The sequence below is a fragment of the Mytilus galloprovincialis genome, chromosome 2, assembly GCF_965363235.1.
Source record: "Mytilus galloprovincialis chromosome 2, xbMytGall1.hap1.1, whole genome shotgun sequence".
Lineage (NCBI taxonomy): Eukaryota > Metazoa > Mollusca > Bivalvia > Mytilida > Mytilidae > Mytilus > Mytilus galloprovincialis.
Window position 1 is genome coordinate 34,041,423 of NC_134839.1, and position 144,179 is coordinate 34,185,601.

The following is a 144,179-nucleotide window of genomic DNA, read 5'->3' on the forward strand; positions in this document are numbered from 1 at the left end:
AAACAAACAAAAGATGATATTAACTGGTAGGCTTGGTATTGTTAACAATAAAATCATCATAGATACCAGGACTAAAATTAGTATATACGCCAGACGCGCGTTTCGTCTACAAAAGACTCATCAGTGACACTCGAATCCAAAAAAGTTAAAAAGCCTAATAAAGTACGAAGTTGAAGAGCATTGAGAACTAAAATTCCTAAAAGTTTTGCCAAATACAGCTAAGGTGATCTATGTCTGAGGTAGAAAAGCCTTAGTATTTCAAAAAATTCAAATATTTGTAAACAGTAAATTTATAAATATAAACATATCAATGACAATTCATGTCAGCACAAAAAGTGCTGACTGATGCGCTTGTGATACCCTCTGGGAAATAAATCTCCACCAGCAGTGGCATAGACCTACGTTATTTTTTGTAATATTGATAACTTCAAATTACTTTAAAAAAAACATTATCAAAGCAATTCTCGAATAAAAAGTTTAAAATTGAATAATACCTAAATATTAGCTTAAACTCATAATTCAGATTACTGGATCCTTGTGGTTTGTAGAATAAGTAATTTCCAATATTCTGATAATTCTATATAAAAGAAAAGAACATTGTATTTTAACATTTCCCTGACATGGACTAACATTTTTGCTGTAAAATAAAATTTGGTGAAATAAACAAAAAGATAAGTACCCACTAACATATAACATGATTGGCAATCATTCTCGTGATACAAGAACAATTCTTACCATTGCATTGTACAATAATATCATCTAATGTAGAAAAACACAATCTATATTATTAAAAATCTTACACAATTAAAATTAATTCATAAAAGATATGGCTAAAAATTAATTGCAAACATTTCACTGACAATGAAATTGATTCTAAAATACAACCAATCAAGATATCATTTGAGCTTGGAGCACTTTACAATATTCTATGTTTGTAAGAGAATAATAATCCCTTTCGATCATTCGCGACAGTACTTGAAGAAAGGAATTATCATTCTCATACATATACAAAGGCCATAATTCTATATAGAGTCCAAGTATCGCTCAAATCCCCATATGGAATTTACTGATCCCATATATGGGTCATTATAAAAAAAAGTGCAAATTTCGACGAGGTAACATTATGAAAAATGATGTCATTGTTTAAAACATTTAAATGTGTTCCGCTATTCTATAGTATGGTAGCAACGATATTCAGAAATATGCAATGGGAAAAATGAAGAGTTCCTTCAATTTTAACAATTTTAGGTCATGCTTTGATAGAATCGTGTCAATGATGTTACCAATTTAAAGCATACATTTAGCTACTAAATATTATTTTTTAACATCAAACAACTGTTCCAATTTGTTGTTTAGGTTAAAATTACGACTTATTGACATTATTCATATAGCTGTGCATTCTATTCAAAAATAATTTCAGAATACATTGTCGTAAAAAAGTTGGCTGTCCTAATCATGGCCGTTGCAAATACTAAAATATGCACTTAAAATGAATATATGTGAATTGTGTAAGATTAAATGATAATAAAATACACATAATCCTTCGTACACGACCTAAAAACGCTAATATTTATGAATGATTATTAAAAAAAATGTCGCATTTTTATATAGTAACACCACTGACCCTTCAGTAACCCCAATGACACAAAAGTATCACCATTGACATCACATTTCAAATTTTACCTTTATTAAGTTCTGAACACAGAGCCAAGAACACCGAGCAAAAGAAAAAGATAAAAAAATAATTCTTAGGCTAAAATATCTCAAATTATATAACATAACGTCAATAACTAAAAATGTCAATAGTGTTACTAAATAGTGTCATTGGTGTTACCAGCATACATCAGTTTGTGAAAACTTTGTATACTAGTATGTAATACATGATATTGTTAAAACATCGTTAAATAAGTATTGTTTTTCGTAAATAATATGATGTTTCGCTTGTTAAACATGAAAGAAACACAAAACAATGCTGATTGTTATGATATATTCAGTGGTGTTACTAAACTGGTCAATGGTGTTATTTTATCAAAATGGTCTCACCATTGACAGTAACACCAATGATTTAAGGTGTATTTTAAGATTTAGTTACGAAATAAGTACTCCATTCCCCTATTCTATATGTTGTTCCTGGTGCATGTTTCTATAATCAATATATTTCATAATCCAAAGTTCAGGAAATGTTTTCAAAAAATGATTTGTATAAGGGTACACCATGGACACTATTTTCAATAACGATATAGCTTTTAATTTAATTGTTATAAATTAAGGAATGTATCTCCCTCATGCAAAGCTCTGATTCCTTTTACGGATTTGGCTATACTTTTCGGACCTTTTGGATTATAGCTCTTCATCTTTTATATAAGCTTTGGATTTCAAATATTTTGGCCACGAGCATCACTGAAGAGACATGTATTGTCGAAATGCGCATCTGGTGCAAGAAAATTGATACCGTTAATTTTATTACTATCACTGGGTCGATGCCTCTGCTGGTGGACTATCAGTCCCCGAGGGTATCACCAGCCCAGTAGCCAGTACTTCGGTACTGGCATGAAATACGGATTTTTTTTGTGTTATTAAAATTTGCTGTTACAAAATGATAGAAATTGTTATAAATTAAGGAATGTATCTCCCTCATGCAAAGCTCTGATTCCTTTCACGGATTTGGCTATACTTTTCGGACCTTTTGGATTATAGCTCTTCATCTTTTATATAAGCTTTGGATTTCAAATATTTTGGCCACGAGCATCACTGAAGAGACATGTATTGTCGAAATGCGCATCTGGTGCAAGAAAATTGATACCGTTAATTTTATTACTATCACTGGGTCGATGCCTCTGCTGGTGGACTATCAGTCCCGAGGGTATCACCAGCCCAGTAGCCAGTACTTCGGTACTGGCATGAAATACGGATTTTTTTTGTGTTATTAAAATTTGCTGTTACAAAATGATAGAAATTGTTATAAATTAAGGAATGTATCTCCCTCATGCAAAGCTCTGATTCCTTTCACGGATTTGGCTATACTTTTCGGACCTTTTGGATTATAGCTCTTCATCTTTTATATAAGCTTTGGATTTCAAATATTTTGGCCACGAGCATCACTGAAGAGACATGTATTGTCGAAATGCGCATCTGGTGCAAGAAAATTGATACCGTTAATTTTATTACTATCACTGGGTCGATGCCTCTGCTGGTGGACTATCAGTCCCCGAGGGTATCACCAGCCCAGTAGCCAGTACTTCGGTACTGGCATGAAATACGGATTTTTTTTGTGTTATTAAAATTTGCTGTTACAAAATGATAGAAATTGTTATAAATTAAGGAATGTATCTCCCTCATGCAAAGCTCTGATTCCTTTCACGGATTTGGCTATACTTTTCGGACCTTTTGGATTATAGCTCTTCATCTTTTATATAAGCTTTGGATTTCAAATATTTTGGCCACGAGCATCACTGAAGAGACATGTATTGTCGAAATGCGCATCTGGTGCAAGAAAATTGATACCGTTAATTTTATTACTATCACTGGGTCGATGCCTCTGCTGGTGGACTATCAGTCCCCGAGGGTATCACCAGCCCAGTAGCCAGTACTTCGGTACTGGCATGAAATACGGATTTTTTTTGTGTTATTAAAATTTGCTGTTACAAAATGATAGAAATTGTTATAAATTAAGGAATGTATCTCCCTCATGCAAAGCTCTGATTCCTTTCACGGATTTGGCTATACTTTTCGGACCTTTTGGATTATAGCTCTTCATCTTTTATATAAGCTTTGGATTTCAAATATTTTGGCCACGAGCATCACTGAAGAGACATGTATTGTCGAAATGCGCATCTGGTGCAAGAAAATTGATACCGTTAATTTTATTACTATCACTGGGTCGATGCCTCTGCTGGTGGACTATCAGTCCCCGAGGGTATCACCAGCCCAGTAGCCAGTACTTCGGTACTGGCATGAAATACGGATTTTTTTTGTGTTATTAAAATTTGCTGTTACAAAATGATAGAAATTGTTATAAATTAAGGAATGTATCTCCCTCATGCAAAGCTCTGATTCCTTTCACGGATTTGGCTATACTTTTCGGACCTTTTGGATTATAGCTCTTCATCTTTTATATAAGCTTTGGATTTCAAATATTTTGGCCACGAGCATCACTGAAGAGACATGTATTGTCGAAATGCGCATCTGGTGCAAGAAAATTGATACCGTTAATTTTATTTTTTTTACTTACTTTTAAGATTTTTTCACTAAATTTTCAACATAATTGTTTGTTTTTTTTTTGCAAAACATGCTTACAGTTAATATTACTAGGGGAGAAACTGTTGTGAATGCCCAAATCTTGCGAAAGATAACTCTTATCCTATTAATTTGTCATTTGGTTACACCATTGACTTAAAAAATGTAACATTCCATTTGGTGAAATGTTTTATTATAAAACCAACACACACCTCCTAAATTATTAAAAAAAAATGTGTGTATGTATCAAAATGCAATAAAAAGTGATAAAACAAAAAACAAATCATTTGAATAATAGTCCTATTTCAAGTCTGAAAGGATTTATAGTAAAAAATAACCGTTAATTCTGGCTATCTCCAAGGGTTTAAGAAAACATTAAGGATGTTTTTATAACATTTCATACTGTAAACTGTATATTGTGTACCACAAAACGTTCATATCTAACATATGCAAGTGTTATTTTGATATATTTTCATGTCTGTGACTTAAAAAGACCCAATACCATAGTTTTGCATGTTTGTTTGATAATGACCCATATACCGTATTACGTCACTAGCACACCATGTGACGAACTTATCTTACCGACTATCTTTATGTGTGGAATTTAAGCTAGTGACCTATCAAAATGAGCAAGTCTTCAATACTGTTAGCATTAAGAAACTACTTACATTGATCCTACAAAAACAGATACCAACAATAACAACTTTTTAGGTTAAAATGTGTTTTATGAATTTATTTCAATCTTAATCATCAATAGGCGAGTGACTTATTTCAAAAAGACGCTTAGTTAACGACTTTAATGCACCCATCTAACACACGGCTGTATTATATATCATTCGAAAGCTAATAATCTATGCTTTCTGTTTTGCCCGGTCGTAAAAAAATCGTACGGTGCATTTTCTGTTAAATCAAGGTCAAAGGTCATGAATAAACATTCCAATTTTTGCGATTACTAAACAAAATGCCATTTTCTAATTCTTGTACCATAAATTTTTTCCAAAAGATCATATGAACTTTATGGAATATGATACATTATTTCCAAATCAAATAAATATAAGAGGTTAGTTGCGCAATATTTCCCGAAAAATTGAAATTTATCACAAATCCTAAAAAAAATGAAAAATTGTTCCAAAATCAAAATATATCTTGGGGAATCGATATTTGTATGCTAAAAAAACAGATAAATGGATATGTTTTAGGTCAAGGAATATTTGTTTTGTAATTTTAAGATGCAATTATTAATAGTCATTCATAGAACAGCCTTGTATTGAAGTGTTTGCAGTTGCCAAAAAATCTGCCATCTGCAAATAGTGATCGTTTTGTTATTCTATGTTAAGATAGCACATCGCTTATTGGCAATATCAGGTCGGAGAATGATTTTCCATAATAAAAGAAGGGGTATTTAAGTTCAAAAAGAATATATACGAGCTAATTGTGGTAACAATATGTTTTTTACGAAGTCAAACTTATTTACTTTTTGTAATCATGTTTAAATGCAAACATGACTTTGCGACTAAATCGTAGACAACATTGAAATAAGTAACCTTGTAAAGAAACACTTGCTTGTCCAAAGCGGGATGTAAACGAACTAAATAAAATGCTGCTGCTTCTTATTTAGTTTAAAATCGTGTTAGTCATATCAAATGTGTTTAGAAGTTTAATCGCTTTAATTGTTTGAATAAAAATTGCTTTGATCATTTTCAACATAAGCTTTTAAAATACAAATGCAGGTCATTGTGTATGTAAAACACTATAAGCAGTTGTGAAATAAAAAAATGAAAAAGTTGAATACCCTTCCTGACCTCATAAGATCATTCGCTGTTTTAGGCAGTGATCGTTTTCATGGTGTGCTGTGTTTTGTGGACTGTTGTTCGTCTCTCGGACTTTAATTTAATTTTGTTCATTGTTTTAATTAAGTTTATTTGATTCATGGTTTGAGATGTTGATTGTCCCTTTGGTATTATTTTACTTTAAAGACATAAACTTGCAGTAATGAAAATCGGCAATAAACGAACAAGACAAGCAACAGTATACAGAACACTACAAAATATTTGGGGTGAACTCAGGAGCTCCCAAAGGGTAAGCAGATCATGTTCCACATGTGACACCCGTCTTGTGGCGATGTAATTCCTAACTCGGTGCCAAGCCTTATTCGGTAGGTGACAATCAAGGCAGAGATGATGGTATTTTGGATACGTCGATTTGAACTTATCAGTCATCATCTGGCGAAACAGATATTTCATAATTGTCAACCAACTCGTAGTGACGTCCATAAAATGTTCAAAGGGATAATTTCAATTTTGCATTTGAACTCTGGTTTAAAACCATATTCGAACCACAATTTTTCTTCAAATGTCCTGTACCAAGTCAGGCATATGTCTGTTGGTATCCATTAATCTGTTTCTTTGTATGTTGGCGTTTGGTTTTGAAGCAGTTCAGTGTTTCTGTTATATCGTTGTGTTCCTCTTATAGTTGATGCATATTCCTTGGTTTTGGTTTGTGACCCGGATTTGTTTCAGTTACTAGTAAATCGATTGATGACTATTGAATAGCTGTATACTATAGTTGCCTTTATTTAATATCTTTATTGTGAGCAGTTACGCACTATCACGAAAATCGTGAAAGTAAATGCAAGCTCTGAAATATTGTATCAACTTGGAGATATATACTTCACAAGAAGATTCCCCGAAATCGCGTTACAATCGGGCAAGTGTTTAAATAAAAAGGTTTATTTAGTTTCGCAGGCAGTACGTCGACTGAGCATGCAAAGACAAATTAAGGAAATACAAAACCCTACATTTATACATCATATCATAAATATTTCGGACTTGTTATTGTTTCAGAGGATTTTCAATGAAATCGGTCTCCTCCTTTAGTAGTATATATATATGCAGGCGTTGCTATAATATTGCTACATAGAAATGAAAACTTTATAATTTGGTAGTAAGGAGTGTTTTTATGGGTTGATTTATGCTCTTCTCTTTTGTCGTAAAACTTGTTTTCAACTAACCCTCATCGTCGATTTCAAGATACGTGATAGAGTTAACTATATCTGTTGCATGAGTCTTTTATTTTCAATTTCAATGGAAAATACGATCCCAACATTGTCACAAATTTGGCACTATTCAGTGAGATGACATCATCTATATAGTTGAAAGTGAAGTTTCAAGATAATGGTAGCCTCTTTTCAGTCGTCATCAGAAACTCTTGCATGAAGTCATCCTCGTATGAAAAATGAACTAGTCATTCAAGCTATTCAGGAAGTCTAGTTGTATAGAATCGTTGCGTAATAATGGATTTTTTTTCTTCAAAATTATTCTTATTTGATGAAATAATGCATTTAAACAATGAACAACGCAATTTAAGCAATCAAGAAGTCATGTTTTATAATGTTTTTACTAGTTTTTTAATTCTTTGAAATTTCAATTTTTATCAATTTATTTTTTATTTATGTTTGTCTAAATCTTAAATATCTTTTTTATGGTTCACATTAAATAAATAAAAGGCCTTTTCATTACATCAATATTTATAATAAAGCTATAAATCAAACAATTAGAAAAGTCGAAAGATATTTATTTCAGTCTGGTAGTTAAAATGCAGATTGTAATCTCTTAGTTTCGCCCCCTTTATTTCAAGCAATAGTATGATTTGCGCACATATTATTTTACTTTAAATTTTTCAGATTCTTAAGAATTTGTTGAATAAATCTTATATTGACAACATACAATGTTTAAATAGGAAGAAATGCTTAAAAGCTGTTTTTTTCGCAGATGGCGGTATTTTGGGCAACTGTATGAGTTGTTATGATTTGCTGTTTGATTAGAAGTAAGCATAATTTTAGGAAATCTATGATGTCAAAAACTTCTTTGATAGTCATTACAGGGTTTTACTTAGTTCTAAGTGATTAACAGTTGCATCAGATAGACAAATTTGGGTTTTCACACATTTTGTTAACTTTTACTCGAATTTCAGGAAACATGTGCTGTCTAGCAACAAAACGCTTTGAATATTTAAAAATGCATATGATTAATGACTGTTAATCTCTCTGCTAAAAGTTTAAATTGTTTGCATATATGAATTTAGTGTATAAAAGTCATATTATGCAATCAAGCTGAAATCTTAGAAAATACTAGAACACACCCGTGATATCACGGGTCCGTGACTGAATTAAAGTATATAACTATGCGCAAGCCTTATTTTAGTATTAGTATTGTCATCTGATAAAGTCATGCCGATTATAAGATACACAGTTTTTCTCTGCTTTCAAGTCTTTCTATTTGAACCCGTCGAACTGAAACAATAATATTAATTATTTGGAAAACAAAAGGTCATGGAATGGAGTATTTTTTAATCAACAGCATTGTCCTATATAAGTTATAAATAAAGTTGAATTCTTTGCTTCGCTGTTTTACGTCATGCCCACTAACAAATTGAAAACTGTACCTATACGCCTTATTTTTAGTCCAGATTTTTAGTATTCGTATTGTTATCTTAGAAAGTCTTACTGATTAAAATACTACAATAGGTAACAATTTGACAATTTAGTAGTGTCAACCCTGTGGTTATGACCCGTGTATATAGCATATTAATCCTGAATACAACGTTTGGTGGTGCGCCTGTCAGATGCGGAACGTACAGATAAGGTAATAGGTAACAGGTGAATATACTATTGGTATCGGTAGCGGACTCGACCCGGAACTTCTTAAATATTGGCAATATTAATTACGTGGAAAACAAAAGGGCCTGGAGTGGTGTAATTTTTAATCTACACCTTTGTACTATGATCTTGATTTGACGGAAATTGCACAGTACGATTTTTTTACGACCGGGCAAAACAGATAGTACAGATATGTAGCTTTCAAATGATATATAATTTAGCCGTGTGTTAGGTAGGTGCATTAAAAATTTAATTTTATGGTTAATGTCACTCGCCTACAATGTCTTCGTCTGTTGAAACCTTTAAGTTTTTTTCTCTGTTCCGTTTTGTTTTTATAAAGGGACGTAACACCACTACTAACCGTGTATGAAATAAGCCCCGCCTCCCTTCTAACCTAATATAAAATATACACGATCTCCACGAGGACCATTTTAACCAATCATATTCCTAGAAATGATTAGGGGGTAAGATAACGTGTTAAATGAACGATTAACCAACAAATGGCCTACATTGACTACCGACTGCATGTAGACTAAACATGATTTAAACTATATGTAAATATTGATTTTTATCTATTAGAACGTAATTGAGTTTAATTATGTCACTGTAACGTATACCTACAACACACCGAGTTAAACTCCATGGTTCGCGAGTTTATAACTATATATAACGCCATATTCTGTGTGCATGTGCCTGTCCCAAGTCAGAAGCTTGCAATTCAGTGGTTGTCGTTTGTGTATGTGTTACATATCTGTTTTTGTTTATTTTTTGTACATAAATAAGGCCGTTAGTTTTCTTGTTTGAATTGTTTTAGATTGTCATTTCGGGGCCTTTTGTAGCTGGCTAAGTGGTATTGGCTTTGCTCATTGTTGAAGGCCGTAAGGTGACCTTTAGTTGTTCATTTCTGTGTCATTTGGTCTCTTGTGGAGAGTTGTCTAATTGGCAATCATTTATATATGACGTTTGATGTTTAGTGATCTATTAAAAATATAAAACAACACGTTTAATAATTTATTGCGTCCGAAGCGCTTTTCTGGATTTACCTTCATCAGGAACGCTCAAAGCCAAACATTTGAAATCCGAAGATGTATAAGTACCGAAAATCGTTGAAGAGCTATATGTTAAAAATACCTAAATAAATAGCCAAATTCATATAAAGCCAACTTTGCCTGAGGGAGTTGAAACCTTAGTTTCATAATAATTTCAAAATTTATAAACGGACAATTTTAGTAAATAAAATTGAGAAAGGAAATGGTGAATATGTCAAAGCGACAACCACCCGACCATAGAGCAAACAACAGTTTGTTTAATCATGTCAGTACCGAAGCACTGACTACTGAGCTGATGATACCCTCGGGGACTGATAGTCCACCAGCAGAGGTATCGACCCAGTGATGTAAAAATATAAAACAACACGTTTAATAATTTATTGCGTCCGAAGCGCTTTTCTGGATTTACCTTCATCAGGAACGCTCAAAGCCAAACATTTGAAATCCGAAGATGTATAAGTACCGAAAATCGTTGAAGAGCTATATGTTAAAAATACCTAAATAAATAGCCAAATTCATCTAAAGCCAACTTTGCCTGAGGGAGTTGAAACCTTAGTTTCATAATAATTTCAAAATTTATAAACGGACAATTTTAGTAAAGTTTGTTTAATCATGTCAGTACCGAAGCACTGACTACTGAGCTGATGATACCCTCGGGGACTGATAGTCCACCAGCAGAGGTATTAAACTATTCTCTGAAAAAACATAATCACTTTTCACACGTCACAATATTACTTGTTAATAAATTCTATATGTTTTGTTCATCGTTGTTTTTTATATTTTTATTGCAGCAGCATCATGTAAAGTATTGGTGTTAAAGTACGGAAGAAGACATAGATTTTGTATTTGAAAAACATATAAAAAATTGCTGTTTTTTTTTTAATCAAAGGGATAAAATAACTAAATAGGTATGCAAATTTCCACGGTGAAACTTCTGGAAAATACAACGGTTTATTAAGGGTAAAAGTGGCCCGCATTATTTGAGGAAAAAAATCAGTTCCTAAAAGTAAAAATGATTTCCCGAATTAATGGTTAAGAACTGAGTACTCATGTAGGAAATTGGGGTTTCATTTATAGCTTACCCTTTATTGTACTAAAACAACACATTTAGTATGTTCCAGTTTAAGATTTTGCATCGAACTCTCGCTACAAATGCATTATTGCAGAAATATGAGTAAACAAACTATTTATGGAGATTCTGTAATGAAACTTGAGAAACTTTAAATCATCTTTTCTGGGAATGTACCCGAGTCAAAAGTTAATGGGTAGAACTTACAGCTTTTTTTCAACTTAAATGTATTTTTTTTTTAATTGTACTTTCCGATTTGATTTTCCACTGAGTTCAGTATTTTTGTGATTTTACATTTAACTTTATATCAAACGCAAAATATATTGTTCTTGGGTCAGAGTCATGGATTATTTCCCTAAACTAATTCACTGTTCTGGTAAAGTATTACATTTATACAGGTCGCTTCAACACTCCATTCTCCTAATCTTGAATGTGCGACAGCTTACAATTGCTTCCAAATAGTAGACAAACATATCTCCCTTCTTTTACAGATCCCCTGTAGCAAAAGAAAAGTTTAAGAGTAAATGGAAAATGATTAAAAATGAAGTTTATATTTAAGGGGAGATTAATCTTTTTTTGTACTCATTTAAGGCTTTATTATTAGTCATGTAGAATTGATAAGATGTTCATGACAGTGATTTGTGTGCATATTAAAATTATATCTATGGTGTGTATTGATAATGTTATGTATATATAGTTATACTTGATTATGATTTATTGTATTTAAATTGTCCCCCCTCTTGACTTTGTTTGGTATTTACTCGTAGTTCTATCCAACATGTCCTGTCTGACCCTTATCTGTTAATTATCTCTGGTGGCCTCTCCTGTTACCTCTCATGTTCGACATCATAGCATTGAGTGTGATGCATGTGGCAAGATGAGAAGGCCAACACCTTCATTAACGATTTTGACGAATTCATGTTATTTATTCCAGAGTGATAACAAACGTGTATGATCTAGTAAAAAAAATACCATATATATGCATAAAATTAGCGTAACATTTTAGCTTTAGACTGTAATTAAAAAATGAAATATCAATACTTATAATATAAATTATGTATTTATGTACCTCATTGCTTAGCATTTTTTCGATATAAAATAAAAATTAACATAAAAGATAATGTCTGCTTTTTGTTATCTTTAAAGTGTTTTGTTTTTATGAGTGTATGTTTTATTCTGATATGGACTGCTTTTTCGCATTGCCAAAGGTTTTTTTTTACTGTTTCTTTGGGTCATCTCGTGTATAAAAAGTTCATTGTACCAAGGATTTGAATAGTAACAATACTTATTTCATTCGTTTAAAAAGGCAGTGAATTTTATTTCTCCTGAGTGTTTTCATCATATGCAGAACAGAGGGCGTAAGGTTTTTCCACTTCAAAATTATTTCGCGGTACTTTATAAGCACAACACTGTCAATCTGAATAGTCGAAATTTTCTTCCATCTTTAATTTGGCAATAGATCAAGAAACTCCAACACTACTTGAAAAATCTATCATCATAGGACATTGTCAGAGCTGTTAAACATCAAGGTGGCATTAATCCTAAAGTTCTTCAGGAGTTCAGTTGTTGTTAAGGTTAAAGCTTAAGAACACAACAAATTAATTAAGATTGATGTTGTAGTGAGGGTTGTTGGGATACTGTTCGGCAGTATGAGGCGAACCTGGTTGCAAAAAGTAAAATCACAAAAATACTGAACTCCGAGGAAAATTCAAAGCGGAATGTCCTTATAATCTAATTGCAAAATCAAAAGCTCAAACACGTCAAACTGACTTGGTACAGGCATTTCCTTATGTAGAAAATGGTGGATTAAACCTCGTTTTATAGCAAGCTAAATCTGTCACTTGTATGAAAGTTACGTCAAATTCCATTATGTTGACAACAAAATGTAAAAAAAACCAAACATTATAGGTAACAATGTACTTGGAAAAAACTTACGACTGTTAAATATATATTGCATTCTTAGATAGAATTTCTGAGAGATAAACGCAGTAAATGGTTTACTGATAACAAAAACGATGTTCGGGACAGTCAAACTCATAGATTGGAAATAAACTGATAACGTCATGGGAAACAATAAACATACAAACAGACAAATAACAGTATAGAAGACACAACATAGAAAACTAGACTAATGGCTCGATTGGTACGATGCTGAACAAAATCAACAAGCAAAAAACAATACACAAGGTACCCGATCCTAGGGCACTTGCAGTCACTGAAAGCTATTTCAGAGCCAATTACAATTTAAAAATTAATCATATTTTTCCGAATTATGTCTTCTTTATATTCTTATATCATTTACGGTACTTCTAATTTTATTTCACGAACAAGCAATTTTAACAAACGTCATGATCAGTTCTTTTTCATGAAGCCCTCTGGAATATATTGCTACCCTTATTTGTAAAATAATTCAATAGTTTAGGCATATCAGTATGTTGGATATTAGACACTTATATAAACCCATACATACAAAAGCTCATAAATAATATTTGTTGAAACAAAATCAAGTATACATACAAATGTACATCAGTGTAACATGTTGAAGTTGTCGTATCAGCTTGATATACATGTGTAATTACGCACATCTACGAAGACGACATTCATCAGTTCTGGAGATGAATCTAATAATTATTTCGTACGTTTGTGTTGTGACAATGATGTTTGGATTGACGATAGGTATGTATACTTAAAACAAGAAGACGTTTGGTTAAAAAAAGAAAATCGGAATAGAATAATGCCGGATAAGGACTTACCAAAAAAACGAGACAAAGACAATCTCTACTATTTGTGATCTTATATACAGCTATCAACTTTAACATTGAAGAAAGAGAAGAAAAAAAATCTCGAAGTAAGAGCACAAACTTGGTATACTGAAAAAGCGATATTCATTCCAACAATAAGCTAGATAATTTAAATATAATAGTTATCATCGAAACAAATATAAGTTAACAAATGTAAAACTGTAAAGAGTCTTCAAAACGTTGACATATACTAATTTCTCAATAACAACAACACAGGCATGAAAAGGAAATGTAGAAAATGGGGGATTGGACATGGTTTTAAAGCGCGAAACCTCTCATTTGTACGACAGTCGCATCAACTTTATGTGTTTGAGCTTTGATATTTAACAGATTTCCGTTTTGAGTTTTCCTTTGAGTTTCGTATTTGTTTGCTCTTTTTAGTCGAATGTTTTGATGCGGACGCACGATTTTATCCCTGTAGTTGGGTTGGTAAGACATTTAAAGTCAGCGTAGACACTACTACTGTTGGGAGTTGGTCCTTTGATTTCACAGGGAAGGGAAGCATGCTGGAGATGTTAGACCAAGTCCTTCAGTTAGAATGTGTGACAATCGACGGACAGTTTATTATTTTACGGTACACTATAATTTACATAATAATTTAAGTTCATCTGTCAAGCTTTTTAATTTTTCTTTTTAATCCTCTTTGGCACACAGATTTACATCACATACCTAGTCCGTTTTAAAAGTGATAGCTGCTTTCCATGAAAGTTTTTGATATGTTATCAACATATATCACCTTCCAGCAAAAATAGCCTGGCCTCAAGATTATTTCCTTTCATCGCCGGTTTTGGTGAAATAGGTTAGAATTTTGAAAATTGTACTACAAGTCTTATTTAAGATCCTATATTGCGTGGTTTTTGAGTTAATAAATACCTTGAAAAACTAGTTAGGCAGAAGGCATTATTCTTGTAAAGGAAGGATTTGCGAAGGTTTTTGGTTTTTATTAGTTCATCTGGTCCCTTTGGTCCAGGTGAGCTTTTCTCATCACTTGGCGTCCGTCGTCCGTCGTCCGTCGTCGTCATTAATTTTTACAAAAATCTTCTCCTCTGAAACTGCTGGCCAAATGTAACAAAACTTGGCCACAATCATCATTGGGGTATCTAGTTTAAAAAATGACCCCGCCAATCAACAAAAATGGCCGCCATGGCTAAAAATAGAACATATGGTAAAATGTAGATTTTGGGTAATAACTCTGAAACCAAAGCATTAAGAGCAAATCTGACATGTGTAAACTTGTTTATCAGTTGAAGATCTATCTGCCTTGAAATTGTTAGACGAATCAGACAACCCGTTGTTGGGTTGCTGCCCCTGAATTGGTAATTTTAAGGAAATTTTGCTGTTTTTGGTTTTTATCTTGAATATTATTATAGATTTAGATAAACTATAAACAGCAATAATGTTCAGAAAAGTAAGATCTACAAATAAGTCAGCATGACCAAAATGGTCAATTGACACCGGAAGGAGTGATTGCCCTTTATTTATTTAAGAAAGATAAGAAGTGAGCAATATTCTTTAACTCTACTTTCCGCTATATAGATGATGTTCTTTCACTAAATAATTCAAAATTTGGTGATTATGTCGAACGCATCTATCCCATTGAACTAGAGATAAAGGATACAACAGATACAGTAAAGTCGGTATCATATCTTGACTTACATCTAGAAATTGACAATGAGGGTCGATTGAAAACAAAACTGTACGACAAAAGAGATGATTTCAGCTTTCCAATTGTGAACTTTTCATTTCTAAGTAGCATCATTCCAGCAGTTTGTCTGTTTGTCCTTTTTATTTTTAGCCATGGCGTTGTCAGTTTATTTTCGATAATGAGTTTGACTGTCCCTCTCGTATCTTTCGTCCCTCTTTTATAGTCATTTTTTACCAATTTTTCGTAAATTTTTGTAATCTTTCACAAAAATCTTCTCCTCTGAAACTACTGAGACAAATTTAAATTAACTTAGCCACAATCATTATTAGGGTATCTAGTTTTAAAATGTGTGCGGTGATCCAGCCAACCAATCGAGATGGCCGCCATGGCTAAAAATAGAACATTGGAGTAAAATGTAGATTTTCGCTTACAACTCTGAAACCAAAGCATTTAGAGCAAATATGACAAGGGGTTTAATTGTTTATCAAGTCAATATCTATCTGCCCTGAAATTTTCAGATGTATTGGCCACCAGTTGTTGGGTTGCTGCCCATAATTGGTAATTTTTAAAGAAATTTTTCCGTTTTTGGTTATTATCTTGAATACTATTATAGGTAGAGATAAACTTAAACAGCAATAATGTTCAACAAAGTAAGATCTACAAAGAAGTCGACATGCCCAAAATGGTCAGTTCACCCTTTAAGGAATTATTGCCCTTTATAGTATTTTTTTTTATAGTTTTCATTTATTTGATAATTTTACAAAATATTTTCCTCTGTAACGCAAGAGCCAAGTTTATTATAGATAGGGCAAATTGTAAGTAGCCAGAATGTTCAGTAAAGTAAAATCTACAAACACATCACCATCACTAAAACACAATTTTGTCATGAATCCATCTGTGTCCTTTGTTTAATATGCACATACATCAAGGTGAGCGATACAGGCTCTTAAGAGCCTTTAGTTTGACATAAGATAAGATCGACTTAAACTGAAAACAGATATCCATTTCATGCGTTTCATATTGTTATGCGACGATTCTTGTGATTTGTGAATACATTTTGTTTAAACAGTGATAAAACAAACTATGCTTTTCAATAACATACAAAAACAAGAAACTTTGTTTGAAATCTAAAGTTTTATTAAAAAAAACATAATTTTCAATTTTTCAATTCATAATCGTCTTAAAACTGAAATAATTTTTATGTTTTCAAAAAATTTAGCATTAAAAACATCATTTAAAAAACACAATGCAACCACCCCTTTTTAGAAATTGCTTGGTGTTGGGCATTTTTGTTATTTTACTTTTTACACACACATAACAAATAAATGGTCGGTGCATCAAGGGTAGCAAACGCTGTTCAACCATTTGTAACTATTTACTATTACCACAAGTGCTACCACTAAATTATAGTAATGTCTATTTACAGAAAGATAGGGACAGATATGATGAGTTGTATGTCTATATACAACATTACGGAAGATGCCTTTAGGTTTTACTACAGACACCGATATGGTAAGATAACATGTGATAAAAAGCATGCTTTATATCGTTATCATAGGAGTATTTGAAAATAAGGAAAGGTAAGGTATAGTTTGGTTTAACCATACCATTACCCTTTGATGTCCTCGAAATGACGGTTTGAATTAAACAATAAAACTTATTTACGAAAGAAAATAATCTGTAGATTGTACATATATTCTGTTTTTAATATATTATTTTTTTTATTAACTGCTTTGATTTGGGAGTGACATTTTAGGAGGTACCGACACATCACGGATAGTCGTCATTACGATGGTATACATGGTGTAGCCAAGGTCTCCATGTGGATTTTAGTAAAACAGATAATGAACTGTGGTTCTCTTTAACTTTTTATTGTAAGGTCTGACCGAGTGCTTTGTCGATCTGATAGGTCGAGGTCTATGGATTTGTTTCGTGTTTTTTATGTTGTGCGTCAACACCATCGTTACTTCGTACCAGGTTTGGAGAGGGTATACAATATGTATATTGCCTGCCATGTTCTGTATGTGCTAATCCGTTTTACTTTTAAAAGTGGTTGTAATTGGCTATTGTCTGCGATGTTTGCTATCCGTTTATTTTTGGGGTTATGGCTATGGCTTTGTCTTCTTTCATCTTTTGGTCCTGTGGATAGTAGTCATATTAACAATCTCATTACATCTTTTGGTCCTGTAGATAGTAGTTACATTAACAATCTCATTACATCTTTTGGTCCTGTAGATAGTAGTTACATTAACAATCTCATTACATCTTTTGGTCCTGTGGATAGTAGTTACATTAACAATCTCATTACATCGTTTGGTCCTGTGGATAGTAGTTACATTAACAATCTCATTACATCTTTTGGTCCTGTGGATAGTAGTCACATTAACAATCTCATTACATCTTTTGGTCCTGTGGATAGTAGTTACATTAACAATCTAATTACATCTTTTGGTCCTGTAGATAGTAGTTACATTAACAATCTCATTACATCTTTTGGTCCTGTAGATAGTAGTTACATTAACAATCTCATTACATCTTTTGGTCCTGTGGATAGTAGTCACATTAACAATCTCATTACATCTTTTGGTCCTGTGGATAGTAGTCACATTAACAATCTCATTACATCTTTTGGTCCTGTAGATAGTAGTTACATTAACAATCTCATTACATCTTTTGGTCCTGTGAATAGTAGTCACATTAACAATCTCATTATATCTTTTGGTCCTGTAGATAGTAGTTATATTAACAATCTCATTACATCTTTTGGTCCTGTAGATAGTAGTCACATTAACAATCTCATTACATCTTTTGGTCCTGTGGATAGTAGTCACATTAACAATCTCATTACATCTTCACATTTTGATTGTTTGTGTATTTCTAAAAAAAAAAACCATCGCCTACTTTTTGACTGGTTGTTCAAAATACGGACGACTTCTGCTTATATTTATAAAAACATATTACTAAGTTTACAAAAAATCATGTAATTGTTTACATCAAAAATAATAAAAATATTCAGAGACGGATTTAGGGGGGGATTGGTTGCTTATATAGGGAATCACTGAAGCGTGACTGGAGCGGGCCCCCTCTTAGGTCAGTCAGTGGCCCCCACTTATGAAAATTCCTGGATCCGCCACAGTACGTTATTCGACATTTGTTGGTAAACTTCTCAGTTCATATCGAATCTTTGTTGAACACGCACCACATGTCAAGGATGCCTTACGTTTCCAGTTTTGAAAGCTTAACAGTAAAGTCAAAAAAATATCAAACTCCGAGGAAAATTCAAAACCGAAAGTCCTTAATCAAACGACAAAATCAAAAGCTCAAACACATAAAACAAACGGATAACAACTGTTATATTCCTGAATTGGTACAGTAATTTTCTTATGTAGAAAATGGTTTATTCAATCTGGTTTTATAGCTAGATAAACTTCTCACTTGTATGATAGTCGCATAAATTTCCATTATATAGACAACAATGTGTGAACAAAATAGACAGACAGAATAGGTAAAAATGTCAAAAATGGGTGCAGTAGTCAAAATTCTGTGATAATCTTATTCGCATTTTTTTTTTCAAGTGTTAAGGATACTTTCCTTTCTATTTTTACAGTGGACGATCCAAAAAGTGTTTGTGACGTGTGTCATGATTTCAAACCATTCATAGCCAGAGGTAACAAATTCTTACTTATATCATTTATCTTCTGGTCTATAAAAGAACGATAACTCCAAGATCAATTCGACACTTAATCATAAAATATGTAATAACTTATCTTATCTTTTACTTTATAATGCGGAACGAAAGACGAGAAATACCAATGGGTGTAGGGATTTAAAACCTACAAATTGATTGATTGATGATTTTCTTATTGGTGTTTAACGCCACTTTCAACACTATTTTGCTATTTCGTGGTGGTCATTTTCTTATTGGTAGACTATTAAAGCCATAGTGCATGGAGATAATTAGTCCGGCGTTTTCGATGAGGAAACGGACAATCCTAGCCAAATTAGATTAGATCCCGTGAGGGATTCCAATTAACAAACTCAGTGTTGGCAGACTTGTGAAACATTTGCTCGACTACTTTTCACTGACTGCTTACTTTTGGACCATTCAGCCCATGAAAAATCTTAAATTATTAGAATATTTGATAAGCAGCTCAATATTGATTAATTGTATCGTGTGTCGAGTCCCAAAGACATGTTTCTACTTCTAATACTTTGAAATACGAGAGGTACCACAGTATGATTAACACGACAATTCCCGCATTCTTGTTTCTTTGTCATTTCTATGTATGTACATGTATTGTTAGGTTTCAATCTGAATCATTTGAATTAATTTATTGCAGTTGGTGGTAAAGTGGACGGTGAGTTATCATAATTACTCATTTATCATAAAATCATTTTTTTACTGAGAAAACTTATGAATAACAAGGTTATATCAAACTATGGTTACTTTAAAATGGAAAGTTTATACAGACTGGAAATAAACAAACGTTCAAATATATCAACCAACGGAGCAACTGGGGATAAAACTGTCATAATCCTGACTTTGTATTATATGCTTTTTCTGAAAGTGAAAACACTTATATTTAACCTAGCTAGCTAAACCTCTCGTTGTATGACTGTTCCACGCATACATATGGACAATAAAAACTCCAAATGCAGATTTAGCAGAATAATAAATATAACAGATATGTGTATATACGAGATAACAGGTTGAAAGAGCATGGTTTTGTTTCTCATTTCCTATATTTATAAATATATTAATTTTGATTAATGTATTTTAATACCAATCCCTCATTCTCAGTCTCAATAATAAGTCTACAGCAGGCTAGATGATTTTTAATACAATCTCTACTTTAAAGTATTCCGGTCAAGTCAATAGGATTTGAAGAAAAGACACGGAATAATCAGCAAAAAGTTTTAAGAAATAGAGAATATTGTAATGGTAAAATAAAACGACAGTAGTCAACCGATGTTCAATCTCAAATCGGTTAAGAATACACCTATGAAATAAACTCATCATAGATACCAGGACTAAATTTTGTATATACGTCAGACGCGCGTTTCGTCTACAAAAGACTCATCAGTGACGCTCGAATCAAAAAAAGTTTTTAAAAAAAGCCAAATAAAGTGCAAAGTTGAAGAGCATTGAGATCCAAAGTTCCTAAAAGTGTTGCCAAATACAGCTAAGGTAATCTATGCCTGAGGTAAAAACCCCTTATTATTTCAAAAAATTCTAAATTTTGTAAACAGTTAATTTATAAATATAACAATATGAATGATAATTCATGTCAGTACAAAAAGTGCTGACTACTGGGCTTGTGACAGCGACAACATAAAAGAGAGGCAAAAGATACAAGAGGAAAATTCAAACTCATAAGTAGAAAAAAAAAATAATACTTTCAAACTTCTTCAAACAAAATCATATTGTTTTTTTTTTAATTTATTTACCTGTGTTCGTTGTTTATCTAAGCTATGTTGTCCCATATAAGAGTGATATTATTGGTATATCTGTTTTAATATTGTTTTATGTCCCCAATCTTCGTAGATATATATCGACTGCATATTGGATATGTATTTCAAACTCATTTTGTATTCAAGATGTTGCAGCTGCTACTCAGATACTACAAAATGTCACTAATGTATGAACAGAAAGTTGATGAAGAAAGGTTATGTCAAAGAAGATCAAAGAGGGTCTCGTCATTTAAAAAAAAAGTTTATCGGAAAGATTCCAAAAAGTAAACTAACAAAAATACCGAACTCTGAGGAAAATTAAAAACAGAAAGTCACTTATCAAATGGCAAAATCAAAGGCTCAAACACATCAACAAATTGATATCTACTGTCATATTCCCGACGTGGTACACTCTGTAGCATTTTCTTGTGTAGAAACAACACTTTGTTGATAATTATTCCGTATCAACTTCACAAACAATACATGATGATCTTAAAGTATAGATTCTAGGTACTGATGTTGTTTATCATGTTAATAAATTTTATACTGTTCTTTTGTTTGTCTTTGTAAATCATTTTACTAATTTTACTTAATTAAACTTTCAAATGGTTATCAAAGGTACCAAGATTATAATTTAGTACGCCAAAGTTACTGTTTAGTCGTCAATTTTTGGTAATATCCGTTTGGCATGGCTTTGTACTTGTACATCTCGCCAATGTATTGATTTTCTGTTCTATTTTGAATTCTTGTCTTTCATTTTTGCTTTGATTACATGCCATTTTCATTTTCTTTGTTGACATTTGTGTTTTTTTATAGTGATTAAGATTATAACACAAGTCAGGAATATGACAGTTGTTATCCATTCAATTGATATGTTTGAGCCTTTGATTTTGCCGTTTGATAAGGGACTTTCTGTTTTGAATTTTCCTCGGAAATTAGTATTTTTTTTTTAATTTTACTTTTGACTGCTCAACCCCCTTTTTTTGAAATTTTTACCCGTTATGTCGGTTTGTTTTGTTCACACATTGGCATTTTATTACGACTGTCATACACGTGAGAGGTTAGACTATTTATAAAACAGGGTCTAATCCACCATCTTCTACATACATGAGAAAATAACTGTCACAAGTAAGGAATATGACAGTTGTTTTCGATTCATTTGAAGTGTTTGGACTTTTCATTGGTTTTAAATGCTCCTTGCTGTTTCTATGTGATACTTGAACATTAGTTTGCTCTTTATGAATGTGGTGGTGTATACATTACACTAGGGTCTCATCCTGTGACAATTTACTAGGAATTTGTGAGATAAGTGTTTATTTTCCCCTCATTTTCTTTCGTAAAACAATTTTCTGTATTTTAGGGCAAATTGCAGTTTCATTTCCAAACTGCATTTATCCAAGGAACTGTTCTGACCTGAAGCCTAGATCAGCAATATGTGATGACAGGAAGGAAAAGAAGATAGAGGAAGGAACATGTGACAGGACACCTCCACCAATGCCAATGATGCCTGGTATGAACATGGGAGAAGCTAACAGTAAGAGAGGACTGATCAGGATCTCCCAATCAAAAATGGCACACAACAAAGCCATATCCAGACTTATGAATGGTAGGACCATGTCAATGGCGATGGAAGGATGAAAGGGCATGTGAAACAGAAAGTTTATACAATAAAAAGATCTTCAAATGTGACATTTTTATTTAAATATAGGCAACAATAGTATACCGCTGTTCAAGAGTCGTAAATCGATTAAGAGAAAACAAATCTGGTTACAAACTTAAACTCAGGGAAACAACAACTATAAAAGGATAACAACGAAGCAAAAAACCGAACGACAATGCCACTATAAGATAACAACTTTCATTTTCCTGACTTGGTACTTAAAAGAGTTTACACTGCAATATAATATAAACGTATCAGGGTCATCAACTAAGACAAACCTTTACCAGAATACAAACCTAATCTTTCATAATCTATGTTATTACTTTGGAATTTAAAATAAACCTTAGCCTGTAATTCACTGTGTCATGGTAGCTGATTTTTTTCGGATGTCAGTGAGTTACTGTTTTCTTGTTTACATTTTGTCATGTAATTGCTTTAAATAGCAGCCCATCATAGTATGGGTTTTGCTCATTGTTGAACGCTGTAAGGTGAACCTAGTTCAATGGTATGGGTTTTGCTTATTGTTGAACGCTGTAAGGTGACCCTAGTTCAATGGTATGGGTTTTGCTCATTGTTGAACGCTGTAAGGTGACCCTAGTTCAATGGTATGGGTTTTGCTCATTGTTGAACGCTGTAAGGTGACCCTAGTTCAATGGTATGGGTTTTGCTCATTGTTGAACGCTGTAAGGTGACCCTAGTTCAATGGTATGGGTTTTGCTCATTGTTGAACGCTGTAAGGTGACCCTAGTTCAATGGTATGGGTTTTGCTCATTGTTGAACGCTGTAAGGTGACCCTAGTTCATTTTTTACATCTACCACATTTGGTCTCTGATTTTATATGTAACCAGTGAACCCCTCACAGAAATTTTGTTTTGTAGTTATGGATTTTATCTTACACTTATGTGTTTGTTCTATTTATGGAAATTAAAGAAAGTCCAAAGGTCTGAAATCATGTCTATACTTTGCCGTCATTATATAATGTGTTCTGTTGAAGACTAAATAAATCCAAACCATTTCACATTGTAATCTTTTTATTTACATACAATACAGACAAAACAAAATATACATTAATAAAACAATTAACATAATTCTATGCAATGAAGAATCTGTAGCACTTAAAAAACAAAATGAAAAAGTTGCTCAATCATACTACATAGACAAACATCACATGACCCCAGTTCTTCTCAAGACAAATGTCACATGATTCCTTCTGCAGTCACAGACAAACATCACATTCTACTTCAGAGAAACAAGTTTCAAAAAATATTTCAATCAGCAGCCACTGAGACTCTTTTGCTAATGTGTTTGCATACATCCTTTGAATGCTAGTCTAATAATATGAACACCAATAGTTGTTACCATGGACACAGTGATATCAAACTTGTCATGTGATACTTGTCTGACCAATAATTGAGCAGATACCTCTATGCATGATGGGACTAGACTTGAATTGTGGGAGATTATAGGCATTCCATCTATCACTAGGCAACCGTCAGAAATAGTTTATGTATGTTCACAGGAAGTTGATGACATTTGTACTTTCTAATTAATGATTAAATTTACATCCAAATTTATTAACACAAACTATAGCAAGATGAATACTCACTATACACTGTTGCCAAGTAAAATTTGCAATGCCTAGATTGTGAAAACTGAAAATTAAAAAAAATAGCCAATCACTATAAAAATACAAAATTTGATGAAAAAAAGAGGGAAGACATTTTTGGTGCTAGGAGGGCTGTGTAACACTGATTAAGTAGACAACAGATCTAATGATCACAGTTTTACAGCATGATATAATGTGAAATGTTCAGTTTGTTCAGTGATATATATACACTGATGTAGTTGGAGATATATTTGAAAATTGGCCAAATAGTATATTCTAAAGCTTAAATGCATTATTAAAATTTTAGACTTTCAAATATTCAAATTGATTCATAATTGAAAAATATAGTTTTTGTTGTTGTTTTTTTTAATATAGGTCTGGCAACTTTGACCAACACAATGTTAAACCCTTGGGTGTTTTTTCTGTCTAGTTTTGTAAGACAATCAATTTTGTTTTTTTTTCTCAGAAATTACTTTCATAAAAAAATTCTTATGATTCAATTTGAAGGTATGATGTAATTAGTGACTCATTTGATTTGAAATGATTTTAGAGTGAGAAAAAAATGTCTACTGGTTTAAGATATTACTTATTTGGGAAAGTCTATGCTAATGTAGCATTAACTTATACACTGATTAAAAATACAATGCAGTACTTGAACAACCATAGTCATTTTTGTGTACCAAGGTGATTTACACTCATGAATTGTGTATCAAATTGATTTCAAACAGAAGAATATTATGTAATGTTTGTGTACAAAAGTGATTTACACTCATGAATTGTGTACTAAATTGATTTAAACACAAGAATGGTATGTAATGTTTGTGTACCAAAGTGATTTAGACATATGAATGTTATGTAATTTTTGTGTATTTTGAGATAAAAACTAGCACAAATATAAAATGTATTTACAAAACCGTGATTACATAACAGCACCAAAATTCTATAATATAAGCTATTTAAAAACAATGTCAAAATAATATGATGGCAATGGAACTTTATATAAAAATATAGATTATTCTTAACTACTATAACAAAACGTCATTTCTGTCCAAGCAAAACTTTTAATGGAAATATCACATATATAGAAATATGTGTGTAGAAATATAAACTATTTGTTAATCAAGTAGACAGTAGTTTACCAATGGTCAAATCCCCTGTATCTATTATGAAGAGAAAAATTACTAATTTCAGTCTTAAAATCAAGGAAACTGTTCAAAATTTACACTAGGTATGCCCCTGGTAGCATTTGCATGATGTAAGAAAACAGAACTCAACAAATATCATATATATTAAATAAACGTATAAACAGCTTTTGTAATATGGTGAAAGTTTCTCTCTCCTTGTTCTTATTATTATCGAAATTTAAAAATGTTTTTTGCTTGGACAGAAATGAATTTGAAGATTTTGTTTCACAACCTACTTATGACTGAGTTATCTCTCCTGATTTAATTTTCATAGTCAAGCAAATCTCTTGCTCAAAATATTACCATGGAAACCGCTTTGACAAGCAACTGTTTTGTTTGGTATGTTACCATGGATATCCCCAAGACTTTCTCATATACTAACAACTCTTTTGCTTGTTATTATAGATCTAATTAAGACCTTATATTTATCAAGCAATTTTATCTACTAAAAAACATGATGAATATTTCTTTCAAATAATAGATTGAAAATATCCTCCTTAAAAATAATTCATTTCTTTAAATAAGCATCAATATTTTTCAAATAAGAATAATTTGTTTATTTTGACAGACATGAAAAAAATTATTTCACAAAAATCTTAGTCAATTTAAAGAAACCTTTATGTAAGTAAAATTGCAAATGTTCTGAATGTCAATTTTTGTATCTAGCTAAAACTTCAAATATTCAGTTTGAGTTGCAACTTTAGCAGCAATTGAGACCTCAACTTTGTTTTGAAAAATCCGCCTTAGTTTGAATTCCTAACCTTCATATCATGTGGTACCAATTTACTAATTAAACATTAATTAGAAAATGTAAACAACTATCACTATTAAAAAAGTGAATGAATCTCTATTGCACAATCAATTTAACAATAATAAATACATCTTTAATTACAACAACATATACACAATCAATGGGGGATAACTCTAACAATATCTGAAGAATGGGAAATTTCTGATGTAAGGGAGAAAACTCTCCCATGCTAATGATTTTGATGAGAACAGCCAGCATTAATGTGCTAGCACCGGTCAGTATTGCAATTACATTATTTGTCAAAATAAAATTAGTGCTATCTTTTATTAATTAAAAGCAAATCAGTTGCAAAAATACTATATAAATATGGCACTGCTCTTGTATGAACATAGTTCTTAGTAGAAAGCATGAAATGAGAAATGACAAAATTAAAGCTATTAGTTAATGTCTTTTTACAATAAATATGGATTTAATAACAGTAACTAATGATTGAAATATGCTAATCATGATTGCTACTAATTGATTACTTATAAATCATACAAAAAATGAGGTACATTGACTTGGAAATACAAATAATTTCGTTGCCTTGGTTAAAACAAACTGTCATTTCCAACCATCCATTAATTGTGAATCATGAAATATCTTTGCCAATGTTATATCTTACATCAAACTTATCAGTTTAAATCATATTTCCTCCACAAAATATTCCATGATCATCATGGTTGGCAATATTATATTCTGGCAAAATGACAGGGATATGAAGTAATGCATATTTTTTTCGGCAGGATTTTAGCAGAGTTATTTTGTAAAAGATGAAATTTAAATCAAAAAGTGAAATTATGAGGGGGAAACTTCCTTAAAAAGTTTGAAATTTTTAACATATATTAACCAAAACATGTAAAAATTACCAAAAAATGAAGAAGCAAAAACAGTGCTTTTAATTATCTACTGCAAGACAGGTATTTTAATTATCGACTGCAAGACAGGTATTTTTATTTTGAGAGCTTTTTTACATTGAGGATTACCTACATTTTAACTCAACAGTTTCATAAAATACTTTTCCATACAACATTATCCCTCAACATGTTTTACAACTGAGTAAGATCTATCACTTTTCCATTGTGTATACATGTCCACGTTGTGTATACATGTCCACAACAAGAAATTCAAGAAAATACTGTTCTTATGAAAAAAAACTCATATTGTCTTACAATTTTATAATAATTTTATACAACATCATACATTTTGTAATTTATTTCTTCATACTGGACAGCACAAGCTCTCCTTATGTTTATGCTTCTCCTTAAAGGAAGGAACACCACCATCTAAACATATTTTGTTGCACTCTAATGAGAGTACTGCTATATTTTCCTCCTATTAGGATGGAGCACCACATGCTTCATCATCACAGATACAATATGGATTTTTCAGGAAAACTAGAAGCTGTGCTAAGCAATGAGAACAAATGTCTTCACAAGATCTCACTAGCACTTTATAACTATGATTAAAGCTAGCCTGGCAGTCAGTATTGGTAGCCATATTGGCTAAATGTCTTCTCTCAAGAAGTCTTAGGGGAAATCACAGCATGTTTAATTTTACTACTTGTTGACTAGTATTTAATTGTTTCCGAATATAACTCGGTTCTCTTAGTCAACATATAGGAACTTTTAACTGATTCATTTTCTCGTCTTTAGGATTATAACCCATGTTTTTGCGCTGAAGAAACATATGAACTTCTCTAAACGTCGGTCGTGCACTTTCACTACGGTTCCAACATTCACACATTAAGTCATAGATTTCTTTGGGACAATTTGGTGGATGAGGCAGGTAGACCTCTTGTTTATCATTTCTATAGTAATGCCCTGCATTTTCAATCACCATTTCATCAGTAAGGGCGTCGTATGGCTGATCCTTGGCAAACGTCAGAACTTCCCATAGAGTGACTGCAAACGACCATACATCACTCTTGGTGGTAAACTTACCCTGAAAAATATCAAAGTATAATTCAATGTAAATAAATTAGTAGTCAAAAATTGATTGAGAGAAAACAAATCCGGGTTACAAACTAAAACTGAAGAAAAAACACATCACCTATAAGAGGAAAACAACGAAACAACAGAAACAAAAAAAAAACCCCAAATATATGGCCTAGTTCATGAATGAAGAGAGTTATAATTAATATTTTCTTTTTCACAAGATGATAATCATTATAGTTCAGTACAGTTATGTGGCTTTTATTATATCCAACAAAACAAAAAATGTGTACCTTAATGATTTAAAAAGAAAGAAGTTTTACAATAATGTTTGTAAATATAAAAGACTATATGCAAGGTAAATTAAATAGTAATTGGTATGCAATTCCATTACTGTAAAAACAAGGAATAACGCTACAGACAGCACAGATTATAAGTAGCATGACAATTTTTTGTTTACCTAAATTTTTAAACATTCTCAGACAATTACAACTATGAAATGAATGTAACTGCAGAGCTGACTATAAAGCCCTGATCTCATTCAGTACTTACCAGTAGAATACTTTCCCAAGCCATCCATCGAATGGGTAACACAGCTCGTCCTTCTATCCTATAATAATCAGCACTATACAGGCTTCTACTCATTCCAAAATCAGATATTTTTATGGTATAGTTTGTGCCCACTAAACAATTACGTGTAGCCAAGTCTCTATGTACCATATTTAATGATTCTAAATATTTCATTCCGGATGCAATCTGTGACGCCATGTATATCAAACAGCCGTAACTCAATGTCTTTGCGTTAGTTGCCAGGGCAACAGGACTTTCCGGTACATGATCCAGAAGGAACTGATTAAGATCTCCATATTTCATGTATTCCACAATCATACAAAGGGGTTCCTCCCGAGTACAAACTCCCAAAACACGGACAATATTTGGATCCTTTAACTGAGACATTATCTTTATTTCTTTATGAAAATCACCTCTGAAACAGAAAAACAAAAGGTTACAAAAGCTGTGAAGTAGTTTAGAAAGTTTTGTATGTAAATCATATTCTAAATCCATTAAAATAGTGGCTTTAATTTCTTGCTTATTCCATTTTAAAACTTATTTCAATATCTTCACCAATATTTCAAAATTATTCTTCTGTCAGAATATTAATATGTTTATTTCAAACAGTTGTTTATTAAATGAAACTGTTCATTAGGAAAGTAGGTGTATCACTGCTACTGTAATTTTGGCTTCTGGAGGCTATAGTGACCTCTAAATGTCTTGTAGTGGTACATTTGTGTTGTTAGGTTGGGGTCTCTGGAGGCTATAGTGACCTCTAAATGTCTTGTAGTGGTACATTTGTGTTGTTAGGTTGGGGTCTCTGGAGGCTATAGTGACCTCTAAATGTCTTGTAGTGGTACATTTGTGTTGTTAGGTTGGGGTCTCTGGAGGCTATAATGACCTCTAAATGTCTTGTAGTGGTACATTTGTGTTGTTAGGTTGGGGTCTCTGGAGGCTATAGTGACCTCTAAATGTCTTGTAGTGGTACATTTGTGTTGTTAGGTTGGGGTCTCTGGAGGCTATAGTGACCTCTAAATGTCTTGTAGTGGTACATTTGTGTTGTTAGGTTGGGGTCTCTGGAGGCTATAATGACCTCTAAATGTCTTGTAGTGGTACATTTGTGTTGTTAGGTTGGGGTCTCTGGAGGCTATAATGACCTCTAAATGTCTTGTAGTGGTGCATTTGTGTTGTTAGGTTGGGGTCTCTGGAGGCTATAGTGACCTCTAAATGTCTTGTAGTGGTACATTTGTGTTGTTAGGTTGGGGTCTCTGGAGGCTATAATGACCTCTAAATGTCTTGTAGTGGTACATTTGTGTTGTTAGGTTGGGGTCTCTGGAGGCTATAGTGACCTCTAAATGTCTTGTAGTGGTACATTTGTGTTGTTAGGTTGGGGTCTCTGGAGGCTATAGTGACCTCTAAATGTCTTGTAGTGGTACATTTGTGTTGTTAGGTTGGGGTCTCTGGAGGCTATAGTGACCTCTAAATGTCTAGTAGTGGTACATTTGTGTTGTTAGGTTGGGGTCTCTGGAGGTTATAATGACCTCTAAATGTCTTGTAGTGGTACATTTGTGTTGTTAGGTTGGGGTCACTTCAATGTTTTTTCCACCATCATTTTACTTAATTACCTTTCGTTATCCACCCACTATTCCCAACCACACGATAACCACTTCAGGTATTGGTTCACCTTGTTCAAATTCAAGTTTAAGTGATATTTGTCTAAATGTCTTGTGGTCTGGTTGATGTTTTCTCCAGGAATCATTAAACTTAATAGTTTTTTGTTATTTGTGGGTAGCTATCTCCAATTACATATCTTTTAGTATTATCACTGAAGCACTTACCTGGCCCTATCATCTGCATTTCTCCGTAACATTTTCACAGCCACTAGTACAGGTCTATTACTATTTCTGTTTATGAAGTAGTCATCATTAATGAACTCACTAACATTTAAAGCCTCACATAAATGTACCTGAAAAAAGAATATAAAATAGTAAAATACTAACAAAGAAAGAAAACATTAAAGGCCTGATTGGTTGAACAAATCAGCTATACATCTCCACATTGCATCATTAAATGTCATATGAATATAAGAGAATAAAAACAAAATTTGCCACGAGTAATGTCTTCAACTGAACATTCACAACTAAATAATCAGATATGAAGTTAAACCAATGTTTCAAAAGTTATCTGCTGAAAAATGTAGCTGTATAACTAATGCTTTTGAAATGACTCTTTCTTCCAGTAACCAAAAACATATTTAGATTTAGTTTTTTATTTGTTATTTCTTGTACATCTTTGTCGTACTTTTTTTTTTATCTGCTATAAAAAACTATAAACAAGTTTACAATGTCAACTTATAAATTCATGGTTTATATTTAATTTTATGAGAATTCTTAAAAGTTTACCTCTCCAAATTGTCCTTCTCCCAAAACTTCAATAAACTGTAGATTGTCTCTGGGAAACTGAGTGACTGAGTGCTCCAATGTTAGGAGGATTTCTGCATTAGGAACAGCATAAACATTATTACCACTGACACCTTGTAAGTTGGGAATGTTGGGAACCTGAACGTTGATCACATCAGCGGCAGCATACAGGGCATCGTAAGTCGGTGGCTTGTCAAGGGAGTTAATCAGTATTGGTTGTCCTTGCGCTGGGTTTGGTGTTCCTCTCAATGGTGGCTGTGGTGGCTGAGGAGGCAGTGCCACCACCAATGCTGACTTGGTAACATCAGGAATAGCATAATCTCTTGAAACTGTTATTAAAAAACATCCAATTACTATTATGAAATACTAAAAAAATAAGCTATAACTGACATGATTTTTTTATTTAATTTTGATTGGTCAGTCCTTGTATGCACTTAATAACTTTTTTTTAAACTTTAGTGTTTCAATTTTGTGCAGCATAAATGGGTTTTTTTTCTGATTGATTGTAAATTGATCAATCATTATTTTTCTATAGAATTGTAACATCACATTCTTCATATCTAAAGATCATAGTTAATTGGGATACTAAAAATGTAACATACTTTTTTTCAAACTTTCCTTTAAGGTTAATGTTTTTTTTTGGTGAAGCTCTTTTTTAATAGAAATTTTAATAATGTAAACAAATTTGACCATCATATTCCATTTATTGTGACTTTCCACTAGTGACCTCTAATGTCATGTGATTTGACTTACATGTTTTATTACCATTACACATGTGTGCATCACATTCCACATCGTCAGTTGCCACACTGTTATAAACGTTACCATTTAAAACCTTCCCATTCCTAGTGCCGTGTATATCGTTCATGTTGATTGGTATGTTTCGATCTACAGCTGGTTTTAGACTGTGTCTATTGTTATTCTGTTTGCTTCGTCTTTGCCGCCAGAAAATAAAACAGACTATGGCGACTAAGAGAGCAATCAGTGCTGCTAAGGTTCCAACTATTATAGCTATAATATTATCATCTGGAGCTGCTTCTTTTGAGGGGGGAATATCCTCCATTGTTTGTTCTAAAAAATAAAATCAGTACTGTAAACAATTTTGCTTATTTTTATGATGCATTCTATCCTTTCTTTTATAGTAATTCATTGCAACTTTGTACACAATCTAAAAGTGAAGTCATGCAAAATTCCCATTCAGCTTTAAAGTTAAATGCAAAGATAGGAAATTTCAACCAACATGTATTTTTGTATTTGTGAACATATACATGATATATATGTATTGTAAATATGTTATTTGTATATTATGATCATACATGTGAATTTATAAATTGTGAAAGTGTGTAGTTTGTATATTGTCAGATTTTTCAAACAAGTGTAATTTATAAATTGTGAACATATTTCATTTTTATATTGTGAAAGTGTATTATTTGTATATTGTGAACATTTGTAATTCATAAATAAGAACATATGTAATTTTTATAATGCTGGAGGGGCAGTATTTGAAATAGATTAATTCAAACTAGTATTCGTCATAAACAAATTAAAATTGACTGGTTCAGTTCTCAAATAGATTAAATGAGTAGTTTTTTGTCAATGCTGTCTATAAAATTTGAATCCTGGTTTTCCTTTTTTTCATAAATTCCAATAGGGAACATGTATTAGATTATTGTAAACCCTTATTCAAGACGTTTTGGGTCATTTGCCTTCTTTAGTTTCTTTATATTTCTTCTTAACTACATGGTAGACATGGCAAGACAACATACGTACCAATACATCTTCTACATTCTACAACTTTATTTAGTAGATACCAATTCTCATTTATAGAAATTATCTTGATTTTCCATAAGAATAATAATTGTTAAATATAGATATACATACTTGGTTTATCATAACTTATAGGAACATCAAAGAAATCTTGTTTTGGAATCACAGGTGCTAGAGTTGAGGGCCCTTTAGTTGTAGGTGGCTCCACTTCTACAGTAAAATTATCAGCTGGCTCTGTAATAGAGGATAAAATATTGTAGTCACATGGTAACAAATAAAGTGACTTTTGAGGTCAATATAATGATTTAGAAACAGGCCAGAGCAAAACTGTGTGTACTGAGTTTCCTTCTTACTTACTGCAGGTCAATCAGTTGGGATTTTCTAATGTAGACAAGATACAAAAATATGTGCCTTTGCTAAGTCAATTATTGAGTTTAATTATTCAACACAATTTCATAACATCAGGGTTGGAGTTAATTAAGGTTAGAGGAGGAAAACCCTAGCTATACACTCTTTATTAGGTTACGGGAGGAAAACCCTAGCTATACACTCTTTATTAGGCAAACCTGATCAAGATTATATATTACTGCAATGGATATTTTACTATTTTTTTTAATGATTACAGAAAGGAACTTTGAAATCAGAGATAAAAAGTGTTTTGTTTTACAAACTTCCTTTCATCAATGTATGAAAAAACGTGTCAGTTGTTGACAAAATAATTGAACACAAAAATGGTGCTCCCCTCAATATATATGTATTGAGTATGAGGATTATATGTGAGAATTACTGTACAAATATGTATTTTTATCAAAATGGAATGAGACTCTCTAATAAATATAGTTAACCTTGTTTCATGCAGTTATAATTGTTCTTCTTATTCATACTTTATATTAGACTTACTTGAGCCGAAGTCAACTTCGCTAATCATAATCCACTTGTCATCGAAGTAAAGATAAACTTTGACGTAACGTCCAATATGATTTCCCAGAGAGATGTTAACATCTCTAGCATACTCCACCCATTTATCTTGGTATTCAGTATGAATCAATGGTTTCTTCTGGTAAAACTTCCCGCCAACACTAAAATATATCACAGCTTTGCTAAACACTCGCACATCTTTACTGAAGTGGTTGTTTGTGTGTATCGTCATGAAAGAAAAGTTACGAACTTGTTCAAACTTGAAGATGATTTCCACAGGTTTATTTCTGACCATAGAGTCATTCTTCCATCCGACCCAGTCGTACCCCTTTATACCAAAGTTATGTTTGTCCGATCGGAAATTGTCTCCCCCTGTTTCTCCATCTATTAACTGTCCCATGCCGTTTGATAAATGGTTCTCGTAGAATATTCCATCGTATGTAAAGTCAAACAGATCCACTTCAGCGCCACGTCTATCTCCTTGTGGCATTGAATAAGCCACTACACCAGCTGAAATAACAAGATTAAAATCCTATAATATATCATCTTTAGTAAGTTAGATAATGTTAACTTTCTTTACATTGACTTAATTCCATGCTTGCAGTTTGCTAAGAGATGTGTTTGTATTGTGCCAAAAAACTGCTTAGCGCACTTAAGTTATTTTTAAAATGAGAGAAAAAAGTTTTATATCCTTTTCTGAGGTGAAATAAACTAAAGCGACAAAGAAATTAAAATGTAGATATGAAACTTGAGCTTTCTCCAATTTTTGACATTTTGGCGGCTATTATATATATATATATATATATATGTTGGCTAGATTTGCTCACACCTTGTCAATATAAAGCAATCATATGTGATTGTCATACAAGTGAGAGGATAAGCTAGCTATAAAACCAGGTTTAATCCACATCCACTACTTTCCACACAAGAAATGCCTTTACCCAGTCAGAAATATGAAAGTTATTTGCATTTCTTTTGCATATGTTTGAGCTTTTGATTTTGCCATTTGACAAGGGTTTGATGTTTTGAATTCCCTTGGTGTTATGTATTTTTGTCATTTAACAGACGTCTTAAAACTATATGAAACATCTAGCTTTTGAAAGTTAACAATATGAAAGTCAGAGAAAAACATTTTAATGCTCATAAAATTACATAGAGTATCTATTCAAGCACTAGCTTAACTTCTCAGAATTTATAACTTTTAATACATTGAGCTTGTATGCTCATATCTTTTATTTGTATACAATATCGTTTAACTTACAGAGCCATTTACAGCCATACAATTCTACCCTCATACAAACAGTCCGTCTCTTCTGACTGAATGGAATAAACCGGATACGTTTACAGACTATGGGAGGTTCTACCTCACACATTTCTGTTAAATAGGTGTTCGTATTTCCTTTAAAATGCTGCAAAAAAACAATTATTATGATTGTTATTTTATTGTCTTTTTAATATACAAATAATAAGCATAGTCAGCCAAAGCTCTGTATTGAAGGCAGTACTTTGACCTATTAGGATTTACTTTTTACTAACTGTAACTAGCATGGAGAGTTGTCTCATTGGCCCTCATAAAACATCTTATTATCCCTGTCCCTCTTTTAAACCTATATAGCTTGCAAGTTAGAATTTTATCACTGGTAGAGTGTGATAGATACGTTAGAGTTTCCTCCCTTTGAACACAACTGTGAAAACCCATCTCTTGTATATAAAATCAATGGTATACAATGCAATAACTGTGGTGAAAATGATTTAATTTCTAGAGATCCACTGTGATTTCATTGTCATGGACGTCCATTTTGATGTTAATCTCCTTATAACAATGGAGGTTTTTCATTAAATGAAGAGCAATGACAAGTCAAGGACGTAATACAAAACATTTCCCTGGTAACGAGAGAAATCATTATTTAATATATCATAATTAGATTTGGAGTTTTTTCATTTAAGCAAATTTACACATGAAAGTATTCTTTTACAACTTTATGGGATAAAGTTGAAATCAATAGATGAGATATAAAAGATTCAGATTTTAGAATATTTAGCAGTATGTGAAATTTGTATCAATACTGAACTTTGTATTACTAAACCTTGTGTGCTTGGATTTTGTGTTCACCCTGTTGGCCCATATATTTTATTCATATAATAAATCTTTAAGTGTTTATTAAAATGTCTTTTTGATTTCTGTGTTGTTGGGTTGCATAGATAATCTTGAAATAATTTAACAATATAAACTTGTACCTCAATTCCTTTCCTGTTTTTAAATCTAACCCATTCTCCATCATCTTCACGCTGATATTCCAGTAAAAAATATTCTGTAAATTCTTGACCCTGTAAAAACAAAAATATAAAAATACAGAATGGAAACAGGGAATGTGCTAAAGAGATATCTCGGCAAAAGAACAGCTCAAGGCCATCAATGGGTCTTCAATGTAATTAGAAGATTCTGCACCTTGAATTAACTGTTTTATTCTTATGGGGAAATGTTCTTGTAACCTCAACCTTGACATTGACCTCTAGATGTGTTTTACCTTTTTAGTGTTATTGGTTTTGATGTAAGTAACACATCACAACATAGTTTGAACAAGAATGTGTCCACAGTACACGGATGCCCCACTCACACTATCATTTTCTATGTTTAAAGGACTGTGAAATTGGAATAAATTCTCTAATTTGGCATTAAATTTGAATGATCTTATCAAAGGGCACATGTATACTAAGTTTCAAGTTGATTGGACTTCTACTTTATCAAAAACTACCTTGACCAAAAACTTTAACCTGAAATTTGCACTATCATTTTCTATGTTCAGTGAACCGTAAAATTGGGGTCAAAACTCTAATTTGGCATTTAAATTAGAAAGATCATATCATAGGGCACATGTATACTAAGTTTCAAGTTGATTGGACTTCAACTTCATCAAAAACTACCTTGACCAAAAACTTTAACCTGAAGCCAAAAACTTTAACCTGAAATTTGCACTATCATTTTCTATGTTCAGTGAACCGTAAAATTGGGGTCAAAACTCTAATTTGGCATTTAAATTAGAAAGATCATATCATAGGGCACATGTATACTAAGTTTCAAGTTGATTGGACTTCAACTTCATCAAAAACTACCTTGACCAAAAACTTTAACCTGAAATTTGCACTATCATTTTCTATGTTCAGTGAACCGTAAAATTGGGGTCAAAACTCTAATTTGGCATTTAAATTAGAAAGATCATATCATAGGGCACATGTATACTAAGTTTCAAGTTGATTGGACTTCAACTTCATCAAAAACTACCTTGACCAAAAACTTTAACCTGAAGCCAAAAACTTTAACCTGAAATTTGCACTATCATTTTCTATGTTCAGTGAACCGTAAAATTGGGGTCAAAACTCTAATTTGGCATTTAAATTAGAAAGATCATATCATAGGGCACATGTATACTAAGTTTCAAGTTGATTGGACTTCAACTTCATCAAAAACTACCTTGACCAAAAACTTTAACCTGAAGCCAAAAACTTTAACCTGAAATTTGCACTATCATTTTCTATCAGTGAACCGTAAAATTGGGGTCAAAACTCTAATTTGGCATTTAAATTAGAAAGATCATATCATACAGAACATATATACTAAGTTTCAAGTTGATTAGACTCCAACTTCATCAAAAACTACCTCGACCAAAAACTTTAACCTGAAGCGGGACAGACGGACGAACGGACGAACGAACGGACGAACGAACAGACGGACGAACGGACGCACAGACCAGAAAACATAATGCCCATAAATGGGGCATAAAAATATGGGTCAGTCATTTTCAACATTAACATACATATGTAAGTTGAACACAAACCAAATGATAGTTATATATTATTGAATTGAATGTTCATTTTTTACTTTTCTTAAGTTTAATACCTGTCCATTTCCAAAGCGTCCTTGAACTTCGACCTTTGTAATGACTGTTAACTGACCAAGATCAACCTGTAAATACTCATAAGATTCCTTGGTGATCATCTGTTTAGGACACCAGGCTCCTCCATACAACTCCTGTCTTATTCTGTAAATAAACATCACTGTTACTCAAAAGTTACTCAATACATCAGGCCTCACGGTCATAACACTTTCGAGCATGATTTTTGTACTCAGACTCGAAAATCAACCAATCAAATCACTGGATTTAATGTTTCGAGTATGATTTTTGTGCTCCGAGCACTGAGCAAAGTTTTATGCCTTCAAGGCCTGGTCCTTAAGTTACCAGTAATACTCATTACTCAATACATCTGGTCCTTAAGTTACCAGTAATACTCATTACTCAATACATCTGGTCCTTAAGTTACCAGTAATACTCATTACTCAATACATCTGGTCCTTAAGTTACCAGTAATACTCATTAATTTTCAACAATAAATGATAAATCTTTTGGAACTACACTTCTACATTTAACTTTTTTTTTTAAATCTCAACAGACACCCAATGCCCTGTGAACAAATCTCACAAACTGTTATTCCCAATTCCTTGTACATAAAAGTATTAACTTTGACCTTGCAGACACATTCCAACCTTATTAACTTTGACCTAGCAGAAACATTCCAACCTTATTTGGAACAAATTTTACAGAGAAGGGCAACATCAGCATAAACTTTAATGCATTTCTGAGATGGGTTGAATGTTAGGATGAGACTGGTATGAAAATTCTGTGATCATGGAATCAAAATTTATGTTGAAGAAAATTGTGTTGAAAACTTCCTTGCATCATAGTTAAATGTATTAGAAATTGGTACACTGATGTAAAATAAATCCAAGCAGAACTATAATGGTCTGGTATGAGAATCTGGTTCCTCTATCTACATAGACAACATGTAGTAATTACAATGTGTTCTGTCTAGTCATAAAGACTGCAAATCATTATGGCCCATGTCATGTAGAGCATGTAGTTTTTTATCAGGAAAATTCTTTTTTTTTTAATACTGTAGATGGGTTGTTTTTCTTGAATTATTTCATCAATTTGGGGTAAAGAGGAACACAAAATCTAAACTATTGTATGAGGTCTTAGTTTGTTTTTGTTTACATGAGCATTTAAGAAATTATTTTAAAATGATAATGCAATTGAAAACAAAATATAATGTATTCTATTCGTGAATAATTTAATTTTGGATGTAACGCGTCTTCTGATTTGCTGACGTTATTTTGTTATGAGCCCATAGACATAATTTAGTCATGTGACCGTGACGTCATCAACGTTTTTTCATGGTTTTCTACGGTTTAAAACGGAATTTAGAATTAAATTATAAGAAATGACTGTAATATTTTTTCTGTCTATTCGAAATAACATAAAAAATGTGGTGCACACTGTTAAATAACCCGCTACGCGCGTTATTCAGTGTGCACCAAATTTTTTATGTTATTTCTTCATAGACAGAAAAAATATTACAGTCATTCCTTAAATGTATTAATTTATTCCTTCAAAAGATAACAAATTTTCCATAAACCAAATAATGGATTAGATGTATGTAATAAATTATTTTATTGAGAAATTATCAAATAAAAATACAAAATAAGATATTTAGTCAAAATAGTCTAAATAATGAGTCCAGTTTTTTGTATAATAGATTAGATGCTTAGTCCACTTTTTACGTCTTCAACATTTCAATTTACTTAAAAACTCTTTAAATCTATGCACTTTTTTTAATCCAAACTTCAAGAGTTAGAATATAACCAATTCAACTTTTTAACTTTCCTACAAAGAAAAATCTGTTTTCTTGTTAAAACCTCAGTTTTACAAACATTCCACATAAAACATTCAACTTCACCCTTTTTTCAGGTACCAGAACAACGATAGCATAATACTGACAAACAGCTATTTCCTGAAGTTTATTTTTAGAATTATGGCTTTCTTGATACAAATTGTCAGAACCTAATTACTTTATCTTGCTAAAGTTTTTGTCTGTTAAGTATTCTGGTAAAAGATGTGCAGAGAATTGCAAAAAATCTTGTTTTTTGGTGTTGCAATCGCTCAGTATCTAAGAACTCAATGACAGTTCCCTAAACAAATGAGAAGTTAACTTTGGCGGAGATGTTTTTCTTTCCATCATGTTTTTCTTCTAAATTCATTGATGTATATTTTCTTAGTAACTTTTTCATCAAGGCTGTGCGCGTTGAACTTTGAAGGTTTCAATGAAAATGAAACAAAACACATTTCTGCTGCCTGTAAAGTGTTAATTTTAAGTTACCAATGATTGAATAAAACTAAAAATCTGAAATAAGATAGGTAGGTAAAGGAGACATAGTGTTCTATATAACCCAATAAAATAGTAAACAGGTATTAAATTGGACAATTACCTCCATCATTTGACAATCAAAACAGGGCCATGTGGTAGGTATGGTATAATCATGCCATCAACATGTGTAGTAGAAATCTTGTCTATTCACTGATCAAGTTTTTTATATATTTTTTTGTACAGGACAATGTAGTTGTTAATAAAACTTGCAGTATTGGAGTCTTGCGATAGCTAACTTTTGAATTTTGAGCAGGTGTCCAATAAATCAGCATGGAACAGATTTCCTTAGTTGTTTTTTCTTAATCTAATGCTAAACATATGTATGTATTCATTCAAGAATATAAAATCAGGCTCACATGTTATTTTGTTTTATAATTGCAGAGAAACCTATCCTCCGTAACTAAATTGTCAAGTTTGAGGAACTTTCTTATTTCATTTATTGGTTTAAATGTCTTAATTAAAATCTGCATAAACTATTTGCCACTGGACATAAAGGCCAAATAAAAAAGTATGTGTGGTTCCAGTTACACCTGAAACAAAGTTAGGGTAGGTAGGTAGGGATTTTTTTTTATTTTATGGGTTTTTTCTTTACATTGAGTCTATGGGAGCATCATTCTGACTTTAACAGAGCTTAATAAAAAAAAAATGACGATAAAATCTTTAGGGTAGGCTATTTTTAAGTCGAAAAAGTAGGGAAGGTAGGGTTACTGGAACCACACATATATTTTTATTTGGCCCATCAATCGACAAATAGCTTTCTTTCTTCTCTGTTTATTTTCCTTCTTTTTAAATGTATTATTTTTGAAATGACAAGTTTAATGTTTTATGCAGCCTTAATGTAAACAACATGCTATAATAGTTAAGTAATGGAATTCTAACTTAGATATTATTGTTTATATTCGCCATAGAAACAATTTCCTGAATGAGTTGTTTTTATCTTATAACCACTTCTACCTTGGAATGTTTCCTAGACAGTAGGCATAATAATGATTAAGTAATACATATGAATAAACAATCAGCCATTTTCATTTTTCTCCCATATTCCATATAAAACATTTTATCTTGCCTTCAGACAACACTATACTGACTCTTGGAATACATTGTCTCACATTTGTGATATAACTTTATTGTTGCCTCAAGAAAACAATATACCAACTCTTGGAATATAGTCTATATCTCAAACCCCAACCCACAGATATAAATGCAATTTACTGCAATTATTCTTGCATCAGTATTAACACTTTTACTCTCTGAGAATAAAATATAATTCTAAATTCACAATTTTATCTCTAACCTGGAGCTTCAGAAGCAATTTACTGTAATTAAACTCTGAAAACCAGGAACTGTTCTGAGCAACTTTAAAGTGCATTATGGAAATTACATGGAAAATTCTCTGCACAGATGATTATGTCTACATTTCTTAGAGAGATTACCATATTTCTCTACACATAAGCACTCCCTTGTTGCCCTTAAATTCCCACACTGAAATTTAAAAGTTTTTAGAGGCATTAAATTTTACTTAGAATGCTTTAAGACTCTGAAAATGGCCAGTAAGACAGGTCTGCTGTATAAGTGAATTAAACCTTATTTTAATGCTACAGGAGTTTTAATATGAAACTATTAATCACTCATCAGTTGTTATATAATATGATAGATAAATACAGTATGTTTTGTTCTCCTATGTCAGAAGTCAGAAAGTCAATACGGAGTTCGCTGCCCCTTGACAATTCCCTGGAAACTTGTATTTATTGTGATGACTTGTATATCAATTAATTGATGACAAATTTTTGTTTAGCCATAGAGTTTTATCAGGTACATCTCTTAGATCTCCAATCAAATGTCACATGATTTTCAATATTAACAGATTCCATGTGCGGAAACGGAGCTAAAAATCGATGATAATTCTCTAACACAGACAAGTAAGGAATATAAAATAAGAATTGATTTACTATCAAATTAAAATCAATTAATACGCTTTGTTACAAGAAAAAAAATTGCTAGATTCTAGTAACTCTTTTATGTGCAAGGTTTGACAAATTTTTTCCCTAATATAATTTTTAGTTTTTCCACAGTTATTTATAAACAAGAATAACAAATTTCCTTATAAAGTTCATGATACATTTGTACAAAAAAACGTACTTTCAATATGAGAGTCTTGGAATTTGAAGGAAACAATTCATACAAGTCTGTAATTTATTATTTACCACTTTTTTGATCTGTTGAATTCCAAAATCTAAATAAAAACTTTCAGATGTTCACTTAGAGTTTATAATCATATTTTATCATTTTTTTCTGCAATCAATATGAGGCAGTCATAATTGCCTCATTGTCAAGGCCATGAAGTCATCAATTTTTAACAAAAAGTTCTATATTTTAGTCCAGTTTACATTATTCTAATTGTAAGATGATTAAAACAATGTTTTGTTTTTTAAGCAAAAACTGAAGCAATATTCTATTTTTGAAAGTTCAGGGGCTAGATATTGGTTTTTATTGTACCTACACTCCTTAGAAATATCATATTTTGATACAACTTTGTATTAGAATGGCCAAACTTATGCATAAACCAAGTATCTTTACACTAAAATAGCCATAACCCTGCAGAAACTAAGTACTCCTCTTAGAAAAACAGCTCCAACTTGTAATACCGTTAATACATGCAGACATAAAACTCTCTTTTCTAATAGCTATCACCTCTAAAACAGAAACATCAAAGCTAGACATTTCCCTACACTTTTCTGTGTTATATTTAAAAACTTACCGAAGAATTACATAACTGAACAGTATAAATTACTCATCTTATTCCCACAAAGAAAATAAATCATTTGGAGTCTTAAACAATTTCTACTGATTTATTAGAAACTGCTGATAATAAAGTAACAGATTTGGATAAAAACTCATGTCCTGAAAAAATCATCTTGATAAATCATGGATAGACACTTAGCTTAAGGGAAGTTAGGAAACTGATAATTTAAGTCATGCATTTTTTTGTTTGATCAAATACTAATAATTTCAAGCGCATTACACTTGGAGCTACTTTTTCCAAAGAAAATGTCCCTCTAAATTTCACAAAATTCAAACTTGTATAAAAAGTTAAAATGTTTTCATAAAAACACTACAAAACATTACACATGAGCCCACAAAGTCAACAAGACATGAGTCCACAAAGTCCATAAAACATTACACACCAGTCTGAGAGGTCCATAACGCATTACACAATAGTCCACAAAGCCTTAAACAAAGTCGCACAATAATTACATTAAATGTATGTTTCATCATATTATTTTATTTTGATTGGCTAACAGTATTGGCTAAAATAGTCATTTTGAATTTACCTTTAGGAGATTCCACTGATGGCCTAGATAGGCATGGCTTTGCACATTTATTTAACTGGTTAAAAACAAACAAATGAAAATTAGTCTACTTCAGAGAAGACTTGTGTTGGTGGCCATTGTATTTTCTTGAACAGCCTGACTATTTATTAATTATCTATACTTAGCTTACCTAGCACTTTTTGGACCAACTGACTGATCTTCATAGGAAGAACTGGCCGTTATGGCAGAATCTGGTATCTTAAAATTCTCCATACCCAGGGAACCTTCACACGAAGCTGAAAAAAAGAAAATATCAATTATTAAACAAGTAATATACAATAAAAGAATTGATAGGTTACATATACAAAAGACAACATCAATTAACAATGCAAGAGTTATTTTGGTCTAAACTCAAAATGAGCTAAACACTATTTGTGAGGAACAAGAGCAGAGGAACATATCCATATATTTTTTTCTATTATAATTAAGGGGGGTCGGGTCACCCAGGTGGGAAGTGTTTCAATGTTGTGACAGAGGGTGACTTGTTATTGTTTTAAATATACCATTGTATTCACAATGGTTATCGGAATAAACTTGTTAAACTTAATTTTTAATCTTTATTGTGTAATATAATTTCAATGGGATTGGCATTAAATACGATAAGCTAATTATGTCTATAGTTTTATGTTGAGTTGCTGTATAATTGATGTTTATCCAAAATGTTTTTTATGAGCATTACAAAACTATCAAAATATAAGAAGAAATGTGTAAGTGAAACTTTTAAACAAGGATTTTTATTTGCTTGTTTTAAAATATACTTAAGTTGTCTATAAATATATAATGCTACATAAAGAGAACAGGAGACAGGCATACTGTCTGCATAATAGATATACTTGTACAAAATAAACAAGTGGACATTTATCAACTATATCAACCAGTCAATATAAAACTGGGAGTTTATGAAGCTATTTAATATTATAACTAATAGCATGCCTATCTGAGTGAAGAAAATCTTTCATCATTGTGATGGAAAGGCTGTCTTCACAAACTGTGTGTTCTATCAATAAATGGCCATTTCTGGCACACTTCTTCTCAAGTCTATAATTAATAAGCTACATTATCTGTTGATAATGTCACCATTTATATTTTGCCCCTTGGCTTAGAAATACCTTGTCACAATTTTGACCACCCAATCATAAATATTGACAGCTCCAAATGCTCTGCTACTATTCAAAGTGACCAATCACCTGTGACTTTACTGATGCCACTACTGATTAGCCAATTAAAAGGATGATAACATCTTAAGTAGTTACTAATCTTTACATTTATCAATAAATAAACATTGAAAAACATGGTCACTGATATGTTTTATACCATTTTTTTTCTGTTGATTTTTAAAGGGATTTGTTTAATATATTCAATTAAAATATAAAAATAGTTAAAGTACATTTATCAAAATAATGTACATTCATCCTTTTATATCTACGCTGATGAGTGATTATTAAACCTCTTATGGCGCCTAATAGCTTCCTCAGGCTATAAAACAGTTAGAGAATACAAAAAAAACTGGTAGTCTGCACAATAAACCACAATTTCCACAGCTTCTCCTTTTGAAAGCTTACACTTATTTTAATGTATTCAACCGAATACATTTCGTTTTCATTTCATTTCTTTTTTACAAGCAAAATATCTCACTGGTTTCATTTTCAGTCAACTGAATGAGGTTGTCAGTTAAATACACTTGGAAGAATTTGAAATATTTGAATGCAGTTAAGATTTCTAAAAAATTCTAATACATGTATATAAAACATCAATAGTTTTATGAATGAAACACAAAACTGGTAGAGGTTTTAACTTAAATGGTCTTTATTTTTCATTTGGTTCCTTTTTTAGATTATAAACACGGCTGTCCTTCTTTCTCACTTAAGTTTACATACCCCCTCAATTTCATTTCCTCCAAAATTTGCACTTTTTATACCTAATTAAATGTCTCAATGAGGGCTGAATCCTAAACAATGCCCCTCACTTTTAAGCACCCATTATCCCTTCTATATTTGCATCCTTTAAACTTGTTTGCATATTTGAAAACATCAATTCAAATAGAAAGAATTTTTTCTTCCAATATTTTTTTGTTGATAATTTATCAGATCAACTCGTCTTTCAATGGGGTATGCAAAAACAGTGGATTATCTCCCCTGACTCAGCTCTTTGTAATGTCTTTCATGATGAAGTTAGATAAGAGAGAAGAAAGATCTGTGTAATATGTGAAGTTTATTACACATCCCGTCAGATTGTCTCAGTAAACAACCACTAATTATAACCAACGATCATTGTTTCATTGTTTTATTGTAGGAGGAATCAACAAAAATACCATTTGTTTCAGAAAGCCAGGTCAAACTGCCAAATCGTATCTCTATAACATGGAACAGCTATGTATATAGCTAGTCACAGTGTTTCCTGTTATAATTTGGACAATAATATAAAGCAGCTGTTGGTAATTGTGTGAGAAAGGTGACAGAACAAGTCATAACCTCTCCATCTGTATGGCTTTAACATTCATAAGGAAATCACCAGTCACTGACATTAGAGAGGGGCAGAACAAGTCGTAACCTTTCCATCTGTATGGCTTTAACATTTACCAGGAAATCACCAGTCAGACATTAGAGAGGCCCAAACAAGTCGTAACCTCTCCATCTGTATGGCTTTAACATTCACCAGGAAATCACCAGTCAAATGCATTCAGTAACCTATGTCACTTTCATTCATAAAGCAAAGGAATAAAGGAATGAACAAAACTTAGAGTTAACATTAATCACATGAACAAGTTCTGGTCACATTAAAACTCTGTCCATTCTGCCCCTCCCCCCTCCCCCCAATAACTGGAAGGTAAAAGTTGAGATATCAGTTTCACTATTCTGACTCACACTAAAAACAATTGACTCTTCTGTCCTTATTTTAATGACTTAGAGTAGCAAGTTTTACTATGTTATGCTGAGTAACAACATTGAATAAGAACATAGCTGTTGGTTTACTGTAAGAATATAAATTCTAAATATCAAATGGAGACATGAGCTCTAAAGCAAATCACGATATCAAAATAATAATATAGGGTTATTGCATGAATATTGGGGAATATTGTCCCGAGTAGAATTTTATATTGCACGAGCTTGCGAGTGCAATATATGTTCTACGAGGGACAATATTCCCAAATATTCATGCAATAACCCTTTTATTGTATAGCAATATAATATTTGAGAGTAAAAATTGGTTTAAACTAAGATTTTGTCGTTGATGACGTCATGAATTTTGAAGATTTATTGCACTAGTGCAATATTAGAATTTATTGCACGCTAACTTTTGGTTACGTTCTGTGGGAAATATTATATTGCTATGCAATAATAAGTGATATCTTTGCCAATGAATCAACTATCATATTATTAGAGACCAAACCAAATCCATTTCCTCTAAAATTTTGCTAAAATCAACCCCAGACAATAACCATTAAAATTAGAGATTAGCAATTTGTTTTGACCATAGAACCACTGGGGTGATCTCCCTTAGATTCTGTATATGAATCATAAATCAAACCGTGATATCCTCTACAGGTCTATAATAGATTGTAAATTATTGATAACTTATCCCAGGTTGTTAATCACCTGATTATTAACTGACCACTGGTCATGCTTCTAATGACATTTTCACCATGGGAGCTTAGCAGATGGCCAGAGCTTAGCACTTAAATAATGATCATATATATTGATTGTGTATTCTGTAATTGCTACAGCCAATACACAACTATATTTAGTGCTTACAGTTCAATGGTCAGATGGTCAGTTTGTTTTGACAGTCACTTACATAGTTTATATATATCTGAAATTTTTATCAGCAAAAGTTTACATGTGCTCTTCGAATTTTTTTTACATAAGAAAACTTATCGATATTCACCCTGTGTTGAAATAAATAAAATATACATGTGTCAGGTGCAGGTAGAAACAATAAAAGCAAGCAGTCCTTTAAAGATAAGAATGCATGTTCTGCTTTCTGGTTAAGAATGGTGCTTATATTTTTCAGGAAACACTACCAGTATGTGCAATTTTTCAAACCATTTGTATTCCTTAAAATGTGCTGCAATGTAATTTACCAATGGTTCCATTGTGAATGTTTATGAATTTGTTGTTTAACCCTTCGGGTTTTAATGAGCATTTCTTCATAAAAATTACGATTTTTCCCCTTGTTACGTAACTTATATTCAATACCTATTCTATTTAGAGGAATAAAAATCTTTTCAATTCCAAGCTATGGTATGAAGTATTGGTCCCAAAGGCATAATGTATTTTATTTGTGTTCTATTTCACTTGAAAATTTCTCTCCAAAATTTCCCTGCCAATAGTTCACTCCAATACTCAACTCCATAAAATACATTATGCCTTCCAAAAGGAACAGATGTTATTGAGGATCACATTACACAGTTAAACCTAATGGATCATCACACCTCACCTAATACACTAGACAACATTATATCATTATAGTCAGGACCTTCAGGCTATTTACCACCTTTAGGGTGTACAAAAAACATGTCTATGGTCAAACTACAAATGTCCAGTGATTAAAGGGTGACCATTACACTGGTCATTATATAATGTTAGGTCACTGTCCACACTTACATGTGTTAGATCAGGTGTGGTCAATGATAACCGATAACCAATACATCACCACTGGTCATCTTGACCACTGGACAGTTTTACAATGATAGAGTATTGACCTACATTGTACTTGGACATGTCACAGCTGGTTCTCTCGGTGATGATGTAATAAGATTATACACTATAAAGTGTTAACTATAATAAAATTGAGAAAAACATATATTTCAAGGGTAAATGTAATAGGAGTTTGCCATTTCTAGCTGATTTGGCAGCATTTTAATAATTCAAAAATTATAATCCTAAAAAAAAAAATAATCTTTCTTTTAAACCTTATATATCTTTCTTCGACTGGAAACATAAAAACATTATTATTTTTTTCATTTTCTGTTACATTTTGTATTACTATTTCGGTTATTTAAACTCCCCCTATATAAACAACAATTTATCAGACGCATTTTTAAGGCCCTTACTAAATGAGATCAACAAAAATTCAACCTCTAAAAGCACAATGAAATAATGAAAAATAACTTTACACATCAATAGAATAAAAAATACTGATACAAAACAAATTTGACAACTAATTTCTTTGAGCAGTCTCGTTTATGACCAATGAGTTTTGCCAAAAGCATGGACAGATTGCATCAAGAAACTGTAATCGCCTAATGTATTTAATATAAAATAATACGTTCTTTTTGGACGAGCCTTTGCTAGAGGGTTAGATATTTCCATTTGTCGTCCCTCGATCTAAATTGTCCCTCGATCTAAATTGATGAATCGTTGGATTGAATGATGATGAATGTTTCCACTCACAATTTCAATAATGACAAGTTTTTCGAGCAAGACAGCAATTTTTCACAGTGGGTGTTCAATTGTTACATCTCAAATACTCTTAACATGATATGCATCTTAAATTGACATTACAAAACCTAAAACGACCATGAAGCTACATAGTAATTATTTCTGGATTAAATCCGATACCTGTCTAGCAAACTAAAGAACGTATTTGTTCGAAATATTTCCGCTACAATTTCTCTCTCTTCTGAAATACCGGTAGTTTACACAAAAGCGACTGTTTCTAAAATGTAACATCATATTACCACACAAACATTTAGAACAAAACAGTTGACATTGTAAAAATGATTCAATCTCAGTACTTGTCATTTTATTTTTACAACTGATTAATGGGAAACAACTAAGAAGTGTATGCTATTTCTTCATTAGTGAAGGGCTGAAGATCAAAGGACTTATCGATATCTTCTCAAAATTAGTAGGAGTGCATGTCTCGTTTCTATTCTTTCCTTTTTTCTCGTAACTGTTTAATTTTTTACTCTTGCATTAAAATATCAAATTATTTGTCATTTTAAAGTTATATTTAGAGGGGCATTTCAGACATATGGAATTAAAATGTCTAATTTTTTTAAACTTATTTATAAATAAAATTTGTACATTTTAAAGGATAATAAGATATTCATAAGTATAAAATCCAAACAATTGTATTACTACTAAATAACACAAATAAATACTAAAATAACACTTAACAATACATCAATATGCATTATTTTTTGTTTTTGTTTTCTTTTTAAATTCTAGACAAAAATTATGCCCTCTTATCAAATTACCCAAAAAAATATTTATAGGAATCTTCCTTTTTTGGTTACATTTAATTTTTTGTAGTTATAACTCAGAATTTATTTTGTTTTCGAATGTCCTAACAATTTTAAAAGACCAAAGTTTATGACATTTTAATACTTGAATTTCAAATTTTTAACAATCCTATGTGAAAAGTTACATTTACTTATCGCCACGATATGCCTATCTAATATACTCCTTCGTCAATATTTACTAATTCTTAATTGCAACTAGTGTTGCTTGGAGTAGCCTACTACCAACGGAAAATTATGTAGATAAGGCTCCTCTTAATATAATGGGAAGGCCCAAAAGGTTCCTTAAATAAGTAAAACCTTGGCATAATTACTGATGAATATCAATGTTAAATTGGTCCAAAGTTTACAAATTCTTTCACTTTGTGTGAAGTTATTTATAGTATTATAGGAAATGTAAACAATATTATTTTATCAATTACAAACTGTGTATGTCAAAACATCCCTAGAACTGTTAAGTTCATTAACATACAATCCCATGGCACCATAGAGGAGTACCGATGGCATATAGTGCAATATCACATGTAAAACAAGCAGTGGCGTCTGCTCCATTGTCAAACAAATACAAATTAATGTTTGTCTGTATTCACAGTAAGACTGACAAATTTTGTCTCCAATCTCCTGCCTGCTTTACTTAACATTGACAGAAAGTCTGACTTTGGTATGTTGTCTTTATTGACTCTAACTTCTTCTGTTTGTTCTTCCCTCATACTCTCCAGGGACGTTAAGAATATCAGTTATTAAACACCAAACTGTCTCCTTTCCTTTCTCAATATCTTTAGTAAGATATATACATTGGATTAAAAAAACATGTCTTCTGCTCTCTCGCATGTCTTTAATAAGATATAAACTTGGTGCTTGGATATAAAATTAACAAGATATATAATTTATTATGAGTTAATATTGGGTTAAGTAGGCAGCACCCAACAACCTTAGTTAGAATATTATGTAATGTAATTGATTTCCTCCCCTATTCCACATTTCAAAAATTATATTTATGCAAGAAAATTTTCACAGTACATCTTTTCCAAAAGATTAACTTCAAGTGCTAAGTAATATCAATTTCTAATTTGTGCAAGTTAATGACAATAGGGAACTTTTGATATGGGAGACTTCAGTCTGAGTTTTGCAACTGGGTCATAAATTTAATTAAGGTCTGCCGTTTAAGTCATTCCATGAACAAGAAAGAGGTATAAACAGGTAAAAGCCACCAAGTAACAAAATAATAAGTTACGAGAGCAACCAAGAATCTGTACAAAACAATACACTTGGGTTACAAAAGCCCCCAAGAATCTGTATCAAAGAAAAGATTTGATTACGAAAGCCACCAAGAATCTGTACAAAACAAAAGATTTTGGGTCAAGTTGCGTTCATGAAATATGATGCAAAGTGTATATTCTTTCACTCTAATGACAACCAGTCTAGCTACTTAGACATGTCCAAGCAAAGATTTCATTTCTTAAAATGTCTTACGTTTGATATATAATGTAACTAAAAGAAAACTGCTTTCTCCTTGGCATTTTACTTTAAACTAAGTTTTAGGAGATCAATTACTTATAATCCTTTAACATATTCTGGGTCAATTTCCCAATATTTGTTAATTATATATTTCAAAGGATTTTTCACTTTACTCTTAACCTTAAATCAAACATTAATTACCAGTACTAAGAGTTAATTAGGCAAACATGTTTATATCTTCAAATTATGCAAATTAGGAAGTTTGTAATTTAAGATTAATCTCGCCAAAGTCAAGTATGGAATTTGATCTGTCTGATGTATCTAAACACCTTCAAAGAATTTTCACCAAGGTGTTAGAAAACTGATTAAATTTGTAAAATAGATTGAAGGAATTTATTTATCTATCTTGTGTTAAATGGGAGGTGATAAGACATGGAAATTAATCAATGCAACGGCATGAACATGTTACACAGCCTGACCTCATTGGTCATTAAATATTTCCGCTGATTCACCACACAAATTTTTCCACAAATTTACTCATATTCAGTTTATATCTGTATTTGCATATTAAAGTAACAACTTCAAATAAGAAGAAAACCACAGATTATCAAAAATTTGAAACATTATTTTATACAATTGGATACTAGTCCTTTATGATTGGATAATGTGCTAGGTAACAGGTGGCCGTAATGACAGGAATGGTGTGAAAACCACACATCCAGTCACAAAGTTAATCCCTACCTACATTATATTACTTGTCACGGAATGACAAAACATTTCCTCTATATTATGAAAATAATCTAATGACTGGAATTGTAGAAATGTCAAAATTTCTCAAGTCATTTCCAATGATGGAAAAGTTACATACTATTATTCTTTTAAGCTAAAAGTTCCAATATTTTAGTTTGCACTGTAGTATAAGAAATTTAGGTCCTAATAATCTTTCCCATACATTTTTTCTCTCTCACAAATTATACAAATGAAACATAAGCTAAATAAAACATTTTTTATAAATTCTCATCCACACAGTGACGGATTAGAATCCTAGAAATTGAGTATATAAAAACCTACAAATTAACTTTAAATGGCCTTAATTCTCATCTGAACTCCTTGTCCTAAAGTAAGTACAAAGGTTACAAACATTTCAGCTAGACATGTGCAATTTCCAAATTATTTTCCAAATTGAGTCTCTAACAATACTTTAGAAAAGATCAATTATCTTAATAAAAGGAATCCTTTTCTTACACCTATGTAAAGTTATAAAGACCAATATATATATATATCGTATATTATTCCCTATTCCCAATCCAAACACATTACCGATTTGATTTGTCTATCCATATTTTTATTTCACACAGCTTACAGACAATATGTATCACATGTACTGCATATCAAATAATGAAATTGAAAATGTCAAAACATTGGCAGTCATATCAATCAAGATTATCTCCCTTTAATAATTCATAAAACTGTCAATTTCAGAAAAAAATACCAATTAAAATGTCATGTAGCCTGTGTTTTTGATTTGTATACAAATAAGGAAATAGTATGGAGGTATGTAGTCACAAGGCCTAGACAAACAGGATGAAATTGTAATGGATATTATTGTGTTGTTGGTTTTCTGTATCATAAAAATCCAATAAGCCTATTATCTAAGGTACAAGTACAATTCCAAGTATGGACAAATAGGTTTAAAAATCACATACTTAGAACTCTTTTCAATAAGAAAAATAAAAGATTTTTTTGCAATTATAGTTTAAAGACACTCAGTGCTTAATAAACTGTGTAACGTAGTTTAACACATTCTTTATCATTTAGGATAGGATTTTTCTGCTGTGAGGCAATGAAGGACCAAAATCAACTAAGCCTCTTAACTGGCATTCTCTTAGTAACAGTCTAAGGGTAAGGGAGTGATATTTGTGTCTAGTCAATCAGTATGTAGGGTTCTGAGTTTATAGATATAGTTTTAACACCCACCCCCCTTTCTGACTTAAAATCTAAATTTTAATCTATGAATCATAAGATGATCAGAATCAATATTCCCCTTCTGTCAGATTGGAGGATCAAAGACCAACTTGGTACCCAGGACATCTGATTGGAGGAGGAGATTAAACTGGTTCTTACTTTGATCTTAAAGATTATATCAGATTATAACTGATAACAGTAATCCAGGGATACAGTTGTACAACATGGTCAAGTAAAGTCTGCCCTTGAGGAAAAGATGTAAATCTATAGTGGTGGTCAAAATTTGTTTACATTTATACTAAAAGGTGAAGATATTTTAAATAATTTTTTCTTATGTATCTATTAGTTTCCCTGACCTATGGCAAACTGACTATCAGATTAGACTTTAAATTGCTAACATTATTGGAAACCAGAACTCTATAATATAAACATCTTTTACTACAAAGTATTTGAAGTTATTTAGAAATAAGCATATATCTTATGATATCTCAATTAAAGGTTTTTCTTGACTAAACACTGCTTAAATCAGTCCAACATTGTTCAAATTTGGTTAAATGCAATTAAACTTTTTATGCATGTAAGCTCATAAACAATATTTTCTTGAAAATTTTAGTGTGAATCTCAATTCTTGTTTGTCCTATCAGTAACCTTTGAAGTTCCATTGAAAAATGGCTACAAAAGATTTTCTCAGTATTTTTGCACAATGCACTACCGAACCTGTCCCTTAAGTCTAACTGTATGATATAGAATTGAATGGTCAGAAGGAAGAAGATACATAATGATGTGACAGACACAATACCCTGCATCTGTGTCTGACAATAAAGAGGTGTCAGCACAAAGAAATCACTGATTCTTGTTCCACTTGTCAATAACGCCCTCTCATCATCCAGAAAACTGTCAAAAGCAGGTCTTTGTTAGTGAAAAGCAGGTCTTTGTTAGTGAGCACAGACAGACAGTAATTAGAACACAATGGCTTCGCAGACGAACTCAACAATGGGCAAAGGACTGCCGCAAGGAGGACTCTAACAAACACTTGTACCGACATGCTGTAATCATCTCTGATTAAGAGAAAAGGGGGTTGACATGTTGGAGACGAAATGAACATTTATAAATTCAATTTGTCTGAATGTTTGCAGTGTTCCATCAAATGACCAATGCATTAACCTATTTTTATCCCATCCATCAAAATTTTCTTGTTTTCATTGCTTTTAACTTTGATAAATGAGCATAGAGAAAATTTCATGATTTTACCATTCTTTGTCGTGTCAATCAATTTTTCTCTTTTGTAGATCAAAATAACACTATAGCCATCAGACTGGAAGTTAATAACTCAAATAATTCATGAAATTATGATAAAATACATTAATGTGTTGAAAGAACTTCAATTAGCTCCCTCTACTTGAAGTGAGTGTAACCCAGACATATAGAAAATCGAAAATAGGGGAAAATTGTTTTAATCAAGTTTTCAGTGAGAGAATAAACTTTTATATCTGAAACAACCATGCATTACATAGGGCCTTTCAAAGCTTATTATACATATAGGTTTATTTATTTATTGAGACCTCCTTATTTATGGTGGACAAGTTTTCTTATTGACACACATCTAACAAACCGTCATCAACCTGTAGATAGGTTTATTATTTTATTTTAGGTTGGACCATTTGATGTCTACTTTTTGGGTCATTAGATTGTTCACCTTGAATTGTACCCAACATCTCAATTTATTCATATACAATCAACCTGACTGCACATCGCATATGTATGGAGAACAATGCACCAACTATAACATGTATAATGATGTGGTAAAGATTTGGGTCAGAGGAATTCCTAGGATTATATTTATCTGATTGGAATGTAATTTGGAATTCATCAGTATGGGGATGGTATTATAAAGTCATTACCAATGTCAAACAGTGATTTAGTCAGAATATATTGGGAAAACCATTTATTTTCTTAGTACTCAGGAGAAAATAATACATAGTAATGTGAGAACATTCTAAAGTCATGCTGAGAATGTGCTGCCTGAGTACACTGTAGTGACATGACTGAGAACTGACATTGCTAGGCATATCACAGAACTCCTGCAGGTGTGAGACTGCAGCTAGCCTAAGGAAAGAGGTATCTTTTGTGTGTGAGACTGAAGCCCTAAGGAAAGAAGCCTTTCTCAGGGGGTCATCAAAAATCAGCATGATGATAGGGAGATTTCACTTTTCCCCTGAAACCAATCAGGGAGAAACGAAGCCCTAACAGGGAGACTTCGTGGGTTTAGTGGCCTCTCCTGTATGTGTGAGACTGAAGCTATAAAAAAAGAGGCCTCTCCCATATGACTGTTGATAAGACATGATGAAGCCTAAGGGAAAGCGGTCCCTCCCATCTAACTGTTGATAAGGCATGCTGAACACTGGTCATTATCTATTACACTGATGCACCACACTTCACCCCTGTATGTGTGAGACTGAAGCCCTAGAGGAAGAGGTCCCTCCCATCTAACTGCTGATAAGGCATGCTGAACACTGGTCATTATCTATTAAACTGATGCACCACACTTCACACATTACTGCACTGATAACTGCATCTTTGTCAGATAATTATAAATTTAGTTTATCTTATCATTTTAATTCATTGAAGATAAAAGTCTGCAACTGCAATCCTTGACTGCACCATGTGCAAGACACATGAAAGAATTGTAGGTGTATTGGGAAGGGCGAGACACATGAAAGAATTGTAGGTGTATTAGGAAGGGCACTAACAGGAGAGAACTATAGAAATATTAAATAATGTCCAATCCTTAGCAATATTCTTAGCTTCCACAAATATCTATATACCAAAAAAATAAGGTCTGGTGAAGAAAAGACTCTTTCTCTGAAAGATGTTGATCATGATTTTTGCAGGTTTTGTGGGATGATCATGATTTTTGCAGATTTTGTGGGATGATCATGATTTTTGCAGGTTTTGTGGGATGTACAGACATAAATTAGCAAAACCATGAAATCAAACATCCACAAAAATGATAGTTTTCCTCAATCCAAGAAAAAAATGGAATCCACTGATTCTCTTGATAATTTACAAAATGAAACTTTAGCTGGTCAAATAATATCAAATTTACTAACATTAACATAATATAAACTAAACCAAATTTAAAAGGAAGAATATCCAACAGTTTACAAAAATCACAAATTGCTTTTCTATTTTTCCTGTAGAAATTAGTAAGATTCAGCACTTTGAGACATGTAATGTAAAAAACAAACAACCCGATCAAACATGGCAACACACCAGACAGTCACCTCATACATCAAACTTACTGTATACCAAAACATTTGTCAATTTTGCATGTTTTTCACTCATTTATCTTTACCCTTTGAACCACAACAGCCCACATTAACACTTTTAACTTCGTTTTATAACTGATTTGTTTTTCACTTTTTTACAATACATCTATATTAACTTTTTGTTAGTATCACATGATAATTACATTTAAAGCCCAGAACAGTAAATTTGATACTGGTATTAATCATATTTGTAGCCATTTAAATGTCATAAATTATTTCTTAACAGACTTATATTTTTATTGTCTATTAATTAAAATTTAAAATGTAATCCACGTGTGTAGTTTATGTAACACTCTAAATTTGTTTTTATTACAACTGCCAGGAATTATTTCCCTAATATTTTTGTTTTACTGAAATGAAATTATTTCCGCTGCAGTTTCTATATTTCTCTGATTTGCAAAATTCATGAAACTGCTTAAGCAACTCTCTCCAGGCAAATATTGATTGCCTAAGGCAACTGCTATTGTACCTACATACAGCTGCATGTCAGGTGACTGACACCTGGGACCAATAGATTAGTGTATTAGACCGAATTTACAGATCATAAATTAGCAAGAACGGTCATATTGAGAAATATATGTGTACCATCTTGCCTAACTATTGCATAAGAAGAGGGACATATTCTTAGAACTGTAGGTATTATACTTATTAATTGTAAAACTATGAGCATCTAGACAATTATGAATAAAAATAAAAACAGACATACAAACATAATTCTTGACATTATCTACACTCAAAGAACTTTATATTTTGATAAATTATGGATCGACCTACTGCTTACATTTTACTCTCCACTAATTCTGCTGAGTAAATATTTACAAAGTGAACACTAACAATGTACATCTCTCCCTCCATACCCTGAACTCATTTTTTCTCACTTTTTATTCATCTTCTCGACTGTAATACATATTTTTTTTAATAAATAACATCTTTTTCGTTTTGCTAGAGTTCATATTTATTTGTTTAACGATGATTTTGAATGATATCTATTTTAACTATGAGCAAAATCAATTAAATCTTCCAACCCATGACAAATTGTATTTGTGAACCATTAACGAGAATGTTCCCCATCATAGAGCAGCATCAACAAAGAAGATCAATTTATTATTAATCTTCAAATATAGATTAAACATCAATAATTCCTTTGAAGTAATTACATAACATGCTGATGGTCAGTGTAACAGATTGGTCATTTTAATTGCTTCTGTCCATTTTATTAGATAAAATCTTCCTTTTATCCATCTGAAAAGCAGCATTACTGATTATATAATCTTTCTTTTATTCTCAAACAAATATAGTGGATATTTAATCAAGGAAATCGTATGGATGTTAACAGACTATTTCAATAGAAACTAATGAAATAAATTACACTTTACATATATACATTTCTGTTTCTACAGAAGCCAAGAAAATCATTTACAGTTTCTCTGCAGATATAAATCAAGTGTTGTATTACCCAGAGTTCAACAGAACCATTAAGGGTACAGTTAATACAAATGGAGCAAAACACTATGACATTTGAAGACTAATTGAGATGAAATATTATGGTCTGTTAGAACATACATCAGGACCATCTCAGTCTTATCAGTAGACAGATCAGAACTTGGTATTTAGACAGTCTTTGGTGTTATTTCCCTTCATATTACTGAGACTATAGTGTCAGAATCCATTGTTTTATCACATAATTCTACTTACTCCCCTTTGATGTTCCACTAGGGGCTTGAGTATTGATGATCATTTACCAATAAATTTCTTCATTCAACTTTCTTTATAAACTTTAGGGTAATTCTGGATTATTTATGTAATCTTAATAATCATGTAATCAGAGGTTCAAAGACCACCTGCTGAGGGTGGCCTAATGGCTCCCATTAACTGCTTATCAAAGCTCATAAATAAAATGAATTCCCTTCAGTCAATAAACATGGATCAACTTAGCCTTGGTCAAACTGTTGGATTAGATCATGTGTGTATAAACACATAAACATGTTGTAATTCTACTATATAAATAAACAATGCAATTAACAACACATTTCTACTTTTCACTTTTATCTCTTCAACTTCAAAGAGAGGTTATAGCAGAACAATGAATTTATATTAAATTTGGTAGATAGGTAACAAATCTTTATTAATAAAGCAATTTCCTGGACAAATTACAAAATTATGATTCCTATCATCATATCAGTTGTAAGTAATGGGTATAATTTGTATGATAAATTAGATCATTATTCCACTAATCAAACTCAGCGCCATTTTTGTATCTAAACAAGTATGAATTGGCTGGTCATCAAAAAACGGAATTTAATTTGACACAAGAAAATAATAATCATACAAGGTTATATTATGTATGAAAATAATTATCTGTAATCAAATTGTATAACAACTAAAAAATGTTTTAATAAAACAAGAGAGAAATACTGATTTAAAAAAAAAAAAAAAAATATACACCAACAATAAAATCTTAAATAAAACGAAATGAATTTACAACTTACTGGGACACGTCCACTTGTATTTTTGTCCATCTGATGAGTTAAGCCTTTTTCAACTGATTTTTATAGTTCGTTCTTATGCTGTACTGTTATACCACTGTCCCAGGTTAGGGGAGGGTTGGGATCCCGCTAGCATGTTTAACCCCGCCACATTATTTATGTATGTGCCTGTCCCAAGTCAGGAGCCTGTAATTCAGTGGTTGTCGTTTGTTTATGTGTTACATATTTGTTTTTCGTTCATTTTTTTTTTACATAAATAAGGCCATTAGTTTTCTCGTTTGAATTGTTTTACATTGTCGTATCGGGCCTTTCATTGCTGACTATGCGGTATGGGCTTTGATCATTGTTAGACATGTTAGAGGCCGTACGGTGACCTACAGTTGTTAATGTCTGTGTCATTTTGGTCTTTTGTGGATAGTTGTCTCATTGGCAATCATACCACATCTTCTTTTTTATATTGTCCTTTTAAATTTTGTACATCATTATAATTATCACCCCATTTTATTAAATATTTGCATTTTTATTTATTTTTCAGTTCCACAGAAAAAATAACAAAGTAATACACTTGTAACTATTCATTGACTTTAAAAATCAATTAACATATAAGACATTAAATTTATTTACACAATGCATACATTTACACTGTCTTCAGGGAATTTTATCACAATAATTCACAGTAGCGGAACTTATCTGTAACTTATCTCCGTTTTTTGCCCAGGGAACAATTGATGTTGTCTACTCGACTGGAAATTTATGACAAGACTCATGAGATTGCAATGCAAGCACATTACTTTAATGACAAAATATTGTATAATTTACTATGGTTTTAATTAACTATGCTTGACAATCATGCATTAAATAAACAACTTGCTGCTCTCCAGGCTCCAGAAAAATTCTGTAAAAAACTGAAAACTGACACCTTATAAATGAGTACGGGGCAGCGTGGACACAAACTCTGAAACTCTTCCTTTGATGCTGTGGACAAATCATAGTTACTCATCTTTGAATAATTAATGATTAGCGAACAAAAGAAACGATTATGCTGCCACTAGCATTATCTGACTCATCCAGCATAGAATGAAGAGTTGTCAATTTTGTCTTGATTTTGATTTGAGAAGCGTCTTTTGTTTTGAGTTGCGTTTTAATGATGGTTATGTGCTTGTAAACCTTCATTAAGAAACAGATGTAAATGGATTTTCATCATCTTCCTTTCACATAATAAGAGCAAAGAACATGTTTCAAGATCAGGTTTCAGGAAAAAAGATGAATTTTGGAAAACGAATGTGGAGCATGCCATTTTTAATGGATTCTGTCTTAATTTAACGAAAGCTAATGCCGCAAGGAAGACAAATTAACAATATTAGGCTCTCTAAAGTCGGCACAAGCCTTCTATTATAAAAATTAAACACATTAATTTTCTAGTACACAATGACCTTAGAATCAACGTAAAACATGCACACAATTTCTTCAGTTGTACAATTAATTTGAAACTTCTATTGTGTAATGTGCGAGGGCCAGATGTGGCACGGCTAAATCTTATGAAATTCCATTGACTAGTGAAATAGATACAGGGTGTTTCATATTACCAAAAAGTAATGTAAGATTTACGTTATAGAATTTTGGTGTAACAATAATTAGAGTATAATACATTAATCTATAGAGTATGAAAATATTCCCATAAATTTACACCTGTCAAAAAACTCTTTTGAATATATCAAACCAAGACCTTTGTCATAATTGATTTAATTTATCGAAATGGCTTGTTGAACTTGACGATCGAATAAAGATACACTTATAACTACAGAACAAAATGGTAGCTATATTTTAGCCGTGTGGTCGCCTCTTTTAATACCTCTTATGTTTAAGTTTCTGATCCGGATGACGTTATTAAAAACAGAAATTATGACCGCATGTCAAAGTGCTCCTATAGATTACCGCCAGATAACACGCTAAAACAATTTACATTTGACACAAAGATTTTAAACTCCACATTTACCAAAACTGAATTCTATAGTCGAATCAATAAACTGATGATTCAATTTTCCGAGTGTTTTAATTGTATTATGAATGAATAAAATGGTATATTCAACAGTTCTGTCAATAAACAATATCAAATTTAATTACCGTAAATATTTACAATTTGATTCAGTAGAAATGTATTTTTATGCAAATGTACTGCTGATTATTCCATCCAATTAACAATACAATTGTATTAGTGTACACTACTGAATCCAATTAACAATACAATTGTATAGTGTACACCACTGAAACCAATTAACAATACAATTGTTTAGTGTACACCACTGAATCCAATTAACAATACAATTGTTTAGTGTACACCACTGAAACCAATTAACAATACAATTGTATAGTGTACACCACTGAATCCAATTAACAATACAATTGTATAGTGTACACTACTGAATCCAATTAACAATACAATTGTATAGTGTACACTACTGAATCCAATTAACAATACAATTGTATAGTGTACACTAAACTGAATCCAATTAACAATACAATTGTATAGTGTACACTACTGAAACCCTTTTAAATCTACGTAACTTTTTCTTGCTATCTTCATAACCCAAGAGAGCCAGATATTTGTAAATTCAAATTGGGTCCATCAATAATGTTGTGTGTTGAGCAGGATGTTACTTGTGACCCTACCAGAGCACAGAAGGTGACTAGAGTAAATTATTGGTATTGCAGTTTTCTATGTAGTGTTGTGTGAACTGAGTTTTGTATTTTTTTATATTTAGCCACAAGTTCTTTTTTATCAAATTGTATATTAGATTGTCCTTTAATGGTGTCCTTTAAGACAGACCGCCACTTTTTCACATGGAAGTTTTCTTTTTTATTATAAGCAAGACGAGTTGCACATTGAAACACTCTTCATGAACCAATCAAAACTTTAACTTTTATTTTTGGCTTATGGACAGCAAATGCATTAAATGTAAAAGAAAGGAATAAAAGCTAGATTTCAGACAGATATACATTGTTAATAACATATTGCAGTCTGTAATCAGACATGCTTGTTTGTTTATTCAAATATGTAAACAAACTTTATAAACACACATTAATGAATATGCTTTAAATAACTAGGCTCAGTGTGTATTTAACATTCTCTCCTGACATAATGTAGTCCATCAATGTTTTCATTTTAAAACCATTCAAACGTAGGAATTAATTTCTGATTGTATCTCCTAGTTGCTTTTTGTACCACTCCTGAAAGTTTTTACTAGTCATGCAATAAAACTATAATTTTGTCTTTCATATATAAGTCATTTCCAAACAATTATTTGACAGTTTTAAACAACTTTTATTCTTCCAAATACAATAAGGAGAAATTGTGTGGAAAACATGAACAATTTACTCTATGTACTAATAAAACTTAGTATAAAGTGTTATAGGCAAACAGAATCAATAACAGTATGGGATTTGAGATGAACCAAAGTATAGAATAAGAGTATAAACTGTCAAAATTATGATTCATAACTTTTTCTCTTTGTCATGTTTATCACTGTACAAACTAGAACTTAGTAAGAAGTGTTTAAAGCCTGATTTGATTCTTAACACGCTTTATGTAGATTTCATTTGGCTGCTGATCTACCATTCACAAATAAATTTACATAAATTTGCATACTTTAGATTATATATCACTTGTGTATTATAAAATACTACAAATATATCACTTTGTACACTAAGAAAAGAAATTAGAACACCTTCTTCTTCAAAACTCATTATATTAAAATTAAAATTGATAGTAAAGTCACTGTTCGTGTCACCAAACGAGACAAGACGCCTCTCACTTTGCTTTGTCTTCCATGAATTTGGACAATTTGTCAAAACATTTTTTTTCAAACAATTTTTTTTTTTAATTTTTCAAAAAGGAGACGCCTTTTGCATTAATTCATTTTAAACTCCTTCAGTCTTAAAATAAAAATTTTATGCATACAATAAACCAACTTCAAGTTCATTGGACAAATGATACATGCAATAACAGTTAGACTGAAATACACCTCTATTTGTAGACACAAAGTCGGTACTTTTTCGTTTGTAAAATATACCTGCTACTTAAAAGTCAAATTTGACAAATTAGGACTGTACTTACACAACAAGTGGTTAGATATAAAACAAAAAGTGTAGTACTGTTTACCTTTTCACTTTTTATAGTGTTAAACTCCACACATAAATATCATACCTTATGTTTAGACACAGTCTTCTCATAAAGTTTTTTTCACACGTTTTTGATAGTAAAATACAAGTAGGTTTATATTCACAATAGCTTGAAGAGCATATATATATCTGAATATTTTTTCTATATTTTTTTCAGATGAACAATTATTTCATTACTAAAGACTTAACCACCTTTTCTACATCTTTAATTAATAACAAAACATCTCACATCTCTTAGTTCATGTGTTTCCCTTTTTCAATAATTCATAAGAGTTTGAATTTGAAAGAGAGCTTTGAAAAGTAGAAGATTGATAAAACGAAGAAAAGGGGGAAGACATTGGGAAAAAAGACAAATATTGCCAACTGATATATCAGTAAATGCAACACAATTTTAGTGTACTTTCAATGACCCTTAATAAATGACCTATTGCATGGAGGGAGGTCTACCTGCAACAACAAGAGATGCAGTTACTGTATGTGTAACATGGTACAGCTTGTACAACAGTATCATGCCATACATATATCACAGAACTGTATCAATGGCTGATAAAACTACTTGTTAAAGCAAACAGAACCCACTTAGTGATATTTACTAGCAGTATAACATCAGAGGTCAACATTTGAAGGAAACAATAATATTTTCAAACATACTTGACCTAGAACAAGCCAAGGAAAGTCAATACATGATAATAACTGGTTAAGATGATGGTCAGCTTGACCACTATCTTAATGGTCAGTGTGGACAGTGACCAGTGGTCATCAGGTGTAAGGGAGATTAGATAACTATTGTTTGTCAAGAGATATTGGTGGCACCAGTAGTTGTGAACTACAAGGTTAAAACTCATCAGTTTTTGTCTAAGGCAGGTGATAAACTTGTAATTTAGCTCCCCTCCATTCAGACTTGTGTCTGGTTTCCCAGGTTCTGTGTGTGTTTTATCAAATTTTCAGGTTAAAAGTGAATTTGTTTGTCACTTAAGCACTTGTTAATCTTAAACCTGTAAAGTGTCCCGCTGTATATTGTAAATATCATTTATTAATGATTTTCAAATTGTAATATTCCGATTATATAAACGTAATTGTTTTGTTACAACAAAGTTAACTTCAATTACTGATAACCTTAAGATTTATTTAAGGTGAATAATTTCATACAAATGTGTCCAATATTAGTCAGATTGAAGTTGTTAGGATTTGTGTGTTTAGGGGTTTAACAGAAAAGGATTTTTTTTGGCCTCAAATTGATAAAAAAAAAATCAGATTTCAGGGAGTTCTAATAGGACAAGGAAAAAAAACCTTTTGATATACAATTGGTAAAATTTGCAACTCTAACTACACAGTTATAACTTTTTACAGACAGTTATATATCCAATTGAAAGTTTATACTTAGATTATACTAGCTTATTTAACATTGAATACAAGACACAGAGGAAAACTCAAGAATAGCAAGACAGAGAGGTCTGTGTAGCAGACTGTGCACAGTGTAAAAAACACATTATCAGTAAAACTGCCTGTATGGACATTGAAATATGAAGCTAGTGTTTATCAAGAAAATCTATTATTTAGTTATAATTATAGCTCTGTCATGAAATAACTGTCACCTAACACCACATATCATCACAAATTGATTTTTGTTGGACTTCAAGGGGAATGGTCAAACACTATTGCTGACCGCCTTGTGTCAATTTTCATTTCCATGGCAACAAATAAACTGCCAACATTGATAACCTTTTGACATTCAATAACTGTTAATATAAAAAATCTCTATTTCTAATTTGAGTTACCAGGAGAAATAATAACTTTATTACAGAAAGATTGGATTTTATGTCCGTCAGATATTGGTGGACAATGTGAGAGAAAATTAAAGACTAATTGAAGTAGATAAAATCATTATCAATATAATTGTGGAAACTTCAGGATGAGACATCTTACAACCTTCCTATAAAGTGGCCAGAAATTGTTCTTTATTGTAATTATGGAGGGGAGGACTCCTTAGTGAGTCTCCAGCTGCCAAAATAATATATATATCTTTTTTATAATTATTATTTTTGGTACATACATCATGTACATAGTGTAAAGGAATAATAATTTTAAAATAACTGAAGAAATATAAAATCCAGACGATGTAAGTTAAAAAGAAACCCAACAACACATTTAATACCAACCAAGATATCTATGTAGTACAATATGTATATATCTCTCAAATTCACTCATTCAATGACAAGGGAGTTTTAAAAAGGACCACTTTACACTTGGCCTGTCGAGTGACTCACAAACAGAGGCCTATTTCATGATCAACTGTAACCTTGAGCCCTCTTCCACATCCACCTTCACATTATATTAGAAGCAACACTAATAATCTACTATCAAGTTCTGTTGCAAACATTTAATACATGTACAAATTAATAACTTATTGTAATTAAATTCATGAATTTATTACTTTTAGTTGACCTTGACCTATTTTAACATTATTATACAAATAATGTGGCATAGATTGATTTAGATCCCATCCATCATAACATTCTGTCATTCAAACATTAAATTTATCTCAATGTCATTCTAAGCCATGGGATATTATTTTCTTTAATTCTTTAGAGAAAACATCCAGTAAAGTAGACTTCAATATTTATAGTGACCCCAACATAAACAGTGATAGTCATCAAAATGTAAATATGGATGACTTACACTTAGGTCACCGTGGAGACAAGCTGTCAGGTGACCATTTATAAGATGTTGATGGTAGAAATGTGATATCTAAACAAGAGGTGAATATTAAATTCAGTTTATTTGATGTGGTGGATCTTGTTCATGAATTATATAATTCCTTTTTTAAAAATTAAAAATTTAATAAATTTTAAGGAAATGATTGTTTTGACAGTTTTGTAAGATTGAAGTCTATGATAATTTATACATATCAAGCCCAAAATGTCTACCATCATCAATAGTCTAAATTGAAATAAACATGTATTCATCAGAACATTAACTATTCTGTAGTCGGCCTCTGTAAATCTTCATAATGCAAATATAAAGAGATTAGTAATTTGTATCAGGCTCAGATAAACAAAGTTTTAAATATGTATGGCTATCAGGCAGATAAATGTACCAACTCATCACAGAGATCCATTTAGACTGATTAAGTGCACCAATTATTATCACAATTTCATTGTTTATTCATTTTCATTGCATCTTCTGCTCAACTGAACCTGTCGTCTGCTATTGAATAATGGCCTCCAGTGAGAAACTGCAGTCTCAGGCACTTAACATGTCCTCTGCTTATAAACAATGGCATCCAGTGGGGAAACTCTGTTCAACTTGTCGTCTGCTATTGAATAATGGCTTCCAGTGAGGAATTCTGGTACTACATGTACCTGTAGTGGTTTCCAACGAGAGACTCTGTCGTCTGCTATTGAATAATGGCCCCCAGTGAGAATTTGTATGGTACTACAATCTTTACCAATATAACTTGATTTCCACTTCTAGTACTAAACAAAGGCTTCCATGGAGAAGTTCATCTTCTGAGTAGTAATGCCATTATGCACTACTATGGCTTTAACAAACATGGACACATGGTCAGCTCAAATCTGGTGTGTGTCTTTCTGTCATGTTCAATTAAGATCCATTTTGACAAGATATAAAATTTCCATAAAACCAATCTTTGATCTTATTGATGCATAATTTATACCATTCTATTAATTGTACTTCATTAAAATTAGTGAAATATTTACTGAATAAATATCCAAGTGAAGAGTCATGATGACATTGGAAATTATTAATGTGTGCTCAGAGTATAAAGAAGACCTATATGTTTTATTTGTATTAGATTTTAAATATTATGGATTGTATTGAACCTTGAAGGATGCACATTAAGTATCCTACCAAGATCTCAGTACAAAGAACCAAGCAGGTTATAATGCTTGCTTCTATACTATTAAACGAGAAGACCTCATTTTGGGTGTCGCTTCTCTTCTTTCCACAATAAATTAATCAACACGCCTCTGTGTCCTATAGGTACAGTGCATAGGCGCATTTGTCATCCATTCATATGATTATTCAGATTGAGTTATTTTGGGAGAAAAACGAGAAAAAAGGCATCCGGATATTGTCCCGTCATTGGATGAAATTTTAAGTCAGATTAGACTTCCGGTTTGCGTTTTTCTGTAGTATACTTAGAACATACGAATGAAGTGTATTTTAATTCTATCTGCTATCATTTTCAAGTTTACTATCCACGGCGGTCACAGAGTTTATTAAATGGAGAGGGTCTGTATACTATATCAATTGACCACCATCGATCGATAAGTAAACTTAGAATTGAAAGTAACATGATACACTTTATTTAATAGTAATGAATGTTCATAATATACAGATAAGCGCTTAAATTATTCATGTGACTTTTCTGAAATTCTCCAGTCATTAAATCTTTAACAAAATTCATTGATTACAAAAAAAAAAGATGTAGTATGATTGCCATGTTGAGACAACTCTCCACAAGAGACCAACACCGTACGGCCTTTAACAATGAGCAAAGCCCATACCGCATACTCAGCTTTAAAAGGCCCCGAAATGACGATGTTAAACAATTCAAACGAGAAAACTAGCGGCCTTATTTATGTACAAAAAATGAACGAAAAACAAATATGTAACACATAAACAAACGACAACCACTGATATACTTAAATATTTATAACATACTAAATGTTCATATTAAAATTGATAGAAAACCAAAAATTGGGAATTTTGAAAATGAAGGAGGAGGGATAAAAAAAAACATTTTCCTGTCCCCAATAACCTATGACTTATGATACTTTTGCTAAAATTCTCCAGTCATTCAATATTTCACAAAATTCTTCTAACAACACTTCACATACTTTAAACTATGCTCCGAATGCCCGCGATTTCGCGGGTGTGTTCTAGTGTAATATTTAAATTAGTAAGTGGTTATTATATGAACTATCTATTATAAAGCCATAACTACTATCATGATGTACTCCAAGAATAATTTTCTTTGGAATTTTAAAAATATTTGTCTGTCCTCCTTCAACTTTAAGTTTTTGATTCATCATACTATTTTTTTAATCAAACAAAACTTTTTCTGTAAACAGGTAAACAAAATTGACCGACGCCAGGTCCACCTGAATAAACTTGAATCAATTGACCACTGGTGGTGGACTAACAATGCCCCTTCCGCTTGTCAATAGAGAGTCTTTCAACACATGTTTGTCAAGTCATCTTAAATTTTACAATATTACAATAGTCGCAAACTATACAGGTTTCAATAGACTGAAAACCAATTTGGCTTCATTTTACAAAATAACCTAAAACTGCGGCTCCTTTTCACAAAATTCTAAAAACCAAACTGGTTTGCAAGTTGAATATTGCATTTTTTCTTCTAATTTTTTTTTGAGAGAAGAGTCAAAGACCACATCAACCAAACAATGTGTGCAGTATTTTAACAACATAATATTTATCATATTTAATTTCATAAAATAAACTACGCAAATTTTATTACTGTATGAAGACATTATTAAATCATCTTATTCTGAAATTCCCTTTCACAGAGTCAGTGTCTCGGACGTAAATCTGCTATTAAATTTTAAATGCAAGCAATATGCATGTAATTGAATTGGTACATGTTTTTCCTTAAAGTAATACCTTCATTGTAAATGACAACTCAAAATTGTAAACACCACGCCATAGGTGTTTGAAAAACATCAAAAACCCGTCTGTTTTTTGTCAGGTGGCGTCTAAAACTCTCTTGGTTAATCTTTTACAACCTTTACCATGATATCCATCAAGACTTGAACAAGACCAAAAGATTAATTTATGAATGGCATATTGATAATGAAAATACCTGTTATTATTTACCTAACAGGTAAAACAATATACAGGTGAGAAATATACATGATTCTTAAAGTACAATCCTATTATAGGAACAGCTGACCAAGAAAACAAACCAGGGATTCGTATATCTTGTCCTTAATCCCTGGCCATAATAGCGGGATTAACTTGTCAATATCGGCTTTCTGTTACAAAGTCAGTTTGGGTGATCTACCTGCCAAATTTACCAATAGATCCAACCCTTTTTAATGATTCAGTGACAACTACCTTGTCTATTGGGGATCAACGTACAGATTTTACCGATTATCTTGCTTCAATATTAGATACGACTTTGACGAGTCAACAGTATTTTAGAGAAGATTTATTAAACCCCATCTTTATCATTTAGAACTACTCGTCTACGATAGCTTTTGATGTAAGGCACTCTTTAGACAACATTTCTATCCACTTCACTTCTTTGTTCACATTTTCTTATTAATATCGGTAACGTGTAACGTCAAAGTAATATACCGCTGTGTGATAGATATATTCTCTATATTTCTATAACTGTAAGTGATAGAATGAAGGAAACTTTAATTCGGAGCCACTCACAACAAAAGACAAATTTTATATAGGGACAATTATGTCATCAGGGTGAGACAGATATTGGTTTATAAATGACATTTAATATTTTTTCCCTTTTGTCCAACACTGAGTAGGGGACCATCAAGTTTTCTAGTAAGCTATAATCAAAAATACATTTGTTATTTAATGAGAAAAGTTACATTTTTTACATTTTTGCTCAGACAAATAAATACTGACTTAAATTTCAGTGTAAAAGAAAACTTTGGTTAATGTATTCTGTAAACTTCTCAATTATATAAATATGGTTTGGTTTATAGAAGTGAGTAATGTAGATTGTATACCCCTAAAGCAAAATCACATGTTTTTATTTGCATGTTTTTTTTAAATGCAAATATGTGCAGGATTTATAACCTCCTGCAGCAAGTTATTTTTATTCAACGTAATAACGAGTGTTTGTATAAACAAGCTATTTGCAAGTTCTATAGCTCCTCACATTTGCCTAATAGACTTATGTCACACTGATCTCTTTATTATGCCCAACTATTCTGCAGATGTGCATACAAGCCTCAACATATTGTAGTTCATGTCAAAAGGTCTCAACCTAAACCATTTTGTAATGGCATTATTACACACAAAATTATAATACAAACATCTGATACATTCATTTTATATGTATACACAGTTTATTTAAGCTCATTTTATATGTATACACAGTTTATTCAAGTTATCTGTACAATTCCATTTTTTTGTAATCTAATGAATGCACATCTTCTGGCATACAACAGAGCCGAGAGAGAAATTACGTAATATCTTTATCATCACCATAAAGCACCACAAACAATTCCAATAAAACATGGCTCTTACAGTTTTGCACTTATGAAAGAAAGTTTTAAGCTGACATCAAATCATTTTAAAAGCAAAGGTCCTTAACCATATCACAAGAAATCAAAATGCAATCAACTTTTTCACTATTATGCTTTTATTCCAAGCGATGATTTCCTACTTTCTGTAATGAGTTTAGCAGATCTTCGCTCACTGAGCGGATGAAAGGGGGACAACTGAAGCGTGACCTGGACTGTACTGTAGCGATGACAGTTCCTCAAGTGTAGGCAAAGTGTTATTAGTGCATAATGATCATTCTAACAGCTTGAAAAAGTTGACTATGGGTGTTATTAAAACCTTTGTTACAGATGATTTACGAGCGCTATATTTATATATCCTTTAATGGGATAGCCAGCTACTTTCATCATTACAAAAATTACTACAAATCAATGACTCAACAAAACTTTATATTTAACCACAGTTATGATAACATTTACAGAAAGTGATATGTTTCTCCTGGAAAAAAAACATATTAAATACTTCACTTGGTAGAATTTGTACTTCAATTCACATCTGTTATAAGCACAGTCATAGTCAGCCTCCATTTGAGGTCAATTGGTTTAAATTTGTTCAAATAAAGGGAGGTAAACCTTTCAAAGAGATGATGTAAGATTTTCCCTGTTATATAGAAATATTTTAATATGGTAGTTTGATAGTTTAAAACTGCTTCTTGATAATTTTTAAGTTGGAACTAGGAATGATGCCAAGAGAGAGACTTGAATGATTTCTGAACTTCTGCTGATTTACTCAAAATAAGAAGCAAAGACATTTGATGTACAAACCACATGACTATGGGCTTTGCACACATACCTCATTTAATAATTGTAATAAAATTATTTTCTCTGTCCAATAAAAGTTTCTTGTAGATGACATTACATTATATGAAAGTAACTCTAATTAAACACATGGCACTGTATACATAGTCTCAGTAGAAAATATGGTTTACATTCCAGCTTTATAAACAATGAGATTGAACTCATTCACTTTGGTTTTTATGTATGTGAATTTTCTAAGGAAGTACACATAAAATAAATACTATGTAATAAATAATTGGTTTATGAGCCTGTCCCAAGTCAGGAATCTAAACACTGTGGTGGTTAAAGACTTAATGTTTTGTTATTGGTTTGCTGTTCCATTTACCACCCTGTATTATATCATTTATTCAATTCATTCACAACAAGCTTGAAATACACTTTTATAATGATAATGTATCCTGAATGTAAAGGAATATGATCATGAAAATGGCTTCTGGCTAATATGCATGTTTGTTTAGAATTTATTTCCAGAAAAAAATTTATTAGTAAACATTGCAAGTCAAAATATGATTATTTGAAATGAAATTATGTGTTTTCTTATTTCAGTTGAGTTCAGTATTTTTGTGATTTTACTTTTTACAATACTAATCATTGTATTACTAAAAATAAATCTTGAACTTCATTTCAACTTGTACAATTCTTCTGTATTTCATCACTCAAAACAAAAGTGCTGACATGTACACTGTAAGCAAACTAGTTATGAGAGATTACAACAGAAACAAGACATAACAGCTTTAACATTATCTTTTCTCTAAAAAGAGTTCCATCATTTTTCTGTTATGGACATTAAATGCAAACCAGCACTTATCCCGATACCATCATCACAGTGAAATAGACAGAATTAGAACTTGCAGAAATTTGATCCTGACCCACCATCAGATTAATATAGCTCTCACTGTTGGAATTATGTTGCATGTATCCTTCCATCAATAAACTGAATGTTACCCCCTGTCTATGCACAAAATTACTTTCTCTAAAGGAAGCTGAACCCTCAAGCAGATTTGTTAGATAAATAAACTTGACATGGGTTAGATCAACTACACTCCTCAAGATGTAAAATAAACATCTCACACATTCAGTATGCTACATGTATATTATGTTCAGCTCTGCACTCTTTTTTCATGGTTTTGGTGGGATCAGGGCAGTGCACAATGTTCAAATATTTAGTTATGTCATGGTTGTGTGGTGGGATCAGGGAAGTATTTTACTCTTTTGTCATGGTTGTTTGGTGGTTTCAGGGAAGTATTTTACTCTTTTGTCATGGTTGTTTGGTGGGATCAGGGAAGTATTTTACTCTTTTGACATGGTTGTTTGGTGGGATCAGGGCATTATTTAACTCTTTTGGTATGGTTGTTGGTGGGATCAGGGCAGTATTTTATTCCTTTATCATGGTTATTTGGTGGGATCAGGGCAGTATTTTACTCTTTTGTCATAGTTGTTTGGTGAGATCAGGGCAGTATTTAACTCTTTTGTCATGGTTGTGTGGTGGGATCAGGGCAGTACTTAACTCTTTTGTCATGGATGTTTGGTGGGATCAGGGAAGTATTTTTACTCTTTTGTCATGGTTGTGTGGTGGGATCAGGGAAGTATTTTACTCTTTTGGCATGGTTGTTTGGTGGAATCAGGGCAGTATTTAACTCTTTTGTCATGGTTGTTTGGTGGGATCAGGGCATTATTTAACTCTTTTGGCATGGTTGTTGGTGGGATCAGGGCATTATTTCATTCTTTTGTCATAGTTGTTGGTGGGATCAGGGCAGTATTTTATACTTTTGTCATGGTTATTTGGTGGGATCAGTGCAGTATTTTACTTTTTGTCATGATTGTTTGGTGGGATCAGGTACCTCTCAAAGAAGTAGATCATCTATTTGTTTCCATCTTTTTCACTCTGATTGTACAATAGAATTTCCTCACAACTTTTGATGACAATTCAGCATAACTCTGATCTATTTTTAAAGCATAAGGAACAATATTTATTCTACAAACTGGATCCTTCCTTCCCCATTAGTTGAAACTGTCTATATTGGAATCTGCATGTACATGTATCTTACACTAGATTAACAAATACAGAAATTAACTTTGTAGAAAATGGCATTCACTTCAAAAATAAATTGGACATGAATTAGCACAGTGGCACTCCTCACTTATCCAAACAAACAATAATATCTTGGTAAGTAATATGTGAAAAATTAGATAAAAGGGCAATACAGTACAGAAAAAATATAGAAACTGACTTGTCTGAATTAAATAGGTACCAATAGAAAGTATCCACCCTTGTCCAGATAAAATCAACAACCATTCTTCATTTGTAGTTTAGAAAAAAAGTAAATTTAAATCCCTTTAGATTCTAAACAATATTTTATCTTTTCCATTTCAAATTTTAGCATACATCATAACATGCACATATCTATGTGTTAATAAGAAGTGTAACAGTTTTTTATTACTTTGAATTTTATTATTTGTTGAGTGAATAAATTTTTATGGATTTTATGACTATAGCAAACAATGCTTTTGTGTGTTCAACAAAACACATATTTTTTGCTAGGCGTTGATGCAGATTTGATCAAAACCATAAAATTATTATGTATTCTATGTTACCTATTTAATGAAAATTGGTACAATTGTACCTCCAGGGTGTTAGAATAATGGAGAGAATCCAAAGATAAACACTCGGTCAAAATATAAATTTAATTTTGGAATATGTACATGTAATCAATTTCCGGATCTGTACTTTTGGGACAATGAAACAAAACCTACAAATTTATTCATTTATGTTTAAATGGTATTTAATGTCAAAAGTGGCAATTTACCGACTTAAATGTGTCAGTCATACAGTTCAGAGTGATGGATGATATTTTTGCCTGTCAAATTTTATTTCAACTACTCATATTTTTAAAATAAGATTGAAATTTTAATTCAATATTTTTATGTACATATGAATAAACATGTACATAATTTCAAACAATTATTTAAATACACTTATGTGCCATTCTAATAAATATTAAATAAAATCTTTATAGCAAATTTAATTTGTTAATTAGGTATTTTAGTGAAAGTGTTGTCTGAGTATACAACAGTAATGTCAAATATAGATGTGTTATTAGCTATCTATCTACATGTCCGTCTGTACAATATATTGATGATTAGACAGTAAATATTGACTTAGAGTGTTATTCAATACAACAATGCTATCATTGCCACACAAAATACAAATTATTTCTATGAGGAAAACTCTATAGATATTTCTTTTAGGCACATACCATTTATCTACATGTGTATATAGGTTAATGTTTTTTCAGGCATAAAAATTTCCCCAACTTATCAAGGGCAAACTTATTCTATATCCATACATGAGGCCATACAAGAACATGAATTTTATTTTAATTTAAAATTTGATTTTATTGCTCTTTTTATAGTTTTCAATAAAAACGAAGTCGCATTTCTTAAACTTCACTTTTATTACAAAGCAAATCATGTTTTTTGTTAGAACTTTAGCAAATCATGTTTTTTGTTGGAACTTTAGCAAGAAATAATTTATTTTCAAAAATGTTGGTTGCTTTATAACAGTGCAATGACTTTATCAGACAAAGTTCAAATTAACTTTTTCCATCATTACTCTTGTTCTCAACTCCACCGATAACTGGAACAGACAATCCATCATGGTGGAGTATGGTCACAATTCCTTTTATCTCCCGAGCCTGACGTCTTAATCACAGAGAAGATAAAAATAAGTGATTATCCCCCCTTATCAAGACTAAGTGAGACAGGCAGATGATTTTTCATCAATAATATTTCTTTGGCTTGACCATTCATTTCTTGTTACAACTCTAAGCTACATTTGTTCCTAATAACATATACAAACAGCTTTCTCGTCTTCTGTGTACAGAGAAAATAAGATCTTCTTTTCTCCTAATAACAATCAATTTAGATCTATTGGAAGTTCTATCGATTTCCTAACATCTTAACAGATGAAGTTATTCTAAGAATGTAGAAATGTTTTGAATCGAAACAAAAACAAGAAATCCGATTTATTTCTTGATGAAATGAACCTTTCAAACGACTGCTTTAATCAATATGTAAAAAATATAAATTAAATGAGTACTGTGAAATTTACGACACATTGTAGAGGATGGTGCACTTTTACAGATGCACATTTCCTTTCGATGGAGTTAGGTAAATAGTTTGAAGATTAGTAAAGGCAGTCACATTTTATTGTGTGTCTCTAAATGAAGTATTTTGCATTCAATTTTATGAAATTCAATAACATTGCTGAAAAAGTATGACAGAATTTTAATATCATTTCTCTTCGACTTGCAAATGAAAATGCAGAAATTGTTTAAGTTTATGTTTTTTGGCATATTAAGATTGCAGAGGGATGAATGTTAAACATACTGATTTGCAAAAACTTCACATTAAAATTTAAATTATCAACCAATAAAATTTAAAATTTCACAATTTTTATGGTATTAAAGTTGTATTGGTCATATTTCATTTTCATTTTATCGGACTTGATGACATTTAACGCACAAATATGGACATTAATTTCACATGTGACCTGTACTGTGAGTGTTTAACTGTCAATACCGTCTCCTTGGTCTTTTTATAAACAACATTAAACTGTTTTTCTAATCCCCTCAACTGTCTGACAAAAATCTTGTTATTGGTAATTTTTAGAGTTGTTGACCACAACTAAATGATGAAAGTAGATACTTTTGTCTAGGAAGAACAGTTAAAACCTTTACAAATGCACTTTGAGTAGCAGTATTCAAACTTTATATAAAACAGTGTACTTAGCAAATTACCTATTTTCTTTTCCATGAATGATTTTAAAGGGTTTTCACAAATAATTTGAAAATAAAAATTTGACGAATTAAAATGTTTTTAAACTGTAACACTTCCAAAAGATTTCAGGGCGTCTAAACATTTTAATTGTATTAATTTATGATATTTGAATAGAAAGTCCTTTCCCATGTTTAACAGGCAAACATTTCAAGACCTAAAATTACAGTGTCCACCTGTGTTTTTCTTTTTACACATGTCAAACTAAGGATGATTTACATAGTGTTATAAAACCAATAAAGACCTTGATCTTTCAATTTACTCTACAAAGTAGCCTCTAATTTACCGATTTAAAATTCATAATGATTTATTCAAACTGTATACTTAATAAATTGGTTAAATGAAGTTCAATTCCGCTGATTATAATAATGTAAACATCAGGCTATATCTTATATACATATAAACATCGTAACAGTCATTATAGCTGGACAATGGTCAGTTTATGGTCAGATGGCCAGGAAGAAAGAATTGTCAACAAAGGTTGAAGATGTTATAATGAAGTGTCCCTAGCTTGCCCCAGGGTTTGACGACACATTGTCCGTTTCTGATAACTGTATCATCTGTAAACTCCCTAAGATAATGTCCGAATAAGTACAAATTTTATCATATTAATCTCACGATGGTGTCATTTTCTTTACCTCTGATCATATACTGGACAATAAAATCAATTGGGAAGATTTAAAAAAAATTATTATCATGATTATGATACTGGATCTTAAAATTTTCCTAATAATTTTTTCTAGATCCTTTTTTTTTTTTTTTATATAGAGTAAATCCAACTTTCCCAATTTTGTAAAACCTTTCGGGAAATCATTTGAACACTAGAGTTGAGGACATCATGTTACAGGGTATTTCTATCGACTCCTATTATTATTATTTTTTTTTAATTAATCAAGTACCATGAAATACAGTGTTATTTAAAGGATTCTTTTTTTTCTTCTGTATTTTTTTCTCAAATGAAATTTATGGCTCTCATAATTTGTAAATTTTCCAGATTGTACATGTATCTTATGCTTTGATAAATACATGCTACCAACCTTAAATCATACCTTGAACAAAAATTATTATTGATAACTAAAATAACTTTTAAGGACAAAATTAATTCTTTTGATGAACACTTATAGCTTTTAAATTGCACAAAAAATTATTACGATTTTCCAAGTCATTTATTTTATTTTATTTTTTTTTTTGTATTATGATAATGCAGTTATATTATGTAATTGTTCTTTACAATTTTTGCAGCAATAAATCAAAATTTTGTAAAGTAAATCCATCTTCCTGTACAAATATTTTGGTGTCAGATTAGTATGAAACATGTGTTATTTTTCTTAAAATTAAGAAAAAATAATATATCCTCAAGCCCTCTGACAAATTCTGTTTCATTAATCATATGTATATTTTGGTGCTCATTAAAAATATTTCAGACGTGTTTAGTAACATGATGAAAAGTTTCATGAATTTGAAATTTTTCAAGGAATTTGAAATTTTTCAAGGAATTTGAAATTTTTCAAGGAATTTGAAATTAAAGCAGTTTACATTTGAACAATCATGCATTATCTTACTTAACTTTCCTTTTTTTTTTTAAATTAATTGTCATTTCACCAAATAATTCTTTCATGAGAACCTGTCCAATGTAATTTTTTCAATTTTCTTCCAATTTAATTTATAAATATTCTATTTTCATTGTTTCAAATAAATAAACTGCTAATGAAAAGGACTTTACAATCTATAATATTTTAGACAAAATCTTGCAAAAACACCATGATTTTTATGATAGAAACAAAGAAATTTGTTTTAAGTTTACATAGTTAAATATGAGAAAAGGTTTAGTGATAATTATGAATTATGAGTAAACAGATCTCATGAGAAAAAATATCAAATTTATGTAAAATTATATCAATTTATTACTGTCATAAAATGTAAAGGTCAGTCAATTTCCTGTGATATATAACTCACAGTCATTATAATCCAGAGAAAAACTTTAAGTTTTATGTACCAGAGTATCTTTATTTCATGGGTTTTTTGAGACAAGATTTTAATCCCCTTTTACAGGTTTTTTAAACAACTTCCATTGTGTAGAAGTTACAAATTCTATGTAAACTGAACTGAAAATAGTAGATAATTTACACTTGAATTACATTGGTAAAACGCTTGATAAAATACACACAAACCCTTGGTAAACAATGAAATAAACATCCATGTGTAAAAGACATTGCAACATCCCTTGAGAAATGGATGAAGTCTATGAATAAATCACTTACATAGATCCACAGAATAAACTCTCTCCCATCCACAGCTCACTATAATTCCAATCAAATATATCCACTTCATTTTGCTTGGGTGGAATAAAAACTCCATGTTATATATTCACATTAAATCCATTAAAATATTCTGCACTGTTAGTAGAAATCCTCACATCTTTCATAACAGTATCAACACACTGGCTACCACTGAAATAGCAACAATAGAATAGCTGTACACTAATCATTATGTGAAGTAGTGGATCAGTCCATTTTACCTTTAGGGTAAGACAGGATAGAAATGGATTAGTAGCAATGTAGTGTATTCGAAATCAGATGTAATCAAAAGTAATTTTGTGATTTATGAGATAACCTTTACAAACCAGTAAAATTATTTTGTCTTTTTACTTTCTTTAGTATTTGACATATTCAATTTATCAAAACAAAAAGTAATGTGATTATTTTGTTGAAAAGTTAATTGCGGATTACACAGTTCACAAGTTTGGCCTTTACAGATCAAATTGACCATAACCAAAAACTGGTCATAAATTTTGTGAAACATGTAATTTTTGTATGGCCAGATGAAAAAGCTCTTCAGTTACTATTGAGTTATTATAGTCAAGTGCAAGCTTGCATAATTAGGACGAAATATGAGATATTTTTCTGACCCAATTTAAAAAAAAGATAAGAAATTGATTTGTGAATTTCTTTCACCTATAAACAAATGATAAGATAAAAAGGCTACAATTGATAAAAGACTAGCTGTTAAAAAAAAATCATAAAATAAAATTTTAATTGGTGGCATAAAAAATAAATAATCTTATTTGAAAATGTGTGTAGGAGAGTTTACTTTTTATAACCAGAATACAAGTTTTGAAGTTTTTATTTTCTCCATCCAGACTTCCTATTTTACTTTTACCACTGATGTGGCAGGATATAGTTTTGTTGTTAGGCTATTAAATCTGTGAGAAGGTGTATGTTTTTAAGCTATTCGTGAATTTAAATGTATATTTATGATTCAATAAATTCAGTTTCAATTAGAGGTAGCAGTTTAGGGAGAATCCAGGGACATCTTAATATAGCACAATAACTTTAAGATGAGCAATACTTAAAGGAAATTTTTAAAAATAATTGTGAAATTATTATTATTCAAGCGATATCAATTTTTCGCGGATTTTATAGGTATAGTTCAATTTAGATATTCAATAAAGTACCCATGTTCTATATGCTTGTTTACAAACTTTGACAAAGCCACAGAGATGGGATTTTTTCTCAATTCACAAACATAAATGAATCCATAGTTAAAGGTTATTGACCAGATAAAAAGAAAAAAGGAAAGAAAAGAAGGATACTAAAATATAATATCTGACCTTATAACACCTATCAAATATTTATCACTAAATCAATGACCTTGGAAGATAGCCCTAACTTCTTTACCTCTTTTTTATGACGTTTTACACATACCTTGGCACCAATATGTATCCAACTGTCTCATTATGTGGGGAACAATAATCACATGGGGGATACCTGTAACACTATACCATAGATAACATACCTATTAATGAGGAATTAAGACATTTTAATGGCTGAGGATAAATTTAATTACTGGGGAGGGGAGATAACCCACTAATCCTAATGGGAAACACTAGGTGGCCATTTTGAATAATTGACAAAATAATTAGATTTTGTAGAAAGCAAGCAGGGGTCTAAATAGAAGAAATTAAAATCTGGGATTAATAGAAATGTGACTTAGATTGTTCTGAAATGAAATGCAAGAGGGGGTGTTTACATCTGGTATTGATTTAGATTGAGATTTTTGATCTTGTGATGTGGAGTAAATACAAGTGACAACGTCAAAATGCCAAATGTTACAAGTCTTTTTGGAATCCCTTGATGTGTGAAATAAACCATGAAACTCTTTGTTAATCTCAAAATACCCTGTTGTTAGATCTCTTTCCATCTTTTAGAGTTTAAAAGTTCATTTTAAATGTAACAGCAGGTCAAGAAGCTTGCTTAGGAGTCTCAAGCTTTAAAAACATTCATTTAAATTTCATTAGCCTCACAACTTTGCATATTTTTTTTACCAAGGGTAATCATAATTTCAACTGAAGACCTTTTGCATGAATAAAATCAAGCTGATTTATTTGAGGTATTTCTTTGTAATGTAAGAAAGTAACATTCTCAGTGTGTGTAGTAAAATCTAATTCACTACACTGTATAACTGTAACATTAGAAAAGATCAGACGGACAACGCAAGGTCAAACTGATCGCTTCATAACTTTATATAAAGTACATCAGCAAAATTAGAAACAGAGAAACAATTTTCACTGTAATCGCATATTTTACTATGAATCTAAAGACAAAAGAAAATATGAAATTAGTTATCATTGAAAGTGAAAATTTACACAAATAAAAAATCAGTTATTATCCAAAATCAGGAGCCTCAAATTCAGTGGTTGTCATTTGTTTCTTTGTTACATATTTGTTACCTGTTCATTTTTTAAAATAAATACGGACGCTAGTTTTCTCGTTTGAATTGTTTTACATTGTCATTTCGGAGCCTTTGAAAGCTGACTATGCGGTATGGGCTTTGCTCATTGTTGAAGGCTGTACAGTGACCTATAGTTGTTAATTTCTGTGTCATTTTGGTCTCATGTGGAGAGTTGTCTCATTGGCAATCATACCACATCTTCTTTTTTTATATAATTGGTTGTTTATGATCAGTAAATGCAAGTTTCAATTCAAATTCAGAGTGTTTGCCAATTTTAATTACAAATGTGCAATAAGTTTGAGTAGTTATAATTTTGCCAAAAACAGATTTTCCTTCAACTGTGCTAATTTCCACATGTTTATGATGTCACAGTGACATCACCACTTAAGCATTTCTGATTATAACATACTTTTCATCTCATTTTGAAAAGATTAAGTATTTTTACTATTATTGCAGTTCAAGGAGGCATGCAATAATGGATCTTTTTCATAGCTCCTCTCTTTGATAGACTGTTATCAGTTTTCATGACACCTTTAATCCGATATATACATGTTACTGATATTTTAATCTTAAAGACTGGTTCCAGAGCCATCATCAGGAAACCAGTTTTCATCACTCACTGCTGTAGGTCTTTAAGTGTGACAAAAATATAGAGTTTACTATAATAAAAAATCTGTTCCTTAAAATTACTATTTGTGTTTTTTGCATCATGGATGGATATCCCATGTCCTTTGTTTTTCTATTTTACAGTGTTAAGTATTGATATATTTATTCATTGGTGTTCAAAGCCACTTTCAGAATTAACAGCTATATCATGATGGTCAGGTTAAAGCTGTATACCCTACTAATTAGTAGTGCCGGGTATAACAAAGCATAGTTTGTGATGATAACAACAAGTTTCTACAGAATTTATAGAAGATAATGCTAAGAATACAGGGCAGCTGAATGTGCATTTTTTTTCAATTTCATGGCCAAAATATTTATCAATAAATTGTAGAAGGAAGAAAAATGTGCAGACTTGGAAAAAACCAAGATGTTGTATTTCTACCAGTTTTCAAGCCTTATATTAGGAGAGCTGTGTTGTAGTGGTAAGCACATTCGATTACTAATACAAAAGGTTCCTGGTTCCATTCCCGTTCCAGAATGAACATTTCAGAGACTGAAATTTCAGTTCTCCCTTGACACCCTTTTCCAATATGGTCTTGAGAAATGTGATAGTCTGTCTGAAGGGGACAATTAATGGCTGAACTGTGTTAAGAGAGAGGCACATCTCTTGCTAGTAAAAGACACCAATGAATATTTTGAAAAAGAGCAGGCTTATGCCTCTACAAGACAGCACTCGCAACCGCAAAGTGGAAAGAGATTAATATAGGTTGCAATAACTTGTTTCCCCAATTCACTATAAATAAATATATTTAAATTAAGCCTATATCAAATAAATTTGATGTTCTATTAAGGAATGAACTTAAGGATGTGGTGGGGCTTAAACTTTTTTACCACAACCCTCCCTGTTTGTTATTACATGTATCTAGAAAGGAAGTAATACATTAAGATATTTACAATAAAAATCAGTTTAGAAAAAGTACAGTATGTTTAAGGGTTATATTATTCTTGCCTAGTTCTTATGTATGGTCAATTACATCTGTATTATATTTGGTTAACATCTACGTTAGATCTGGTGGCGACATCTGGTGACATATATATTTCACAATGCAGGATACAGCTGTCACAAAGATATGAAATGAAACCTGTCAAAAAGGTCAAACTCATAAAAAACAAACTCCACTGGTATCTATTAAAAATTAAAAAAAAATATGGATTTACTACAAAAGAAAAAAGAAAAGTAAAAAAAAAATGAAAACTTAAGTGTTGATAGCTAAGCCAAGATTGATATTACCTAGGATTTCTGCAAACTATTAAAACTAAGTGATTTGTTCTTTGTTATGTAACAAAAGGATATAAAAAAGAGGCCCTTAGGAGGCTGATTTGCTCATATTAAAAGTTATCAATTGCTTAAATGGTGTTAGTACGTTAACTATCTGCTTGCATCAATATTCTGCCACCAAGAAAAATGTTGTAGAGAATATTAAGTGTCATACAAAACTCATAATTCAAAAGAAAACTAACAAGGCCATGGCAATAAATGAAAAATATCGGAAAGACAAACAAGTCAACAAAACAATTCATTCAAAACAAAGAATGAACATAAAGCCCACCAAAACTTTGGATGATCTCAGGTTCTCCAAAAGGGTAAACAGATCCTGCTCTGCTAGAGCATAGGCGGATCCAGGAGGGCCCTCTTGTGTGGGAAAATTCTGGTTGAATATAGAGAGAAAGACTGGAGCAGGCCCTCCCTGAGTCAGCCAGTGCCGTCCCTCTCATGTCCATATCACATCCTTCCTTTTATTTTCTAATTGTGCAATTACATTTCAGATATTAACCATAGATATATTGCAGATAACTTCTCGTTGTGGGTGTGAATACAATATTTGCAACTAGACATTTAGTAGTTGTCTCATTGGCAATCATACCACATCTTCTTTTTTTTATATTTAACAACTTATGATCATGTTTTGTCTGAGATTGCTTGCCAGATATCAGAGCAGTCTAAGACAACTGTTGTGTAAGACTTACCTTAAAAGATACCATTCAAATATTCAAAAGGTTTAGAATATTCAAGTCTGCAAACCAACTTTTACATCAGCTTCTGTCATTTTACTTTCATCTCAAAATGGAAAAAAATAAAAATCACTTAAAAAACGTTTGGAATTAATATAAATATAAATAGTTGCTCAATCTGATTAAAATAGAGATCATGCCTGTGTCCACACACATTTAGTTAATAGGAATCTGACATTACTACACTACTTTGATATTTTTTTGTGAATGCCATACAGTGAGAGGTTTAGCTAGCTACGAAACAAGGTTGAATCCAACATTTTCTACATAAGGAAATGACTGTACCATGTTGGGAATATGACAGTTATTTTCCATTGGTTTGATATGTTTGAGCTTTTGATTTTGCTATTTTCTAAGGGATTTTCCTTTCTGAATTATCCTTGGAGTTAGATATTTTTGTGATTTGTATGCAGTGGGCACTGATGTCACCTAAAGAACATAAAACTCTCTGGAACAGAGAAGAACAACATCAGTTAGGTTTCAACATTTAAAGTTTCTTAGAGTATCTTATCAATATCAAAATAGCAGAAATTTATTGTCTTTCAACATTTATTGTGTCGTCCAGTAAAAGGTCAAATGTTGCTGAGGATGCACTTTTCAGTTGGAGATAGGACAATAAATGAGAAGCCATACATCATTAATTGGACAACAAGTCATCATGTGACAACTGATGTGATAAAAGTACATTAAGACGGAGAAGAATATTCTCCAGAGATTACAAAAACGTCATACCACATTCCATAGACTTACACCTTATTCTCAACAGGGATATTTTACGTAATAGTACAGTAAGAAAATTGTTAACTTCATATTGCAATTCGCTAATTCAATTCGTTTTCTAGAACAGTTGTTTACTACTTCTAGCATGATGTTATTGAGAATGATTTCAGCCAAATATGACTTCATTATTGCGATATTTGATGGGTTCACTGTAACTAAAATAGTACATAATCTAAATCTGGATAGATATTAGTCTGGATTCCAAAAAAAACCCTGAGTGATCATTGATGCATGACAGAGGCCCAGTATCATATGCATGCTTGACAGAGCCATGTAGTATTTCCTAAAGGTAAAACATATTAAAGATCAATATTATCATCTCACACTGTTCACTCTCTACATGATAATAATACCAACATCCTCCATTATTGATTCCAAAAATACCAATAGATGGAAAACTATTTCTTATGTGCTGGAATGATGCTGCGTTGTCAACAGCAACCAAACTTTTATTTTCAACTTCCAGGTGAATTCTGAAAAGTCATGTTTTTTTGTAGATAGTTTGGACTGAAATCTAGTAAGTGTGAAATGAACACTTGTATGTACGTAGACAAACAATAGACCATTCAATGTTTTACAATGGCGGGCGATACTGTCCTGGAACGGTGCAGATTGTTTGATTATTCAATCACGGTGAACATAATTATTTTCCAAAGCCGATCTCATCGCTAGTATTAACCTAGATTAATTAAGTCCGACAAGAGGCAACCATTTATAATACTTTTCCCGTATTGATTTGCCATTTACCCTAATTGATGAATTTTACAAATGAAAAATCCAATTTGTTATGGTGAAGTTTACAATATAAATCTTAATTAGTGATAAATTCAAAAGAATCCTTATATGGATCACTTTATTTGTAAACGCTGAGATTTTCTCCATAAAACTAATCTTTAACAACTTTCTTAAAAGGCTTTCCTGTCCATTCCCAGAATTTCAATTAACGTTGGACAGGAAAATAATCTGACGAGGTGTAAAAAACACAATAAATATTTCCCAGAATTCCTTTATCTTGTGTAACATATTGTTTTTTCACATCATTCAATTATGGGGATGACAATATTGAGTGTTGAGCAGAGGTGAGGTTCAAATTTGGAAGACAAAATATGCCTCTTAAAATTTTGCTTAAAACTATTGAAACCCCTATTGGACCTGGGACTTTTATACTAATACTATTGCTAGCATAATAGTCCCGGGTTGGACCTACTGTATAGGGTAAGTTCATGTCAGATCTAAATTCACTGCGTTCAAACGAACATAAAGTATTCATATGCTTACTGCTAAATCTCTATAGATTTTGGTATAGCATACACATCTGAGCACATTAAGATATGTACCTTTATAAAGACATAATACTAAATGCATATGTAGGTACTGTTAGGCGCAATGACCATCTAAAAACAAGATCCAGAGATCACAATATTTTATCAAACATCAAAAATCATACAAGAACTGCACTTACATATATTATATTTATTGAAAACAAAACATAGACTGCATGCTAACTTAAAATTGTAGTCTACAGAAAAATAATGGGAGTGTCAAAATATGAGATCTAATTTCATAAATATTACATCAATTTGAGGATAAAAGAGAATAATTTGATATCTTTATACATATTTCATGTTGTTTTATTCTTCCCAAAACCTCATAATGTATGGATAAAACTTTTTAATGAGTTGTCTAAAAACATATTTAGTGGTGCCCCCTACTGGGCTAACATTAACTGGTATCCAAGGAGAAGGAATCAATTACAGAGATTCATGGTGATTTTATCCTTGAATCAAAATAAAAATGAAATAAGATGCAACATCCAGACTTTTGTGCATTATAGACAAATGTAAACAATCATATATCCATGGTATTAAGTAAGGTATCATGTTTAATTTCAGATTGATACTGTTGAACTGCCCAAATAAGTAAGAGGACACAGGTCAGTTTCAATATTGGTTTGTCATAACCTTTGTTGAGATGCAAATGTCATTTTTCATTTTAAACACACAAAACAAATCAATTAATATGGTTTGTCATGACCTTTTCTAAAATGCAAAAGCCATTTTTTATTCTAAACAAGAAAAAATAATTTGAGGCATGGTTATATAGTTACAACTTTTACACTTTGGAATCAGTCTGTATTCCCTCCCAAAACATTTTTGATTGCATTTACCATAATAATTTGTCTCAAAACATTTTTGCTTTTTGATGCTTACTGTGAATCTATTTATTTTTGTTGGTACATTTTCTTCAAAATATCAATTTGTCTTGGTCGGAAATGTGTCCATAGTACACCGATGCCCCACTCACACTATCATTTTCTATTTTTAGGGGACCGTGAAATTGGGATAAAAACTCTTAATTTGGCATTAAAGTTAGAAAGATCGTATCATAGGGAACATGTATACTAAGTTTCAAGTTGATTAGACTTCAACTTCATCAAAACTACTCGACCAAAAATTTTAACCTGAAGTGGGACAGACAAATGAAAGCACAGACGAACCAATGAACAGATGAATGGACGCATAGGCCAGAAAACAAAATGTCCCTCTACTATCGAAGATGGGGCATAAAAAGGTTGGTATTTTAAGAGTATTTTTTTTATAGTTTCATTATTTGCTCCTGGTATCAGAGTAACTTAAAATTTATGATTTCTTGAGAAATAAGAACCAGCATCATTTATTTTTTGTATATTTTTTTGATTTTTTGAATGATAAGACTATGGTCAGGTGAGTGCATTGTAACATCAGGAAACATCATAAACTATCTTCCCAAAGTACAATTGTAGCATGTTTACATGCCAAGTTGAGAAATCATCAATTCATTATTCCAGACAGGTCTTCACAAATCTTCAATCATGATTAAACCATTTCTCTTCCAGCTTTGTTTACTTAGCCAAGACATCCTGATAAAAGGTCTCAGAAATGTTTATTTCTATAGGGAATATTAACAGTTATAGAATACTTCTTACTGACTTTGGTTACTACAAATTTCATTTTGATGGCTTTTTCACCTGCTTCAAATATTCAACAGAAATATTTTGATAGGATGTACAACGATTAAAACACTACAGGTTTCCCTACCCATTCTATTCTATGCTTGCTTATTTAATGTCTTTTTTAGACATATCTTAAAGAAAAAAATAATTTAAGGTTTCCATTCTCTATTTTATGTCAATCAAAATACAAAATTTTATGTACGTTGTGTGTAAACATATACTCTCCTATCCAAGGCTTTTCAAAGAGGGGATATACAGCAGTTTTTTACCCACACATCATTTTTGGTGGTGACCTTTTTTAAGCAATTGTATTGGCATTCAAAAAGCAACAAGAGGTTTTAACATGGTGCACTCTACTTTCTCTACCAAAAATCTACCTTATTAGACCTCGTTCACACTAGGACATTTTTATCGATTTAAACTAGACCGGTTCACTTTAGATCGATTTAAGGGCCAATGTGAACGCTGTAAATCGATCTTCAATCAGTCTAAACTAAAACACCAAAAGAGGTAGTTTAGTTTGAATTGATCTAAAGTAAACTGATCTTACTTTAAATGTGAACGCAGAGATCGGTTTAAACTAAGTACGATTGAATCGAAAATAACTTATGCGCATGTATAGCGGCAAAATTATCCCAGAGGTTCGTTGTTTAACCCATATTTCTCTGTTAACAGGCCTTTAAAATAACTGAAAACATGTTGTCTTAGTCGTAGCATAGATTTGCGAAATCTGTGTCTTTTTTCTTAGATATAATTTTTTTTTCTCTTTTCAGGAACCGCAGTATTTCGTCGGGTTGTAACTTTGTTGCTACAGTTATTTTTCTTCAAATTTAAAGAATACTGCAATAACACCGCCGGGTATCAAAATTTTAACTTGTGATTTAAGATAAACAATAACTTTTACTTTCTTTCAAGTATGTGTATCGGTGTATTATACAGGAATTTGATAAATCAGTTCTATTTATACACAATGTTTACAGTTTTACAGGTAAAAAGGTCAAATCGATTGCGTTTTAAATTGTAATGTGAACGCAGTGGTTCAGATTAGACCGATAGAGATCGCTATGATTAAGGATAATGTGAACGCTTACTGGTTTTATTTAGATCGATTCAAATAAGATCGATTAACAAAAATGCTAGTGTGAACGGGGTCTAAGTAATGACTATTGAATAAAAAGTCAGGTGCACCCTGCCATTCCAAGAAAGAGGCCATGACTTAACGCCTTACTCCTTCTAACAGATGACACAAATAAGTGCACTTGATTAATAATCTGCATGTGCAGATGTCACCCTGGCGTTAAGAGTCAGCCCGAGTCTATGAAGAGTCAACCTGAGTCTATGACAATCTTTTATCAAAGCAATATAATAATTCAGGTATTCAGTTGATTTCTACATCTTGGTGTTGAGTTCCAGTGATAAAATGCTTTCACTGTCGCCTAATCACTGCAATGATACATTTTTCTGTTATTCTGTTATTTCAGTTTGGAAACTTTGAAATGACAATCATTTCCCATGTAAATCTGATCAAAGTCAGCATGGGGTTAAAAAGCTTTACATGCTCCAAGTAATTATCATCAAAATAAACAAAGAGATGACCATGATAAATTTCTCACCAATATCCAATCACAAAACAGCTGCTGGTCACATGTAGTCAATCAAAGGTCAACAACCAGATCATCAGTATCTAAAAAAGAAAAAAATGTTTCCATATGTAAGTTTTGCATCTCAAAAATAAACAAAAATAAGCATTATCTGTCAGTCTACATTTCATTGTGAGAACAAAAGTCTTTGGTTTTGTTTCAAGTTCCTGGGAAATGTTTTGGATTTCAACAGTTAAATTATTCTGAACTGAATTGTTTGAAAATTATAAGAATCTATAGTACAAATCTTTATATCAAGAGGTTGAGGTAAAACAATTTACATTACTAAAAGTAACTGATTAAGGAGAACTAAACAAACAACTGAGTCAACCATCATCAACTATAATTCAAATTCAATGGAGGTTTTAAAAAGCTCATTACTGTGAGTTTTATTAAATTTGCAACTGGACTACATATCTCACTGGACAACTTCTTGTCATGTATTTTATTGCATTTTGAATAAAATGTATACAAAATTGTTGATTTGACAAATCATTTGAAAATGTTTCTGGAGTTCTAAACTTCATGACTTGACCAACTTGTGTATTCAGGTGATGTTTTGTCTAATTCCCATTGATTATTTCTGTCACATAGGGTACATCATTGAATATTAGTGTCAACAAATCATTCAATCAAAACCCAAACCCAAAAGTCAAAATCTATTTGAAGCAAGTTTAATTCTTAAAATTCACCAACTTTTTCTTATATAATAATAAGATTATTGTTATAAATCACGAAAGTCAAGATTTTACACTCGATTAATCCCAGACTAACACCAACTATATAGTTAAATTAATCCTGAATTAGGAAAGTGTGGTACAAGTACTTGCCTTTCACATACAAACGAGAGAGATTAGGAATTTACAAATACTTCAACAGATTTCGATATTATTAAATATCCCAAAGTTACATAATCTCAGTAATTTAAAATAACCTCTATAACTTAAATTAACTCACGGACAATTGTATTAAATATTGAATAGTATCAAATCATAAGTATTGACACCAAATGGAACAGTCTAAATCTATATACTAATAATGTTATTCTTCTTGTAAAACATTATTCAATTTCATAAAGGATTTAATGAAATAAGATTTAATGTATATAGAATGCATTGACAAGTGAAAATATTGTAAAGTTTATAAATCAATATGAATTTCTTAAAAACAGATTGAATGAAAATAAAAACAAGAGACTCTCAAGAGCCTGAATTGCTCACCTATATTTCAGAGGAGAAGATTTTTAAATGTTAGCAAACTTGATGAACAAATTCTGTAAATTTGTCTTTAAAGGTCAATAACTCCTTAAGGGGTCAATTGACAATTTTGGTCATTTACTTTTTTGTAGACCTTATACTTTGCTGAACATTATTGCTGTTTACAGTTTATATCTATCTATATTAATATTCAAGATAATAACAAAAAACTGCAAAATTTCCTTAAAACTACCAATTCAGGGGCAGCAACCCAACAATGATTTGTTTGATTGGTCTGAATATTTCAAGGCTGATAGATTCTGACCAATTGAATATGTCAGATTTGCTCTAAAAGCTTAAAATAAGCCAAAAACTGCATTTGACCACTATGTTGTATTTTAAGCCATGGTGTCAGATTTGCTCTAAAAGCTTAAGTTTTTGAGATATAAGCCAAAAACTGCATTTGACCCCTATGTTCTATTTTAAGCCATGGTGTCAGATTTTCTCTAAAAGCTTAAGTTTTTGAGATATAAGCCAAAAACTGCATTTGACCCCTATGTTCTATTTTAAGCCATGGTGTCAGATTTGCTCTAAAAGCTTAAAATAAGCCAAAAACTGCATTTGACCACTATGTTCTATTTTAAGCCATGGTGTCAGATTTGCTCTAAAAGCTTAAGTTTTTGAGATATAAGCCAAAAACTGCATTTGACCCCTATGTTCTATTTTAAGCCATGGTGTCAGATTTGCTCTAAAAGCTTAAAATAAGCCAAAAACTGCATTTGACCACTATGTTCTATTTTAAGCCATGGTGTCAGATTTGCTCTAAAAGCTTAAGTTTTTGAGATATTAAGCCAAAAACTGCATTTGACCCCTATGTTCTATTTTAAGCCATGGTGTCAGATTTTCTTTAAAAGCTTAAGTTTTTGAGATATAAGCCAAAAACTGCATTTGACCCCTCTAAAAGCTTTTAAGTTTTTGAGATATAAGCCAAAAAATGCATTTAACCCCTATGTTCTATTCTAAGCCATGGTGTCAGATTTGCTCTAAAAGCTTTTAAAAGTTTTTATGAGATATAAGCCAAAAACTGCATTTGACCCCTTTTGAACATTTAGTTAAAGTTTAAAGGTATTTGGCCCAGTAGTTTCAGAGGAGAAGATTTTTGAAATAGTTTTTGACAACAGATGATGAGGATAGACCCCAAGTGATGGCATACGCTCACATGGAGTCCTAGGGGGCGGCCCCAGTCAGCTAAAAGCTGAGTTGATATCATAACTTTAATTTCTTACAGTTTCTGTATCATCCAAAATTGCATTTAATCTTAATGTCCTATTTCTATTGAAATACCTTTGTCATTGTATGTGCTCTAAATGTGAGCATAAACTACTTTCCAAATTAAATATATCATCATGACAAGAAAGTAATACAGTAGATTCACTCGTGGGCTGCGATTTCAAGTAACAAATTTGTGTTAAGTATTGAATGTTAATAAGATATTCATTTTATTCATTATATAAAAAAACGAAAAAAACCTACAAGAAATCCTTAATACGGACATGATGTTGTAGAAGGATGAGAATCAAATTGCATTTTATTACACCCCAGTCTGCCTTAAATTACAACTCCCCTGCACAACTGAAGACAAAGTACACCATTGTGAATGGCTATGTCAATATATGTAAAAATATCTGTTCATGTAACAAAGGAGTCTATGGCATGATGTATCCCTCTATAGTAATTTAAATACATTAACAGATATACAATTACGAGATCCTGATCTTTATTAATTCACTAGACTTTCAAAATCATCCTAAATTGTCTTAGGTTTAACGATTTTATTTAAAAAAGTTTAAATGGAAGAACAGCATCTCAGGCGCAGGCATTGGTTTCTAGAAAAGAAAGTATGGTACTTATTTACATGAATATAACAGTGATATATCAAAGTACATAAAAAAAAAAAAAAAAAAAAAAAACAGACATGAAAAATGTAAATTTAGAACAGTAAAAGTGACACCATAAAAATTCAAATTTGATCTAAGTTTTGAGGTAATAAGCATTTTGTATTAGTTAAATAACATTTGGTTACGGCAAACTAATTTTGGGATGTATGCTCATATGTAGGCATAACGAAATTTTGTTTAGGGGTCAGCTGAGACATGCCTCCAGGATTTTCTCACTGTGTTGAAGACCCATTGGTGGCTTTCGGCTGTTTTCTGCTCTTTGATTGACACATACCCCATTTTCTATTCTCAATATTCTATTCTTTTTATTGCCTGAGAAATAAAGTTAAAGTTTAATAGATACAGTCATATAAAGTGTTACAGATGTTGTTTTACAACTCTGTCAATGCCTAAAATGTTTGACTTCTTCAACAGATACATTGATTTTTCAAATTTCAAATTTCAAATTCTGGCAATTTTCAGTGAAAAAACAATATGCAATACCATAAAAAGGCCTTTTGATTATATTCCCCATGAATGATTCCACATCTGTTTCATGGGTCTCTGTGACCTTTTCTTTGATTCTCGACTCCTAGGTGCGTGAATTTTTCTTGCTACCTGATTGGAAGATATTACGAGATGTGAATAATCAAAGTTTATTGATTGGTTAGGACAATCCAAACCAAGTAAATGTCCTACAATCCCGCAGAGTATCGGATTTGTCCTCTCTATTTTAGCAATTAGATTTTACACAGGTAACCTTTATCTATAAATAGTCGAATCTTCTCGAGTAAACAAAAACGTTAACGATACTACTTCATAGCGTGTGACCTCACGTGTGTGGTAAAATTTGTTGATTGATGCACGTGGCTATTCTAGTAAGTGAATTAATCTACAAAGCGAGAGCACATTCCCTTTTCATCAGCTAAGAGTCGAATAGCCTTTTAGAAAGGCTAACGCTTGTTTTACTTTGTTCTCAATACAACACCTGTAGTTCTTTAATAATCAATAGATTTTCTTTCAAAATACAAAGTCCTATCTTGTATCTAAAACTTAACTGCATCTAAAGACTCCAAGAAATCTCAATCAGTTATCTGTCAAAAATACACTGTCAAAGCGGAAGAGAATTCAAATGAAACAAGATAAGATTAAGGGAAGGATAACTCTCATCTTCATTGAACAAACAAAAAATCTTTTCTACCATAAGGCATCAATATAAGGCATGAAAATTTCGACTGCTGCTGGAGGCAATTTCTTATCATCAATTGACCTCAAAGTAAAAACAACTATATTTTTTAGTTCCTCCAAATGAACACATCTTGTCAATTTTATTTCAACTAGTTTACAGGTTATTTAAAAGATAATTTAATTGTCTACCAATCTTACATCTTACTCTACTGGAGGCAAGTTAGAATTTTCTGTTGCAATCAATTGATAAATGTAACTATCAAAAGAACAGATCTATTATATTTGGTTCAATTGTTTCCATGGTTCTTGAGTCCAGCCAATCATATACTACAATAGTCCAAGACAGCCAAACTCTTTGTAAATCACTATCAAAGTAACATCTCCATTTTGTGTTTTTTGTTTCATTCTGATAAGTTATTGGTTTGCAAGAAGATATTCAAATGTTTATTACGGGGTAAATCTGAATTGGGAGGACAATGATAGATCATGGATGCAAAGTAGTCCAATAATAGCTTTTAAGTCCTCACTTCAGCCATATGGATAAAAGAAACTTTTATAAGTTAAAAACCACACATATGATGTTTACTATGTACAATACTTTATGTAACATCACATCTTCTTAATGTGTTGCTATTGCTTTCTTATAGATCTTTTTGCTATTTGAACATTTGGGCTGCCAATTGACCCCGAGAATCTGTGCCTCTTGAACTATCAACAACATACAACAATCACTTTTCCATTGTGGCATTCTGATAATTTCTAGTATGACGTAAACATTTTAAGGGAAGCTTTGTGATGTCTAGTAATGGCAGATAAATAGATATAAAGGTGTATATATCTCTCATGTCTTTTCTTTCAATCAAAGAAGTTTATATTTTTTGTTATCCTACTTAAAAAACTAACTTCTACTTGACTTTATTTTCTCCAATAATATAAAAAACCTTTTTTAATAGATCATAGTGAAACTTGATAGAGCTATATAGATCTCATTGAAATCAACAGCAATAAAATATGAACGGTACCCCACCTTATACTATTTAAATCAAAGGTTTCTGTACTTTACCTTCTCACATTTTATCATCAGTATATCATGAATTTAATTGTTCTTCAATTTTATGACTTCTATTAAAGTATGTATCTAAAAACTTATTGTATATATATATATACATTGTCACATTTCAAACAATTTTGATTGGCTCCTTATAACATATATATATATGGGCTGCTTTGGATAGAAATTGACTTATGCCAGTATACGTATACAAGAACATTATACCATCATAAAATTGAGAATGGAAATGGGGAATATGTCAAAGAGAAAACCCGACCAAAAGGCAGACAACAACCTATGGCCACCAATGGGTCTTTGAGGCAGCAAAAAAATCTTGCACCCAGAGGTGGTCCTCAGCTGGCCCCTAAAAAAATATACAAGACTATAACAAAGGCCCATGACTTAAGACAGGTGCAAAAAGCCCAATCCTAACCCATTACTTGGATTGATTTTGGGAACATTCAAATGCTAGATAAAAGATGACATTTGGCCTATTTTCTAGTGTCACATTTGGACTATTTTGTAGTGTCACATTTGGCCTATTTTGTAGTGTCACATTTGGCCTATTTTGTAGTGTCTTATATCAATTTAATTTAACATTTGGCCTATTTTGTGTTGTCTTATATCAATTTAATTTAACATTTAGCCTATTTTGTAGTGTCTTATATCAATTTAATTTAACATTTGGCCTATTTTGGTGTGTCTTATATCAATTTAATTTAACATTTAGCCTATTTTGTAGTGTCTTATATCAATTTAATTTAACATTTGGCCTATTTTGTAGTGTCTTATATCAATTTAATTTAACATTTAGCCTATTTGTGTAGTGTCTTATATCAATTTAATTTGACATTTGGCCTATTTTGTAGTGTCTTATATCAATTTAATTTGACATTTGGCCTATTTTGTAGTGTCTTATATCAATTTAATTTAACATTTGGCCTATTTTGTAGTGTCTTATATCAATTTAATTTAACATTTGGCCTATTTTGTAGTGTCTTATATCAATTTAATTTAACATTTGGCCTATTTTGTGTTGTCTTATATCAATTTAATTTAACATTTAGCCTATTTTGTAGTGTCTTATATCAATTTAATTTAACATTTGGCCTATTTTGTAGTGTCTTATATCAATTTAATTTAACATTTAGCCTACTTTGTAGTGTCTTATATCAATTTAATTTAACATTTGGCCTATTTTGTAGTGTCTTATATCAATTTAATTTAACATTTAGCCTATTTTGTAGTGTCTAATATATCAATTTAATTTGACATTTGGCCTATTTTGTAGTGTCTTATATCAATTTAATTTGACATTTGGCCTATTTTGTAGTGTCTTATATCAATTTAATTTTCAAGTAGTTACAGATTTTGCATAGAGAATTTTTCTACCCAAAATAGGTTGATTTATGTATTATAAATATCGATTTCTATACAACGCAGCTCATACATTATTACGTTTTCCATCTGATGCAAAAGGTGACATAATTTAAATTTTAACGTCCACATAGACAATTTATTCACAGGAAATTGCAAAAAAAATATTAAAATTACTTTCTTGGCTATGAAATACTATAATTAAGGACACTAAATAAGGACTTCACAAACACCGTCATTAAACTTTTTCCAATTTCAATTCATAAATTGCTTTTTTTAGAGAATGAAATTTGAGAATGAAAATCTGGAATAAAATTACTCTTAATAAAGTGATTTTTTTTGGTAAAAGAATGTAATTGTAAGTTTATGACCATGTAAGGTATGTGGTGAGGCCATAAAACCCATCTATTGAAACACCTGCAACACATTAAACACTATAAAGAATATAAACATTTATGTAATACATAAAGCGATTTGTTTATGATATAACCCTATGACCTTAGGAGCCTACTAAATTAGAGATATGTAGGAAGATTTCATTATTCTAGCAGATCTAAATAAAATAAGAAGAAAAATAAGAAAGAAAAACCAAAACATTTTTCTCACAAAAATTTATTGAAGATATAAATATGAATTATTTAAAAATAGTCATTGGTTAAAATTGTTAATGACTATTGAAGCATTCTATGTAAGCTTGTAAGCACGAAGTGTTAAATTTCAATATCTTTTAAGAACTAATAAAATTTGGCAATAAAATTTAGAGTTATAGGTATTTTATAATATCTAGCAGTTACTCAAGTCACTTTTATTACTTTAAAGCATAGTAAATGCTGAGGGATATTTATATGAACTTTTAAAATATGCACATAAATTATATTTAACACAATTATATGCTTCAGTCTAATTTATAAAATCTAAAAATTGCTTTATGGTTAATTTTGCTGTAGAAAATATAAAGTGATGGAAATTTTGGGAAATTTTTTCTCAACACATCAATTTGTTCATCATTAAAGAACAAATCAGAATGTTCTGTTATTTTTAAGTCTTGTAATAAATTAAGCTTTTCTTACTGGTGAAATACAAATTTCAGTGAACAAATTTAAACTTGCGCTTCAAATACAGCCTTACAAAATCCAAGGAAAATTGTACAAAGCGAAATTCTGACAAGTTTAGTTGTGTTAAAATAATTCAGCAAAAAGATAATATCCAACTAGTTAAATTCTTGAAGCCACATGGTGGTCATCTTCACATTCTCTAAGAAAAATCAAAATGCTTTCTTGGGAATATTTCAAAAATCTTAGACACAAAGTACTTGATTACACATTCTGTGTTTTTTATTCTTTTTCATGTGTAAATTGTTTCATTACATTGTAAAAATAACAAAATTATTAACAGAGATCTTTTTTTATAAATTTTGAAAAAGACCTTTTTTTTCAATCCAGACAAACTATGATATGTCTCAGTAAAAATGAACCTAATTTTGAAGGTGATAAAATTATTGTAATAGAATGCAATGTAACTGGACAAAACCAACCTCTCTGTGGGCTACTGATAAATAGAAGGCACTGAGACATGTGGTCAATAGATAATTTAACTAAGCTAATTAGAATACCTGTAATTAGTGCACCTGTAAGATTACTTTGTACTAATGTCTACTAATAATTTAATATTAGCCATTCAACTGGTCATTTAACAGTGGCTGAAGCAGATGGCTCATGCTTGTGAATGATTTTCCAGTGGCTAAGCAGATTTTAAGGACTTGACCATTACTTTTGAATGTCTTTTTAATGAGATTCACACCTCATAAAATTAAATGACCCATAAGTGATTCCCATTTAATATCTCACAAATCTGTTAACAGTATAGGTCAAAGGTCAAATCATCACAGCTGATCTCTTACTGTTGTGTGTATCCCTCTGTATTAACAATGTTGGTAAAACAATAAATAATTAAAAGCTAAAAAGTTTTAAATTGTACCAACAATGGTACAATGGGACAAAACACTACTAAAGGTCCACAAGGATAAAACACCATTGAATAAGTCCAATACAAAAAATATCTACTGTTTTGGATTATACAGTAAATTTAATTGTAATGTTTTATAAATACAAACCATTTGAGGTCCCGGCTTTATTATCAATTTCATGTTGACATAAACATATTAATGCTGATAGTGTAATATGTAATATTCATGACTTCAGGTTTCCAAATAAAGCATCAAAACAACTTTATGAAATTACAGAAGATTCAAATTGGATCAGATTTATGCAAAAAGCAAAATGTTTGTTTGACATTTAAAACCGACTGTATCAGAATTGTTGGGTGTAATTCTATACCAATGTAACCTCAATAAACACTTCTTAAGAAAATCGTGACATTTTAGCAACTGTAAACTTTAAAGAGTCGTCTGAAAAATGCTAAAAGGCAAAAGTGTTAATTTGTTTAATTCAATCTTTTAACCTCATTCTTGACAAATTTCTTTAAACAGAGAATTTATGATTCCACCCCCTTATGAATTATTCATTCTATGTAATTATAACACATAAGGGGGGCTAAATTATTTGTAATCTTTGACAAATTTATTGACATTGCACCTATCAACTGCACAATATCAGTAATTATGCAGATGTGCAGTTTACATTTACTTGAAGCTAAGCAAGTGATCATTTGTTCCGTTTCCTGCAATTTTCACCAGATTAAATCATATGTGGTTTATTAATGTGCAGTGCAGCTGGGAATTTAACTTTATTTATATATATATCCAAACAAAATAGTATCTCAAAGATAAATTGAAATTTTTTGTTTATTTTTACAACAATAATCTTTGATGTTTTTTCATGTTAAACATATAACTCAAATATTTTTTTACCAAAAATTCATGCATCAGAAATAATTAAAAAACAATATTTGTAAAATGATGATTCTGGTACTGTTTAAAAGAACAAAAGTTGTAACTGAAAAAGACAGAATAATTGATTTTGCAAAACTGGGAAAAAATGTCAGGGAGTGTGAAAAATGTATCAGTTTATAACATTGTGGTTTTAAATATGTTTGAGTCATCATTTATATTTTATTAGGAACGCAAACCTAATTTATTAATAAATACTTATAATTCCTACTTTTACCCACCACTATGGGAGATATAAATATCTGAAAGGGGAGATAACTCAATAATCTGCAGTTCATTGGTAAATTTTCTTTCACAATGTGGTAGCTAGTATGGGTAGAATTATTATCCATTTGACAGTGTACACCATTTAGTTAAAAACATCAAAATTCAAAATTTGGCTGTTTTTCTTGATAAATAATTTATCATAAATTTTAAGATTGATAAATAGAGACAATGGTCATTTTACAGTTGGTATTTTTTGTGTTGCATAAACAGGATCCTTATTTCTACACAAAAAGATATTTTTTCTAATCATTTATATCTTTGTCTGAAGACATCAATTGGAAAGATATATTTCTTTTTATTGATAACTGAATTTCAAAATAGTGTTTTATTGCAAAACCTACCGTTAATATATTATATGCAGTAATCTTTGTTAAGGGTTTGAGATATCAAGATCGTACAATAAATGTGAAGAATTTACACCTCCAACTGTTAGAAGTATACTCATTGAGGTCTAAGGAATTCACTGAGGACCAATTGAAGCCGATATCAGACTGAACTTTGTTGACATACAGGTGTTGACAGGTTAATATACGAGAGCCGTGAACAAAGTCGAGGACCCAACAAGTACTTCATTTATCTATTTCAACAATTGTCTTATATAGGTAAAAACAATCTCTTAAAAGAGTGGATTTTGTCAATGTTCTGACCTCCCACATACCATCATGTAAGCTGACAATGTTAGGGTTGTTCTGACCAGCTGTTCGATGGTGAAACAACAAAAACCTTGGAAGACACTAGCTCAATTAGGAATTCTAAAATACTAACTTTTAAAAAGAGAAAAACTAAAAAAGTATCTGAAATTTGGTTTTTGTTCAAATTTTTCCCACCTTTCACAATATAAATATACTAATGAAATTATTTATTTTTAGATTTAAATTATCATCAATATAATTTCACAACTTACAAAATAAAAACAAACTAATTCAGAACTGTAATGATTTTATAATTCAGCAACATTTCTGACTGTTCTCTATTATATTAATTTATAAGCTTTCTGATCAATTCTGACCCCAGTGATACCATTTAAGTTAATCACATTTTGTCTATAAGCAGAAATAATGTTTCATTTGAACTTTTTTCCCTCCATTTCTTCTGAAAACCAACGGATGTCCTGAAGGTTTATATCAATCAAGACTCGGACAATGAAAGTTACTAACTATTGACCAATGTGGTGTAACCTAACAATGGGGCAGCTGTCAGATCGTGATGGAGGGCATCGTGAAGGTTTCCGACAGGAATAACAGCGTAAAAAGCTTACGATTAATAAAACCTCATCAAACCAACACAAAAGTTGTGAAATATTGTGCGATTCGTTTGTCACCGTCCAGACGAACTATTTCTCCAGGTGCACTCAGATGTAAATATGTTAAAACTTATCAAGACATTTATTCGTCACAAGAGAAGAACAGACTTAATCAAAACGACTAGAGAACTCTTTTAGATTTATATTGGTTTTAAATTGAAATTAAATTTACCAATGGTTGAAACTCAAAGGTGTGGAAGTTCAGATAAATTACTTCGTCATAAATGAAAATATTTTGAATAAGTCACACGCCTTCACCTCCCAAGATGTCAAGTGGACCATAAAGTTTTGAAGATTCTTGAAAAGTTTTTAAAATATGCTTGAAACAATATTCCCTGCCATAATTTTATTTCAATTATGAAGTATTAAAAGGGATATTCCCACATATAGATATGTACACTAACGTGTGAAAACTTCAATTGATATATATAAGATATTTGAAAAATGTCAGGATTAGTAATAAACATGTATATCTCTGCAACAGGTGTATCAGGGCAAAACTTTTCTCGGACCTCCTAGATCCTTAACCAATAAATAAGGAACTGAAATTTTCAAAATATATTGTAAAACTCAGAACCCAAGTTTAAAATAACCATATGTAAAAAAAGGTAAATAAATCTACATTCAATTTACAGTTTTATTATATAATTGGTTGAAGACTTCCTGTTAATTCACAAATCATTGCTGTGTTTTTATTAATGCAAAAAATGCCACATTATCAAGTTTGCAATATTAAAAATTGCATCTTTAATTTTAGTAGATATTTTCCTTCTCAAAATGTTTGCAATTGCATAAATTATATCTCCTATTTTCAACTACATGGCATAACATTCATTTTCATTTCATCTACAATCTTTCAGTTTCTGAAACATCCGAATTCCCACTCTAGTTTGCATCAATTACAGAAAATATGAAGATATGGAATGATTGCCAATGAGACAGCTATCCACCAGAGTTTATGATAGCTAGTATAAAGACCGCATTTGTTTCTAACCTAAACGATGTAAACGATTACGCGCATAGTCGTTTAATCCATTTGTTTCTTACATTTTTTGGTCAACGTTGACATCGTTCACATAAACGATGTACGCGCAAAATAGTCGCATAGTCGTTGATCGTTTATCGTTGAGACGTGTAAACGATAAATTTGTTTCTGCATCTGTCGTTTAAATATTTACAAGCATGTGTTGTTTTCGCAAAGTCCTGGTTATTTATTTCCCGTACTTTTACCTGTTTGTTTACAGTGCGTGAGTGTAATCTATTTCTGTCTGACTACGCGGGGTCGATAAAGTTTATTAAACGATGTATTTGTTTCTAACAGCTTAACGTTTACTAAACGATAGTCATCGATGACAAAATTTCGGGTTAGAAACAAATGCACTCAAAGTAAGGACATGCAGAATGAATACTATGAGACAGCTATCCACCAGAGTTTATGATAGCTAATATAAAGTAAGGACATGCACAATAAATATTATGAGACAACTAACCACCAGAGTTTATAGGGTTAAGGATAGCAAGTATAAAATAAGAAAATGTGGTATCATTGCCAATGAGATACACTATCCACCCATGTTCACTTAGTAGAATAGCCATTTGGTGTTGTAATCTTTGAAACAATGGAGTGCATGAGAAATTTAATTTCCAGAAAGTAGATTGGAGCATGGTAAGATTCTAAATTCTCATCTGGAAGAGTAGGTACAAGATCCACATTTCAATCAGATTAAGAGACAGAAAAAATAGCAGGCAAGACACGAATTTACCATTTCAGCCAATACGTCAGTATTTTTAATACATGAATATACAAGAATTATATTTATTTTTTCTCTCACCATATTAACCCTCCATTTTTTATGAGTATATAACATGATTCAGACACAGATTTTCTTTTTATGATATCATCAAAGGAGTATAATATCTTTTTTATTATTGAAACACAGTAGATACAAGACATATATTCATTTTAAGTAAATAAATAATAAAATATCAAGATGTTACAATAAAGAATGTTTGTATGAGTCCTCAGAGATAATTATCAATCACCCGTCAATAAAACCTATCTTGACCCGCCTCACTGAGGAGGAACCTAAAAAGTCATTGTACTTTTTTTTCAAATGAATATATTAATTTTATCATTAAAAGTAATCACACGTGGCTTTGGTTTTTTTCTAACATTCAGCCACGATAACATGATGTATTTTATAACATATAATCATCTATTTTATGGGTTTTTACATACATTAGCAAAGTTACCCAATTATGAAAATATTAAAAAACATATTAGGAAAGTAATTTTTATATAATATTTCAATTTCCGGTATTTCATCTGATATTATCTGATAAAGAATCTAAACTAGTTGCTTTTATGAAATTATTTCATTAATTTTATTACTTACAAACAGTGCAGATGTATTTAAGGACGCCGTCAGTTATTTGTTCCAGAAAAAAAATTGTATAAACTTGTGTTAATCTAATGTCATTTTCTTGTAATACAATCATGTGAAATAAATAATATAATAATGTCCTTAATTAAATAACCTTTTTATATTTATCATCAGAAAAAGTTAAAATGGTTTATCACTAAAATAGCCAATTAAAATAGAAATATACTGGTAGTTTTCCTCAAATGTTGTAAGATTAAAGTTTACAAACTAGGGTACAAATCACAATTTAAATATATTTTCTGATCTAAATGATGTTACTTTTACTTTTCTCATAAAACACAGATCAAATAAACCAAAGTTGATAAAAAAATGATTTTAACTGAATTGTGTGCTATATTCTTAATCACACTTAATAATTTAAAAAATGGCCTGAAAATTTAATAAAAAAAGTTTTTTATATTTAGGATGAAACAAAAATTTGAAAAATGTATGCTGCCTTCTAAATAAAGTTGTCATTTTTTTTTATTTTACTTTTATTTTTGACACATAACACGTTTTTTTTTTGTATAAAACACTTCCCTGTTATGACCTCCCCTCTTTCATATCAGTGCGTCATTAATAAGGCCTGATTTCTGTTGAATAATAACCTTCCAATTCTTATCAGAAATACTTTTCAATAAACTTTGTTTTACTATTTTCTATATGTTTAATTATGAAAAAGCATATCTTACGATCGACAAGTTCATAACGAATGAATACACTCACAAAATTATCCTTTCAGCAGAATGCACCTTTCGTCTGATTTAGAATTCTGCGACCTTTTCTGTTTGATAGTATCACTTCCTTTACAAACTAGTCTATGGTTTGCAATGCAGGGTTGAACAAATTCACAATTATCTTTACGCAAAATCTTACAAATTTGTACAAACAAAAAATTTGGTTTAAATCATGACATGAGAGTTTTTTCTCTTTTTAAATTTTCAAGTATTTCTATGAAGTTTTATCTCTGGCAAATATTAAAAATCTTTTATAATTTCAAAGACTTAATCGCATTTAAGGTCATTTTCTACATGGAGTAAACAAAAGATCAAAAGACAATTAATACATTGTATGCATTTATATTATTTATTTGAAAAAGTCGAAGCTTAACAAATTCAAATTAAATTTTCCACAAGAACAAAAAAAAATGATTTTTAACACAAAGATCAGTAGATCAAATAAGAAAGTTTTAGAATATTAAGATAAGGATTTCAAACTGGTTGACAGTAATCTTATATTGTCGAGACATTGTTTTTGCAGCATTAAATTTGAAAGAAACACGTTTATAGCTGATTATTTATTTTTTTAGATAAATTTCCATATCAAGCCACTCAACTAAGAATGTTTTTTCTAGTCAAATAGAGCAAGTACATTTGAATTATAAGACTTTGTCATTGATGTTGCCAAGTAAAATAGCAATAAACAGAATCTATAGATAATCTTACTTGGATAAAATTTAAGCTGAGCTACTCCCCCTCATTTTCAAAACCATATATAATCTGTAAAAAATATTGGTCTTCGAAGAATTATCTATCAAAATAACATTACCAGAGCAATGTGAAAGCAAGATATTGAACCCGTATAAGCCAAGATTAAAGTTAAGAGATGCAAAATCTCCTTTGAGACTGTTGTCAGCGAGTTATGCCATATCTTCGCTCAGGATTGGATTATAAGTATTGCAGATTTGGAATTTTCCCCAGAATTTTTTTCGCGGCAAGACTATATACAAATTTTTCCCCATTCGCCCCAATCTTTCAATTTATTATAATTTCAGATCCAGATGTTTGACTGAGCTGTGTGCGTTGAAAAATTTAGTTAACCCAAACCTCAACCTCCAAATAACTTTATTTCTGATATATACTATAAAATTCTGAAATGGTATTTTGCTTGCATTCAATACTGTGTAAATGAACATTGGATATTGCTATTTCAGGAAATTCATTGAACATGTTGAACAAATTTTGTTATCAAAATTGAAAATGAGAGATTTAATTTTGGAGAAACCTATCCTGTAACAATTTTTCAAGATTTACAAACATTATACACAAGTTTCAGAATTAATGGTAAATACTGTTTAATTATAGAATCTTTTAATCCCTGAATTTATAAGGACTGATGAATATAAAAAGAAGATGCTGTTATGATTGACAATAAGACAACTCTCCACAAAACAAAAGTGACACAAAAATTAACAACTATAGGCCTTCAACAATGAGCAAAGCCCATTCTTTTGAAGAACCCCAGTCCATGACTATTATTTCATCCATTCTTTGTGTATAACAGTACAAAAGTCAGTCACAATTAGTCAAGCTGCTAGGACGAGATATATACCAATATCAAGCTGCTAGGACGAGATATATACCAATGTCAAGATGCTAGGACGAGATATATACCAATGTCCTGCTAGGACGAGATATATACCAATGTCCTGCTAGGACGAGATATATACCAATGTCCTGCTAGGACGAGATATATACCAATGTCCTGCTAGGACGAGATATATACCAATGTCCTAATTAAGAGTTGAATGCATTAGAAGGCAGAATCTCTTACACTTATCTATCTAATTAATAAATAGTCTGATATGTTATTCCTTATCAAAGAATCAGGATGATCTATTGTTGTGTGGAGAGAAAAGGTGATTGACCAATCAAACTTATCATTATTAAATCATAATTGACCAATAATAACAGGGTTAACATATTCTGTAACAAACTGTCTGTCAAAGATACAGGGAATGATTTACGTGATAAAAACTGGAGACTTTAATGAGGGGTTTATTCATAGTCACAAAACTAAAGGTTGAACGTCTATGTGAGATAGGATTGTACCGAGGATTGTACTTTTAAAGGAATTACATTAAAGTTTCTATTCTAAAGGGAGGTTTTCATCACAGTCTATCCAATTTAATAATGCCTTGGAATACTCTGTCTCGTATCATCATCATAAACATTTTCTATATGTTAAGTAACATTGATTGATTGATTGCTGGTTGCTTAACGTCCAGTGGCAAATATTTCATGCATGTTCAGGACGAGAACAAGTTAACAATAAATACAATAGATAGGTCTTGTCATAATAGAGGCCATTAGGGAAGGTGGTCGGGGAAATTTGGACTGCCACTGGAAAATGAGGGTATATTGGTTAGACCCCTCAAATAGTTGTTGCAAGGATTTTTTACATGCAAAGAGCATGGCACTCTCTTTAAACGAGGCATCGGATTTAACGTCCCTATTCTGAACGGACGTGACTGCGAACTTGATACATCCCGCACAGCCAAACGAACATCCCACTTCGGCAAGCTTTTTACTTCAGGTCGGGAGAAGACCAAGTGACCATATTTCGTTTCCCCAGTCACCCTTGGGGGATGTTAAGTAACAATGGAATTTCCAATAAAAAAGTATGAACAATGACTGGTTAGCTTATTACAATTTCAGTCATTTGTTGAAGAATTCATTTTGACCTCTTAGGTTTTTTGTGGGTTGTTGTTAGGTTGACGTCTCATTTGTTTTTACCCAAAAATTTTCCCTGTTTCATAATAATAAGTCATACAAAAAGAAAAATTTCCAAATATAGAATTGGTTTCTAATTAATTAATTGCCCCCGTCTAGCTGTCTGAATATGGCTCAATCAATAAGAATGTCATTAGTTGGAGCTGATCTCCATTTTTCATTATTTTAGTGGACAAGCCATACGATAATAATTTATGCTGGACATGGACGATCTCTGAACTTTCAAGTTGTAATATGCTGCTTATGGTAAACTTACTGTGAGCCATCGATATTTACTGCTTAAAATAGACCAAATAAGTGCCTTATAATACTGATGGGTAGCCTTATAATATAAATACCTTGTTAATCCTCTGTGCTCATCTTTCACTTAGTATTAAAGCCCTGAAAATAAACAAAACATTTATTTTTACTTTATAATTAAAAAAGGTTAGTGCTCCTGCTTGTATATAATATAAACATTTCTATGAAATCCGCTCTCCAGAGATAATCAGCTTTCTATTTTTTTTCACAATCGTCAAGGTAGTGCCCTTTATAGATTGCTGTGTGGTGTGAGTTTTGCTCATTGTTGAAGGCCCTGTAGTGACATAAAGTTGATAACGTTTAAGTCTATTAGTCTTAGGTGGAAAATTGTCTCATTGGCAATATCATACCACATCATCTTGTTTCTATATGGACAAACATAAGGTTCTTATGCATTTAAACTTATGTGACCTTGAATATATCTATAGAGTGTTTTGTTTTATGAGTTTGTGACCTGCTTCTTGGACAATATCATTTTTAATCAGGCTCACAAGAAACTGATAAATGAACTTTGGTAAAAGAATATATAACTAACCAAATTCCTTATTTAGTATGCATCTCTTGTCAATTATTGTATACCCAATATCATCTGACATTAAATTTGTAATATATTTCTCATATACCGTATTAAAAAGTCAAAGTGCCTTACAAATTTAAATAAATCTCAATATAACTGCTAACTTACTATTTTTCTACTAATTGAAACTTTCAAATTCACATTAACAATGGATAATTTAATGACTTAAGAATTGTGAAAATGATCTTTTCTAATTACTGTATGGAGGATTGGGAATACATAATGTTAATAAGTCCTTTTTTATGTAAAATTCAAACCTTTTTAAATATTCTTATATTGTTTTGTAGCTAGCAGACAAGGTTTTTATGTGACCTTGAAAAATTTGTTTTGCTGTGCCGGTTTCCTTGACATCCATCGGTGTCCTTGACACATTAATCTACAACTCTTTTTCTATATTAAGCATCCCAAATGAGAAATAAAATTCAAAATGCCTGTAATGATGCTTTTAATTTTATTCAGAATCTTAAAATCTCATGCTTTATATAAGGACATTTACATATGTTTTTGACTGATTTATTTTTAGGGTTATCACCACTTTTGAGTCAGTCTTAGTGGTGAAAAGAAATGAACTGCATATCAAAAACCAAATGACCTTGTAAACAAGGAAGAAAAGATCTCAGTAAAATGATGGGTAAATTGACTATCATCTTGCCATTTTTAAGGAATTCCTAATAAGATGGTAGGAAAATTAAAAAAACATGACATGATTCGAAGCATAAAAAAAAGGTTTTCCATTACATTCATCAGTTGTATACTAGCTAGTGACCAAAATTTTGGAAGAAAAATATCACTTAAAGAGTCTATGAACCTTACTGCATTGAATAGAGGTAAAAACTGCCTGCAGAGTGGCAATCACATACATGAGATCTTTCATGCCTCACTCACAGCAGAGTGGCAATCACATACATATTAGATCTTTCATGCCTCACTCACAGTAGAGTGGCAATCACATACATATTAGATCTTTCATGCCTCACTCACAGCAGAGTGGCAATCACATACATATTAGATCTTTCATGCCTCACTCACAGCAGAGTGGCAATCACATACATATTAGATCTTTCATGCCTCACTCACAGCAGAGTGGCAATCACATACATATTAGATCTTTCATGCCTCACTCACAGTAGAGTGGCAATCACATACATATTAGATCTTTCATAAACACTCACAGCAGAGTGGCAATCACATACATATGAGATCTTTCATGCCTCACTCACAGTAGAGTGGCAATCACATACATATGAGATCTTTCATGCCTCATTCACAGCAGAGTGGCAATCACATACATATTAGATCTTTCATGCCTCACTCACAGTAGAGTGGCAATCACATACATATTAGATCTTTCATGCCTCACTCACAGCAGAGTGGCAATCACATACATATTAGATCTTTCATGCCTCACTCACAGTAGAGTGGCAATCACATACATATTAGATCTTTCATGCCTCACTCACAGTAGAGTGGCAATCACATACATATTAGATCTTTCATAAACACTCACAGCAGAGTGGCAATCACATACATATTAGATCTTTCATGCCTCACTCACAGTAGAGTGGCAATCACATACATATTAGATCTTTCATGCCTCACTCACAGTAGAGTGGCAATCACATACATATGAGATCTTTCATGCCTCACTCACAGCAGAGTGGCAATCACATACATATTAGATCTTTCATGCCTCACTCACAGCAGAGTGGCAATCACATACATATGAGATCTTTCATGCCTCACTCACAGTAGAGTGGCAATCACATACATATTAGATCTTTCATGCCTCACTCACAGCAGAGTGGCAATCACATACATATTAGATCTTTCATGCCTCACTCACAGCAGAGTGGCAATCACATACATATGAGATCTTTCATGCCTCACTCACAGTAGAGTGGCAATCACATACATATTAGATCTTTCATAAACACTCATTACAGTCCACAAGCTAGAGAATCATAAACTAGAATGTCCTAAATTTTTCTATATGAGAGTTTTTTAGGTGTTCTCACTGATTTTGATCTTTTTTTTCTCAAATTGAAGAAAATTCTACCAACTGTGTTACTAAAAAATATGGACAGGTTTTTGTTATGGGGTTACAACAAGTGAAACTGCGAGCTACTGCTCACTGATGATACCCCCGCCGCAAGTGGATAATATTAATAGTGTAAAAATATGCAAGTGTTCCGTAAACAGGAAGTTGTCCAGTGATGAATCTGAAAACGCATCACACGGTATAGCTGAGTTATAAAAATCCTGAAACCAAATTTCAGAAATCCTTGTATTGTAGTTCCTGAGAAAAATGTGACGAAAATTTTTAACTTGGTTATCATGTGTAAAATCATACAAGTGTTCGGTAAACAGGAAGTAGTCGAGTGATGAATCTGAAAACGCATCACACGGTATAGCTGACTTATATAAATCCTGAAACCAAATTTCAGAAATCCTTGTATTGTAGTTCCTGAGAAAAATGTGACGAAAATTTTCAACTTGGCTATCATGTGTAAAATCATACAAGTGTTCGGTAAACAGGAAGTTGTCGATTGATGAATCTGAAAACGCATCACACAGTATAGCTGACTTATATAAATCCTGAAACCAAATTTCAGAAATCCTTATATTGTAGTTCCTGAGAAAAATGTGACGAAAATTTTCAACTTGGCTATCATGTGTAAAATCAGACAAGTGTTCGGTAAACAGGAAGTTGTCAAGTGATGAATCTGAAAACGCATCACACGGTATGGCTGACATATATAAATGTTGATACCAAATTACAGAAAGGGTGGATGTGTAGTTCCTGAGAAAAATGTGACGAAAGTTTCATGGGACGGACTGACTGACTGACTGACTGACTGACGGACGGACTGATGGACGGACGGACTGACAGACAGAGGTAAAACAGTATACCCCCCTTTTTTAAAGGGGGGGTATAATAATCATTTAATTTAATTTAGTTTCAACAGCTTGAGAGTGCCCAGTTTGATCTAGTCACTACTTTCATGTTTCTTAGCATTATAAACAAGATCGTGTTTTCACCATGGTTCAGGTTGTCAAGTTGACCATGGTCAAAAAGGCAGTAAACCGTGGTTGTCAAATTGACCATGGTCAAAAAGGCAGTAAACTGTGGTTGTCAAATTGACCATTGCCAACCATGGTTGATTAGAACCATGGTTGGCAATGGTCAGAGGTTGACCATGGTCACAAATGTTGAAAACTATAGTTGACCATGGTTTTCAGCACATCCATGGTCAAGCCATGGTTACAACCATGGTTATCAATGGTTAGCGATGGTTTTGACAGGGGTAATTGTGTATTCCTGCTCCCTTAGTCACTTGTGTGAAATAATTAATTAAAAATTTAAAGAGGAAAGAGGGACAAAAAAAAAAACAACTGTTGAAAGAAATGCATCTTGATCAACACTAGGTTTAATATGTGTAGACAATGAAAATTAGTAGGGAATGACCGTGCTTCACCAAAGACTGATGGAACAAGCTGCAGTAGATCTACACGTTGTGAAAAGAAACCACAATTTATTGGAAACTTGTTACAAGCTTAACAACTTATATTTATTTAACCACAAATTGACTTTTCGGTCAAATTGAAAAATTTTACACTATAAAACTAATTATGATAAAGAAAACATTTATTACTTTTCTAAGATTTTATCATGTGTCAAAGTTGATTGCAATTTTCATTTTCTCAAATTTACATTTCTCGCTGAATGGTTTGAATGACCAAAAAGTTGTTTTAAGAAATATAAATTTCTATAGAAACCGTAAACATTAGAATCTTCAAGTGTTGAATAAGGAGTTTTTGAATAAGCATTTTCAATTAAATTTTAAGGTCATGAACAACTTTATTATGAAGTAATAAAATGTTAAGAATAATGTGTTGTTGAAAATAGTATATGTAACAAATTTTTGCACCTTCTAAGCAAAGTAACAAATTTTGAAGAAGCAGTAATTCTAAATATTTTGCAAAAACTTCAAAACACAAGTTTTAAGTATATAAATATAGAAGATGTGGTATGACTGCAATGGGACAACTAATAAACCCACTGAAAAGCTGAGCATCACCTAAGCTTGCTGCACGCTGCAAGATAATAATGTCATATATTTGTTTATTGCAAGATGCTAGCTGCATGCTTACAATAAATACTTGCAGTTTTGGTTTGGGAATGCAAAACAATTCAAAGGCAAACAAACAGCTTAATTCAAGGGAACAAAATAACAGCTTAATTCAAGGGAACAAAATAACAGCTTAATTCAAGGGAACAAAATAACAGCTTAATTCAAGCTATGCAATAATAAGTCTTTATCACCTAAGTATGTAAGTGAGTTACACTGAAAATAAATGAAATAGACATGATACTAAAGTCTGAAATGTAATCAGTAACTAACACTGAGAAACACTCCAAAAACCTCATCTAATAAACCAATAGAAAACAATACAGAACTTAAATCATTCCATTACCAAGTAATAATGTCCTAATAATTCAAATTGTAAAATAAATAAGATATATAAACTAGCCTATTACTGTTCCATTGAGATGCATACAATACAATTTAACACTACATCTCTTTCTAAATCTAATTTACCCCTTTGTACTTATTGCCTATGTAATTACACAATTTTATGCAGCACTGCCAAACAAATTAAATTTTCTTTAATTATATAACAATCTTGCCTCAATTCTGTATGTGGTGACCCAAAGTATTAAGTTTTATAACAAATTAGAAGTTTTCTACCATGTTTCACTGAAGTCAGTTGATTACTGAAACAACAGGTGCCAAACAGGGCTGAAAGCCACTTTATAATGCAAAATACAACACCGACATTTTTTAATCAGTTCAGCTCCCCGTCACAGAAAAACAAATAGTTCTTTGGTAAAGGGAGGGATTATTTTTTTGCATGGTTTAACAAGAGTTTTAGCTGTGTTATTTCCCTACAGAAAAGTCAACAAGTTTTACATCTGAAAGTCCCGTCAGATCTATTTACAAATCTGATTTTACATTAATGATGAAAATATCAAAAGCCAATAGCAGGGCGATGGAATCTGGATTTTTGTATGATTACTTTAACAATTGGCGTCATTAAAAAGCCATCCATCTAAGTTATAATCTGTGATTCAGCCGTTACATTACTTGACGTCGCTGAGGAAATCGTTGGACCCGTCATACTCCCTACTAATATCTTTAAATAGTCATTTGGATGGGAATTCATTTTTGATCATTGAGCATAGTCCGAGAAAGCCAGAGATCATACTATGCAGCTGGCTGTGGTTTATATACAAATGGGAAAAACATTTGTGTTATGCACCGAAGAGATGACCTATCAAATGTTTCATTTTTCCGCAATACACAAATTTACATAAAACTGACATTTCTTCTGGAGTTAAAACCTCAATCATTCATTGTTTAGACATTTAAATTTCTGGATTAAAAATTTATTTCCGATAGAATTTGGTTACATCATTCTTAGCAATTCGTTTTAGTTTCCTCCCTGTGAAAACAATTTCCAGGTAATGGCTCAGCTATTATCATCAATTTTATTATTGGAACATTTTACTTTTGCATCAAATAAATATTGATAGAATAACTACAATGTACTACCATCAACTTTTTTTTACTCTTTTGCTCTTTTTTGGTGGGTGGGGTAGGGATGGGCTAGAGGGCTAAGGATGTCACAATTTGAAGAAAAAATATATAAAAGTTGAGGTTTATCTTTAATATACGGTTTGATTTCTAGTTGTTTAACAAGGAATCAATAAGAAGTTTTATGTATAGACTGATTAATCTCTCTCAAATCTGATCTATAGGTATCAAGTAAGGGGACAGCACTCTTCAGTCAAAATATATATATACTTAAATGTGTAAAAATATATAAATATAGGATTGACAGTATCTTGAACATGAAAACACATTCAAAGCTTGATACAAAATTTTGATAAGGTTTGATCTGTGAGTTTCTGAGAAAAATGTTTTGGAACAAGACAGTTGTAAAGCAATACCCCCCTGCCTTTTTAAGTGTATACCGGTATATGCTGATAGATCAAAATCAAAACTTAGCATAGAGAAATACAAAAAAAAACTGCATGAGCATTTATCAGTCAAAATATAAAAAAGAAGATGCGGTATGATTGCAAATGAGACAACTGTCCACAAGATACCAAAATGACACAGACATTAACAACTATAGGTCACCGTATGGCCTTCAACAATGAGCAAAGCCCATACCGCATAGTTAGCTATAAAAGGCCCAAATAAGACAATGTAAAACAATTGAAACAAGAAAACTAACGGCCTTATTTACATAAAAAAAATGAACGAAAAACAAATATGTAACACATAAACATAGGACAACCACTGAATTAAAGGCTATAGTAATTGACGTGACTCTTTTTTGTCATTGGGTTGCTGTTTCATTAATGCTTGCCTGTAACATCAAATTTTGTTTTATTTTATTTTACAATGTTTTGAGTGATAAATGAGTGCGTAGTGCTAAAGGCAGCGAACAGCAAGCTGGTGTAACCTTCATCAATCCTTTATTTTATCATCAATTTTAAGTGAACTCGCTAGCTCAGTTCAAATCAAAACAGATTACAATAATTCAAGTTATAAATGTACTTAAAATTCAAATTACAGAAAGAAAGTTAGTTTAAGTGCAGATGAATTACATTAGAATCAATTTACAAGAGGCATCATCTATAAAATAAAATAAATACACAAGTTAAAATACGCCATTGTTATATCTATTGCCTAACACAAAGTCACGGAGTACGAATTTATTTAATTTCAAATAAAACTTTGTAATGTCCTGTACCCAATACATAGATAATTATTTATCAATTTCTCCGCCATTTCTATTGTGTTTTTGTTATTGCTGCCTGCCATTGACAGAATATACCTGTGAAAGATGTCACGCTGAGGGGACAACAATATGTGTTTTGATGATAACGTGAGCCATTAGACATGAAATGACATCAGCTCGACCTATCATTTATTAACATTGCGTGTTGTATATTTCAGATCTACCCTTATTTAACATAAGCCATTAGACGCCTTGATGCTATGCCTCAGCAGCCACTGTTAGATTAACCTGAGCGATTACGATAAAAATAGACGCTGGCGTTGGGTACTAATTAAACAAACTTATTGATTCCGTACATGTTTGATTATTTTCTCCCGCTGACTTCCTTTCCTGTAGAAAATAGGATCAACAACTCTTTAAATGAACATCTTAATTGAAATACAGCGTCAGCAAATAATAAAAGCCTCATTTGAATACAGATTAAGTCAACCGTATATAAGTCCTGCAGTGTACTATTCTATTTGATAATTCCTTTTTTCCCTCGAGAATATAACAGTTTCAATCTACATCCCAATGAGATATACACTTACAAGTCAAACTTTTGTCCATTTTATAAACTTAGTCCCAAAACACTAATTTAAAAGTTAATCTATGTATATTTTCTATACTTACTCCCTAAAGCATCTATTAAAAATCAATCTACAAATGAAAACTATGAGGTAAATAGAAAGGAATAATTAATATTTCAAATATCTAAACCTAAATCAAACCACAATGTTAACTTCTGGCCTTCAAGATATGAGTATTTATTTTGGATATCAGTTTCCGTGGGTTGAGGAAATTTTGCAATTTCCTCAAGATTTGATTTTGTGTTTTTTCTGAGACTGTGTATGAGCTATTGAACACTAACATTCATATATCCATCAAATCTATGAAAAATTGGTATCTTGAGAATAATAATGAATCCACAATGAAAGTATAATGTTGTAATATATCCTCATCGTTTTCATGTGTGGAGTATAATCATGTAAATGAGACAGAAAAAACAAAAAACAAATTCTGTGAATTTCATTTTAATCTTTTATTAAAGTTTCAACATTAAACAGAATGCTTTTATATTAAAATTCATTGGGTAAACTTGCAAACTCATTTCAGTAAAAAAAAAATAATAAAAAAACTAACAAATAAACATTAACTCACAATTTTTTTCTTCAATCATTTGGACAAATAAAAATGTTTTATTCTTTGGTAGATTGATTGTCCATTAATACTTAGCCAAGGTCAGTATAAAATGTATTAATTAAAAATTCTCTTTAAACTACAGTTGACATTGTTAAAACTGATTCAAATCCATTAAAACTTCAGCAATTAAACAAATACCTATTATTACAACTAATTAGACAAGTTTAAAACCTCCTTTGTGAACCTTACACATGAAAAATCTTAATTACCGACTTATTCTTCCATAAAACCAACATCCGTTTTTTTTTTCCTAATTTACCTAGCTTACGGCTTTGGTAATAATCATACGATTAGTTACAAACAACGAAAATCTCATTGCCATGACAACCTGTCGGTAATTAATTGACGATGACAATCAGGGCAGCTTTGTATAAAGGATTTTTCATTTCTTGAATATTAGATAAAAAGATTAGTCCCCCGTTTTGACACATTGACTAAAAATTATTCATTCTTCTAAAGCCAAGATAGTATGCTTCTTTCAATATGACATCATTTTTTTTTATATAATTTTGTTTCTAAATCAACCCATCTATGCTTCAAGGTAATGATTTTCTATAAGGTACCGTAATGATTTTTTATAATGTGTCACAAATTAAATCAAAGTTTAAATTTATATAAAATACTTGCATTGTGCAGAGATGGATGATTGGTGAAGCCATTTTTAAAAGGGGATAAGTCCGGGAACAAATTTTTCCAAACCCGGGAGAAAGTTGGGTTTCAACAAAATGTCCTTGTTAAAATGTATTGCGTCTAATAAGAAGCAGGCCATTCATTAGGAGGCGGTACCCGGTACTTTTACCCTCCTATGCTATTGACAAGTACCACCTAAATGTAGGAATTTTTATATAAGATATTCATGGAATAAATTGAAAAGTACCACCTAGAAATGTGGAAAGTACCAGTCAACATGAAAGATAATGAAACCCCTGAAGAAGGAGGTTCAAATCCCCAGAACCCTCCCCCAGGATCCCCCACTGATGTGTGTATGTTATGTATGCAAAGCGAAGAAACTTGTTGATGGTCTTTTATATCTTCTGATATCAAAAAGTTAACTAACAAAATTACCAATCTCCAAGGAACATTTTTAAAAAAAGTCCATTATCAAATGGTCAAAAGATCAAACACATCAAACCAATGGAAAACAACAACCACTATACTTTCAATGCCTTTCACTAAACACAAACTTCCAAAACGAATTATAATCTCTCAGGAAATAAGGAATAAAGTGAGATGTTCACTAGTTGAAATCCTAGATATTATATTATAAACTGTATCAATGGAACAAAGGCATTAAATGGTGTTAAAAAATGACTTTCTTACTGTGAGTAAAATGGTCCCTAAGAAAAACTTCAGAGCTTTGGCTCTATGACTGAAAGAATATTACCCAAAGAATCATTTTAAGGGGCAAAGACTTTTATATATTTCCACTTTAGCTGAAAAAAAGGTTAAATAGAGGCAATGCAAATGCTTGGATAATGATTGCTGTCTGCTGAAAGTCCTGAGTTGCAATAAATTGAAAATCAGTTTTCAGCCCCTCATTTTTGTCTTATGTAGCTACTAGCATGCAGTACTTGTATTTAATCAATTCATTAAGTATCTTCACAGTACAGGAGAGTATAGGATATCTAGATTATAGACTTAATTTTAACAGTTCTTTACAAATGAGGTGAAAATACTGTGCTGTTTATATCAATGACGTTAAATAAACAAAGTACAAAATTCTGTGCTACTGTGGTAAAGACATACTGGCTTCATGTAGACTAAAGAACTCGTCTCCGATCAATCATCATGCCATACAATGTTTAAAGCGTATACATCTTCCTAAATCTTTGGTCAGTTTAACTGACAGTAGTTATTTAAATCAGCGAAATCTAAAACTCTCAATTTATAACAAAAATATCCCGTTAATTGAAAATGATGATTCAGCAGATTGAAAGTGATCTAAAAATCAACACAAAAAACTTCAGTCTTTTCTTGGTGGAATTCAGCACAACATGCAATGTCAAAGATGACAGCCTCAGTTTAAAAGTATGATGAATGGTGTTAACCCAACTGAATAACAAAGATTGAGTTTGACCTTGAACTACCACACATTGATTTCCAGTAAATAAATTGATCTTATTCTAAAAATAAAATTGTCTTTGATATAAACATTAAATGTTAAATGTATATAAATAGGACCAAATTTAGAACTTTCATGACAAACAGATATATGTTGTGGTCATTAAGTGTGTACAATATAACTAGAGGCTCTAAAGAGCCTGTGTTACTCACCTTGGTATATGTGAATATTAAACAAAAAAGAAGCAGATAGATTCATGATAAAATTGTTTTTTGGTGATGGTGATGTGTTTGTACATCTTACTTTACTGAACATTCTTGCTGCTTACAATTATCTCTATCTATGATGAACTTGGCCCAGTAGTTTTTATGAAAATTGATAAAAATTGACTACAAAGGACAATAACTCCTTAGGGGGTCAATTGACCATTTCAGTCATGCTGACTTATTTGTAAATCTTACTTTTCTGAACATTATTGCTGTTTACAGGTTATCTCTATCTATAATAGTATTCAAGATAATAACCAAAAACAGCAAAATTTCCTTAAACTTACCAATTTAGGGGCAGCAACCCAACAACGGGTTGTCCGATTCATCTAAAAATTAAAGGGCAGATAGATCTTGACCTGATAAACAATTTTACTCCAGTCCGATTTGCTCTAAATGCTTTGGTTTTTGAGTTATAACCCAAAAACTGCATTTTACCCTCATGTTCTATTTTTAGCCATGGCAGCCATCTTGATTGGATGGCCGGGTCACCGGACACATTTTTTAAACTAAATACCCCAAAAATGATTGTGGCCAAGTTTGGATTAATTTAACCCAGTAGTTTCAGAGGAGAAGATTTTTTGTAAAAGATTACTAAGATTTACGAAAAATGGTTAAAAATTGACTATAAAGGGCAATAACTCCTAAAGGGGTCAACTGACCATTTCGGTCATGTTGACTTATTTGTAAATCTTACTTTGCTGAACATTATTGCTGTTTACAGTTTATCTCTATCTATCATAATATTCAAGATAATAAACCAAAACAGTAAAATTTCCTTAAAATTACCAATTCAGGGGCAGCAACCCAACAACAGGTTGAAAATTTCAGGGCAGATAGATCTTGACCTGATGAACAATTTAACCCATGTCAGATTTGCTCTAAATGCTTTGGTTTTTGAGTTATAAGCCAAAAACCGCATTTTACCCCTATGTTCTATTTTTAGCCATGGCGGCCATCTTGGTTGGTTGACCGGGTCACTGGACACATTTTTTAATCTAGATACCCCAATGATGATTGTGGCCAAGTTTGGTAAAATTTAGCCTGGTAGTTTCAGAGGAGATTTTTGTGAAAGTTAACGACGCCGGACGCCAAGTGATGGGAAAAGCTCACTTGGCCCTTTGGGACAGGTGAGCTAAAAATAAGAAGATGTGGAATGATAGCTGATGGGACAACTCTTGATACCAAAGAACTTCACCAATGAGCAAAACCCATATCGCAAAGCAAGAGATCAACTTCCCTGAAGTCACAAATGTAAAACAATTCAAATGAGAAAAGAAACTTATTAGTAAGCATATATACTGCCCTACAATTGACACGTAGAAGAAATTGTTCTAAATCAGTGGCGGATCCAGAACTTTTCATAAGGGGGGCCAACTCCTGTGAGTCATGCTTCAGTGATACTTATATAATCAACCAAATTTTGCCCACAAAAAGAAGGGGCAGCCCCCCAGCCCCCCTGGATCTGCCTATGAAAATCCCTAAAAATCTATATCAATATCTTAACTTTTTAGAGTTGAACCTTTCAGTGGATGTAATGCATATAAGGATAACATAAAATATCCCAAAAAACTTTGATAAAGACATGAGACCATAAATATATAAACATTTGTTCCATAATATTCTGATTTACTCCATATTGGTATTTAAAAAATAAAATCTTGAAATTATGACATAGTCCTAGCTACTGTGGAAATCAGTACACAAGTTACTGCACATGCATTTATGATCTAAAAAATAATAGACATGAACCGCATCATTAATTTTGTTGATTAACTGAACCTCAATCAATAAGGATATATAACAAGTGAGACTTAAACCTATACTGGTATTTTGCATCATTTCTGAAATAATTGTCAACAAATTTGCTGTGAGGTAAATATATGTACTTAAAGGAAAGAATGCTATCCAATAATGCATCCTTTTTATATCCAACATATCTACGGTAACACTAATGTTGAGCAGTGAGCCTGAGGATTCCATATTAACTAAGATTGAAACTGTGCTCTATAAATGACATTATGCATTTAATTTCCATTAAACAATTAAAACATATAAAGAATATGATAGGAATATAAGGTTTTTATGAGGATTTCAAAAAATTCAAGGTCACATGTAATTCATTTTTAGAAAGATTGAAGAAATTCAGGAATATGACAGTTGTTTTCTATTTGTTTGACATGTTTGAGCTTTTCATTTTGCATTTGGATTTAAGTGAGCCTTTGATTTAAATTTTCTTCGGAGTTCATTTTTTTTAATTATTTTAAACTTTTCCAGATTAAATGTAATTTTTCTTTTGATACTTTCCTTGTGAATACTTTAGATTATACATCTATTTCTGTGCAGCTTTTGGTATTTAAATACATGTCTTTGATGTTCAGACGATTCTAAATATATATCTTAATACAATAGACATAGGCATTTATAATTATTTAAAAACTTAAAAGGAATAAAATAGAATGGATAAATTAAATTAATTCATAAAAAAAGACACAATTATTCTTTCACATGGTTAGAAATATAATTTCCAATACTGCAAAGCAGATTGAATACCTCAGTGTTTGATACAACAATCAATAAATACTCTTCAAATATTAAAACATGTGCAAAGGTCGATAGATCATGTTAAAAACAAACTCTAAAGTTTTCATATTACATCTGAAGAAATGGCCTTATGACCCCACTTTTTCAATAACGTCATTTTGTCACGCATATTGTCTCTTTAGAGTTAACACATCAAACGACAGTTTCGTCAAAAAGTAGATGACCTCTGAACTTTAAAATCTCCACTTCACACAATTTTCACAATATCACCTCTGCATAAAATCAATTTAAGCAAACATAATTCACATGAGAAAGCTTGTTATATTTATCAATGTAACAAAAGTTTGCACTGACGACTTACCGCTATTGCAATTCACCGAACAGGAAATGGTGTACAATGAATCTCCCTGCCGATCTATCGGAATTCCATTACAGTGATCTGGCACCTTCCTAGACATCAAATAATGTGAACAAATCAATAACAATCATTTCAAATAACAAATTATTGATCACTGATACGTTTTATAAGACATCAAAACATAATAAAAGCAGCAAACATCTGTATGACCTTTACAAAATAATTCCTTTCATGCTTTTACCAATTTTAGAGAGAAAATTTTCATGAATTTATAATAGAAGCTGTCACAATATGCATTTAATTTTTCCAACAAAACCATAAATGTTTTACCCAGGGGATTCCATACCAATGCATTTCTATTGTCTTATGTATACAGAACTAGTAATGTCACAATCAGTTTATATGAAACCATTATATCAAAATCTAGTCCAATGTTCTAGAAACAAAAGCTACTGAATAATACAAGTCTAAAAATTATGTAAATAGCATCTGATATTGTTGGTGTTAACATCATAATGATGGAGAAGTTAGCAAGAAAAGAATATTAAAATTATCAAATTCATAATACTCACATCTTAGAAAAAAAGATACCACTAGATGTCCGTTTTAGAACCAGCATGAATACACAAGTGTCTTAAAATTTGTGATGCTAATGCTGACAAAAGATAATTAATAAAACATGCAAATCAGTGGTTATAAGTCCTCAGTGTCTTCCCCTGGAGAAATGTTATAAATTTGTATGTGACTAAAAGCTCCAAAAACTCATCAGATTCCTGACACCATGGACATGAACAGCTACAACAACTGACCAAACAGCTAATCTGAGACATTAAAAGCTACAACAACTGACCAAACAGCTAATCTGAGACATTACAAGCTACAACTGACCAAACAGCTAATCTGAGACATTAAAAGCTACAACAACTCCCCAAACAGCTAATCTGAGACATTAACAGCTACACCAACTCACCAAACAGCTAATCTGGGACATTAACAGCTACAACAACTCACCAAACAGTTAACCTGGGACATTAACAGCTACACCAACTCACCAAACAGCTAATCTGAGATATAAACAGCTACAACAAATCACCAAAGAGCTACCCTGGGACATGAACAGCTACAGCATCTCACCAGACAGCTCACCTAGGACATGAACAGCTACACCAACTCACCAGACAGTTAACCTGGGACATAAACAGCTACACCAACTGACCAAACAGCTAATCTGAGACATTAACAGCTACAACAACTGACCAAACAGCTAATCTGAGACATTAACAGCTACATCAACTGACCAAACAGCTAACCTGGGACATTAACAGCTACAACAACTGACCAAACAGTTAACCTGGGACATAAACAGCTACCACAACTCACCAGACAGCTAATCTGAGATATTAACAGCTACAACAAATCACCAAAGAGCTACCCTGGGACATGAACAGCTACAGCATCTCACCAGACAGCTCACCTAGGACATAAACAGCTACACCAACTGACCAAACAGCTAATCTGAGACATTAACAGCTACAACAACTGACCAAACAGCTAATTTGGGACATTAACAGCTACAACAACTGACCAAACAGTTAACCTGGGACATAAACAGCTACAACAACTCACCAAACAGCTAATCTGGGACATTAACAGTTACAAAAACTCACCAAACAGTTAACCTGGGACATAAACAGCTACAACAACTCACCAGACAGCTAATCTGGGATATGAATAGTTACAACAAATCACCAGACAGCTTACCTGAGACATTAACAGCTTCATCTGACCAAACAGCTAATCTGAGACATTATCAGCTACAACTGACTGACATTAACAGCTACAACAAATCACCAGACAACTAACTTATGACATTAACAGCTACAACAAATCACCAGAAAGCTAACCTGGCATATTAGCAGCTACAACAAATCACCAGACAGCTTACCCGTGACTATAACAGCTACAACAAATCACCAGACAGCTAACCTAGGATCTTTGACAATTAGGCTTATCTGACCTGGGACAATAAGAACTCTTATAACCATTGACAATTAAGGCTCCTAGCTGTTATGGAATAATAAGAAGGTAAACATTACCATTGACAAGGCTATTTACAACAAAGGTCATAATAACTTTGAATATCTGTGAAGATGAACATCTGGTTTCAATTGCTGTAGTGGTCAGTAGAATAAACTAATAACTTGGGAAATTTAAATATAATATGTTATTTTTGAAAACATCACATATGATAAGCTATTACTTATCTGCAAAAAAAACAATGTATAAACAGTGATACTATTTTTTCCTCAACAGATGGACTGGCTATTTTCTATTTCCCAGGTCTTTTTCAGGATATTGGGAGAACTTTCAACAGTGAATTAAGCAATTTACACATGTGCTGCATATATAGACAAAAATATGTCAAAAGATAAAATCGTTCAAATAGATAAAACATAGAAAAAATCATTTGACCTTAACAACAAGGTCATATGAAGGTTGAGTTGATATTCAAATCATTTTCTTTTGGCAAAAATTTATATATATTAATATTATACAATATGAATGAATCTTTTTATTTCTTTTGTTCCTTGTGTCTTGCCTTCTTTACTGATTGAATTTTAAACATACATCTTACTACAGGCATCACAAAAACTATCCATGAACCATGACATAACAACAATTACAATTTAAAAAATATTGCCAGGTTTTAATAAAAGTCAATAATGTTGAATTGTGTGATTATTGTAATAATAAGCATTCACATTCTAAAATCTGATACATGTATCTGTATGTAGGCTTTCCCTAAATCTGATACATGTATCTGTATGCAGGCTTTCCTTTATTGACAGTAACTAATCCCTCACTTTTGTGAATTCTTCAGAAACGTAATAATAAATGCATACCATCATTTTTGAAATTACTTTAACTAAGACCTTTTCTATTTAACTAATGAATTTCTCTAGAATCAACATTTTTTTCATTACAAGTTGCAATGACCAATAATATATGATTAATCGGAGTGATATCTCTGCCATTTCTGCACTTATGTAAATAAGAACATCGCACCATCTGTAATGTGTCGATTTTCTCACAGGAAATTCGTCGGAACATTCACAACACTTTATTGGCTGTTTTATTGATTCTATTAATTCCCTTCTTCTAAAAATAAATACAATTGTAGAAGAAAAAGCCTTATGAAAACTGGCAAGTCCATTATTCAGAATTGGATGGTACTCATGGAGACAAAACATCTGTATTGAAATAATAGTCAAATAATTAACCAACTCATATAATATCGCCAGAAATATAACATTTGCTTCCAACAAAAACAGGCTATTTTTAAAAGTACTTAAAGGTACAGTTCTTATCAAAATTATGGAAGTCAGAAAAATTAATAGATTTGTCAATTTTCTAAACAAAAAACAGATTTGAATAAAAGACTAAACAAGGATTACAATTGGCCGACAATCTGACAGTAGTGAGCTCAGAATATACAATGTCTAAAGATTTAACATATGTTCTTCAATGAACAAAGCAATGAGTAAAAAGTCTGTCACTAGGATTCATGAACAAACAAGAATGTGTCCTCAGTACACGAATGCCCCACTCCCACTATCATTTTCCATGTTCAGTGGACCGTGAAATTGGGGTAAAAACTCTAATTTGGCATTAAAATTAGAAAGATCATATCATAGGGGACATGTGTACTAAGTTTGAAGTCGATTGGACTTAAACTTCATCAAAAACTACCTTGACCAAAAACTTTAACCTGAAGCGGGACAGACGGACGGACGAACGAACGGACAGACGGACGGACGCACAGACCAGAAAACATAATGCCCCTCTACTATCGTAGGTGGGGCATAAAAACACCATTCTGGCTTAAATGTGTGATCTTGACTTCGTTGCCTGATAAGCAGAGAGGTAACTTAAAGTTTTCGGTTTACCTCAAGGGTTTACCATAAAGTGAACAAACCAACAACCTCTTGCTTTTGAGGCAGACAAGTTATCTTGAAATCATCCGACTGTCAAATTGACAGAATAAGAATTGGGTTACAACTAAATTACTCATATTTCCAAAGAATTGTACTATATTTAAAGCTGACTACTTGAAAGCCAAAGATGTGTAAAAAAAACCAACACAGTTGAAGTTCTAACTAACAAGGACCTAATAATTATAACCGAATACATCCTTAGTAATTTTTAGTTTATTGATAATTTCTAAATTCATAAAGGGATAATTTAAGAAGGGTTTGTTATAAATCATGTGAGTACCGTTACGACTGACAACTGAGCTAACTTTTGGATACTGATAGTCCACCAGTAGCTAAAACATCAAGTACTGTAAAAATTAATAAAAAAACCTGATTTATAAAAAATGCTTCCATAACACTGTCCAGTAAATGATACGTGTATTAAAACCAAGAGAAAAATTGATGATGTTTTATAGAGTAACTGTAAGTTCAAGCTTAAAACTATCCTGTTCTCTGGATTAAAGTTGAAATTGACTTGGAATTACTACTTACAAACCTATGGATGTTCATCTTAGATAATGGAAACAAAATTAATACTCAAGATGTTTGTGTCTCAAACCACATCAAAGATCTAATATTGTTAGAAACTCATTACAATGAAAGCCCATAGCAATAGAAGATATTACGGATTTGAAAAAAAAAACAAAATAAAACATAGTCTGTTTGCTAATAAAATTCTTCTTCAAATCTAAGAAACACTTGGCATGGTTTTATCTTTCATATTAGCAATGAATATTTCATAGAAAAGTCAATAAAACCTAAAAGTTACTCCAGTTTCTTAGAACTGACATCAAATATCGAGTCTCATTAATCATTTATTAACAAAAATCAGAAATCAACAAAAAACAACAAAGAAACTCTCCTTTTACTAACCCAGTAAAATTTATAGCTTTACTTTGCTGCAGATCTTAAACATAACCTTCTGCATCCACTAATGTTATTTTGATTAAATCCGTAATAAAGAGCAACAATAAAATCCTCAGAAACAGGGATTTTTAAGCCATCAACTATTTATTGGGTAATAAAATGTGCATTTGTTGGTTCTCATGTTACGTTTCTAATTATTTCAAGGGATATATTCCATGCATTTTATATAATTTTGTAAATTTCTAGTTTCCTACAGTTTCCCACATCAAAGGTTTGAGAAGAATTGATACAGACTGTCAATACCAAGAGGTGTCATATTTCCTGCACTGCCTTGGTGATACAACATCTCAGTACAACATTTAGATAGACTAGAGGAATGCAGTTCTGTCATACTGTATAAGATGTGAAATAATGTTGTTTTTTTGTATTACATTGAACTAATATGTGCATGAAGGTCATTAAGGTGGTTATATACCATCATAAAGATAAACAAAAAGTGTACACTACCACAGGTATTTTTTTAGTAATCATTTAGTCCACAAATGCAATTTTTTTTTTATATCAATGATGATTTTCTGAATATAAATATAAAATGTCACTTATAATATTCACCAAAGTATTATTATCTTTCTTTTGTTAATGAAATAAGAAATGTAAATTTTCTTACGTGTATGTCTTTTTAATTTTTTGACATTTAATTAACTTAGCTGCATTATGAGGCTGCCTTTTTTGCCAATATAAATTTCACGATTCTTGTTTTAAATTTTTAACTTATCGTGGTTGATTTATGATTTGATTTAGTATTTTAATATCTTCTGAAATTCCTTTCAAGTGAAACAAAGAGGTTGGCTTCTCTGAGTTCAAAGATATTTTTTACATAACTTAGAACATTAGGAAACAGTTTAATGGTAATCTTATCACATGAAGTGCTAATCCAGGTGTAGAAATATCAAACATTATTTACATATTTATTGCAGAAGGGATAACCTTCTTCAACAAACTTCAAAAATATCCTGATCAATAATCCTTTAAGAAGATAATGAAATTGACTTCATAATCGGTAATTAAGTTTGGTAATTATCGTAATGTAGAACGTTAATTGGCGGTAATAACTGAACAAATTTTATATATTGTTTTGGTAAGCATCCAAATTCTCGACAAAAATGTCTCCCATTTTGATCTGTTAATAGCTGTATGCCTCCAATCATATCAAGGCAGCATGTGAAAACAAAAGTCCACTGTTAGGCTGAGTCTGACATATTTTCTAATTCTATACTTTACGAGCCTATTAAGATAACCTCCATAATACATACGATAATAATCCAAAATTAGTGCACCTATTAAATTTTCCGTCTTAATGCATGTTTCTCAAACAAAGAGTTTTCTACTTTATTACACAATTAGTTAGTGAACTACTGATATTTTATTGATAAACATGATCGAAATAACGTCTAATAAAATTTCTCTTATAATATTTTAAATAAAATATTCTAATAAATTTACTTTTGAATATCTAAATAAAACATATGTTTGGTAATTATAATAGAAAACTTTGATTTATGTTGTGTGTAATGGACAGTTCTTCTCTCATAAAGGAAAGAAATAGATTGGAGGACATTTATTATTTAAAGGTTTCCATGTAAAATTCTAACATGAACAATGTGACACACAGGTGTAAACTAAACTATAGAAATGTCACTTTCAGCAGCTCAACTTTAAGCATTGTGAAATCTGAGCTGGTTCCATTTTGTTGTAGAAAAATGGGATAACATAAAAAAGTTAAATTAACAGTCATGTGTGCTCATGAATATGTATGATCTACATTACATGGGTGTTCATTAACCATCAATATTTCAAGACAAGTCAATCATGTTTCAGTAACTTGTTAATTGACTTCTAAGTGTTAGATAAATGTTGAGGACAAGTCAAGCACATTTCAATGATTAGTTTTGTTAGTTAAATGTCCAATACTATCTTGATTTGGATGAGAAGTACCAATAGTCAGCCAAGATAAGTTACACTTTACAGAGAAGCTACATAATCAGGCACTCAGCTTGCTTCAAAGGCCAAAGATTTTCTGCCTATAAAAACATGGAAATGGACTAACAAATATTCAGATACATTCATTCAATTCTGGACAAAGCCTTTCATGTTTTACCATGAAATTCTGTTATTAGAAATGGTTGCCTTGATGGTTGGTTGTAAGAAATATAAGATACAATATGAATTGAAACAAGAAATTAAAAACAATTATAACTGCAAACTTAAGGAGGGTACAAAAATTTCAGCAAAAAATCAAATTTATTTTTTCAATACAAATTTTATTTACTACACAATTATAATTGTATAAATAAACCAATTGTTCAAGACGTTTATTTATACAATTATAAAAGGTATGTTTCCTATTGGAATTTTGAAAACAAGGATATTACACAATTAATTATTACTTTATGATATGGTACAAAAATCACACCAGAAAATCGATTCAGTTTGGCCTCAGATGACTTTTAAAATGTTTATATCATTGAAAAACCTCCAAATTATCTCCCTTAGCTGCAAAAATGCCATAATTTGGCATTGAAATTGAAATATCTTTTTGAACTCGTCGGTGACCTATATTTTTTATTATTGTTTTCAAATAAGCTGTACATAAACTAAATAATTGTAAAATTTAAGCGATTTTTGAAATTTAGTTCTTTTTTTTTTATTTTGATATTATCTCTATTTCTCCTATTAGTTCAACAGAAACAAGAATGTGTCCATAGTACACGGATGCCCCACCTCCACTATCATTTTCTATGTTCAGTTGACCGTGAAATTGGGGTCAAAACTTTAATTTGGAATTAAAATTAGAAAGATCATATCATAGGGAACATGTGTACTAAGTTTCAAGTTGATGTAACTTTAACTTCATCAAAAACTACCTTGACCAAAAACTTTAACCTGAACTTTGCACTATCATTTTCTATGTTCAGTGGACCATGAAATTGGGGTCAAAACTATAATTTGGCATTAAAATTAGAAAGATCATATCATGGGGAACATGTGTATTATGTTTCAAGTTGATTGGACTTCAGCTTCATCAAAAACTACCTCGACCAAAAACTTTAACCGGATGGACGAATGGAGGCACAGACGGACAGAGGGACGGACGAACAGAGGCACAGACCAGAAAACATAATGCCCCTCTACTATCGTAGGTGTGGCATAAAAAAGGTCATTAAAAAAATGTATGCTTCTTTCGGAGGCATATTGTGAGCTTAAAATGAACGGTGACCCCATTTTTTTATTTCATTTTTCTATTATGTATATGATACTGTTCATTTATAAAAATACATAATGAAATTCTATATTAGAAAAAAAATTTGATTTATACTTGCGAGCTCCCTTAATAAGAACCATGTTACCATTAAAGAGATCGCTATCAGATCTCAAAAGGAGATGTGCAATTAAAAAGGATATCAGAAGAAATAGGTCACTGTCTTGTAAATCTTTTTCTCTCCTTGTTGGTTTTAGGATCCCCATTTAATTGAAATGCTTATGTAGACTATATGCCCTTCCCCTGTCCCCACCACCCAAACAAAAAATAAATAAAAGGGTATAATAACAGCCCCTTTTGTGTAAGATATTAGGTCTTTTAATTCTCAGGGCATCCCTTGCAGCAACCATAGAAATATTACATCTATGTAGCAACATATCAAATCATGGATCCGCACCTGAAATTAAAATAAAGCAAGCCATATAATTTGTTATTCTCTGCACATGATCATAGAATCCTAAATCCATATGTCATTCAACTTCCTGTGTCCATCCAACATCAGTCTGGGTTAATTGAAAGTTTGTATTAGTGTCCATCCCAGTAATGAAGCTGACTTCCTTAATGACCATGAAGTCGTGATAGCCTGTAGCCATAGCAATGTCATTTGGAATAACATAGGAAATCTAAGAAACTGATAATAACAGCTTTATTTGGTAAAACTCTCTCCACTAATAGTGATCTTGAAAGATAAAAAACAGAATCAATTAAGGAAAAGACCACATACTCCAAATTTTGTCAAATCTTAATGAATCTGACAAGCCTCTGATGACAGAATTAGTAATTTTAAAATCTTCTATGGATTTTTTCACAAGAATGTTAATAATCATTTAAAGACGAGATAGAATTTGCCTACTCCTTCTGTTTTCTTTTATAATTTTTTTTCAAATGTCTTAGCAGTCTGTGGACTCCTTCGTGTTTTCTATGGGAAATGATTAGCTGCATGCTGACCAAATATTATGGCATTTGATTTATGAGTACTCAAGAAATGTTTCAGCAAAAGTTAAGATTCTTGAGCATATTGAAAGATTCAAAGCATCAGCAAACAGAAAGCATGTGTCTGACAGATTTAAAGTAACGACTAATCACAGCCTAGCTGCTGACTAAATGTGAATTTATTCTGTACAGTATTAGCTGAGAAATATGTCACAAAATCAAAATATTTGTTAAAAATATCAGACTGCACAGATTAGAAAGAAAACTCCCACTTATGTAGGTAAGTGGGGTATATAAAACCACTTTCAATGTGACAATGAAGTCCCTGGATGACATATATGCCAATCAAGGGCAAATAACTATAGATAACAAAAGTTGTCAAGACAAAAGCATAGTAAATCAGGACATAGTGCTGCCCTCTTTCATCTGATTTTGACACAGCAAGATGTAAAAGTTTTAGAAAATAGAGAACCTAATTTATTGTGGCTTTCCTGATGGACATTTATGACTGTATGATCAAGGGCAATACTCTATCTATTGGCTGACTGCACATGGAAATGTGCAAATCTCAATAATAAAATAAAACAACATTCCTAGTGTGGCAAACAAGTTGTTAAAAGACTTTTATACTCACCCAGGGGAGATAACTGCAGATAGGAGACTGAATAAGAAGAGCAATGCTCTTTTTTTACTGACTGACTGCACACAGAAATGTGCAAAAGTCAGCAATCAAATAAAACAATTTTCCCAGTGTGGCAAACAAGTTGTTAGAAGACTTTTATACTCATCAAGGGCACATAACTGTCATTCATATGTATATAAGATGATGTAATTGTATTCGATCCCTATGAAGATAAACAGGATAATGATGTAACCCAAATCTGCATTGCAGTTGTGCAATTGCTACTCTATAGAAAAAAGTCGTAATTTAAAGATCTGGCAGTCAAAAATCGTTCCATACAGAACAGCTGATGACATTTTCTGTGATAATTCTAGGATTTTTTATAAGAAATGTATACCAAGAAGTAAGAATGTATTTTTTGTGCATTGAAATTCATTGCACATTAAATATTTAAGTGAAAACTTTGATAAGAAAGATCTTGATGTTTAGTCTCGGTTCAGATGACATTTTGAGTTGATCAGCCTAAGTAAATAGTTACTATTGGTGTTTTTTCCATCCTGAATGACACATTCTTGGCAAATTATATCACTGAATTAAAGTTTATCTGTCTATATCACAGTGTGTTGTAAAAATGCTGTTGCTTTAGTCAAAATCAAAACTTTTTGTGAAGGAAAATTAAATTTTCACAGAAATTAAGTGTTCTCTAAAGACTCATTGTTCTGGAATGAAAACAAAAATTCTATATTTGGTCAACATTTAATTTTTCTTTCAACAAGGTCATTTGAACTTTGAGTATAGTCACACACACTATACAGTCAAACCTGAATACATAAATATCATCATTGAGAACAGTGGTAACCTTCAAATCAAGGTTAATAAAAAAAAAAAAAAAACAGAGTTCTAATGTGTCCCACGTTGCACATATTTTATCTGCCCAAAGGTAGTAACTACTAAAACAACCGTTAGAATTTATTTTATATTTTTAAGAATATCTCAGAGAAATGTCAAATGAAGGCTTGAGAGCAAATGTAATACAACTTCCTATATATTATAGGGAGCAACAATCAAGCATCCTAATTTTGGAAATTGTCATAGAATTTGCTGATATAACCTTTGATATAAATTTGATAATTTTTTTTGGTAAAAATTGTACGGTGTAACCCTTATAATGTTATTTTTCTATAAAAATTAATAATTCCAAGGGGCATAACCCTTAAAATGTTATTTTCTATAAAAATTAATAATTCCAAGGGGCATAACTCTTATTTTTTTTTAGCACTGATTTTCAGACTTCTCTAATATTGAATGTTGAAATTAATATGTACGTGACTCTAGACAAAAATGATCAAACCTCACTGCAAAGTCAAGATGGTCTTTACTGCAAGTATAATTCTCTGCTATATGTTAATAACTTTACATCTGTCAATGAACATAGTCTGAAATTGAAATTGCAGATTTACTAAAATACCTGTTCATGAATGACAATAAATACCTATATGAGTAACAGAATAACCCCAGTTTATAGATTCTTACATAATGAAAACCCTTTCCTTTTACATTGTAAAACAAGACTGCAAGTCTGATCTATCAACTTTTATTTGTGTCTTGGCATTTTTCCATATCACATGGACCATAACCCCTGAATGATAAATGTGACAATCATGAAATATTGAACTTGACCACCGTTTTGACATCAGTACCAACATATAAAAATTCGAGAGGCTTTGGTTGAAAAGTTCATTAGTAAATGCACTGTGAGACAGGTTTGGCTGTCGCCAGCCCGCAAAGACGCCCACCCAACGTACATTAACAAATTGATAACCGATTTTTCCTTAAAAAAAAAAAGGGTTTAACAATAACAGATTTAAGAAATTCTCTGTTTTAACACAGATTCATTAGTGAAAAAAACAATATGTAGGGTTAATACCAATGCAAAAACCAAAAGACAATATTCAACAACAGAGACAAGTCTCTATACAATACAGCTTGAAATCACACTGAATATATCATTACTGCTTACACGCTATTGATGATTTCAATAATGATGTTAGAGCAAAATAACAACTGTATATCCTTACTATTCCTCAGGCTTCTTACTTTATATTGTAACTTTTAATATCAGAATTAATTCTCTACATGCAATAAAAGATAAAATGCAATAGAGAAATTAATAATAAAATTTTCAACTTAATGTAGCATATTAAAACGGCACCACAAGGCTGGGTATAAAAGAACCTAAGAGATATAGAATGTCTTCATATGAATAATTTAACAAGTATTTTATGTTCCAGGTTTTGTTACATTAAAACAATTACTTGATGTTTGTCATATGAATGAAGAAAAAGAATACTAATGAAGGGCTTTAGGAAGAAATATAAATGTTATTGTTTTTTTTATTACTAACATAGACCTGTCACCATGGAAACATATAAATACAAGATAAATAATAGATTCTTACACTGCATTGAATGTGATACGATATTTCTCCACTTGAGAAGGTCAAATTTTCAATTTTAAAACGCTAATTTCTTTAAATTGTAAAATTCTATTGACAACAGTTGAGAAATACCATGTTGCACGAGATTTTGCAACTGAATCTGTTCCATAATAAAGAGGTTAGCAACTATTGGTCCCTGTATAACTTGACCTCATTGAATAGTAACTCATGTGACCTTCAATCTAACCCCTGAGATGCAGATTGGTTACATATATATTCAGTTATTAAAATAAATGTCAACATTTAAAGTGAAACAAAGATGAATCAATTTGCTGACTGATTTGATCAATAAAAAAAATCATCTTATACAAGTAATAAAGAGGTTCACCAATAGCCCATGAAACAACCATCGCTTTTTCAGAGAATAAAGTTCAAAACTCCTCAAAATTATATCAAAAAATTTACCCAAAAAATAAAGGGAGCTTATTTTAATAGATTTAAAACAGTCACCCAAGTTTCAGGAAGTCTGCTCAACACACTTTTGAGTATTGGTCTGAAAACTTGAAAATCACCCTTTCTAATGAATAAAAGTCCATATCTTGGAAACATGAGATATAAAATTTATAAAATTCAAGAGGGAGCTAAGCACATTATCAAAGTTTCATGCAAATTTGTTAAAGCGATTTTGAGTTATTGTCCCAACATGTTAAAAGCAGAAGAAGGATCGGACAGACAGACAACATTATACCATACTACTTCCTGTAAAACTATGATGAACTTCTTTTTAACCTACAATCTGAAATTAAATGGACCCAAAAAAATCCAGTTGCATGTGATAACTTTCTTTTCAATATCTAAGATTATACCAGGTCATAATGACCATCAGCAGTCTTCAGAGGTCATCTTAATGGTTATTCAGATAATGTCAACAAAAATACACACAAAATGTTGGTACATACTGTAAATTCAGAAATAATTGGGTGTATTTATTATTGCGATTTTGTCATTTTAGACTTAAATGCGATTATAGTTTTTACGATTTGAGAAAAATCCTGTTTAATTTATATAGAATATTTCAAAATGCCAGTTTGAATTATTGCGTTTACAACTCTGTTGCATTTTTCGCAATAATAAAACACTCGCAATAATTTCTGAATTTACAGTATTCTAGAGTCTGTGCATTTTTAATCGTTGGTTTTAGACTTTTTGTAATAAGATATAGGTTTTAGTCTGTTATAAATCAGAAAAATGAATTTGAGTCAAATCAGTAAATTTAAAAGTGACAGCTAATGCCCTTTTAAAGAATTAAAGAATGAAAAGTTTACACAATCCACAAGGTTTCCACTGGTTTGGGTAGCAAAACAAAAGACTGGTGAAAGAAAAGACCAGACACTATTTAGAAGAGAAATATAAGCCTACTAAAATCAAGTTTTATGTAAGCCAGGCTTAAAATTCGTAAAGTAAGATCCCTATTCTAATAAAAATAGTCAAATATTTCAATCACAACATAATTTTCAAAGCAAAATTCTGCATAACATTGTTCTGACGTCATTGAAACCTTAACAGAGAGAATCCTATATATGCTTCCAGTGTTAAGGGATAACACCAGCCGACATTTATGGTCTATCTGTAAGCTTCAGAAAGAAATTAAATTTGAGAATAAGTAGGCTTTATAGACGAGACGGTCTAATTAGTTTGTTAATCATTGAAGGAATAACATACCAATAAATTTCTGAATTAAAAATGGCGGCTTCCATTAGTTAAGACATGTAAACAGTGGATATAAATTCTCAAAGTATTTGATGCTGTCCAATCAAAATCATTACAAACCAAACAAATTGTATTAGATTTGATATTTGTTCATGATCCTCAGTGTATTAATTCAAAGGTCTGCATAAGTTTTATACTGTAACATATTAAAAACATAGAAATTGATCAGAAACAAGAATGTGTCCATAGTACACTGATGCCCCACTCGCACTATCATTTTCTATGTTCAGTGGACCATGAAATTGGGGTCAAAACTTTAATTTGGCATTTAAGTTAGAAAGATCATATCATAGGGAATATGTGTACTAAGTTTAAAGTTGATTGGACTTCAACTTCATCAAAAACTACCTAGACCAAAAACTTTAACCTGAAGTGGGACGAACGGATGGACGAACGGTGCTACAGACCAGAAAACATAATGCCCTTCTACTATCGTAGGTGGGGCATAAAAACATAATGACTCTCTACTATCGTAGGTGGGGCATAAAAATATTGTATGTAAATTATTTCAGCATTTCTATTATTTAAATTGCATAATAACTGATGTAAACTACAGCCTAGACTTAAAGGTGTTTTATATCCATCTCCTAGTATATTACAATGAAGCTGTTCAGGCAAGAAATTTATACCATTAATAATACGAGAGTTATTAGTAGATATTGCTGGATCAATACACAAACCTAAGACGATGGCCCCATTAACTGCACAGAAAAAAACACATCTACGACCAAGTTATGTACCAATTTGACATTTACTTAAGTTAAAAGTGTTTTATTGACGGATATCTTCATTTGGTGTTAATTGGCGTAACCACATATTAATAATCGATAGAAAATTACTTAAACAGAATTCTTCAATCTACATACTATATCCAATCAAAATATTAATTAAGATATTAAACACTTTGTAAAATCATACGGAATGCAATATGAATGACCATAAATTTGAGAAAAACAATTTTACCAGACTTCCAACTAAGGCTACTGTGTACACTATAAAAGACTTTATCTTTCAAGTATCTAGTCTTTGCTCTTCAGTTCTTGGTATAATAGTAGATCATATTTAAATTACACCTGAAGCAAAAAAGTAAGACTGATAAAAAAAAATAGATGTGTCAAAGCGACACAAATGGCCATGTCTCAAAAAATTGAAAAATCTGCTATTTCAATAACACATGTGGACACAAACATGATGGTAGTCTCACATATCAAAAATCAGCTCAAAATCTTGAGGCGCATAGAAAAAAAGTCTGTATAACTGTGATTTTCAACAATTTTCAAAGTTGTAAACCCTTAATTTTGGAAAAATGAACGGAGCGGAATGAAACTTAAACTTGATCTGTAACTCATCTTGGTTTAAGCTCACATACCAAAAAACAGCCTAATATCTGAAAGCATTTATAAAAAAAGGTCTGTATAACTGGGATTTTCAAAAATTTATCAAAGTCCAAAGTCCGAAATTACAGCAAAAATTAGCCGAGCGGAACGAATTTTAAATTTGATCTGTAACTTATTATGGGTAACTCACTTATCAAAAATCAGCCCAATATCTGAAGGGGTTTAGAAAACTCTGTACAATGGTTTGTTGCGGAATGACAGAATGACGGAATGACGGAATTACGGAATGTCGGAATGACAAATTATGGAATGTAGGAATGATAGAATTACAGAATGACAGAATTACGGACAAGGGTAAAACTATATGGCACCAACAACTTCATTGTGGGGGCCATAATTAGGACAGGACAAGGTGCTCAGGAAGAAGGAGGGAGGGAGTAAGGTTAAAGGCACAAAATTACTTGCAAGGTACATAGGGAATTATATCTAGGCTTAAAGAATGCTATCATAGTCTTGATCTGTGCTAAGGCTTCACTGTGAATTTTAGATGAAGAACAACAATAAAAGTCCTGTTGTGTTCATTTTTATTTTGTCAAATATGTAAATAGTGATTTTGTGACATGAATTCATACATCATATCATTTCTGTTTGCAAAATGCCTTTATAATTGAGTATATAGAACATAATGATCATTAATACATTTCATCAATCATCACCACAGACACATCATTAGTAAAAGCAGTCTGTCTAAGCAGTGTGGTTTTGTGATGTTTCCTGTATAGACATGTTATAAATGATATGCAATCAGCTATAATGGTCATTTACAAGGTCTGCATACTTGTACAGTTATGTTCACTAGATTTACATATAGTCATGACTATCTGTAGGAATCAGAGCATTGTATATTAGGGCTCAGAACCATGCCTATCTGTAGCCATTAGAGCATAGTATAAGGGCTCAGAACCATGCCTATCTAATGGTCTTTTAAGTCCTTTTAATTCAACTAACCCAAACCTTCATGTCCATCTAAATGCAAATTCTAATCCTTTTGTATAAAATAATTGACATATAAAGACACTCTATTTTGACTAAATACAACATTCATGGCTAAATAGGGGGAGGCTGGTTTAAAAGAAGTTATTTGTTTTTAAGTCCAGCGACAAATATTTCATGTATAATCAGGACAAGAATTAAGAAAAATAATGTGTAAACAATTGGATTCAAAGTGGTATAAGGGTACAGACACTTGTATATGCTGCAATACTTATAATAAACATAGTTCAAGCTGTCTTCAATTTAGTTTGATAATAGTATAAATTGCATGAAAGTGAACTATTTTTAAATACATGTTTGAATGATTTCTTCATCACTTCAGTTTTGAAGATAGTCCTCCTTAGTGTTAGGAGGAATGACTTCTTTTGAACATGACAGAATAGATTTATAAAGTGTTCAACAAGAAAATAAACTTAGAGCCACCGAGTCTGCAGGTTTCCATCAACAACAGCACAATGTCTGACACCTTACAGACAAAAAGATACCAGTTTATATATACATATTTGTGGGATCTGGCACCTGGTAATAGGACAAACCAATGAAACATACAGAGCACTTTTAACTGGTTCCTCTGTTTACTTAAAGCCATCTGAAATGAAGGCCAGGTACATACTGCCATGCTTTGTATAAACAAATCATGTAACATTATGAGATATCACTACCAACTTTGTTTATTAATAAATGGCAATTCAAAAAGACAGAATAATTTTATGATGTTATTTTGAGTATGATTTACAGTTTTATGACACTTCTATCTTTTCTGAAAGAGAACAAACTGACTTTTCAAGTAGAAGGACTGGTGTTTTATGATTTTCTTGTCTCCAAAAAAAACTTGTATCTCACTGCAACATAAAATGACTGTTAATATTTATCTGATAAATAACCAGTAGAACCTGGCACTTTATAGTCCATAACAATTATAGTAGTTAGCATTTCAAAAGTGCATCACGTCCATATAAATAAAACCTACTATTTCCAGATATTTAATTAGTCAATGCAATAATTTAAGAAAAAAAATTCGTAAGGGTTCCACGGAACCCAGGGTCTCGCCTACTTTTGCTGTTAATCACAGACTCAACAAAAATGAGGAAAAACATCAATAAAAATTTCCCTCTCGATACTGTCTTTTGATTGAAAGAAGCTTCCAAGTTTGGTAAAAAAATCCAGGATAGTTTATGAATCTAATAAATGTTTTATAAACTTTAACTGCAGACGTTATGTAATGTTAACTGGAAGAAAAACGGAGTCCATTTATAAGTAAAATACGGAAATGTGGAAATTTAAAGCAGAGTGAATATTTGTGGACGCGGCCGCCGCCGCCGACGACGGAATGTAGGATCGCTTAGTCTTGCTTTTTCGACTAAAGTCGAAGGCTCGACAAAAATCAGAATCTAAAAACAGTTCTTTTACGGTTTTCATTACTCTGAATTTTGATGACCAGCTTTTACAACAAGCTTGTTACAATGTAACTTTGATTTGACTCTGAAATCTCTTTATATCTATTTGATTGGATTTCAGACCGTGTTAACACTTACATAAGAAGCCTCAGTCAGGACAAAAAATCTACAATATAATCACATTTATTCTACGTATAAAGTACATATGTGCATAGATCTAAAATTGGGTGGACATATCAATTATAATTGAGTATACTATAGTCTAGACATAAAACTGGCATCTTTTAACATTCTGTCTTATAGAAATATAGGCTTTGTCATTAAAATGTTTTACAACAAGTATTAGAAGCAGTGCCTGTGGAGAAAACAAAAGAAAATTTGTACTTTCTGTAAAATATATCCTGTCCTTAATATCCTTTTTCAGGAATGCTGCTGTCCGCCTTTTGTATGATAATTAATTTTGGGTGAGTTGTACTTGTGTTTGAGATGGACTGGCCTTTTTGTATGATAAAGTTTGGGTGAGTTGTACTTGTGTTTGAGATGGACTCAGGCCTTTTGTATGATAAGGTTTGGATGAGTTGTACTTGTGTTTGAGATGGACTGGCCTTTTTGTATGATAAAGTTTGGGTGAGTTGTACTTGTGTTTGAGATGGACTCAGGCCTTTTGTATGATAAGGTTTGGATGAGTTGTACTTGTGTTTGAGATGGACTGGCCTTTTTGTATGATAAAGTTTGGGTGAGTTGTACTTGTGTTTGAGATGGACTCAGGCCTTTTGTATGATAAGGTTTGGGTGAGTTGTACTTGTGTGTGCGATGGACTCAGGCCTTTTGTATGATAAGGTTTGGGAGAGTTGTACTTGTGTCCGAGATGGACTCAGGCCTTTTGTATGATAAGGTTTGGGTGAGTTGTGCTTGTGTGTGAGATGGACTGGCCTTTTGTATGATAAGGTTTAGGTGAGTTGTACTTGTGTGTGAGATGGACTCCAGCCTTTTGTATGATAAGGTTTGGGTGAGTTGTACTTGTGTCTGAGATGGACTCACGCCTTTTGTATGATAAGGTTTGGGCACATTGTACTTGTGTTTGAGATGAACTGGTGTTTTGTATGATAAGGTTTGGGTGAGTTGTACTTGTGTCTGAGATGGACTCAGGCCTTTTGTATGATAAGGTTTGGATGAGTTGTACTTGTGTCTGAGATGGACTCAGGTCTTTTGTTGTATAAGGTTTGGGTGAGTTGTACTTGTGTGTGAGATGGACTCAGGCCTTTTGTATGATACAGTTTGGGTGAGTTGTACTTGTGTGTGAGATGGACTCAGGCCTTTTGTATGATAAGGTTTGGTTGAGTTGTACTTGTGTCTGAGATGGACTTATGTTTTGTATGATAAGGTTTGGGTGAGTTGTACTTGTGTCTGAGATGGACTCAGGCCTTTTGTATGATAAGGTTTGGATGAGTTGTTTTTTTGTCTGAGATGGACTCAGGCCTTTTGTATGATAAGGTTTGGGTGAGTTGTACTTGTGTCTGAGATGGACTCAGGCCTTTTGTATGATAAGATTTGGGTGAGTTGTACTTGTATCTGAGATGAACTGGAGCTAGTTGAACTAGTAATGAGTTGTTAGAATTATCTGAATTTCAAACACTGTAAAGTTGAAATTTCTTAGGATGAGTTCCTTTTGCTTATTTTCAAATTAAGATAAAATAACAACAAATATACCCAAGTATTAATTTGATCTTTATGGAAAGTTAAAATCAGAAACAATACAGATTGGAAACAATTTGGACCTAGAAATATTAACATTCAAACTCTGAAAGATTAACTACTTTATAATAACATTTGAACTGCATCAGTCTTATGATCATGAATAGATTAAAAAATTTTGTAATTTTTGTATTTTATCATATTTTCATTAATTCAGATAATTGATGATAACTGGAGTATCATTTTATACAGATTTTAATGTCTTAAATTACATCTGGTATAAAATCTATTGCAACTCTTTACATAAAAAACAAGCATTTGTCCTGAAAGAGTCCATAATTAGATATTTTAAAATTATTTCCTTCTGATAGTTTTTATAACAATGAAAAGCAGCTGTGTTCCGACATTCCATTTTTTCTGACCCCAGGCTATTATTCTCCTCATCATATCTCTAAGACTTCTAACAATGGTGGGAAACTCTTCAAAAATCTCACAAAAAGGTTTTCAGGAATGGAATGGTAAGAGAGCCTCAGGGTACCTTCATAAAGTGTGCCTACTTTCAACAATGAGTCACGCAAAAAAAATGAAGCACTAATAAGAGGCTCTAAAAATGAGGATTTTGCATGTCGAAGATGTTTGTAATTAGCTGACGAGCCATTGGCTACGATACATCTAATTAACTTCATGCAGAATCAAAACCAATTAAAATAACTAAGTGAAAATGAAACCTGCAATTGTCATTTTATTTTACACTGTCCTTGAGGGTCCAAAACAATTACAAATCTGACTAATTCAAGTATCATGCATGTAGGAAATAATCACACTTTTAACAGGATTTTAAATTTGACAAGGCACTTAAACAAATCTATCATGAGCCACAAAGATAAATGTAAAAATAAAGTAAAATTTGTTGCAATCAAACTCATATTTTCACATGACATGACCCTACCCCCCCCCCCCCCCCAAAAAAAAATCACACTGCACTCAAGATAAAAACCAAAAGCAAAGAATCTATCCCTTTTATGCTGTTCATCATCTCAAAGAGCCCTTTTTTTTGACAAACACTTCAGTAAAGTATTCCGGCTTGAAATTGATTTAAACTTGAATATTTTTCAAAAATCAAAAATTCAAAAGGCTCCGAATGGAAACAAGGCATCCAAACATAGACAGAAAGACACCCAACAAAAAGTGTTTACATAATATCTAAACATACAAAGGTTAACTTAATGTCTAGGAAAAAAAATCGTAGTTGTGACCAAATGCTGATAATATAAATTTGGCCTCACGACATCAACCCATCCTGGGATATTATTATGGGCTAGCAAATTTCTTTTCACATTGAGGGAACAAATTTGTTCCATATTTTGGACCTTAATTCAGCCAATATGAAAATTACAAGGTTCTGATATGTGTCATTTGCAAGGCCTTCATCAAGGAGAAAAATCCATAATCTTATAGTATTTAAGATTTAAAAACCCACAAAGCATGTGTCAAACAAAACCAACAACATTTATGATATTTGTTTTTATTCATTTTCAGTTTTAGTCAACTTATTATCATGAGAACTCAACGTCTTAAATTTTATAACAAGCAGAGGGCATAAAAAAAAACTGTAAAATATTATTGGCAGGGAAGGCAAAAATACTTCCTGTTCTTCATCAACTATCTACACCCATAAACAACCAATCACAATCAGTCTTTATGATCAAAGGCTTTCAGAAAACAATATATATAATGTATACTATGGCTTTATGAGGCTATTCAGCTATCTTTAGAAAAAATTGTCTGTAAAATGGTATTTTGATACCAAAATAACCTTAAACCAACAATTACATCATGTGAGGGAAGCACGATTTAAATATAAACTTGTAAGTTTACAAAAGAATCCAGGGGGATTTAGCATCATGCCAGAAATATCAGAAACAATGTCCAAAGTATTACCAGTAATCAATGTAAAGGAAACAATCTGTTTGTGCTGCGTGTTAAGCTATCGGAATATTAAAAAAGATCTTGAAAAGATTAAGCTTCTTTCATTTAAGTTAAAAATCAATTTTTGTATAAATAGGAGGCGATATGGTGAAACATCAAACTCAACAATATAGGATACACAGAGTCTGACATAATAACAAATGAATCAAAGAAGATGCAAGGCAACAACCATGAGGTGAGGGTAACATCTATCAAGTAAGGGTAATATCAATGAGATCAGGGTAATATCAATGACACAGACATTTTCAGATAGTCATCCTCTAATAACTGATTAAACATTAGCAATGAAAAAACAACTGGACAAACACAAATGTCAAAGAACCAATTTTTTTTAAATCTATTTATTTAACAGCGTTAGAAAAGATATTATGTGTTCAATATCAGGAATTAGTTCCTTTATAAACCTAAAAAAAATAATACAAAATATCTTGTGATGTTTGTGTTAAGGATTTGTTCTGAAAGGCTAGAATCCTCAGACAAACCAATTGATTGGTAGAACGACAGATCCTGAAAAATCAAATCTATTTTGTATTTATCTCAACTATCTAAAATGTCAAATCAATTCAAAGTTATCTATCCGTGGATGTTATTTTGGAAACTTTCTCCCATGGTTCTTTCTATCTAGCTAGAATCATGATCATTGAAAGGTTTTAAGGTAGATCTGTTAACCAAATAAAGGTTTGGTATAGAACGAATACTGTCGATTTTCAGATAATATGACCAAGTTTTCAATATTTAACACGGTAACTTATTGTGATAGTACAGCACAGGGGAAATCACTGTCTGCGCCAATTATGACATCCAAGTTACTGGCAGATTATCAATTATCTTTCCAATAATGGGATCATACTGACGTTCTCCAGCTATGAAATTGGGAAATAAGAAAGTATATTGTCTATTTAATGTTTGTTTGTAAACATATACACCGCTGAATAAGGATGGAAAAATAAGAAATTACAACAAAATTGCATTACTTTCATCAATAAGTTTGACCTTACTTGGACATTAAAACCTGACACTAAATGATAAAACAATTTTCTCGATTGAATTCATGTCTTTGAATGACTTGGAATAAAGAACGGTAAAGCTATTTCGTCAACAAAAGTTCAAATTACAGATCCAATCAATATTTTATATATCTCAGCTTCTCATTATCTATATAGTTAATATTTCATTATATACAGTGTAACATGAAGAATATACTCTATTCTTGAGGATATTTGATGTTAATTGATTCCTTTTGTAAAAAGATAAAACTAGGGGCTCTAAAGAAACTGTGTTGCTCAACTGGATCTATGTAAATTTTCACATTTAAAGACTATAATATAAAATCAGCTCCTTTTCATTAATCTTGTATATTGCTGATCATATTTGTTAATAGACATTTCTTTCTATATATCTATTATAGTCGTCAAGATAATAGGCAATAATAAACAAAACAATCCCCCCCCCCCCAAAAAAAAAAAACAACATGTTGACTCTCTAATTAGACAGGACCTTAAACTAGAGGCTCTAAGAGCCTGTGTCGCTCACCTTGGTCTATGTGACTATTAAACAAAGGAAGCAGATGGATTCATGACAAAATTGTATTTTGGTGATGGTGATGTGTTTGTACATCTTACTTATGAACTTGGCCCAGTAGTTTCAGTGGAAAATGTTGGTAAAAATTTACAAATTTTATAAAAATTTTTGAAAATTGACTATAAAGGACAATAACTCTTTAGAGGTCAATTGACCATTTCGGTCATGTTGACCTATTTGTAAATCTTACTTTGCTGAACATTATTGCTGTTTACAGTTTATCTCTATCTATAATAATATTCAAGATAATAACCAAAAACAGCAAAATTTCCTTAAAATTACCAATTCAGGGGCAGCAACCCAACAACGGGTTGTCCGATTCATCTGAAAATTTCAGGGCAGATAGATCTTGACCTGATAAACAATTTAATCTGTGTCAGATTTGCTCTAAACGCTTTGGTTTTTGAGTTATAAGCCAAGAACTGCATTTTACCCCTATTTTCTATTTTTAGCCATGGCGGCCATCTTGGTTGATTGGCCGGGTCACCGGACACATTTTTTAAACTAGATACCCAAATGATGATTGTGGCCAAGTTTGGTTTAATTTAGCCCAGTAGTTTCAGAGGAGAGTAAAAGTTAACGACGACAGACGACGACAGACGACGGACGACGGACGCAAAGTGATGGGAAAAGCTCACTTGGCCCTTTGGGCCAGGTGAGCTAAAAATGACAACTAATAATTTTAAACAAACACAACATTCTTATTAAGACAAGACCATTATGTCTGGACCTGCATCACTATAATAATGCAATTGATTGAGGTAACATATAACATGGTAAATTGTTGTCTATTCAGGTATACATTTGATGTCTGTTTTAATGATTACAATCTCTGAAAGTCATTTTCCACTGATATCTTTTCACTTAATGTTAGGTTCTTTTGACTTTGTGAATATATATAGATTTTAAATGAATGGTTTCACTTTGATAAAATGCATTATATCTAAATATTTCATGCTTACGTATTATAATGAACATTCCCTAAAAATCAATGAAGCCAAGAAAAATTTGTTGACAATTTCCTTGTACAATGAGTGT

At 31.6% G+C, this 144,179-nt stretch overlaps 2 protein-coding genes across 3 annotated transcripts; one reads left to right on the top strand and one right to left on the bottom strand.

Moving 5' to 3' along the window:
* The first annotated feature begins 17,470 nt into the window (after positions 1-17,470).
* LOC143062018 (uncharacterized) lies at positions 17,471-22,829 on the top strand. Its single transcript, XM_076233871.1, has 4 exons — positions 17,471-17,477; positions 19,065-19,124; positions 19,798-19,815; positions 22,269-22,829. The coding sequence occupies exons 1-4, from the start codon at positions 17,471-17,473 to the stop codon at positions 22,544-22,546; spliced, it is 363 nt and encodes a 120-aa protein (XP_076089986.1). The 3' UTR covers positions 22,547-22,829.
* Positions 22,830-23,581: 752 nt separating this feature from the next.
* LOC143063436 (discoidin domain-containing receptor 2-like) lies at positions 23,582-106,302 on the bottom strand. 2 transcript variants are annotated; one of them, XM_076235589.1, is made up of 15 exons: positions 106,284-106,302; positions 88,757-88,827; positions 83,327-83,417; positions 78,223-78,411; positions 43,502-43,607; positions 37,638-37,779; positions 35,978-36,067; positions 35,001-35,148; positions 33,722-34,249; positions 32,936-33,055; positions 31,808-32,125; positions 31,037-31,383; positions 30,473-30,600; positions 28,635-29,067; positions 23,582-28,092 (listed from the first exon to the last, which is right to left on the bottom strand). In XM_076235589.1, exons 4-15 carry the CDS (start codon positions 78,317-78,319, stop codon positions 27,760-27,762), a joined length of 2,790 nt encoding a protein of 929 aa, XP_076091704.1. In that variant the 5' UTR covers positions 78,320-78,411; positions 83,327-83,417; positions 88,757-88,827; positions 106,284-106,302; the 3' UTR covers positions 23,582-27,759. The 2 variants fall into 2 exon arrangements, with proteins under 2 accessions (XP_076091704.1, XP_076091705.1); XM_076235590.1 differs by lacking the exons at positions 78,223-78,411; positions 83,327-83,417; positions 88,757-88,827; positions 106,284-106,302 and adding an exon at positions 58,063-58,120.
* Positions 106,303-144,179: the final 37,877 nt, after the last annotated feature.

Coding starts and splice junctions, on each gene's coding strand:
- LOC143063436 (XM_076235589.1), bottom strand. CDS start 78,319: ATGGAGTTTTTATTCCACCCAAGCAAAATGAAGTGGATATATTTGATT. Junction 31,384..31,807: donor GTGTAATGGTAATAAAACAT/GTAAGTCAAATC, acceptor TTTTAATAACAG/TTTCAAGAGATTATGCTATT. Junction 29,068..30,472: donor AATGCAGATGATAGGGCCAG/GTAAGTGCTTCA, acceptor TTTCTGTTTCAG/AGGTGATTTTCATAAAGAAA.